A 144,179-nucleotide genomic window follows, 5' to 3' on the forward strand; every position below is an offset into this window, starting at 1 on the left:
CAGGCCTGTAGTTCACGGTTTTCTCTCTCTCTAACCTTTCTTGAAAAGCAGTGTTGTAATTGCCAACTTCCAATTTAATTGATCCAAGGGATTTTGGAAAATCATAATCAGCGCATCCACTATCTCCGCAGCTATCTCCTTTAGAACCCGAAGATATGGGCCATCAGGTCCCACACATTTGTCAAATTTGAGTTTCTTAAATTTCACCAATACTTTCTCTCTGCTGATATTAATTACATTAATTTCCTCACTCTTATTAGTCCCTAGGTTACCCTCTATTTCTGGTATGCAACTTGTGTCTTCTACTGTGAAGACAAAAATTTTTTTCAATAACACTGTCATTCCTCATCCCTCATAATAATTTCTCCTGTCTCTGCTTCAAAGGAACGAAATATTACTTTAGCTACTCTCTTCTTTTTTATGAACACATAAAAGTTCTTAGAATCTGTTTTTATACTCCTGGGGTTAGTTTACTCTCATTCTATTTTTCCCCTTGCTTTGCAACATTGTAGGCCTTTTCTTTTAATCTAATGCAATTCTTAACTTCCTAAGTGAGCCTCAGTAAGGGGTTTTTCTTGCAGTTTTTGTTAATGAATTTTTTTTTTGAACATTTTAAATTGTTTCTTTACCACCATCCCTTTTAGCCTATAAACCCAATCAAATCTAGCCAGTTCTTTCCTCATACCTATGGTAGGCTTTGTTTAATTTTAAGATTCTTGTTTGTGATTGGAGTATGTCACTTCCGAACTTTACACAGAATTCAATTGTATTATCATCCCTATTTCCCAACAAGTGTTTTACTATGACACTACTAATTAACTCTGTCTCATGACACAATACTAGATCCAAAATAGCTTTTCCTCCAGTCGTTTCCATGACACATTGCTCCAGGAAACTGCCAAAAAATATTCTACAAGGTCATCTGCTCGACCACCCTTGCCAATTTGACTGTCCCAGTCTATGTGAAGAGTCAGGCCCCCAACACGTATTGCATTTTTTTTGTTATAAGCTCCAATAAATTTCTTGGTTAATGCTGTCCAATGGTCTATGGTTAATGGGGCAAAAATTAGCCCGATCAGCCTTTTCTGACTCTTGCTATTTCTAATCTCCACCCATACTGATTCAACTTCATGACTTTGAGCCCAGATCCTTTCTAAAAAATGTGCTATCATCCTTTACTACCCCTTCTCCTTTGCCATTATCTGTCTTTATGAAATATTATGTACCTCAGAATATTTATTTCCCAACCTTGGTAACCTTGTAACCATGTCTCTGAAATGGCGATTAGATCAAAACATTTACCTCTGATTTGTGCCACGAGTTCATCTACCATATTGCGGATGCTTCGTGCATTCAGATTCAGTATTTTAATCATTATTTCCTGCATGGGCCTTATTCAAAGATGCACAATTACTGTTAAACTCCATCCCTCCCTGTCCCACTCTGCCTGTCCACATTGCTACATTGTCCCATTGCCTTAACTTTCCTATGTACTTCTGAATTTCCGTTCACCCCACCCCCACCTCACACACAACCCAGTTAGTTTAGAACCCTGTCCACAGATCTAGTTATACGATTGGCCAGGACACTGGTTCCAGCCCGGTTTAAGTGAAGTCGGAATAGCTTCCTCTTGCCTGAATACCGATGCCAGTACCTCATAAATTGAAACTCCTCCTTCCCACATCACTCTGAGTCACACGTTTACTCTAATCTTCTTGACCCGATGCCAATTGGTTCATGGCACAGGTAACAAACCAGAGGCGATTACCTTTGATGTTCTACAGTTTAATTTGGTCTCTAACTCCATCATTCTTAGTTCCATCACTTTCATTGGCCCCCATGTGGACCACGACAATTGGTTCCTCTCCCTACAAGCTTGACTCCAGCCCTGAGGAAATGTCCTTACCCCTGGCAGTGGGCAATCGTCAGGGCACCTGGTTATGGCTGCAGAGAACAGTATCCAGCCTCCTGGCTATACTCTCCCCCATTACTACCACGTTCTTCTTTGCTTTTCCCGCACCCCCCAAAATGAAAAGCATCCTGCACCATAGACAGTTCACCCATTCACCCTGCAATCCTTCTCATGCACACAGGTAGCAAGCATCTCCTATCTGTTGCTTAAATCAGGGGCTGAGGCTGAATACCTGCTGGTTCCCCATACCTGCCTTACTTGCAGTCACACCCTCCTGTCTCTGACCACTGACCAACTGTAAAGTTCTGCCTTACCCAAGGGGTGTTTATACCTCCTGAAACAAAGTACCCAGGTTACTCTCTCTTCTTGATGCTCCATTATGTTTGCAATTCAGATTCCAGCTGAGCAACTCTGAGCTGAATTTGCTCAAGCCACAGACAATTACTGCAGATATGGTTGTCCAAAACTACATTGCATTCCACAGATTGCCACATGTTGCAGTAATGACACAACAATATCCCTGCCATGTCTTGTCTAACTTTATTCAATTAGTCAACTATTTATTAATTTGCACAGTTGAAGTAATAAGAAGTTACACTTTCCTACCTTGGAGACAAACGACAACTCACCAGCTGCAGGAGGCTTAAAAAAAGGTTAAAAAGAGGAGCACCTCCTTCCCCCTCTGCACTGAATTCCCACATGTACCAAGTTCCTGACTTAGCACTTGGTCTATGTCACACTCAGGCATCGCCTCCCGTGTGTGTCACCTTACTCCAAGTGGTTTGCAAACCTTCTGCTTTTTTTGGAGTACTGATGGCTCAACTCCTAAATTGCAACACTGGAGCTATACCAAATTAAGAACCTCAAAAAGTTGACTAAATCAATATCCAAATCCATTTAAGTGTCGAGGCAAGTTATTATAGATTATATTATTGCCATAATAAAATTTTTGATACAATTGATGGTAATCGCTTAAAATGTTGCTGTAATATATGCATATGGAAATGCTAAGAATTTGCAATCGAGTTGACCCCCCAAAAAAAATCTAGCTTTTTGCTATTTTATCTAGCTGTTCTGACATTTGGATCAGAGTTCATGCGGCAGATGTCCACAGCAAACAAAGATGAAATGCAGCCATGAAGCAATCATTCAAAATCCATCTCTGTCAGAATTATATGGATAGCAGGGAATGCAGCTAGTGTGCAATGAAAAATTCAAATGTAATGTGCTAGTATACCTCACGACATAGTACAGGACCCAAAACCTACAATTTTCCAGATATTCAAGGCTGCCTCACAAGGTGGTGAGCAGAGCATTGATGCAATAGCGAAATTACAAACATTTGAGTTTCTGCATTCCAAGCTGACCTACCTCAATTGTGGGGCTCAACATTGATATTCAATTTGTTCTGCTATCCCTATCTGATGATCATGTAAAGTTTTGACCATCTCTCACTGTTTGCCAACACACGAGGACATGAGGAAGGAAAAGTTTTCTTTAAATATGGAAAGCAAAAAGCCACGCAAATACTATTCTAAATATTAAGCTGTAAAGGAAGGATTTTAAAAACTCAAAAGAATGATGTATATACTTTACAGTTACACCATTTTCAAAAGTCACCTAGATTCAAAGATAATATTTCAGAAAGTTGGTCAGAATGTGGAACAAGTTGTTGAAAAATGCATTGCACAAATATTACAATGCTCATTTTCAAAAGTCTGAAGTACTAAACCCAGGTTTTAAGTTGATCAGCTTAGGTGGGTGGTTAGTATATAAACTTCCCTTGCACACCAGTTTCCAAAGGAATGATTATCTGAATAAAAATTGAAAATCATTTCTAAAAAGTTGAACTTACATGTTTAAAGACACAAATAACAGCTCCCTGCAAGGCTTTAAAGGACATATGGATATGACTGCTCCAGGCAAAAAATTGACGGGAAAGAACCGAATGCCCATTGAAGAGAAGCAATTTATTAAGTTATTGGGTAACAGTAGATCAATTAAAGTAGCAAGAATCTAATTACTATCCTTGCCTTTGTTCAAACTAAATTAAGTGGTAAAATCTATTAAGTGATAAGAGTGTGTGGGGCCTCAGTGGGCACATATGTACTTTTAATACAACCATAATTTGTAACTAAACGAAGACTTCCAGCTAGTTAAACTACAAACTAATAATCTATCCTTCATAAAAATGTTTTCAAGTGTTAAATTTCTTCTAACATACATCAAAATCCCTGCTCAAAACCAAAATAAAGTGAAGTACTAGCACAAAAAAAGCTGGAAAAGTAAATTTTGTTAATAAGGCAATATTGGTTAAAAACATGTTTCTTAATTATCTGAGCAAACATTTTAGTTAATAAACTGTGGCAAACCCCAGGTAAACCTACACATAAAAGAAAAGTGAGCATAACCAGTGGTAGCATAGTTTTATTTTTTTTATATACTTTAGGAAACAATATACAAAGCTGAGCTCCACCATCATTTTCCAATGATGGTTGTGTGCTCAAATTACACAGATCTAGCGTATTGTGGTGGCAAAAGAACAGCAGTCAGCACCTTACTTGCACAGTTAGCTACAACACAAACATCCTTCAAATTAAATGTGTCATTATAGCAATACAGGTAAACCAAGACTTTGCACAAGCCAATTACAGGCAAGGAATCCAAAACCCTTGTTGAAATTCTTGTTTTAGTCACTGAATCACTTACAAAAAGAAAAAAAAAAGTTCTTCTGTCATTCATATTTGCACAAAATGATCTCTTCTTGAAAGCTAGAGTTCTATACAAAGAAAAACAAGCATCCAACAAGGATTACTCCCAATCAGGTTTGCCAGAGCAGTTCAGCTTCCTATATGCATCAGCTGAATAAAAAGAAGGGTACCCAGTGCTTTAAACAACAAAAGTTTATTATATTTACATACATCTTTTCATGACTGACCGGCTTTCTTCCATCGTCAACAATGTTAGCAAATAACATTGGGCTTCTGTCACTATTCTTCGAGTGGCTTCTGCCGCTTAATAAATACACACATGCCCTGTATCAATCTTTCTCCGCTCCCATTTTTTTTGTTTTAAAACAGGGCACAAATGCAAATACACAGCAATTAGGTAGGCATACAAGAAATCAATTTGTACTTTACCTACTGCAACAACCTGTACTTTTTTTTCCATACAACAGCATATCACTTATGAACTGCTGTACAGAGGAATGAAAAGTTGGTGAACCCAAGTGCCTTGACCACAATGTCTTAAGAAAAAAAATTGTAATTGCCTTGCAATGAAGAAAGCTGTCTGCAGAGCTGCTCCTGACTGGGTCTGTGGAATCTGAAGGTGCTCCATGCTAATTTGTGTACTGACCAAACTGTTCCAGTTGTTGCAGCCCGTGATGCACACTGGCTGGTGCCAGGATTCTAGGAAATGCGTATCACTGAATGATGAAAATTACCAAAGCTAGTTTGCAGACAAGTTAACATGTAAAAGGCTAGGTATTTAGCCACCTCAGCATTGATTAGTTCAGATGTCAAAGCTCTGATACACATGGCTTCCCATGGCTTCACTCTACAAAACATATTTACAACGTGAAGGATACATCTACAAGAAATCTACATTTCAAGGGTTTACAAATCAACCGCTTACCTCCCCTGAATCAGAACCCTCCATACCCCCTTCCCAATCCACCCCTTTGCCCAGCCCCACGGTCCAAAGCCTTCTCAAACGCAGCTCAAATTTTAGTTTAAGACTGGGCAAACGTTTACAGTCCCTGGCTTTAAACCATGTGCAATTTCTTCACAAGTCCTCACACCATAAAGGAATTTTGATTCTTCAGTTTTTCAAGTTCTTTAATTTGTTGTCTCAAAAACAGTATCCTGTTAAAAGGGGAAGGGAGAAACTGACAGTTAACACACTGACATGTTATAACACCGAAGTTTAAAATATACAGCCAAATTGAAAGAAACGATAGATTTTTAAAAAGTATTATCTTCTTTGCTCTCACAAATGGCAATTTAGGTTCAGGTCTCATTTGAATGCATGAAATTGTCAAATTTAAAGTATTTGGAACAAGTTATTAAATTATTTATTGAGAATTACAAATACACGTTTCTCACCATTACAGGCACAATGAAGACAACTTTGCAGCAGGGAACATTTCAGCCACCAATACAGCAGTGTCCATTATTTACTAATACTTTAAAATAAGATTTGTCTTGAATTGAGCTTTTATTCTTGAACAATAAAGATAGGGTTATATTTTTATTCTAAAGTTCACATGCAAAACGTGCACGCAGAATCAGGTCAAATGTCAAAAATTCTCCCCTCTTAGTTTTGCTTTGCTATGTTGAGAAGAGGAGCCTGATAGGAAGAATCCCAGTGAAAAAGAAAGGCGAGATTGCACAGCCAGGACCGTTATGCCATGCTCCCCCTTCTATTGAAGTCAAACTACAAAATACATAGGTTACGTTTCACAAATAGACCCAGCGCCTTAAATTACTTCGGTTTGCAGAAAGTTGCAGATTTAACAATTACTTCAAACCACAATCTATCATCCTATTTTGTTATTATTCCACTGACCCAAAGTACGCATGGGGCAGCTACACAAAAGACTGGCAACATTCACAGAGTTTGAATCTCTAGCATAATGACGCTCAAATTAATCATGCAGAGAAGAGTTGCTTACCTTTGCTCACGCAAAGTTGCTTGGATTTCACATACTCGAACCAACGACCTTAAATTTTTAAGCTCAGTACAAATTTCAGATATGTGAATGCTTCCCATGTTGTGTGCTTCTTCTCTCAGTCGAGATGCCTAAACATAAAATTAAAAATCAAATAAATAGGTATCGAAGATCTGCAGTAATAGGAAAAGGAAGAAATAGTCCAACTTTCTAAACGACTTTAACATATGCTCAACTTAAAATTTTATTTGTATTGAGCTAGCCCATCATTTAATTATTTCACAATACTGACTATTTGTGTATGAACCAGTAAATATCTCATGGAAACCTCTAGACAAATGTGCACACAAATACACTCAACCAGGCATGGGCACACACTGCAAGATCTTGGAGAGGGTGCACAGAAGGTTTAATAAAATGATTCCAGGGCTCTTTGAAAAAGCTATTCAATTTGTTCCACTCCCTGCTTTCTCCATAGCTCTGCAAATGTTTCCTTTTCCAAGTTTTTATCCAATTCTTTGCTCAAAGGAGACTAATCCCAGCTTTTCCATATAACACAAGTGTGGAAAAGCTGGATTGGTCTCCTTTCAGCAAAGAAGCTTATGGGAAGATTTAGTGGAGGTGCTCAAAATTATATTTATTCAAGATGGTGATAGAAGCCATTTTACAGGCAGGAGAGTTGATAAACAGCGTAAGCAGATTTAAGACAGAATTGGCAGAAGAATCAGGGGAAGTTGAGAACACTTTTTTAATACAAAGAATTATCCTCTGGAATGGATTGCCTGAAAGGATGGTGAAAACAGAATTAATAGTGACTTTCAAAAGTGAATTGGCGAAGTATTTTGGAAAAGAAAAATTTGCAAAGCTATGGAGAAAGAGCAGGGAGTGGAACTAATTGAATAGCTCCTTCAAAGAGCTAACACAGAAATGATGGGCTCAATGGCATGCTTCTTTGCAAGATTCACCCGCAATCCTGTTGCACTGAAATTAATTTCTGTACTTGGAATGCTTTTCATTGCTATTCAGCAGTATGCTGTTTTAACATTAGAAATAAAGAGCTGTTAAAGCTGGAACACTGTTTCCTCTTTTACTGGTTTTTTTCCAAATACCTATGCTGAGTAGGATAAATGATCCATTTTGCAATAAAAAAGGATGGACCCAAGAGGTGAAAGTACATCCCTAAAGTTGTCAGGTGGGAGGATTTGCTGACTGTACTCATACAACACACAGAAGCAAGTCTGAGATAGCATTACGATCAGACCTGTTGGAAAATGTCTTTTCCCCTTTCGCTCAGTTACTGGGTGAGTTGCATTTTTGTCTGTACCTGGACTGATGTACCTACATGCTTCTTTTAAATCAGTCTGAATTGACTAAACTATGACTGCACCCAAACAGGCAGGCAAACAGAATTGCAGAATGGGCAAATAAACAGCAAATGAAATTCAAAGACTTGCTTTCCTTTAGTGCCCTTTTGACCCTAGGGAGTCCCAAAATGTTTTACAACCAAATACTTGTGAAGTACAGTTTCTATTGTAATAGGAAACATGGCAGCCAATTTGGACAAAGCAACCTCCCCAAATAGCAATGTGACAATGACCATATAATCTGTTTTGTGATGTTGATGCAGGGATATACATTGGCCTGGGCATCAGAGAGAATTCCCTGGTTCTTCTTCAAAATAGTGCCAAAGGATCATTTATGCCCACCTGAGGGGGCAAACAGGGCCTTAGCTTAACACCTCATTAGAAAGGCATTAGAAAGCCTAAATGTACAGCACTCTCTTCAGCATCAGCATTGATTTTTGTGCTCAGATCCTGAAAAGGGGCTTAAATCCTCAACCTTCTGATCCAGAGATGATAGTGCCAAGAACTGTACGATGGTTTCACAATATAGTGTGAAGCGGTTCACTTTGGTGTAGAATAAGCAAGGTAAGAAACTAAAAGGGGTAGAGAAGCAGAGAGATCTGGAAATACAGATGCCCAAAATCCTCAAAGGAGCAAGATGAAAAATGCAATGTAATTTAAAAAGACTTACATCTGCATCTATAATTATTTTCTAGACGAAAAGAATGCAAAAGCAGAGAAGTCATGTTAAACCCAGATAAAACCTTGGCAAGAAAATACTTCCAAGTACTTTGCTGGTCTCTATAGTACAAAAGGGCATACTAAATCATTGCAGCAAGAGCAAAAAAGATCTATGGATGTTACAGTACCAGAATTTGAGAGGATGCAACCATCAGGCAGGCTGGGGCCCGAGCTTGAAAAATCAAAGTGAAGACCTGATAAACCTTTAAAATTATGAATGACTCGATAGAGTGTATGTGGAGAAACTGTTACTCCTTGCAGTGAATAGTGAGAATGTAAACTCACATGGATTGGTTGAAGCAGATGGAGTCAACATATTTTGGGGGTGACTTGTCGCACATGATAAGTGGGAAGTAAGGGCTATAGTGGCAAGATGGGAAGAGGTAATTGAGTGGCGTTGCCTTGTGTGATGCGTAAGCACTGACATGAACCAGTTGGGTTGAATGACCTGTAGCTTGCTGTAGGATTCTCTGCCATTTTCACAACTTCAATAGAAATCAGAGTTGCATTCCGTACATTCTTTCACACAGACAAGAAGAGAGTTAACCCCGAATGTGAGTATTTACGCAGTTAATTTGATGCAGGATTAAAGTTTAGTTCTAAAAAGCATCCAAAATACAATCTCGAAAGCCAGGAACAGGATTCCAATTAGATTCAGAAATTTGTAGCCTTCCCCATGGTAAGTAAATGAGTTAAGCTCCACTCTCGGATTGTAAGTTGTTCTCTGCAGTAGCCCTGTCAGTAACAAACATATAATACAAAATGTTTCCCTCACTTCTAGGATTTCTTGATTGTCTCCACACTGTGCAGCCATAAAGTCCAACATGGTAGTTCAGTTTCAAATTTCACTGTCTAGCCTCCCTAAATACCTATTCTGATCTCTGCGACATTGCTTGCCTCTACCTGAAGCTCATTCCCCCAACTGCGAATGAAATGTGTGCATGCAAGTCAGCTCCAGTCTCCATTACTACAATCCCCTTCTCCTCACAATCCCCAACCCCATAAATTGCATTTTCTCCACCTCCACACTGGGCCTGTCTCTGTCTCACAATTGAAAACTCTTCCTAAATTCCTCAGTTGCTCTCTTCCCTGCCTTCAGTCACCAGCGTCCAGTTATTGTCATTTCTATTTTACACTCAACAGATAAATTTACTAAGCCAACAGCAAAGGCTCATATGAGTTTTACTATTCCAAGAGTTAAGAAATGTTAAAACTATTTCACAGGCTGCATATGCTTAATGGAAGGTCAACAAATCAAAATATTTCATAGTTAACAAACACAAAATCAGCTTCGAAGCAGTACAAAGTTCTGTTACATGACAAAACCAGGCTGCATTTTTGTTAAAAATTCTACCTTTAACTGAATGTCATTCTTTATACTTTAAATTGTCTGAATTCCACAAATAAATATTTCAAATCACTTTCCTGCATGAACAGATGTACCTATACCTCTCTGCCAAATCCTTCTCCACTATTTCTTCTAACTTCTTCCTTCTATCCTCTCAACACCTTACTGAAAGATTTGTTCAGCATAAAATCTTACGCACAAAGAAAAATTGTCCACCCAAACATGAGCTCCGCCTGTGAGCTAAGTATGACATAACTTTCAAGTAATGCCAGTTACAAGAAGAGAAACCTTCAAATATGATAACCTACATCTATAACCAGTAACTTGCTAAATCCAAAATCACCAAATTCCATTTCTTTCCCACATTTCATGGTTCTTGATCATTGCCTTGAAACAATCTCCATTCCCAAAATTACATCTGATGCATATTTATTCTTTGCATTTAAGCATTATCCCATTCCGTAGTATCTTACTAAAATTGTCAAGATGCTGTAGGCTGAGAGCAGAACTATATCTGAAAGTTGAATATGTAACCTCAGTCCTACAGTTGATCACCGGCAAGCCAATAAATATGCCCTGGCTCAATACAGGGTATGGAGTGTTTTCCAGGAGCAACATCAGACATAAGGTAAGGAGCTACGGAAGATAGTACAAAGGACTGCCTGTATGTGAGACACCACTGGTAGCAGGTTACAGAGCAAAGCTCTTGACAACCAGACAATTAACAGCTGAAGCTCTCTATCCCCATGATGGAGCATGCATGAGCCCAAGTGACTAGGCTGAAGTGTTTCCAAGATTTCAGCCAAAAGTGTGAAGTAGGAACAGAGAGCGGAGGTGACAAGGATTGCGTGCAATGAGGGACGAATGTGATCTTGAGAATTTGATGCGAAGGGGAAAGGAGGAGCTGCTTTTGGCATATTTGCTTTCAGCCACCAGAAGCTGGTGAGTGTTCAAAGGCATTAGTTAGATGGATGGTGAGTTTTAAAATTTTATCCCTCTGAACGCGGGCAGCAGTTTAAGCTGGAACTGGGGAGACATAAGTTTTGTATTAAATTTATAGCTTGACTAGTTAAGCTGCTCAATATAACTACAGACAACAGTTGAGTGATATTTCTAAACCTGAAACCTAATTACTTAAATAAAACACAATAAAGATGGCAAGGCAGGTGATGTGGTGCAGTTGTAACATGAGAGCGCTGATGGATCCCAGTGTGATCCACAGCAAACACATTCTGCAGCTCCTGAAATGGTGGATCTAAGTTGATGAACTGGAGTCAGAACTTTAGACACTGATGTATCAGGAGGGGGAAGTTACCTGGAAACTGTGTGCCAGGAGGCAGTCACACACAAGGCTAGGTACTTCAGATTTGGTCAGTGGTCAGAGAAATGGTGAGATAGGTATGGGAACCCAGAAGGTAGCGATGGAGGAGCCTCAGTCTCTGCAATTGTCCAACAAGTCTGAGGTTCTAGCAATTTGTGTAGGCAAGAGCAGGGACTGCAGGATGGATGAGAAACTGAGCACAGCACCATGGTGCAGGGAGCCTTTCAAGTGGGGGGAGTAAAAAGGAATGTAGTGTAGTAGGGAACAGTATAGTTAGGGGGTTTGATACTGTTCTTTGATACTGTGGAAGTCCCAAAGGCTGTGTTCCCTGCCAAATGCAAGGGTATCCAGTTGTCGTAGTGCACATGGGTGCTAACAACATAGGCATAACTAAGAAAGAGGTTCTGCAGACGGAATATGAGCAGCTAAGCACTAAATTAACAAGCAGAACTACAAATTAAATGTCTCTGGATTACAACCAAGCCACAAACAAATAGGAATAGGGTAAATAAGATCAGAAAGTTGAACGTGTGGCTCAAAGATTGGTGTGGGAGAAATGGGTTGCAATTCATGGCACCAGTATTGGGGAAGGAGGGAGCTGTACCATTGGGACAGTCTTCACCCTTCACCTGAACTGCACTGGGACCATTGTCCTGGCGAGTTGTAGAAGTAGGGCGGTACAGAGGGTTTCAAAATAAATAGTGGGAGGTGGAGCAGGGGAGGTGGGGGGGGGGGTTCACATGAGGAGAGATTTGGGAAGTTCAAGAAAAGGACAAAACAATAGTGCAGGAATAGCTGTACAGGTAATAGTAATCAGAGTATGACATGAAGGGATACAGCGTATAAACATAGGCAAATATGGTCAGAGAAAACTGTTCTTAAGCTAACAAATGGAGGGAAGGGTTCAAACAGTTCAGGCAAAAGTATATTGATGTGGGGAAAGCTGAGTGGGATAGAAAGAGGCAGACAGTTTAGCAGTAATAGCGCAGAAGTTCAATGCATGGAATAGTAGTAAAAAAAATAAAATTGAAGTCACTATCAGAATATGCAAAGCTTTTTTTATATTGATTCACGTGATGTGGGCTTCGCTGGCAGGACCAGCATTTATTACCCATCCCTAGTTGCCCTTGAGAGGGTGGTGATGAGTTGCCTTCTTGAACCACTGCAGTCCATGTGCTGTAGGTACCCCACGGTGCTGTTAGGAAGGAAGTTCCAGGGTTTTGACCCAGCGACAGTGAAGAAACGGCGATATATTTCTAAGTCAGGATGGTGAGTGACTTGGAGGGGAACTTCCAGGTGGTGGTGTTCCCATCTATCGGCTACCCTTGTCCTTCTAGAGGGTAATGGTCGTGGGCTTGGAAAGTGCTGCCGAAGCAGCCTTGGTGAGTTTCTGCAAGTGCATCTTGTCGATGGTACACACTGCTGCCACTGTGCATCAGTGGTGGAGGGAGTGAATGTTTGTGGAAGGGGTGCCAATCAAGAGGGCTGCTTTGTCCTGGATAGTGTCAAGCTTTAGTGTTGTTGGAGCTGCACTCAGCCAGGCAAGTGGGGAGTATTCCATCACACTCCTGATTTGTGCCTTGTAGCTGGTGGGCAAGCTTTGGGGAGTCAGGTTGTGAGTTGCTCGCCACAGGATTCCTAGCCTCTGAGCTGTTCTTGTAGCCACAGGATTTATATGGTTAGTCCAGTTCAGTTTCTGGTCAGTGGTATTCAGTGATAGCAATGCCATTCAATGTCAAGGGGCGATGGTTAGATTCTCTCTGGTTGGAGATGGTTATTGCCTGGCACTTGTGTGACTCGAATGTTACTTGCCACTTGTCAGCCAAAGCCTGGCTATTGCCCAGGTCTTGCTGCATTTGAACAGTATCTGAGTTGCCGCAAATGGTGCTGAACATTGTGCAATCATCAGCGAACATCCTCACTTCTGGCCTCATGATGGAGCAGCTGAAGATGGTTGGGCCGAGGACACTACCCTGAGGAACTCCTGCAGTGATGTCCTGAAAGTGAGATGATTAACCTCCAACAACTTCAACCATCTTCCTTTGTACTAAACAAGACTCCAACCAGTAGAGAGTTTTCCCCGATTCCCATTGACTCCAGTTTTGCTTGGGCTCCTTGATACCGTACTCAGTCAAATGCTGATGTCAAGGGTAGGCCATTCAACCCTCAAGCTTGTCCTGCCATTCAATGAAATCATGGCTGATTTGTATCCTAACTCCACCCTCCTGCCGTGGCTCCATATCCTTTAATTCCAAGGGCTAGAAAAATCTATCAAGCCAAGATTTAAAATTATTAATTGTCTTGGCAATTAAACTTATCTTTCATTTAATACAAATGTCAGGTGGATAGTTTGATCAGCTGCAGAGGATTTTCAAGTTTTATAAATTACACATGCAGAGGGCAGCATAACAGTTGTACTGCACTAATTGTTTCTCACTTGCCTAATGCTGACCGGAATTGAAAGGGTTATGCGACTGTCAAGAATGTTTTGCTTAAGGGTAATGATAATACCACTCACTCCAATTCAGCAACCACTATACAGAAAAATAGTTGAATTTTGCAGGGCTACCACATGTAGTGTATTAAGTATAAACTTTCTGAATAATTGCTGAAACAAGCCCATTTAAACTATTAAAAATTATGTCACAGCACCAAGATAAAACATGAGCAAACCTATGCATATTATCTTGTGTAAATGAAAATTTATGAATTTTAAATGAACTAGTTGTGAGCCAAGATTGTTAGCCCAACTCAAACCAATTTTATACAGCCATGTATTTTGATAGTCCACAGCTTGGATAGATAACTGAAATTATACTGAGAAAATACTGTTAACGTAAGTCACCAGGGAAAAATTCACGAAGCAACAGAATACAGAGCAAAGGCAAACCAAACATATTCCAAAGCTTTAACTTCCTTGAAGCAGCCCCTAACAAAGTTTGTATAAACTATTTCAAAACAAAAACAGCTATGCACTTACTTGCTTTTCCGCATGATCAGCAGGCCAACCTTGAACATGTTTTATAAGATTTTCATTGAAGTGCGCTGCGAGTGTCGGCGTCAATGAACACGAGGAACGTGCAGACGTGGCTGACTGTACTGAAGATGCACTGTTACTTGCAATGTGATTTGGACTTGGCGATGGACTTCTCTGGTTGCTGTAAAAATTTAAATAGTTATGTTTCAATCCAGTTTTTCGACCTTTCAAAAGTGCATTTGATATCACTAAAATTAGGACAAAACATTTTCCTTGGAGCAAAGGGCCTCAAATTACAGCTTCCAAATTTAGTCATTCAACTTTCAGTTGACAGCAAAGTGAATTTTTGTTCTTGAAAAAAATCACATTATGGCAACAGAAGTGAACAATTTCACCCTACAACAGAAAACGTTACGCATTGTGAAAATTGTCGGAGAATATAAATCGAATATCAATGTCAGCCACAGCTCAGCGGTAGCACATTTGCCTCAGAGTCAACTCCCATTCAGAGACATCAACACAATGCAGTATCGAAAGTACACGACACTACTGGAGGAGCCATCTTTTGGGATGAGGTATTAAACCGTGGCCCCATCCATCTGCTTAGGTGGTGCAAAAGATCCAATAGCACAATTTCAAAGATCATCAAGGGAAGTTCTTCCTGTTGTCAGCTAATGTTTATCCTTCAACACAAAAAACAAATTATATGCTCATTAACACATTGCTGTTGTGGGGCCTTTCCATGAGCAAACTGGCTGCTGTGTTTTCTACAGTACAATACGGATGACATCTCATAACTGTACTTACCTTGCTGTAATGTATTTTGGGATGCTGAGATTGTGAAAGTGCCATATAAATACAAGTATTGGTTTCTGATAAGATATCCTACAAGGTGAAATCTGGTTCATATACTTTCAAGTCAACTAACATGAATTTTCAAGCAGCCAGAGTTTTATTTTAAAGATAAAAACAAAAAACTACTGCGGATGCTGGAAATCCAAAACAAAAACAAAATTACCTGGAAAAACTCAGCAGGTCTGGCAGCATCGGCGGAGAAGAAAAGAGTTGACGTTGAGTCCTCATGACTCGAAAATTTTATTTTAAAGACTTCATCCAATTGCTCAGGGATTCCATTCCACCCCCACAACACCCCCGAAACCCACTTTTTATAGGCCACTTAATACCTGGCTTTCTCTCCCTGCCAATTGCTGTATTATTTATTTTGTATCTTTTTAAATGAAGTGTCCGGTTCTGTTCATGCATGCCTTTAAAAACTCCGAACTGCTACCACCATCTCTGGGCGCAAATGTGAATCAACTTTTCTCTCAATTACTTCTGCAATACAACTTTGAATATAGCACTATACTTCTTCAAACTTGAATTAACCCCTCTATCTGCATTTGCAAACACTTTATGAATAAAAAATTCACATTTCACAAATTTTAGTTCCAATTACTGGCACAAAACCCAAATTAGTAAGCAACATTTAATGCAAAGTGAACATATGCCAAATAGCTAATCATAAAGGTTGAAGCCACTTGATGCTTAATTTGCAGTAAAATATTACTCATTAATCCTCAATGTGAGTAAGTACATCAAAGTACCCAGACACACCAAACAACTGTAGCATTATAAATGTCATCCTGTCTGAAATTAATTAACTAAGCACATTACAGCAATCAAAGCTGGCATCTTCTAGCTCAGTATTAAACAAGACAGTGCATAAAACTGTCTAGTTTGCCAGCATGTTGTCACTATTGGGGTAGCTGTAGTTAAGAATCCACTGAAGAATTTAAAAAAAAACTTAGATTTAAAAGTGCCAGGAAGATATAATAATTTTCATAAAGTTATTGGAATGGATTGTAATGGGGTCTGTGTCTATGCATGTATGTGTGTGTGCACGCATGAGTGACTTAATTGAATTAAAGGCAGCTGGTCTGAAGGCTTTCATATATAAGATAAGGTAGGTTTAAAATGTTAAACAGGTAAACATGGGGGAAGTTTTAGAGTGTGAGGTGTGAAGGGAGCATTTGCATTTTTAAACAAACCAGACAAGCTTGAATTCAAAAGAGGGGATGAAATGTTACACCGAGCCAGAGAAGTTAAGAAACTGTGTTTATTTATCCCAAAGATTACTGGTAAAATTGGTTCTGTGATAGATTTTTATTACTAGGGAGGTAAAGTCCAAAGACACAGTGAAACAATAGGGATTTGGATTCAATGGGGAAAATATGTATAAAGGAGAGAAGGCTGTGTATAAGGGCAGGAATTCTAAGATCCAACACAAGTGTGGAAAGACTCCAGCACCTAAGCCACAAGCTGCTGTCTACAAGGAACAGAAGCTGATAAAAACTCACTTTGAATTCAACTGTTCAGGGTATTGTATGTTTCTTTGCCTGGGTCTTTTAAAATCTGTGTCTTACTGTTGCCTTAATGGAGGTGTAACTGGGGGTTAGATTAATTAGGGGATTTAGAAGTTATCATAGCAGTAATTTGTAGATCTATGTATGTGCTTAAAATCATTTCTTCTATTAATAAAGGTTTAATCTAGTATTGTAAGAAAGCTATAAGACTTGGGGGCATTCTTTTCACTGAATTCAAAGCTTGCACCTCAAAATAAGTATGAATTGCAAATAGTTGTGGCAGCTGCTTTAAGTTTCTCTGGGATTTGGGCAGCTTGGCATTTACCATCCGCCTGCCATGACAAAATACTGTTGTTTTAACAACTTTCACAATACTGACATTCAATGCGGTTATCTTTACATATTGAAAATATCATTAGCCCAAGCAAGAATTTAATGCACATAACCAAGTACAAAAATACAGATTCATGGACATGCGTACACACACACACACCTGCCAGAACTTGGCACATAGCTCAGGTCAGCGCACTAACTTTGATCATCAATAGGGACATTAGACATGGAAAAGAATCAAGCAGAAGCCAAGTCTCAAAGGGCTTACATTTAAAATGCTAACGATAATGCATAACTCTGCATCTACACTAAAATATGGTGCTTGCCGAGTTTCTCTGATCCAAATATCTGACAGAGTTCTATTTCCACTCAACACACACATACCTCCAGCTTCATTGCTGGAAATGTGAATCATTGTTCAGGAATTGGGTACGGCTAGAATTCTTTTAATATACCAACGGCCATGGAGGAATTTGAAACAAGGATGAGAATTTTGACATGGGGTCAGTGTAGGCCAGCAAGCACAGGGGTGATGAGTGAATAGGATTCAGTGCAAGTTGAGGTGTGGGTAGCAGAATTTTGGTTGAGCTCAAGATAATGGAGGATGGAAGGCCAGCCAGAGTTTTTTTTAAAAATAGTCAAGGTATGGTTCAGGATTTCAGCAGCAGATTCAGAGTGCAAACTGGGAATGTTATGGAGCTGGAGAAAGGTAGTCTTGAACATGGTATGGATAAATGAGACGTTCATTTTGGGATCAAATACTGCACCAAGGTTCTCAAAATTGTCAAGCTTGTAAAACACCCAGCGAGGCAGATTAGATGCACCATCTTTGTACCAAGCAAAAAAAATTCTTGAATTTTGGCAGGTGTCATGCTGCCATGAAAACATAGGCTTTGATAAAAAAAAACAAGGAACAAATGTGAGACCAAAAAGTGGCTTACGGTAAAATATACAGTCAAATTTCTTTGTTCCAAAAGAGGCCAACAAAAATGAAGCGTTAATGTTTTTCAAACGCGAGAACAAATCAAGGCTTCACTCTTAAGAATATGCCCTTTTATACTTAAAAGAATGGGAATCAAATGGCTGAGATCTCAGCCTCAAAGACATTTCAATACCTTAAAAGAAACTTGTATTTTTATTGTGACCAGCCCAGTCTGTTCCTGAAGTAGTTGAAAGCAAATAAGGGACATAAATATTTTACACCTTGCCTTGATTCCGTACACAGAAACAAAGATGGAAAAATATTTAAACTGGTTGGAAATATTAATCCTATTGGTGCCATCCTACACAACGGAGAGTGTTTACTGTGAAGACAAGGTTTTGTCTTCACAAAGACCCTAAGATGGTTCGTCTTACAAATGCTACTATGGACTGGCAAGTTTTTGAGATTGAGTGGGTTACTCCTTAAATACTTGATGCAAGTCCAGTCTGACAGCTTTACTAAATATTTGGTCATCAGCAATACTGTCAAGCCATTCTTGATTCTGTACAGTGAAGATTCCAACCCAAAGTAGAACGATTTGAATGGTTCATCAACAAATCATGATGGTGAAACATTACTTCTTTCTAGGAGACATTTAAATTACAAATACTAACGAAATGTGACCAAAATTAAGAAAGTAAAAGGTTTCTGAGTAGGAAAACCATTATCGTTCCGGGTACTGTTTGTACAATGAGAAAGAGAGCATGTAACTTGATAGTGGCGTGAGGGGCATTCCCCATCAGATCCTTCCAGCACGCCCGAAGTCTCTGCACCACCACACACTGCCCTCAAAACATCTGCGGTGGGGAAGAGACTGTCACACATCTCCTTCTGGAATGTGTCTTTGCAAAGCAGGTTTGGAAAGAGATGCAATGATTTTGGTCGAGGTTCATTTTATGCAGCTCCATAACACAAGATTCTGTGTTCTACAGACTGCTTCCCAGGGACACACACAGACAAATATTAACCGCTCTGGAGGGTCATCAGCACTGTGAAAGATGCATTTTGGTCTGCCAAAAACTTGTTGGTCATTCAGTGCAAAGAGTTGCCCATGGCAGAGTGTTGCAAACTTTCACATTGCAAGGTCCAAGACTATGTGCTGAGGGACAGACAAAAGTTTGGGACCACCACTACAAAGGAGATGTGGGGAAAGGCCACCATCTACGGCCTTTCCACCATAGTGCAAGAGGCGAGGAACTGTGTAGAACCCCTCAGTCTGTATGCTTGTCATTGAATGTATTTACATACATACGAACAAGGGGGAGTAGGCCATTCAGCCCCTCAAGCCTGCTCCGCCATTTAATAAGGTCATGGCTGACCTGATAGTCACCTAAAAAGTGCATCCCGTTGACCGCTGATAGCCTATCACCCACTTGCTTTCCAAGAATCTATCCACCTTTGCCTTAAAAACATTCAAATGCTCTGCTTTCACCACCGTTTCAGTAAGAGTTCCAAAGGCTCATGAGCCTCAGTGAAAAAATTTCGCCTCATCTGTTTTAAATGGGCGACCCATTATTTTTAAAACAGAGACCCCTAGTTCAAGATTATGCCACAGAGGAAACATCCTCTCCACATCCATCCTCCACAGCTCCCACAACACTCAAGGAACTTGACACTGACCAGGACAAAGCAGCCTGCTTGATTGTTTGTGGATGTGGTGCCATTCACTCCCTCCACCACCAACGCACAACAGCAATAGGGTGTACAAGGGCAGCAGACACATGGGAACACCACCACCTGGAAATTCCCCTCCAAGTCACTCATGGGTCATGGGGACTCGAAACGTCAACTTTGTTCTTCTCCGCTGATGCTGCCAGACCTGCTGAGTTTTTCCAGGTATTTCCGTTTTTGTTTTGGATTTCCAGCATCCGTAGTTTTTTGTTTTTATTTTTGACTCATCATCCTGACTTGGAAATGTATCACCATTCCTTCACTGTCACTGGGTCAAAATACTGGAACTCCCTCCCTAACAGCACTGTGGGTCTGCCTACACCACATGGACTGCAGCGGTTCAAGGAGGCATCTCACCACCACCTTCTCAAGGGCAACAAATGCTGGCCCAGCCAGCAAAGCCAACATCCCGTGAATGACTATTAAAAAAAATCCTGTCAAAAACCCTCAGGGTTTTATGTTTAAATCAATTTGCCTCTTACTCTTCTAAACTCAAGCGGATACAAGCCTAATCTGTCCAACCTTTCCTCATAAAACAACCCACCCATTCCAGGAATTAGTCTCATAAACCTTCTCTGAACTGCTTCCGGCACATTTACATCCTTCCTGAAATAAGGTGAACAATACTATACACAGTGCTCCAAATGTGGTCTCACCAGTGCCCTGTACAACTGAAGCATAACTTCCCCTTGCAATAAATTATAACATTCTATTAGCTTTCCTAATTACATGTTGGACTTGCATGGTAGCCTTTTGAGATTCATGAACTGGACACCCAGATCCCTCTGCACCTCAGAGCTCTGCAGTCTCTCACCTTTTAGATACTATGCTTCTCTTTTATTCTTCCTGCCAAAATGGACAATTTCACATTTTCCCACATTATACTCCAACTGCCAGATCTTTGCCCACTCATTTAACCTATCTACATCTGTTTGTAGCCTCCTTATGTCCCCTTCACAACTAACTTCCCAACCTATCTTTGTGTCATCAGCAAATTTGGCAACCATCCCTTCAATCCTTTCATCCAAGTCATTTATATAAATTGCAAAGAGTTGAGATCCCAGCATTGATCCCTGTGGCACGCCACTCTTTACATCTTGCCAACCTGAAAAGACGCATTTATGCCTACTCTCTGCTTCCTGTTAGCTAGCCAATCTTCTATCCGTGCCAATATGTCACCCCCATACCACGAGCTTTCATTTTCCGCAATAACCTTTATGTGGCACTTTATCAGATGCCTTCTGGAAAAGAAGAATTTAGTAAATGCAATTGTATTGAGACGCCAAAGAGTGTAACGTGCTCTATGGAGAAAAGTTAAATATTATTGCACTTTCAATAATGTCAGATTTGAAATATTTTGGCATGATCTTTTAAATATTTGATAAATAAAGTATATTTTTGGGGAAAAAAGCATGAATCTGGCTAAGATTTTGTGCACTGGAGTTACTGTGCAGGTATGGACCCAGGATTAAGTCAAATAGTTACAGATGTTACAGGGTATGTTACGCAGCATAAAATTTTTCTCAAGTCTACTGCCAGGGAACATCAACTTCCACTGCCACTGATACGCTTACAACTTCTTTATGAGAGATTAGTAAGCTCATGGAAGCATTTCTCCAAAATGAAATTCTGCTTACAATTCAAATTTACCCCCTTTCATTTACCAGCAGATGGCAATATGCCATGTAATAATAACAGAAAATGCTGGGAAAACTCAGCAGGTCTAGCAGCATCTGTGGAGAAAATGAGTTAACGTTTCGAGTCCGTATGACCCTTATTCAGAGAAGAAGAGAAGTGGAAAATTGATTAAATTTATATTGTTTAAGCGAGGTGGAGCAAGTGCAGCCAGATAGAAGGCCAGCCATAGGTGGGGACAAAGGAAAGATTGACAAAGATGTCATGGACTAAGGGACAAAAGGAGTGTTAGTGGTAGTGGTAAGGGCTAAAAAAGGTGCCGATAGTGGCGTAAAGGTAAGAAAGCAGAATGTGATAATGGCAGAACAAGGGTAACATTGTGTGAAAGAACAATATGGAACAAGTAACGGATGGGGTGGGGGGCCTATGGTGGTGAAAAAAAGGATAGAAAATGTGACAGGAGGAGACATAAAAATGGGGATAAAATCATGGATAAATGAATACAAATAAAAATAAGTGGATAAAAAATAAAAATGAATGTAGCATAATGGGGATTGAAAAAGGGGTGAGGATAGAGGAGAGAGTTCATGGTCTGAAGTTGTTGAACTCAATTTTAAGTTCGGAAGGCTGTTAAGCGCCTAATCGGAAGTTGGGCTTCACTGGAACATTGAAGCAGGCCAAGGGCGGATATGTGGGCATGAGGGCAGGATGGTGTGTTGAAATGGCAAGGGACAGGAAGATCTGCGTCATGCTTGCGGACTGACCGAAGGCGCTCCACAAAGCAGTCACCCAGTCTGCGTTTGGTCTCCTCAATGTAGAGGAGGCCATATTGGGAGCAGCGAATGCAGTAGACCAAATTGAAGGAGGTGCAAGTGAAGCGCTGCTGCACCTGAAAGGAGTGTTTGGGCACTTGGGTGGTGAGGAGGGAGGAGGTAAAGGGGCAGGTGTTGCACCTTCTGCGATTGCATGGGAAGGTGCCATGGAAAGGGGATGAGGTGTTAGAGGTGATGGAGGAGTGGACCAGGGTGTCCGGAGGGAACTGTCCCTACGGAATGCTGACAAGGGGAGTGAGGAGAACGTGTGTTTGGTGGTGGCATCATGCTGGAGTTGGCAGAATTGGGAGAGGATGATCCTTTGAATGCGGAGGCTGGTGGGGTGGAAAGGGAGGACAAGGGGACCCTATCATGCTTCTGGGAGGGAGGGAAAGATGTCAGGACAGAGGCGCGGGACGTGGTTGAGGGCCCTGCCAACCACAGCTAGTGGGGGACCCTCAGTTAAAGAAGAAGGAAGACATGTCAGAAGCATCGGAACAGATGTGATGGAGGCGAGGGAACTGAGAGAATGGGATGGAGTTCTCACAAGGAGCAGGGCGTGAGGAGCTGTAGTCGAGGTAGCTGTGGGAGTCGGTGGGCTTGTAATGAATATTGGTAGACAATCTACTACCAGAAATAGAGGCAGAGAGGTCAGGGGAGGGAAGTGTCAGAGATGGACCATGTGAAGGCGATAGAGGGGTGGAAATTGAAAGCAAAATAGATACATTTTTCCAGGTCCAGGTAAGGGCATGAAACGGCACCAAAACAGTCATCGATGTACTGAAGCAGTGTTTTGGGGAGAGGCCTGAGTAGGGCTGAAACAAGGAAGTTCCCCATACCCTATAAAGAGACAAGCATAACTGGAACCCATGTAGGTACCCATAGCCACACCTTTTATTTGAAGGAAGTGAGGGAAGTTTAAGGAGAAATTTTCAGTGAGAGAACAAGTTCAGCCAGGAGGAGGAGAGTAGTGTTGGATGGTGATTGTTCAAGGAAGAAGCGGAGAGCCCTAAAACCATCCTGGTGGGGGATGGAGGTGTTGAGGGATTGGACGTCCATGATGAAGAGGAGACCAGGAAACTGGAAATTGCTGGTATGACGTCGGGCATCAGAGGAATCGCGGATGTTGATGGGAAGAGAATGGACAAGGGGAGAGAGAACTGAGTCAAGATAGGAAGAAATGAGTTCTGTGGGGCAGGAACAGGCTGACACGATCGGTATACTGGGACAGTCCTGTTTGTGGATTTTGGGAAGGAGGTAGAAGAGGGCTGTCCGGGTTTGGGAGACGACGAGGTTGGAAGCTGAGGAGTGAAGATCTTCAGAGGAGATGAGGTCAGTGACAGTCCTGGAAACAATGACTTGATGTTCAGTGGTGGGGTCATGGTCCAGGGGGAGGTAGGAAGAAGTGTCTGAGAGTTGATGCTCAACGTCTGCGAGGTAAAGGTCAGTACACCAGACAACACCAGCACCACCCTTGTGGGCAGATTTGATAAAGTCAGAGTTGGACCTAAGAGAACAGAGCGCAGTAAGGAGACAGGTGAGAGTGGGTGAGAGGGGCAGAGAAATTGAGACGGTTGATGTCACGCCGACAATTCTCAATGAAAAGATTCCAAAGCAGGTAAGAGGCCAGGAGGAGGGATTCAGGTGGAGGGAGAATACAGGAGGCGGGTGAAAGGATCCATGGAGGGGGGGGGGGAGGACTCCTGCCCAAAGCAGTGAGCACGGAGGCGAAGGCGGAAGAAAAGTTCACTTGTCCTAAATTTTCACCCCAGTAGCCTCCCTATTCAAAGGATCATCCTCCACCATCTGCAGCATGATGCCACCACCAAACACATATTCCCCTCACCACCCTTGTCAGCATTCTGTAGGGACCGTTCCCTCCGGGATACCCTGGTCCACTCCTCCATCACCCAACACCTCATCCCCTTCCTACGTCACCTTCCCATGCAATCGCAGAAGGTGCAACACCTGCCCCTTTACCTCCTCACCGTCCAAGGGCCCGAAAACTCCCTTTAGGTGAAGCAGCTCTTCACTTGCACACTCCTTCAATTTGGTCTACTGCATTCGCTGCTCCCAATGTGGTCTCCTCTACATTGGGGAGACCAAACGCAGGCTGGGTGACTGCTTTGTGGATCACCTCCGGTCTGGCCACAAGCATGACCCAGGTTTTCCTGTTGCTTGCCATTTCAACACACCGTCCTGCTCTCATGCCCACATGTCTGTCCTTGGCCTGCTGCACTGCCCAACACAAACTGGAGGAACAGCACCTCATCTTCCGATTAGGCACTTTTCAGCCTTCTGCACTTAACATTGAGTTCAACAACTTCAGACCATGAACTCTCTCCTCTATCCTCACCCCCTTTTCAATCCCCATTTTTCTACATTCATTTTTATTTTTTATCCATTTATTTTTATTTCTATTCATTTATCCATGACTTTATCCCATTTTTTTTAACCCCCCTTCTATCCCTTTTTTCACCATCACTGCCTCCTCCCCCCACCCCATCCCCAAAAGGGCCATGTGTTACTTGTTCCATGTTGTTCTTACACACAATGCTACCCTTGTTCTGCCATTATCACGTTCTGCTTTCTTACCTTTACACCACTATCAGCATCTTTTTTAGCCTTTACCACAACCATTAACATTCCCTTTGTGCTTTACTTCATGACATCTTTGTCAATCTCTTTGTCCCCACCTATCACTAGCCTTCTATCCAGCTTCACCTGCTCCATCCCCCCTTAAACAGTATAAATTTCATCACATTTCAACTTCTCTTCAGCTCTGAAGAAGGGTCATATGGACTCAAAACATTAACTCGGTTTCTCTCTCCACAGTTACTGTTAGGCCTGCTGAGCTTTTCCAGCATTTTCTGCTTTTGTTTCAGATTTCCAGCATCCGCAGTATTTTGCTTTTAGCCACGTAATAATGCTCATCTTCACAAAGCAATACTACTACCTTCAAACAGTATGTTTCTAGTTGCAAGTCCATGTGCAATGCTATGCTTTTGAACATAAAAATATAAACAGGAGCAGAGCCTTAAATATATTCAACAATGGGGCATCGACAACCCATGGGGAAATGGATTCCAAATTTTCACAACCCTTTGAGTGAAGAAAGTTCTCATCTCCATTCCAAATGATTGGCCCTTTATCCTGATACTGTGCCCATCTACTCGATGCCCCAGAAAGGGGAAACAACCTCTGTGTCTACAATTTCATTAAGATCACCTCTCATTATTCTAAACTGCAGAGAGTGCAGGCCCAATTTACTCAGGCTCTCATCATAATACAATTCTCTCATGCCAGGAACCAATCTTGTGAACCTTCACTCTACTACCTAAAAGGCAAGCATGTCCTTTCTTAAATATGGAGACCAAAACTGCACATAATACTCTAGGTGTGGTCTCACCAAATTCCTGTATATTTGTAGCAAGATTCTGTATTCTTGTACTCCAATCCCCTTGCAATAACGGCCAATATGCCACTTGCCGCCTTAATTGCTTACTATACCTAGGATCATAGTGGTTATAGCACAGAGGGCTGACTCTCTGTAGGAGCAATTCATCATTCCCTGTGGCCCCGTACATTCTTCCTACCCCAATGATAATCCAATTACCTCTTGAATGCCTTGACTGAACCTGCCTCCACCACACTCAGACAGTGCTATCCAGATCCTAATCACAGCTCTCAGGAATTCACTTTGACTTTCTTCAGTTTCCTGCTATTCTCCGAGATGAGTGTTTTCTTGGGGTTCTTGCATGAGCTTCTGAGGAGGCAACCCTCCAACTCTCCTGAAGCACCTCACAATAGTGGACACCACGGCTCAAGCATAGGTCTCATTGCTTTCTTGCTCAGTGGCTCCAAAATCAGAAAATACCCTTGGTTTCTGATGGCCCTTTGTTACTGGTCCACAGGTCTTGGCAGATCTTTCTCTCAGCTTGTCTCAAAGTTGCTTCCAGGCCCCAATTGACTTCCGGGATCCCCAAACTAAAGGTTATATTCCTAAAACATATCAATCGGAAAATTAGACATTTTCGCAACAAACAAGCCCTCATTTCAGTGAACATTTACTGCACCGCTGCCACACACTCAAGTTCTTCTCTTAATGGGGTGAAATACTTAAACCTTGATTTAGTGGATGGCTTGCATAAATTCATCATTACATTGTTGCTTTTGTATTGAATTCTCCTACACACAACACCTAAACCCTTTCTTCGTAGCTGCTTCTAACTGTACTTTGAATCCACTGTTACTCATCTGTGGATCTCACTATTAACCTATACAAAACAACAGAAGAAACAGGAACTGGAGTAGGCCATTTTGACCCTCGAGCCTGCTCTGCCATTCAACAAGATCAAGCTGATCTGACTGTGGGCTTAACTCCACTTTCCTGTCTGCCCCAATAACCTTTGACTCCCTTGCAGATCAAAAAATTGGTCTATCGTTGAATATATTTAATGACCCAGCCTCCACTGCCCTCTGGGGTAAAGAATTCCAAAGATTAACAACCCTCAGAGAAGAAATTCCTCATGGGTCTTAAATGGAAGACTCCTTACTTTGAAACTCTGTCCCCAAGTTCTAGATTTCCCCACGAGGAGAAAAATCCTCTTCGCATCTATCCTGGAATTCTCTACCCCAGAGGGCTGTGGAGGCTCAGTCACTGAGTATGTTCAAGGCAGAAATTGATAGATTTCGAGGTATTAAATCTATCAAGGGATTTGGGGATGTTGCAGGAAACTGGCATTGAGAGAGATGATTAGCCATGACCTAGTTAAACAGCAAAGCAGGCTCAAGGGGCCGAATGGCCTACTCCTGCTCCTATTTCCTATGTTGCTATTTGGCCTAACCAATCTATGGGCCATTTGTGCCTCCGGCCATCCTTCCCAACTATCAGTGTAACCCTCTACTCACTTATCCCTCTCATCTGCTCAAACCTTCTCTTAAATGCATCTATACTATTTGCTTCAACCACTCCGTGGTAGCGAGTTCCACATTAACACCATTCTCTGGGTAAAAATGTTGCTTCTGAATACTCCATTTGATTTCTTGTTGGCCATCTTATATTGACAGCTTGTCATTTTACTCTTCCAACTACTGGAAATACTCTCGACTACTGTATCAAAACCTTCCATAATATTAAAGAACTCTTTTAGGACATCTCAGCCTTCTCTTTCCAAGACAAAATATTCCCAGGGCTGTTCATCTTTCCTTGATAAGCATAGCACTCTGAATACCATGTACTTAAATTTTTGCAAATTGAATTAGCCCATGTCTTTTAAGTATGAACTAGCATAGTATTTATAAATACTTTGTTATGGTTGTTGAGTGGCGATAGAACTGAGAATTTATGCAGGATGATAAGAAACAAGTCTTGGAGATAACTGCCCTTGCCACAATTTCTCAAACCTCCTAAAATATGCAAATTGTGCTATTGAACTGGCAAGTTGCCAAATTCAAGGCTGGGAAAGGTAAGTTGGGTAAGTAAGACCAATTAATCAGAAATTGTTCAGATGCCATTTTTGTGGACAAATCCTTAAAACCTATAATGCAGCTTTGATAGGATGTACAAGGTTATGGCAGGTTTAGATAAGGTAGACAAAGAAAAGCTGCTTCCATTAGCTGATAGAGAGACAGATTTAAGGTTTTGGGCAAGAGATGCAAGGGAGTGAGGAAGGGATGCAAGGAAGAACTTATTTACCTAGCGAGTGGTAATGACCTGGAACACTCGGCTTACAAAGCTGACGGAAGCAGAAACGAACAAAGATTTCAAAATGAAATTGGATGTGCACTTGAAGGAAAAACCTGTAGGGCTACAGGGAGAGAGTTGGGGATTGGGACTGGCTGGATTGTTGAACAGAGCGAGCATGGAGTCAATGGACCAAACAGCATCCTTCTATGCAATTATGACGATGACAAAACAAAATTCGTGAGCATGCAGAAATGCAGGGCTAATGATTTTTTAAAATTATTGACAATTTAGATTAAAATAATTGAATAGATGCAGTTTATTTGGATTTTTAGAAAGTATTCAATTCAGGGTCTCAGGAGAGGCCTGTTCGTAAAATTAAGGCATATACTACAAGGGGAAATGTAATTGTAAAGACAGGAAGTTGATTGACAAGAACAGGTGAGAATTGAGGTAAATGTTGTTGTAATATGCCTCAAAGGGATAACAGCATGCCATCAGTTTTAGGGAAGTGTGTATTTGACAACTGCACAATTCGTCAAGCACAACTGCAGCGCACACTCAGTGGTACTTTCAATTTATTTGGTGTGCCTAGAAAGGTCATTATGGATAATGGTCTGCAATTTATTGGTAAGCCATTTCAGGATGAGTGTGAGAAGTGCAATATCGATCACATTACTTCTTCCCATGACCTGAGATCTATCGGCCTAGCTGAACAAATGATTCCCATGGCGAAATCTGTGTGTACCATCTACCTATTCTTACCCATCCTATTCTCTCACAAACCAGAGAGAAACTTTTAAAACTGCAAGAGATGGTGACCAACGTGCACGTTAAAAATGCAGGTATAGAATTGCCAAGTTTATAGTTGGAACAACAGGTTCGTATCCAAGATCTCTCCGAAGATACATGTTAACCAGCCAAGATGGCTAGGATTTGTTCAGAACCAAGGTCGTATGAAGTCATTACACACAAAGGCACAACAGAGAGGCACAACAAAGGACAAATCAGATCCATTCCAGCTCCTCAAACACCGTGCAGTCCGACTGCATCTAGGACAAGATCCCAAATGCAACCAGAAACAACATCTAAGAAAGACAAACCAACAGATCATCGTGAGCAATCAAAGAAACCACCAGATGAGGTTATCATAACAAGGTCTGAGCATACCAGTAGATCACCTCTATGCTTTAGACACTCAGATTCACCAGTCCTTTACACTTATGTAATAGTAACTAAACATGAACATCTATTGTAAATAGTATACTTTGTTGGAAGGGGGTGAAAGCATCTTTAAAAAGAAAGGGGGCTGTTGGAATATCCCTTTAAGGGATGGCAGCATGCCATCATTTTCAGCAAAATGTGCCATGTGATCCAGCCTCAGTTTCATTTTAACCTGGAGCAGAACACAAACACACAGCTTTACCGAGGTTTTCAAGTGCTCTGTCCAGGAATATCTGTTCACGTGCCAAGAATTAATAAATGAACCCACAACAAGTTTGCACAATCCCTTACGAGTGATTGTTGTCTTTATATCATTATTAACACACAATGTTTATTTTTCAAATTGGATAATTGAAGTTATGTAGTGCAAGGATCAGTGTTCAATTCAAGACTTGCTTCCTATCATCCTGCAGTTTGCCTAAATTCTCAGTTCTATCGTCACTCAAAAACCATTACAAACTATTTATAAAGACCAGAATCATAGAAAGTTTATGGCGCAGAGAGGTGCCACTTGGCCCGTCGTGTCTGCATCAGCTGAAAAACAAACCACCTAGCCTAATCCCACTTTCCAGCATTTGGTCCTGCGGTTACAGCACTTGAGGTGCATATCCAGACACCTTGTAAATTCATTGAGGGTTTCTGCCTCTCCTACTCTTTCAGGCAGAGAGCTCCAGACCCCAACAACCCTCAGTAAAAAAATTCTTCCTCATCTCTCCCCTAATCTTTCTGCCAATCACTTTAAATCTATGCCCCATAGTCATTGAACTGTGCTAAAATAAATAGGCCTTTCCCATCCACTGTATCCAGGCCCCTCAATTTTGCACATCTCAATCAAATCTCCCTCAGTCTCCTCTACTCCAAGAACAACAACCAGAGCTTATCCAATCTTGCCTCATGGCTGCAATTTTCCAGTTCTGGCAACATCCTCATAAATCTCCTCTGTACCTCTGTAATGTAATTACATTATTTCTGTATTGAGGTGACCAGGGCTGCACACTGCAATTACTGAACAAAATTTGACAAAGCTACAAAGAGTCATCAGGACAAGTACCAAAATCTTGGCCAAGGAGGTTAGGCTTTATAAGTGTCTGAAAAGAGGAGAGGTAGCAGGATGTGAGTGGTTTCGAGAGAGAATTCTATAGGGGCTTCAACAGCTTAAGACATCAATAGAAAGATTAAGTGAGTCGGCAAAGATCTGACAAATGGAACATAATGTGGGCAAATGCGAAATCATTCATTTTGACAGAAGAATAAAAAAGATTATTTAAATGTTGAGAGGTTGCAGAGCTAGAACTAGGGGTTACTGTTTAAAAATAAATCGCTCATTTAAGAGAGAGATGGGTAGAATTTTTTTTTCTGAGGGTTGAGTGTCTTTGGAACTCTCTTCCTCAAAAGGCAGTGGAAGCAGAGTCTTTGAATATTGTTAAGGCAGAGCTCAATAGATACGTGATTAACAAGGGGGTGAAAGGTTATCAGGGATAGGCAGGAATGTGGGGTTGAGGTTACATTCAAATTAGCCACAGCGGAGCAGGCTCGAGGGACCAAGTGGCCTACTCCTGCTCCTAATTTGTATGGTAGATCAAAGAATATCAGGTATGTGTAAAAGGCCAGAACTGGAGGAGCACAGAAATCTCAGAGGCTGCAGAAATAGGGAGGGGGCATGGTCAAGGTGCAATTTGAAAATAAGGATGAATATTTTAAAATCAAGGCATGACTTGACCAGGAGCCAATGTAGGTCAGCAAGCACAGGAGTGATGGCTGGGCAGGCCTTGCTGCAAGTTAGAATATGGGCAGAGTTTCTGGGGGTGCAATGTGTCAAAAGAAAGACACTGAAAAGGGTACAAGGTAGACAAAGCCAGAAAAAGACCCACAGTGCCTCCATTATAAAACCTAAAGCAATGATAATTTTGCACAAAACATTGCTAACATTAGAAGATATTGGGCAGTTTGTATGCCCCATTATAGAAAGGGCATTAAAGTCACAAAGAAGACACTATAGATTCACCAGCATGGGTCACATGCCAGGTGATGCTTAACACAGAGTTGACCACCACGATGCAAACCAGTCTTACAAAACGAGATGGAAGGCTTTTGCAACAGCCAGCGTGATGCCAAAGACGGGAAACTATGCATACAAGAAGAGTTACAAGGTGAATAGGTCTTGTTGCATTTACGGATGCAGGCAGCAGAGTTTAAAAACAAGCAGGTTTCTGGACTACACTAAATCAACAGGCTAAGTGGACATATAAAATAGGGTTTTTACAATCATGAGAAGTTAAACAGTGAATTTTTTTTTATTCATTCATGGGATGTGGGCGTCACTGGCTAGGTCAGCATTTATTGCCCATCCCTAATTGCTCTTGTTCAGAGCTGTGGATCTGGAAGCACATGTAGGCCAGGCCAGGTAAAAATGGCAGATTTCTTTCCCTAAAGGACATTAGTGAACCAGATGGGTTCTTACAACAATCGACAATGGTTTCATGGTCATCATTAGACTTTTAATTCAGATTTTTACTAAATTCAAATTCCAGATTCAAACCCAGGTCCCCAGAGCATTACCCTGGGTCTCTGGATTACTAGTCCAGCGAAAATACCACTACGCCATCGGGAATAAGGAAAGGTATGTTCTCTGGTTGAGAGGTCAGTGATGAAGGCAGTCAATTAAAAGCAAAGACAGGGATTACAGAAAAGTTATTCACAGTGATAGGTATTAGAATACTGTTTTTCATGGGGAGTGGTTGAGGCAAAGATCATTGCATCTTTTAAGCAAAAATACAGTCAAGAACTGAGATAGGGATTGAGACACAGTGCTGTAAGAATAGAGTACAGCTGTTGGATTAATTTTGGATTGCTCTGGGAAAGAGACAGTTCAGAATACAAGAGAAAAAATTGTAGTGATTGTAATCTCATGGCCCAGCATATCCCTATTTTTAATATTCCCATTAAGTCTGGGAAAAAGCCTCATTCAATGACAAGTGCAGGAGAGCAAGCCAAGCACAGAACCAAGCATAACTAAAACCAAGGTGACAATTTGGTGAAGCTACAACACAGGACCACATGCATGCTCAACAGCAGAAGCAGCACACAACAGAGAGCTAGGCAATCCCACAAACAATGGAACATATCAAAATTCTGCCATCATGCCGTAACGAGTGAACAACAGCAGCAGACCATTAAACCAAACTGCAGCAATAGATGCCATGGATGCCCCCATCCTTAATGATGACAAAGCTCAGCATCTGAGTGTACAAAGAAAGAGTGAAGCATTTGCAAACATCTTCAGCCAGAAATGTCAAGCTGATGACCCATCTTGGCCTCCTCCTATGGTCCCCAACATCACAGAAGGCAGTTTTCAATCCATTAGATTCAGTTCACGTGATAAGAAACGGCTGAGCACACTGGATACAGCAAAGGCTATGGGCCCCAACAACATCCTCGTTGCAGCATTGAAGTTTTATGCTCCAGGAGTAGCTGCGCCTCTAGCCAAGCTATTCCAGTGCAGCAACAACATTGGCAATAACCCAACAAAGAACAAATGCCCAGGTATGTGCTGTCTGCAAAATAACAGCACAAATTAATCCAACCCATTATCACCCTATCAGCTCTCAATCAGCAAAGTGATTGAAGGCACCTTCAACAGTGCTATCAAACAGCACCGACTCACCAGTAACTTGCCCACCGATACTCATTTTGGGTTTTGACAGAACCACGCAGCCGCAGATATCATTGCAGCCACAAAACAGCCGAATTCCAGAGGCGAGGTGAGAGTGACTGCCAGTGACATCAAGGCAGCATTTGACTGAGTGTGGCATCAAGGAGCCCTAGCAAAACTGAAGTCAATGGGGATCAGTGGGGGATAACTCCATTGGCTGGAATCATCCCGAGCACAAAGCAGGATGGTTGTGGTTGTTGGAGGTCAATCATCTCAGTTCCAAGGCATCACTGCAGAAGTTCAAAAAGATGTCCAAAAATAATTTCAGGCATTTCATCAACAACCCCACCCCTGGAAATCATATAGGGACACCCAGTTGCCCTTGGTAATTGTATCCGTATTTATTCAGTGCATAATTTTCTAAATGCCATTTCAGGCATGGCACTTTCATTCCAAATGGAGAAGAAAAATAATGTTACTTAGGTGGGCCTATGTAGCAAAACCTCAAAAATAAAAACCTAATTAATATTTCAAACTTCATCCACAGCAACTCCAACTAGAAATCCTTACCTTGAACGTTGAACATTACGAGGGGATCCAGGCTCATGCCCATGCTTGTCAGCGGTTGCAGGTTGCTGAGATACTTGCTGCTGTGCTGGTCCTTGTTTCACAACTGAAGTACTGGACTACAGATAGAAAGGCAAAGATGAAACTTCACCTCTTAGTTAAATACATAATTTTTACTTAAAGCCACTCTAAGTTGTTTTGCCTTTATAGACCCCAACAAGGCACATCTCCCCACAATGAGCTATTTCAATAAACATTAAAACAGATTAAAATGCTTAACCCACGTCTTAGAAATTGCAGCAGTAATGTGCATGGTACACAACTTCTGCAACCATAGCAGGTGCTCAAACTGAAAGTTTTTTTTTTCTCCAAGCCATAGCTTTAATCAAGATTTTTCTTAAAAGCCTCACACCAATGCTTGAGCTTGGATTTTAGTTTGAATGCATGCAGTCTGAGTGTACCTCAATCACTCACCTTCAGGGAGAGGACCAGCTGCAGGAGATACTCACGGAGTGGGGTGTGTATGAATATACCCCAGGGAGTGCTGCCTACATCACTCACATTCAGGGGGAGGAGCAAAGAGGTGGACCTGCAGGAGATACTCATGGAGCAGGGAGAGGAGCTCCCGCGAGTCCTGGAGCGCGCTGAGTTTGGGAAAAAGTTAACAGTGATGTCACAGGAAAGCCACAAGTTGATTGGCTAGTGAGTAACTGTTCTGAGGGAGGGTGCAGATATTGCTGAAAATTAGAAAGACGTAAAGTCTTTAAATAATCGTTAATTTTATTAGTACTACTATTAATTATTGCTAGTAAGGTTTACCACAGCGGTAAGGTTTATTAATTAGGGCCAGGTAAAATAAAATAAAGTTGAGTGAAGTAGGGTTAAGACATGACAAGGCAGCTCAGTCACATGGAATGTAAATCCTATAGTATGTGGAAAGCTGTGGATTGGACCCATGAGCTAGACGACCACATGTCCAACCAGTGTCACTAGCTGCAGAAACTTGAGCTCCAAGATCTCGAGTGGCAGCTGGAGTCCCTGCGGCGCATCCATGAGACAATGATAGCACGTTCAGAGAGGTGGTCACACCACAAGCTAGGAGCATGGAGGCAGAAAGGTAATGGGTGACCACCAGGCAGACGAAGAGAGCCAGGCAGGTAGTACAGGAGTCCTCTGGGGTCCCGTTCACTAATCAGGTTTTCATTCTGGAAATTGATGAGCGCATTGGATCCTCGAAGGAGTGCAGTCAAAGTCAAGTTCATGGCACCAAAGGCAGCTCAGCTGCACAGAAGGGGAGGAAGAAGAGGGGAAGAGAGCTGCAGCGATGGGGGATTCGTTAGTTAGGGCAACAGACAGGAGTTTCTGTGGCTGTAGACGTGACTCCGGGGTGGTGTCAGGGTCAAGCATGTCACAGAGCAGCTGCAGGACATTGTTAAAGGGAGGGTGAACAGCCAGAGGACATGGTCCACGTCAGTGCCCATGACTTAGGTAGGAAGGGGGATGAGATCCTGAAAGCAGATTTCAGGGAACTCGGAAGGAGATTGAAGCAGAACCTCTAACGCAGAAATCTCAGGATTACTTCCAGCTCCATGTGCTAGAGAGCATTGAAATAGAACTGAGCAATTGAACACGTGGCTGCAGAACTCATATTGGAGGGAGCGCATCAGATTTCTGAGGCATGGAACTGGTTCTGGGGCAGGTGGGACCCATTCAAGACGGACAGGCTGCATTTTAACAGGACCAGGACTAATATCCTTGCAGCGAGTTCGCCAGTGCTGTTGGGGAGGGTTTAAACTAGATTGGCAGGGGGGGTGGGAACCTGAGAGGGAGCTCTGAGATGGGGGGAAGCAAAACTTGTAAATGGAAGGAGTAAAGTAGGAAGCAAAAATAAAAGACAGATGAAGCATAGGCAAGCATCAAATAGGGTCAGAATAGAGAATGAAGTTAATAAAGCAGAATTAAAGACAATCTATTTGAATGCTAGCAGCATTCCCAAAAAAGTTGATGATTTGAATACATAAATTGAGGTAAATGGGTATGATTTAATTGCCATTACAGAGATGTGGCTATAGGGTGACCAAGATTTGGAACCAAATATCCAAGGATATTTGACATAGAGGAGGGATAGGCAAAATGGAAAAGAAGGCGGGGTAGCACTCTTAATAAGCGATGAGATCAGTATATTGCTAAGAGAGCATATAAAGTTGTAGGATCAAGGTGTAGAATCAGCTTAGTTGGAGCTAAGAAACAGTAAGGGGCAGCAAACATTGGTGGGAGTTGTTTACCACTACAGTTTGGTGGCCTATAATGTTAGGCAGGGTATAAATCAGGAAGTTAGAGATGCATGTAACATGGACATACAGCAATAATGGACGACTTCAATTTACACATGGGTTTCTGCAGCAGTACATTGAGGATTGAGGAACCAGCTGGGGGTCAGGCTCTTTTGAATTTAGTGTTCTTTAATGTGAAAGGGCTAACGAATAATCTTGCTGTAAAGGAGCCTTTGGGAGATAATAAACATATGATAGAATTTTGCATTAAGTTTGAATGTGATATCGGCCACTGGGAAAATGTTAAAGAGTCTATTATAAAGGATGGAATAGCAGAGCATTTAGAAATGCATAATATAAACATGCAGAGTCAGCATGGCTTCATGAAGGGGAAATCATGCCTGACAAATTTATTAAAAATCTTTGAAGAGTTAACAAGCAGGATAGATAGAGGGGAACCAGTAGGTGCACGGTATTTGGATTTCCAAAAGGTGTTCGATAAGGTATCATAAGTAAGGTTATTTAATAAGATGGTGTTGGGGGGTAATATGTTAGCATGGACAGAGGATTGGCTAACTAATAGAAGACAGAGTTGGGATACGGAGGGGGGGCATTTTTAGGATGGCAATCTGTAACTAGTGGAGTGCCACAGGGATCAGTGCTGGGGCCACAATTATTTACAATTCATATTGATGACTTGGATGAGGGAATTGAATGTACTATTGCTAAGTTTGCGGATGACAGAAAAATAGGGAGGAAGGCAAGTGGTAAGGATGACACAACGAGTCTACTGAGGGAATAGGCAGGTTAAGTGAGTGGGCAAAACTTGGCAGATGGAATATAATGTGGGAAATGTGAGGTTATGCACTTTGGCAGGAAGAATAGAGGAGCTGAATATTATTTAAATGGAGAAAGAGTGAAGAAAGTTGCAGCACAGATGGATTTGGGGGTCTTGTATGAAATACAAAACCTAGCATACAAGTTCAGCAGGTAATAGGTGAGGCAGATGGAATGTTGGCCTTTATTTCAAAGGGAATGGAGTATAAAAATAGGAAAGTCTTGCTAAAACTATACAAGGCACTCATTAGACCACACCTTGAATACTGTGAACAGTTTCGGTACCTTTATCTAAGGAAAGATATACTGGAATTGGAGGCAGTCCAGAGAAGGTTCACCAGGTAGATCCCAGGTATGGAGGGATTTTCTTATGAGTAGGTTGGGCCTGTATTCATTGGAGCTTAGAAGAATGAGAGTGACCTTATTGAAGCATATAATACTATTAGCGGGCTTGACAGTGTAGATGCCGAGAGGTTGTTTCCCCCTGCGGGAGAGTCTCGGACCAGAGGGCATAATCTCAGAGTAAGGGGACACCCATTTAAAACAGAGATGAGGAGGAATTTCTTCTTTAAGAGGGTCGTCAATCTGTGGAATTCTTTACCGCAGAGGGTTGCAGAGGCTGGGTTGTTAAGTATATTCAAGGCTGAGATAGACAGATTATCACTAAGGGAATCAAGGAATATGGGGAAAAGGCAGGAAAGTGGAGTCGAGGATTACCAGATCAGCCATGATCTCATCGAATGGCAGGGCAGACTCAATGGGCCGAATGGCCTACTTCTGCTCCCACATCTTGTGGTCTTATAGTTCATTCTGAAACTAGGATCTTAGATCTGGAGAATCTAAATTATGATGGTATGAGGGGCATGTTGGTTATGGTGGATTGGGAAAATACACAATGATTTGACTGTAGGCAGGCAATGGCTAGTACTTGAAGAAATACAACATGGTCTACAACAGTTATATATTCCTCCAAAGCACAAGCACCAAAAGGGAAAGGTAAATATATCAACCATGGTTAACAAAACAAGTTGAAGATTGCATTAGATCGAAGGAAAGGGTTTATAAGGATGCCATAAAAGTGGTTGGCCGGAGGATTGGGAGCAATTTAGAATCCAGCAAAGGAGGGCCAAGAAACTGATTAAGAAAGGGAAAATAGAACATGAATGCAAACTAGCGAGGAACATAAAGGCAGACTTTAAAAGCTTCTTTAGGTACGTAAAAAGAAAAAAAGATTAGCTAGGACAAATGTGGGCCCATTACAGGTGGGGACAGTAGAATTTATAGCAGAGAACAGGGAAATGGCAGAGAAGCCAAACAGTTGTTTGGCATTCATCTTAACGGAAAAAACTACAGAAGCTCTCCTGGAAATACTAGGCAGCCAAAGGACTTGCGAAACTGAGGAACTAAAAAATAAATTAGTATTAGTAAAGGGGTAGTGCTTGAAAAGTTGACTGGATTGAAGTTTGATAAATCCAGTGGACCAGATGAGCTTCATTTCAGTGTTGCAGGGGGTGGCTAGAAAGCTATTGGATGCATTGGTTGTTATCTTTCAAAATTCTGGAAAGGGTCCTGCGGACTGGAAAGCAGCAAATTTAACTCCATTATTTAAGAAGGGAGGATGGAGGAGAAGAGAGAACTACAGGCCTGTTACTTTGACATCAGTGGTCCAGAAAATGTTCGAATCGTGAAGATGTGATAACTGGGCTGTTGGAAAAGAATGGTAAAATTGGGCAGAGTCAACATGAATTTATCAAAGGGAAATCATGTTTGACAAATCTGTTGGAGTTTTTGAGGGTGTTCCTTGGAACATAGACAAGGGGGAAACCAGTGAATGTGGTGTATTTGGATTTTCAGAAGGCTTTTCATAAAGTCTGACACGGGAGGTTAGTAAATAAAATTAGAGCGCTTGGAACTGGGGGAAACATACTGGTGTGCATTGAGAATTGGTTAACAGACAGAAAGCAGAGAGTAGGAATAAACGGATCATTCTCAGGATGGGAGGCTGTTACTAGTAGGGTACAGCAAGAATTCGGGCTCAGTCCACAGCTGTTCACGATCGATACAAATGATTTGTATGTGGAGGCCAATTGTAATATTTTCAAATTTGCTGACTACAACAGACTGGGTGGGAACCTGGTGCCAGGGTTAAGGACATCTCCTCAGGGCCGGAGAGGAGCTTGGATGACGACAACTGGATCCCTCCCCTCCCACACTAACAACATTGATTGGACCAATAAGGAAGTTCTGCTGAAAGAATTTTAACAGTTAGGAGCTAAATTGAAAAGCAGAACCTCCAAGGTAATAATCTTGGGATTAGTACCTGAGCCACGGGCAAACTGGCATAAGGTAAATAAAGTCAAGCAGTTAAATGCGCGGCTCAAAGATTGATGCGGGAGAAATGGGTTTCAGCTTATGGGGCACTGGCACCAGTACTGGGGTACAAAGGAGCTGTTCCAGTGAAATGGGCTTCATTTAAACCATGCTGGGAGCAGTGTCCTGGCGAGTCAAATAACTAGCACTGTAGAGAGAGCTTTAAACTAAATAGGCAGGGGAGGGCTTTGGAGAGGGGATACATAGGCTTGCAAAACTAAGGATTTGGCAGCATTGCAGGGCAGCTATTTAGGTATTGGTATCCAGAGAGTGACAGGAAGGGACAGAGTGTACCAACATTAAAAAAAAGCAGCAAATAGGGTCAAAGGGGAGAAAAAAATGGTAAAAAGGCAAAATTAACGGCTCTTAAATGCACGTAGTATTCGGAACAAAATAAGTGAATTAACAGCACAAATAGAGGTTAATGGATATGATCTTATGGTCATTACCGAGACGTGGTTACATGGAAATCAAAGCTGGGAACTAAATATTCAGGGCTACGTGACATTTCAAAATGACAGGCAGGAAGGAAAGGATGGTGGGGTAGCTTTCTAAGTACGAGATGGAAGAAGTATGATAGCAAGAAATGATCTTGGATTGGAAGATGTAGAATCCATACGGGTGGAGGTAAGAAATAACAAGACGACGACACTGGTGGGAGTCGTCTATAGGCCCCCGCACAGTAGCTATAATGTAGGACAGCAAATAAATCAGGAGATAATGAGGCCATGTCAAAAAGGCAGTACATTAATCATGGTTGACTTTAATCTTCATGTAGATTGGGAAAGTCAAATTGGCAGAGGTAGCCATGAACAAGGATTCATACAGTGTATTCGGGACAGTTTCCTAGAACAATATGTTGTGGATCCAACCAGGGATCAGGCTATTTTGGATCTGGTAATGTGTAATGAGACAGGTTTAATAAATGATCAGAGTAAAAGATCCCCCAGGAAAGAGTGATCATAACATGGTAGAATTTGGCATTCAGTTTGAAAGAGAGTATCTTGGGTCAGAAACAACAGTGCTAAACTGAAATAAGGGTAATTACACAGGAATGAGGGCAGAGTTGACTGAAGTGGACTGGGAAAGGAGTTTAGCAGAAAAGACAGTTGATGAACAATGGCAGACATTTAAGAAAATAGTTCATGGCTCACAACAAAGATATATCCCAGTGAGAAAGAAGGATTCTAGGAAGGGATAAACCAACTATGGTTAACCAAGGAAGTTAAGGATAGTATCAAATTGAAGGAAAAAGCATACAACGTGGCAAATATTGGTGGTAAGCCAGAGGGTTGGGAAAGTTTTTAAAAACCAATAAAAGATGGCCAAAAAAATAATAAAGAGGGAAAAAATAACCTGAGGGTAAACTAGCAAGTAATATAAAAACAGACAGTAAAAGCTTCTTTAAATATATAAAAAGGAAGAGAACATCGGCCCCTTAGAGAATGAGGCTGGGGAAATAATTAAGGGGAAACCAGGAAATGGCAGAGGAGTTGTATAAATACTTTGCATCAGTCATCACAGTGGAAGACACTAATAGCATTCCAAAAATACTGAATAATCAAGGGGCAAAAGAGGTGTGTGGGGGGGGGGTGTGTGTGTGTGTGTGTGTGTGTGTGTGTGTGTGTGAAGGAAACACATGCAATAACTATCACTAGTGAGCAAGCACCAGGGAAACTAATGGGGTTAAAGGCCGATAAGTTCCCTGGACCTGATGGATTGCAGCTTACAACATTAAAGGAAGTAGCTACAAAAAACAGTGGATGCACTGGTAGTAATCTTCCAAGAATCTTTAGATTCTAGAAAAGTCCCTGAGGATTGGAAAACTGCCAACGTAACGCCCTTAATCAAAAATAGAGGGAAACAAAAAACTGGTAACTATAGGCCGGTTAGCTTAACATCCATCATTGGGAAAATATTAGCATCTATTATAAAGGGTGTAACAGCAGAGCATTTAGAATTACATAATCTAATCAAGCAGACTCAGCATGGCTTCATGAAGGGGAAATTATGCCTGACAAATTTATTAGAATTCTTGAAGAGGAAGTAACAAGCAGGATAGATAAAGGGGAACCATTATGTAATATATTTGGATTTCCAAAGGTGTTTCATGAGGTTACTGCACATAAGGCTACTTAATAAGATAAGAGCCCATGGTGTTGGGGGTAGTATATTAGCATGGATAGAGGATTAGCTAACTAATAGAAGACAGAAAGTTGGGATAAGGAGGGGCATTTTCAGAATGGCAACCTGTAACTAGTGAAAGTGCTGGGGCCACAATTGTTTACAATATATATTAATGACTTAGACGAGGGAAGTGAATGCACTATCGCCAAGTTTGCGGATGACACAAAAATAGGTGGCAAGGCAAGTGGCAAGGATGACACAAAAAGTCTACAGAGGGATATAGTCAGGTTTAGTGAGTAAGCAAAAACTTGGCAGATGGAATATAATGCGGGAAAATGCGAGGTTATGTACTTTGGCAGGAAGAATAGAGGAGCTGAATATTATTTAAATGGAAAAAGACTGCAGAAAGATGCAGCACAGAGGGATTTGGGAGTCCTCGTACATGAACCACCTTCTCAAGGGCAACTAGGGACGGGCAATAAATGCTCGCCCAGCCAGCGAAGCCCACATCCAGTGAATGAATTTTTTAAAATCTCGAAAAGCTAACGTACAAATTCAACAGCGAATAGGTGAGGCAAATGAAACGTTGGCCTTCATTTCAAAGGGAATGGAGTAGAAAAATAGGAAAGTCTTGCTAAAACTATACAAGGCACTCGTTAGAACACACCTCGAATACCGTGAACAGTTTTGGTCCCCTTATCTAAGGAAAGATACAATGGCATTGGAGGCAGTCCAGAGAAGGTTCACTAGGTTGATCCCAGGTAGGGAGGGATTTTCTTATGAGGAAAGGTGGTGTAGGTTGGGCCTGTACTCATTGGGAATTTAGAAGGAGGGGTGACTTTATTGAAACATAAAAGATTCTAATTCAGGTGGCAGAACCTAATTTACTTCATCTCCCAGCACGTTGAGTGATATCAAAGCAAAGCTAAGAGGAGAACATAGTGGTTGAAAGGACGATTCATCGGGGAAGAGGTAAAGCGAGTGATAAGCAAATGATAGGAATGAGAATGGGTAGTGATTAAGTGACTAGCAGTGAAGGAGAACCATAAATGATTGGTAAAGGGATGTTGCACAAATATTTTGCCCATAACTAAACCCCTAAAAGTAATCTTCAGCCATTGGGTTTTTTTTTAGCGACAGCACTTGCCATCGAAAATGAAAGAAGAAATGAAAAAGGCGCAAGCAGAAGAGAATAGCAAAGGCAGCAAAAAAGAAAAGCTGGGAAGAGATAGAAGCACAAAATAGAAGAACAGCAATAAAAAAAACAGACAACTAACAGAGCAACCATATTCGTTAGCATCTGCGAAGCTATAGTTCAGTTTGCAACTTTTAAAACTAGAGTAACATGAACAAAGTACGCTGCCTTGGTAGGTCACTATGTTATTGGAGAAAATTTTACGTAAATTTCCTTCAAGTTTCCAATCTAGAGAAGAGGGCCGAAACTGTACCATACAGAAACTAACAGATTTGCTGACCATGAAATGGGAGAAAACCTTGGAAGGCAGAACCCTTATAGATAAAAGACTAAATGGAAAGGATCATTTGGCTGCACACAACCCAGGTTTTTTCAAGGGTCAAATATTCCCAGGTACCTTACCCTCCATTTCCCCATCAACTTACACGGGATGACAGTAATTTCTGCACATGAAGGTTCAGCAATAAGAATCATATATCCTTCAATAATAATAGATTCTCATGTTATTCGAAATGCTTTCATGGAGTGGCAAACAATCACATATAAGTTGATCAACCTTCATGAACACATTTCCATATAGTAGAATCATATTGCTGGAATAGTAAACTAATCTTCTGATCAATAAATCTTATTAAAATCCTTGGAATTATTTCAATGTATATACAAGCCCCATAAACAAACACCGCCTATAGAATTAGAACGCACAGTATCCCCTACACTTCTCAAATATGACTTGAACGATGTTGCTAATAATATGGGCATTTTCAGACAGTAAAAATGTTGTGATGTTACTTAAATTGCAACTCAAGTTAACCACAACGCATATAATGATGATACAACCGTGAAACTACTAAAATGAAAATTTTAAAGTATACATTTAACATTAGTATTATACTGCCCCTTCTAAATTGCATTCTAAAATTGCCTTTTTATAATAAAGAATCAATATTTGAATTAGGCATTAAATGATTTTGGTTTTACCTTTGGTTGAGATGACACTGGGGGTGTACTCATCAGTGGTTTAAGAGGAACAGTGTTAGTCTGCGGCGTACTTATCCTGGGAGACACATATGACCTTGGGGATGATGCATCTGATGCCAATGACATTGGTGACTGATTAGACTGCTGAGCTGTATTTTTTAAAAAAAAAAGTCAGTTTGAAGTAATCTTATCCAAATGCACAAAACTTGATTTTAACTAAAAGACTCTGAATTTTTTTTTAAGGGAGCAATTGCTAGACAAATACATTAAAACAAAGCTGCTCAAGGTACCAAGTTTCTATCAAAAATGTCACCTATGAGAGCATCCCCATGTAACATACAAGTCCAATCAAATCTTTCTTGAAGGTAACACTATGCAAAAGGTACTTCAATGTATTAGAAGCCATACATAAAATGTGGTACATACAATTAAGCTAATTGTATTAAATTTATCACCCTAATAGATTATTTCCTTGTTCTGTCATTGACCTCCTTTGAAATTAACAAAAATTTTCTGTCAACATTATGTACCTCAAAAACTGCAAGTTCCAACATGATTAAACTCAGTTTGTAACAAGGCTAAATTGAAAAACTGGAATCCAGCTTGAGTGTTACCCTTGCATTTTTTTTTTTAAATGTGTACATTTGGAAGATAATCAGGTGCTACAAATTTGATTTTGCTCTATTATATTGCAGGGAGAATGAAAATCAATTGTAGGGCATCTACCAACTCAAATATTAACATTCTATTGCTTCTGATGCCTTCAAAAAGTTTACTGGAAAAGCAAATGGAAAAAGTTCAGTGGCAATTTATCCTCTTACAGAATTTCAGTACCTAGCATCTTCAGTACCAGTGATTATAATAAATGTGATGCTAATTGCATTTTCAAAAAATACATTGCAGTCAGTTTGTCAATCTGAGATGCTTTAAAGAAGTACCAACCAGAATGGGAGAGGAAAAATAGGCAGAGAACAAAGTTCCATTTGTGCAGACCCGCAGCATCTTCAAACAACAACCTGAGAGCAAACTGTGCATCTGTTGTCTTAGTTGCAGTCACGAGATCAATAGAACAAACAAAAGGCAATAAAACTAAATGTGATATGCTTTAGAAAATATCATATTTTCATTTAAAAAATCCATACTAAAACTAACTTCTGAAATATTATTCCAGTACTGTTTACTGTCAGTATAGAGTATGCATAGTAGCAGTTTATAATTCAAAGCTGCATGAAAAATTTACCAGCATGCAATGGAATGTAAACCTTCAGTCGGTCCATATAGTTTTCTTTGAACAAGTGTATTTACTTAGTGGGTTAATGGTGTCCAGAATCTTCTTGTGTTACATGCAAAGCCAGAGCTGCAGCTCTTGCCTTGAATTCATGGACAAAAAAGTTCCGAATTCCACAGAATTGCTTTAAGTTAATGCAGACCACAGGGGTAAATGTTCAATTGGCAGAGTCAGTTAATTGTTTGTGGAAAACTCATCCCAGTTTGAGGCAGCGACAATCAGTGACAAAAGGAAAGCATGAAGAATTTGGCATTTTCGGAGGTGCCACAATATTCGCTGCTACATGAATTGGAGGACATGGGAAGAAACATACCATACTCCGAGACTGCCGCACTAGAGAACTTTTACTTCATTATACCTGCACCAGAGTTCATCATAGCTGCATTGAGAGGACTCAATTTGGAACACGGGGAACAACACCCGTTGCCATGTTCCTAACATCTAAGGTTGAGTACAATCCAGAAACAGGAGTGAATTGTGAAAATTAACCTTCTATGTTAGGGAGGTTTTTATAAGCATTACTGTAGCACAAGCATCCAATCACAATCTCTACTTCACCTACACATTCCTGGTTTACCAAGGCAGCAATTTAGTAATGGACAAAGCTGTCAAAGATGCAGTCACAAGTCAGTAGCAATCTATTGCAGAGAATCCAATAAAGGTAAAGAGCTCAAAGTAAAATTCAATCAAGCTAAAGACCAAACAATTTCCTTCATCAAAACCAGGCAAGCTGAGTGGGTGTAACACATTTGCACTCAGGTACGAAGCCTAAGAATGCCTCAGCAATTACACTCCAACAAAGATGGCTTGAGAGAAGGGAAAGGGAGGGGCGGGGAGACACAATTTAAATCAGGCAGGAGGGTGGCTGGAGGGGACCCAGTCACTTACTGTATCCGCCCTGATCAAGTCTGGAATGGGAAGGCCCGTGGACAGCTTTCCTGCTTTGCCACAAATTGAGGCCCTTAAGTGAGCAATTAATGCTCAATTAGATGTCTCATCCCACCACCACTAATATTAACCCAGTGGGAGGTAGGGGGCCTGCCATGAAGGGTTCGCGACAAGCAAACCCTGGCACGCTTGCTTGTGGGCTCCAACTGAAAGCCAACCCCCTGCCCTTGCTGCTGACCTTCCTTAAGCCCCCTCCCACCACTCACCTGTGCCTGAGTCCCTCCTCAATCCAACACCTTGAATGGGTGTAGTACCAGCAGTAGTTACCACCTCCATGGTGGTGCTGCCATACAGAAGAGCTGCTGGCCTCTTAGAGGCCAGCAGCTCTTCCCTCCCCAGGTCCTTTGTCCCCAGGGAAGGCCTGCCATTGGTCTGTTAAGTGCTTCAGTGGCACAAAATGCAGCAGGCCTTCTAGAAAAACTATAATGTGAGGGATCGTATAGGCTCTCCAGCTGGCAACCATGACCCCCTGTTGCCTCCACAAAATTCTGCCCTATATGTCTTCTGATCCCTATTGATATGCAGTTTCTTAATCCCAATGCTTTTCACAACTTGAATGCTCCCTATATCAAAGCATGAATTGCATGTGATTGTGCAAACCTGTTAATCCTCAATCAACTGATCTTGCAGCTCTGGGCTCAGTTCAGGAGTGCTACATGCAGAAGGTGAAATGCAAAGACATGAAACTGAAATTCAATTAAACTAAGATGACCGGTGTTTAAGACACCGACCGGAATCTTCTGCCCCTGCAGGAGGCAAGGAATGAGGCAGGTGGGTCTGAAAACTTGGTTGGCTGGCGTCAGGACTGGTACCAAACACTTTCCTCCCACCGGCCTGCACTAATCTGTGCATGACTCAGGGCACTGACATGAGGCAGGAGGGCGGCCTCAACAGCCACCCAGCCCCCGCCCTTGCTGCCAACTCCCATGGCTCCCTCTCCCAGGAACCTGCACCCCAAGAGATCTCCCAGCAACAACACTTACCTTTACAACAAAAACAGAAAATGCTGGAAAAACTCACCAGGTCCAGCAGCATCTGTGGAGAGGGAGGCAGAGTTAACGTTTTGAGTCAGTATGACCCTTCTTCAGAGCTCTGAAAGGTCTTAGGGGTACGAAATGTTAACAATGTTTCTCTCTCCACAGATGCTGCTAGACCTGCCTAGTTTTTCCAGCATTTTCTGTTTTTGTTTCAAATTTCCAGCAACTGCAGTATTTTGCTTTAAACACTTACCTTATTCCTGGGTCATTCCGTGATCCTGGGAGTCCGGTGGGGCGGGGGTGTTGTTCCAGCAGCAGCCAAGGCCTCCTCTGTGGAACTGCCAAGTGCAAGAACTGCTGGCCTCTGATTGGCCGGCAGCTCTTGGCAGGCAGTACATCGTCTTCCAGGGTCCTCAGTCAGGAAGAAGGCACACCACTGTAAACTTAACTGCCTGATGGGAAGATGATAAGGTGGGTCTTCCTCCTCAGTCAGCGCAGGTGTCTCACTGCCTTTTCTGGCAGTGGGCAAGACAACCACTGAGAGTAGAAGATTCACCCACTATTTCAATGCCTTGCCTTCAGAATCTCTAGTCAGGTGATATTAGGTTTGGTACTGCAGATTCAGTGGAGTACGCCAACACTGACACATAATGGTTATTTTGCTGGGATTGTTATGCAGAGGCCCTGACTTATGCTCAGGACAGTCAAATCCCAAATAGGGAGCTTAAATGCTAGTCTCATTGATAGGGATCATGAAACTACAGAATTGTCACTAAGGGAAGGAAATCTGCCATCCATATTTGGGCTGGCCTGCGTGCAACCTCAGATCCACAGCAATGTGGTTGACTCTTAACTGTCCTCTGAAATGGCCCAGAAAGCCACTTAGTTGTATTAAACGCACCACATGAAAGTTCAAGACAAATAAAATTAGACAAAATTTCTGGCATTGACTTAGGCACCAGAAGCGACAAACCACCCTTATCCAGTTTACCCTGCAAAGTCCCCTCACTAACATCTGGGGGGCTTGTGCCAAAATTGGGAGTGTTGTCCCACAGACTAGACAAGCAACAGAACAACATAGTCATGTTCATTGAATCATACCTTACTGCCAATGTCTCAGACTCCTCCAACAACATCCCAGGGTCCCAAAGCCACTGGCATATTGTAGTCTTCAGTAGGGAGGGAGTGGCCCTGCGAGCCCCCAGCATTGAAGCCGGACCTCTAAGTGTCATCAGGTGAAACGCAGGCAGGGAAACCTCCTGCTGGTTACCACCTACTGCCCTCCCTCAGCTGATGATTCAGTTACTCCATGTTAAACATCACTTGGAAGAAGCACACAGGGTAGCAAGGACACAGGATGCACTCTGGATGCACCAAGAGTGGCTCCATAGCACAACTACTGACTGAGCTGGCCAAGTTTTGAAGGGCATACTTGCCAAACTGAGCAGGTGATGAGTCCCCCAACGAAAGGAAAAACTCTACTTGACCTCCTCCTCACCAATCTACCTGTCGTAGGTACATCTGTCCATGACAGTAATGATAGGTGTGACTACCACACACTCCTTGTGCAGACGAAAAGTCCCATCTTCACACTGAGGACATGCTCCATCATCTTATGTAGCACTGCAACCATGACAAAAGAGTAGATTCAGAACAGACCCAGCAGCTCAAAACTGGACATCCATGACGCACTGTGAATCAACAGCAGAACTGTAGTCAGTCACAATCTGCAATCGTATGGCCCAGTATATTCCTCATTCTACCACTGCTATCAAGTCAGGGGATCAACCCTTATTTAATGAGTAATGTAGGACTAAGTACAACAGCAGCAGTATCAGGCATACCTAAAAAAATGAGATGCCAAACTGGTGAAGCTACAACACAGTATTACATGCATGCTAAATAGCAGGTGCAACAAGCCAGAGAAAGAACTGATCGACTGCACAACCAATGGGTCAGATAAAAGCTCAGCAGACCTTCCACATCCAGCAGTGAGTATTGGTGGACAATTAAAGAGCTAACCAAAAGAGGAGGCTCCATGAACATCCCTATCCACAATGATGGCAGAACCCAGCACGTGTGCAACAGATAAGGCTGAAGCATTTGCACCACGTTTAGCCAGAAGTGCCGAGTGGTTGATCCATCTCAGCTTCTTCCTGAGGTCCCAACTTCGCAGAGGTCTGTCTTCAGCCAATTCAGTTCACTCCAAATGGTTTTAAGAAATGGCTGAAGACACAGTATGCTGCAAAGACAAAGGGCCCCCGAAAATACTATAATACTGAAGATTTGTGCTCCAGACCTGCCTGCAACCATAGCCAATTGCAGCTCCATTGGTGTGATCTACCTGACTATGCAGAAAATTGCCCAAATATGTGCTGGCCTCAAAATGCAGGACAAATCCAATTACTATCCCATCAGCCTACTTGCAATCATAAATAAAGTGATGAAGGTATCATCAACAGTTCAACACAGTCAGCAATAACCTGCTCGCCAATGCTCAGCCTGGGTTCCATGAGGGCACGAGGCTCCAGACCTCAGTGAAGCCTTGCTCCAAACATGGATAAGAGAGTTGAGTTAAGAGGTGAGGAGAGAGCAAGAGTCCATGATATTAAAGGCAGCGTTTGACAGCAAGGAGCCTTAAAACTGAAGTCAATGGGAATCGGGGGAAAACACTCCACTGGTTGGAGTCACACCTAGCACAAAGGAAAATGATTGTGGCTGTTGGAGGTCCATCATTTTAGTCCCAGGACATTGCTGCAGGAGTTCCTCAGGGTGATGCCCCAGGCCCAACCATATTCAGCTGCTTCATCAATGACCTTCCTTCCAGTGTAAGGTCAGAAGTGGAGATGTTCACTGATGATTGCAGTGTTCAGTGCCATTTCCAACTCCTCGGATACTGAAGCAGTCTGTGTCTACATGCAGCAAGATCTGGACAACATTCAGACTTATGCTGTTAAGTGGCAAGAAACATTTGTGCCACAAAAGGGGCAGGCAATGACCGCCTGCAACAAAAGAGAATCTAACCATCTCCCCTTGACATTTTATGGTATTACAAGTGAATCCCCCACCCACCAAAATACAAAGGGGTGGGGGGGGACGTGCTTTGGTGTGACCACTGACCAGAAACATAACTGGACCAGCCATATAATTGCTGTGGCTACAAGAGCAGCTCAGACGCTGGGAATTCTGTGGCGAGTAACACACCTCCTGACTCCCCAAAGCCTGTCCACCATCTACAGGGTACAAGTCAGGAGTGTGATGAAATGCTCTACACCTGCCTCAATGAGTGCAGCTCCAAAAACATTTAAGAAGCTCAACATCATACAGGGGCAAAGCAGCCTGCTTGACTGGCACCCCAATAACATTCATTCCTTCCACCATCAGTGCACAGTGGCAGCCGTGTTTACGAAATACAAGATGTGCTGCAGCAACTTGCCAATGCCTTCAAAGGCCGCAGCCTCTATTACCGACAAGGACAAGGGCTGCAGACACCAGGGAACATCGCCACCTCAAAGTTCCCCAAGGCACAACCACCCTGATTTGCAAACATATTGCTGTCCCTTCAATCCTGGAATGCCCTCCCTAACAGCACTGTGGATGCACCGACGCAACATGGACTGCAGCAGACCATGGCAACAGATCATCAACACCCTCTCAAGGGCGTTTAGGGATGGACAATAAATGCTGGCCTGCCTTGGATGCAATGCTCACATGCCATGGACAAATAAAACACGAGCAAGTAATTGGGGTACCTTTCTGACAAGTTAAGTCATTACCTTCAAAAGGACGGTAGAAAACAAGAAAGCCAAGTCTTGAATAAATTGACCTCCGCCAAGACTAAAACAGAAATTCTAAGTGTGGAATCAAGTGCTGGTCTTAGCTTCTGACTTGCAGCTCAATGCAACTACAGTGACCTGACAAATCAGTAAATGCAAGCAACATAGCTCCACATGACTTCTCTCAAGTCCAGAGTTAAGGACAAGTGGAGGGAGAAAGCATGAATATAACAAGAATGCATCAGGACAGGATAAAAAAAATACATCAAAACCCATCTACAACCAAGTGGAGGAGTAAAGCAGCTGCTGCTTTATCAGTGCAACTCAAAAAATCAAGAGTAAGCTGTGCAACCGGTTGCTGAATTTTGAAAGCAAATTGTGTTCAGCATAAAATGAGTTTCTGAAATCCTACGCAACATCACGGTAGAAGCCAGGCCCAGCCACAAAACTTGCCACACACCACCAGGATGAACAAATCACCACTGGAGTTTCTACCAACTGTGCTCATTTCTTCGAGGAGTCTCCAAAAATCAAGTCAGTTCTTTTGAGCATAAGAACACTAATAGGGATGTTTTAAAAGCTTGTGAATATAATTTTTTTTTCAAGTTGGAAGAAACTATCTCAAAATAACTAAATAGTTCTCCATATTTTTATAAAATCATTTTCAGTCATTTATAATCCAGTCACTCAAAGGTGAGAGATTAATCATCTGATTAAGCTTACTTACTTTTCAGCTGTATTAATCTAACTGTACATTCTACCACCCAAATATATAACGGAATTTTTTTTCAAAAAGTTAAATTTTTTCAAAATTACATTTTAAAGGGCTCCCTGATGATGCTGGTGCATGGCAGATTTTGCATTCTGCAGATGCAAATAAGTTTGAATGGCAATGTGAGAAAAAGAACACTTCTTCAAGCAGGCACCATTGGCACTCGGATTGCCCATTGTGCCGAAAGCAGAAACTCTACCCATGACTGTAAAGGGTAGAATCAGAGAATGAATAATAAGTAGAAAGAAAGGCTAACTCAGACAATTGCACCTATTTTTTATTTCATGGCAAAGTCACAAGTTAAGCAACTTTGCACAGGTATGTTCACGAGTTTTAAAAGTTAGACAATATACAATTGCCTTATGAACGAAACATAGATTTTCAATGGTACCTACAATTCAAATGGTCGTATACTCAAAGAAAAATATAAAATACACATTTACAAATCTTTAATCACATACAAGCTGTGTTCCACTTAACTCCACTGTCCTTGCAAATTATCATCTTACATGATCGGTTGGAGACTTGAGCGGAGAAATGGCAGATGGAGTTTAATCCGGACAAATGCGAGGTAATGCATTTTGGAAGGTCTAATACAGGCAGGAATTATACAGTAAATGGCAGAACCCTTAAGTGCATTGACGGGCAGAGGGATCTGGGTGTACAGGTCCACAGGTCACTGAAAGTGGCAACGCAGGTGGATAAGGTAGTCAGGAAGGCATATGGCATGTTTGTCTTCATTGGCAGGGGTATTGAGTATAAAAGCTGGGAAGTCATGCTGCAGCTGTATAGAACCTTGGTTCGGCCACACGGAATATTGCGTGCAATTCTGGTCGCCACATTACCAGAAGGATATGGAGGCATTGGAGAGGGTGCAGAGGAGGTTTACCAAAATGCTGCCTGGTCTGGAGGTTATTAGCTATGAGGAGAGGTTGGAGAAACTCGGATTGTTCTCACTAGAGCAACGGAGATTGAGGGGCGACTTGATAGAAGTTTACAAAATGTGGCATGGACAGAGTAAATAGTCAGAAGCTTTTTTCCAGGGTTGAAGAGTCAATTACTAGGGGACATAGATTTAAGGTGAGAGGAGAAAACTATAGAGGAGATGTGCGGGGCAAATTTTTTACGCAGAGGGTAATGAGTGTCTGGAATTCGCTGCCAGAGGAGGTGGTGGAAGCAGGTACGATAGTGGTGTTTAAGAGGTAGCTTAACAAATACATGAACAGGATGGGAATAGAGGGATAGGGACCCCGGAAGTGCAAAATGTTTTAGTTGATGGTGCAGGCTTGGAGGGCTGAAGGGCCTGTTCCTGTGCTGTACTTTTCTTTGCTCTTTGACATGCACCTATTCTCAAACAGAAGTTTTGACAAATATAGCAGTAAAACACAGTACAAAACAAACAAGGAGAACAAAAAACAGACATTTGATCCTGATGGTTGCAATTAATGATGTAAAGAATTTAAGAGAGCTTTCAAGTTGAACCCTAAGGATCACCCAAAATTCAATGTCTGACTCAGCAATTGAACAAAAGCAGAAGAACACAAGGTAACAAGGCAGAATTAGTCATGGCAGGAGAAGCATGACATCCAGTTTTATTTCTCATGTTCTGAGAATTTTTAAGATGATTATGAAAGGAGGTTGAGGCACAGTAGCTCTGTTGCTGGTGAACATGAACTTCTAACTTTAAAAGTGCTGAAAATTGGTCGTGCAGCTATCATCTTATTGCAAGAAAATAACAAGTTTGACAGGCTTTGGAATGGAATCATTTCAGTTTTAAGCATACCCAATGTTAATGGTGTTGAACCATATTAAGGTGAGGGAAAAATTAGAGTTATTATCCGCAATCAGTTGCCAACTGTGACAAGTGGAGCTAAGCTTCCTTTAAGATTACCACTATTAGCTTTCCTGGTCAACTGTCACTTGTTATCGCAAATACAAGGCTATCAATTCAAAGATAGGAATGTTTACTGATTTAGGCTGATGTCAATTTACAAAATTTAAATTCCAACTTTCAGATTCAGCTTGGTCTTTTGCAATACCATCTGCAAATCGCCAGTTTCAAATGTTCCTGCTTGTTTAATTGCTGCTTGTCTTTCAGATGGATGAAGTGAATGATTGCAAAGAATGATATAATCTGCAAAGGAATCACTCAGACATCTACTCAAGTTAGCATTTCAGTACACCTCTAGAAAAAAAATTCTGAACTACAATGAATTAAATCTTTTGAGCAGCATTCAAGTTAAGAATTAGATTTCAGCTGGGGTCATGGCAAAATTTTCACAAACATTTGAACAACAAAAAAAAAGTGGCAGTCATAAGCTGAAGAAGTGTAATTCTTCCTCATCTAGCTCATGTAGACCTCATTTGAGAAGTTCCATTACTGATGCAAGGAGGAAAATGATCCCTTGCCAATACTGACACCCCTCAACTTGATGGGCACACATCCGAAAGTGAGCAAAACAATGCATTCCAAAATACACACAATAACAACCTGAACCTAGAAGAGGTTGCGGGTGAGTGGGCAGTGCAATGTTTAAGTACTAACAGAGCAACAAAAGAATATATACTTTTTTGAAACCTTACCCTGAGAAGACAACTGTGCAGCTTGGGAAAGGAGAGTAGTGATGCTTAAAGCTGATGGTCCAGCCGTGAGGAGCTTATGAAGCATAGACTGTAAGGAAGCTTGCGTGACAGCAGCTGTAAGGACTGCAAGACAAAAGAAAAGTGCTTCCTTAAACTTCTGCTTTGCAACAGTAACATATTTAAACTGTTTACAATAGGTTAAGTAAAATGAGAAGATCTCTTCAACTAAATTCAAATTTAACAGACTGCAACTCAATAATGCCGGAAGGCGATTAATGCTGTCTCAATTCAGTGCCCCTGAAATCCAATTTATGCATTTTTTTTCCGGAATCAAAAGCTGTTTACATTGTTAGCTGAGCCATGAAAAGTTGTTTGAAAAAAAATGCATCACCAAAACCAAATACTCAACCCTTGCATCTAGGGCTAAAAGAAAACATAAATGCCCTTTCCAGAAATTTGTGGCCCAGGCAGTTATCCCTCCCTGTGCTGCATCCAAGTAACAAAACAAATCTTTTCAACTTAGCAAATGTACTTTCAATATGCATGTCTAAAAAAATCTAGTATTTACAGGTCAGAAAATCTAAAATCCATTGTGGAAGTACTGCTCGAGAACAATCTGCAGCATACTGCAAATGAACATTTAAATAACATGCATTATGCAGCAGTCGCCATAATTTTAGAAATTTGTTACACCTCAAAAGTCTACGAGAGTTCTTTCAGTGTCCAAGAAATTACTGGATTCAGCTTACGCACCTTTTTAAAAAGTATTTCCTAAAGTTCATGTGTGATCTATAAGGAAGTTAAGGCTCACTAAATCACTGATATAATCTAGATCAAATGAGAACTGGCATGGCAACCGCAAGTAGTGATTGACAGACGCTGCCAGTGAGGAGGGATCTAGTGGAACAGATAGGGACCTCTGTTAAGTTACCAATTTTGTGAATGATAGGGAACATCACATTAGTGCAAGAATTTAATTTGTTTATAAAACAAAAGTTGTGTGTGTAGGTTAAAAATAGGAAGATTACCCAAACTCAGTGATTCATATCAGTTAGATGAATGTACTAAGGTAAGTTAGATTGAATTTTAGTGAGTAAATGCATGTCAATACACAGAACAACAGGCAACAGTAAACATGTGAAGAATGTGAACGGATCCTGTTATAAGCAATGCCAGCAAGGTTAGGCAAAGCACAATTCCCAAAAGTCATCAACAAGCAGCAACATAAAAAAATATTTGGCAGTGAGATAGCTTTGAGCCAATCTGGATTTTCTTTGAAATCGGCAATGCCACTTGGGTTTCAGGTTCCACTCGGGGTTCATTTTCCTCCAATGACAGAGGTGAAAAAGGATGACGACTTTGGAGTGCTGCTGATCAAATTCTAAAATCATATGGTCCAAACAGGCTTTTTAAAAAAGCAAAATGACTATTGGGTTCATCTGGAGAGCCCGGAACAAGTTAGCACAAACTATATGCAAAAGTTTAATTCTGAGCGTGGCATGTAAATTTTTTCATTTAACCTCAAAAATCAAGTTCGATTAAAAGCATTAAAAAAAAACAAAGACACTTTTAGAATGCAGGTGAAGGCGGCAAAAAGGCTCAGGCAACAAAACTTATTTTCTCTGAAGGGCATAACATAAAATAATTCCCTGGAAATCAGACCCTGTATAGTAGGTCGTCATGTTTTATAATACAAATCAATCCAATTAAAACAGATTTCAAGATTCTTTGTTGATTTCTCCTGCTCCAACAGCCAGATGCACTTGAATGAAGTTGCACAAGCACAAAGAAAGGAAATAAGGTTAAGTTTCAACACTTCTTCTTCAAATCAGAACTAGCACTGAGCCTACATTCAAATCAATCCTGCTGCTTGACTTTTTAAAACAATAAGATTGCCGATACACTGGATATTTTAAAATTGCTCTGAAGCATTGCAAGCAAACTCAAATTATTCACTCAACTTCTAAAAAGCCATTTCCAAGTTACCAAATGAATCTTGACTGAAAAGTGACACCAGCTGTAATTGATTTGCTGACCTCAAATGAAGAAGTGCTGTTATGTTGAACTTCTTTGGAACCAGAAGTATGATGTCTTGCTATTTTGATTCCAATAATCGAAGTCACTGCAAAGGACTACATCACGACATGGAATTCAACCCGGAGAAGCTAAGGTGGTGCATTTCGGGAGGTCAAACAAGGCAAAGCAATACACAATAAATGAGAGGATACGGAGAGGTGTAGAGGACATGAGGGACCTTGGAGTGCATGTCCACAGATCCCTGAAGGTAACAGGACAGGTTGTTAGGGTAGTTAAGAAGGCATATGGAAACTTTTCTGTTCTCAGCTGAGGCATAAAATATCAGAGCAGGAAGGTTATGCTGGAGCTACATAAAACACTACTTGGGCCACAACTTCAGTGCTGCGTGCAGTTCTCGTCACCCCATTACACAAAGGATTTTATTGCACGAGGGAGGGGACAGAAAAGATTTACGAAGATGTTGCCAGAATTGGAAATTACAGCTATGAGGAAAGATTGGATCGGCTGGGGTTGATTTCCTTGGCACAGAAGATGATAAGAGGAGATTTGATCAAAGTGTACAACATTGTGAGGGGGCCTGGATAGAGCAGATGGGAAGGCCTATTTAGCAGAGAGGACAGTGACTAGGGGTCAGAGATTTAAAGTGCTTGGTAGAAGGATTAGAAGGGAGGCTAGGAAAAAATGTCCATCCAGAAGGTGGTAGGGGTCTCTCTGCCTGAAGAGGTAGCAGAGGCAGAAACCCTCAACTCATTTTCAAGGTGTCTGGACGAGGGGTCAAGGGCTGGCAAATGGAATTAGGCTGGGGGGGAGGGGCTCGCTTTACAGCCGGTGCAGACATGATGGGCAGAGTGGCCTCCTTCTGGGTCATAAAATTATTTACATTTTCTAAACATCTGGAATGCAGTAATGTGCAGGAACGTGGTGTGGCAGTATGTGAACTGCTCCATAGGGGACCAGCATGGACACGATGGGCCAAGTGGCCGCCTTCTGTGCTGTAACGATTCTATATCTATTTCTATCCCCTTCCCAGAATTCATAAGTGGCTGAGATATGGCTCAAATCTAATCAGTCCAAATGAGGTAGGTCGTATGTCTAAAATTAATCAAATTAGAAGATAATTTGCCAGAACTGATATGAAGAGCAACATAAAATGATTTGTAACATGCCATAAACTACAGACTGTTTAAATTCTGCATTTTATGTTGAAGCAAAGATCTGTTTGTGATAAACCATAAACCTAACTATGCATCCCAGAACAGGGCTTCAAACAGAGACCATCCAACCACCGCTGCCAATTATTTTGCTCCCATGGAAGTGCAGCCATTTATACTTGTGCATATGGGCTGGATTAAAGAATAAATAACCTTCCGAACTAAGGGTGTTGTTAACCAGTTGCAGAGGTGCACGGATTAATCTTCAATAAGAAAAGCCAGCATCACAGGTGATGGCATTTTTTTTAAAATGTGAAAATTAACATTCAAATCTGCATTGAAAGCCATTTTAAGAATTTCCACAGGTATAGGTCATGTACATGAATATTTCTTCACAAAGCACTGCTCCAGAGACTACCGAATATTAGATCATTTAGGACGGTTGCCTATATATACACAGAAATATAAATAAACAAATAGAAAGTGGCGACATTAACTTACAATTACAACACAAATATACAAAAACAGAGGAAATTCCAACAACATTTTCATCAATCAGGAAGCAAAATGAGAAGTGATCTGGCAAAGATAAATTGGAGTCACAGACAGGCAAGCTGAAATGTAATGTAGTAATGAGCAGTCTTTAAAGAGAAAATTGTTCAGGTACAGTCTAGGTGTACTCCAGAAGGGGGAAAAGGAACAGCAATCAAAACCAGAGCTGCATGGGCAACAAAGGAGTTGAAAGTAGGATGAAGTAGAAAGAAAGAGGGCAAAAGCCAGATGACAGCTTGATAATACAATGGAGAATTACACCCAATATACAAAGTACAGAGAAGCCAAAAGGGAAATAAGAGGGGTTAAGGGACAGCACAGAAAGAGAACAACAGTTAACATGAAAGGAAATCCAAAGTTCTTCAATAAGCATATTAGCTGCTTTTCAGAAAAGTGATGGGGCCATGCAAAAGGCACAGCTGGGTTATAAGATGAGTATTTTGCATTGGTCTTTACTAAAGAAAAGGACTTTGTTAAAGCTACGGTAAACGTGGGGGTTGTCACGACACTAGACAAGTTTTAAAAAAAGCACAGACAATTGGCAAAAGAACAGCAGGCAACATAAGGAAAAAAAAAATTCCACAAGTGGTGGGGTTTGGAATGCACTGCCTGATGAGATGTTAAGTATACATTAAATAGTAACCTTCAAAAAGAAACTGAATAAATACTTTTAAGAAATTATTGTAGAGATACAGGGAACGAATGGAGAAATAGATCCTCCACAAAACAGCTGGTGCAGATTCCAATGGGCTAAACAGCCCTCTTTGTGCTGTACAATTCTATGTATAACTTTAATTTTGGTAGGAAAAATAAAAAGGCCACATACCAATATAAAAGCAAAATACTGCAGATGCTGGAAATCTGGAACAAAAGCAGAAAATGCGGGAAAAACTCAGGTCTAACAGCATCTGTGGACAGAAAAATAACAGTGTTAACGTTTTGAGTCCTCATGACTCTCCTTCAGAGCCCTGAAGGAGTCATAAGGACTCAAAACGTTAACTTTTTTTCTCTCCACCGATGTTGTTGGACCTGAGTTTTTCCAGCATTTTCTGTTTTTGTTTCAGGCCACATATCAAAATGGCTGTGTTGTTCGAGGTCAATCATCTCAGCTCTAGGACTTCACTGCAGCAGTTCCTCAGGGTAGTGTCCTCGGCCCAACCATCTTGAGCTGCTTCATCAATGACCTTCCTGCCATCCTAAGGTCAGAAGTGGGGATGTTCACTGATGATTGCCCAAGTGAGCACCATTCGTGACAACTCAGATACTGAAGCAGTTCATGTCCAAATGTAGCAAGACCTGGGCAATATCCAGGCTTGGGCTGACAAGTGGCAAGTAACATTTGCACCACCCAAGTGCCAGGCAATGACCATCTCCAACAAGAGAGAATCTAACCATCGCCCCAAGACATTGAAATAGCATAACCATTACTGAATCTCCCACTGTCAACATACTGGAGGTTACCATTGACCAGAAAATGAACTGGACGAGCCATAGAAATGCTGTGGCTACAAGAGCAGGTCAGAGGCTAGGAATCCTGCGGCGAGTAATTCACTTCCTGACTCCCCAAAGCCTGTCCACCATCTACAAGGCCCAAGCCAAACTCTCCAATTGCCTGGATGAGTGCAGCTCCAATAACACTAAAGCTAGACACTATCCAGGACAAAGCAGCCAACTTGATTGACACCCCATCCACAAACATTCATTTCCTACACTACCGAGACACAGTGGCAGCAGTGTGTACCATCCACAAGTTGCACTGCAGGGAGATGATGGCAGAGAGGTATTGTCGCTGGACTGGTAATCCAGAGACCTAGGATAATGCTCTGGGGACCCAGGTTCAAATCCAGCGATGGTAGATGGTGGAATTTGAATTCTAAAAAATATCTGGAGTCCAAAGATGGCCAGGAAACCATTGTTGTAAAAACCCATCTTTTTCACTAATGCCCTGAAGGGAAGGAAATCTGCCATCCTTACTTGGTCTGGCCTACATTTGACTCCAGATCCACATTAATGTGGTTGACTCTTAATGCCCTCTGAACAAGGGCAATTAGGAATGGGCAATAAATGCTGGCCTAGCCAGCGATGCCCATATCTCATTAATTTGAATTTTAAAAAAAGGAACAAACCAAGGCTCCTTAGGGAGCACTTCTCAAACCCACGACCACTATCATCTAGAAGGGCAAGGGCAGCAGACACATGGGAACACCACCATATGGAAGTTCCCCTCCAAGCCACTCACCGTCCCAACTTGGAACTATATCGCTGTTAATTCACTGTCGCTGGGTCAAAATTCTGGAACACGTTCCCTAACAGCACTGTGGGTGTACCTACACCACATGGACTGCAGTGATTCAAGAAGGCAGCTCACCACCACCTTCTCAAAGGCAACTGGGGAAGGGCAATACATGCTGGCCTAGCTAGCGACGCCCACATCCAATTAATGAATTTGAAAAAATCCTGGAAAACAAGTTGAAGTTAAATTAAGGTATAAAGAAATCTGGGAATACAGATACACATATCACTTGAGTTAATGAAGTCCTATGTTTAAAAAATAGCAATGGGGTTCATTGCTAGAGGAATACAATTGAAAAGCAGAAAAATTAGATTCAATTTGTATAGAACTTTGGATGGATCACACTTGGGAGGACTTGAACAGCTCTGATCTCAATGTTACAATAGAACTTATATTCTTTCACGGGATGTGGGGGTCGCTGGCAATCCAGCATTTTTATCATCAATCCCTAATTGCCCTTGAGAAGGTGGTGGTGAGCTGCCTTCTTGAACTGCTGCAGGCCATGTATTGTCAAAACACAGAGTGCTGTTAGGGAGTTCCAGGGTTGTGAACCAGCTATCGTGAAGGAACAGCAATGTAATTCCAAGTCAGAATGGTGTGTGGCTTGGAGGGGAACTTGCAGGTGGTGGTGTTGCCATGTCCCTGCTGCCCTTGTCCTTCTAGGTGGCAGAAGTCATGGGTTTGGAAGGTGCTCTCGAAGGAGCCTTGGTGAGCTGGTGCAGGTCATACCATCGATGGTGCACACTGCTGCCACTGTGCGTTGATGATGGAAGAAGTTAATGTTTATTGTGGTGGATGGGATCCCGTTGGTGTCCAGCTTCCTGAGTGTTGTTGGAGCTGCATTCATCCAGACAAATGGAGTGTGTTCCATCACACACCTGACTTGTGCCTTATCGATGGTAGACAAGGTTTGGGGAGTCACAAAGTGAGTTATTCTGAAAAATTCCCAGCCTCTGACCTGCTCTTGTAGCCACAGTTTTTATATGACTGGTGAAATTCAGCATCTGATCAATGGCAAACCCCAGGATCTTGATAGTGGGGGATTCAGCAATGGTAATGCCATTGAATGTCAAGGAGAAATGGTTAGCTTCTCTCTTGTTGGAGATGGTCACTGCCTGGCACTTGAGGCACCAATGTTACTTGCACTTGTCAGCCCAAGCCTGGATATTGTCCAGGTCTTGTTGCACTTGGACATGGGCTGCTTCAATATCTGAGTCGCCGCAAATGGTGAACATGGTGCAATCGTGAGCGAACATCACCTTATGATGGAGGGAAGGTCATTGATGAAGCATCTGAAGATGGTTGGGCCCAGGACACAACCAAGTAACTCCTGCAGTGATGTCCTATGACTGAGATAATCGACCTCCAACGGCCACAACCATCTTCCTTTGTGCTCGGTATGACACCATCTAGTGGAGAGTTTTCCCTCTGATTACAAAAGGATACAGAAGCACGACTAAAGTTCCAAATAAAATTTACTGAATGATACCAGAACTGTAAAGTTATACCTAACAGGAAAGATTGACAGGGTGGTCTCATTTCTCTAGAAAACAGGTTGAAGGGTGACCTGATGGAGGTCAAGATCATTAAAGTTTTTAATAGGGTAGACACAGGAAAGATGTTTCAACTTTTGGTGAGGCCACAAATATGAAATAGTCACCAACATAAAATAGGGAGTCCGGGATAAACCTCTTCATCCAGAGGGTGGTTAGAAGGTGGAATGAACTATGACACTGTACAGTTGTGGGGAATATAATAGATGCATTCAAGTAGAAGCTACATAATCATTGAGGGAGAGAGGAATAGGATCTTTTGAGAAAGTTCGATCAATAGGGGCAAGAGGAGGATTGTGTGGCACATAAACACCAACATAGAAAAAGATGCCTGTTCCTGAGCTGTAAATACTTTACGAACCAATATAGTTCAGGTCATTTTGTTTCAGCAGGTAACACTTCTATATGTCCCTCAAAGCTGCTTTTAACACTATTCTAATATTGAAAAAGCTCCCTCAAGTTCTTTCACCTAATTTTCCCAACAGATGCTTTTGGCTTTCGAATTATTCAACCTGACTCTTTGATTTATTACTTCTGTACATCTATTTCACTCATTCAAAACATTCCTCCACACTCCCAAAGCCCAAGTTCATTGTCCATAAAACTGTACATTAGCTCATGTTTTAGCAGCAGCCTTCTACAAACCAGGCCCTGAATCTGATTTTAATCAATAATGTCACTGCCTTATAAGGCAGCCTTGTCCAATACATGGCCCACAGGTCAGATTATGGCCCCCAGAGCCACTGTTCAAAATTCCAAAAAGACAGGCAACTCAAGTTGAAGATTCTGCAAGGGGTTGCTCCTCCAATCACAGGCCATTACTGTCCCACATTTGTTGCTGCAGGAGACACACAGTCTCTGGGCAAACAGTGATCACCGGCGGCGCTATGCAGGCGGGAAGGAGAATGTAGTCCAATCGTCATTTTTATACTTCATTTTAAATGATCCATTTATTGCTTTGACATGGCTTTATTTTTACTCAGCAAGTTGTTTCTTTTCTTCATACCTCAAACTTTTTTTGAAATTCATTTATCCTACCAAAATCTGCTCACCAGCCCCCGCCCAGAGTGAGACAACAATGGAAATATGGCCCCGCACGCAAGGCAGCTAGACAAGCCTGTTATAAGGCAGGGAGCAACAGATATTCAGTGAGGAAGACAATTTTTTGGAAATGTTTGTATTTTGTCGAGTCCCAAAAGTTTAAAGATTTATTCCTGAAATAATGACCCAGGGTTTTTTTGTCAAACTGATTAACATTTTATGAAAATGGACAACTGTTCCAGGAGCTTCTATTCAACGAAACAAGCTAAGTGTTCTCAATCAAGATCGGCACATTAAGCATCTGCTTTTCTTAATTCCAACTAGTTGTTTTCCTTTTTGTGTACTGACCAAGAAGGTACACAAACAAATTTCTATGTTTTTGCAACATTCACCAAGGGAGTGCAAAGCCTCAGCCTCTGGCACCATGCATTCGAGATATTTGACTTAGTGTCATGATGGAAAACAGGCTTCACCAGCATCCCCAAGAACTGTCCAAAGCTCAAGTTAAAAAAGGACAATACACTTTTCAGTCCTTCTGTGGACTTTGTCACAGTTAGAACCAAATGGATTAGGTTAGAAAAGATTCCAACCCAACAGATGTGCCAAAACACAACTGTGTGTATAGGCCACCTAGTGGGCAAGATTTTGAGTAGCAAATTTGCAGGGAAATTAACGAGAGGTGCAAGAACTACAGAGTAGCAATAATGAGGGAATTGAATTACCATCTCATTCAGAATGGTAATAGTGCAAAGGGCAAAGAGGGAGAAGAATTTCCAAAGTATTTTCTCGATCAGTATGCTTCCAGTCAAATGAGGAAGGAGGCATTGTTGAATCTGATTCTGGGGAAGCATCAGCAGTGGAACATTTAGGGAAAGTAATCACAGAAGATTTATGCTAGCTATGAAATAGAACAAAGAACAATCCAGAATAAAAGTAATTCATTAGGGAAGGGCCAATTTCAAAGTGATGAGAATGGGCCTGTCCCAGGTAAATTGGAACGAAAGTTGGCAGAAAAAACTGTTCATGAACAATGGGCTGCCTTTAGAGATGGTTTGGGTACAGCTGAGGTACATTGTCCCAAGGAGGAAAAATGGATAAACAAAGCCAATGCTCCCTGGGTGACATAAGAGAAAGATGTCGCAGAAAAAGGGTATGTTTGATATTAGACTGCCTTCATTAAGAAACAAACAGTAACGGGGAAAACTTCTTTTTGAAATTGTCAATGATCCTTTGAACAAGATATGAAGGTTGTTAATCAAAACTCACTTTTACAAACTCATCAGGAACTAGGCTATTTTCTTCTTCTATTGTACTTCATGGATGCTCTGCCTGATGCAAGTATAAGGCTTAAACCTTCAGTTCAGCATATCATTTGTTAGCATAAGTTCCCAAATATACCCTGTCCTGCAAACTAAGTGAATGGAACAAAACGTGCACACAAGTTCCTCATCTGGTTCATCATTAGTTTTCAACTTTTATTTGAAGTTTGCATATTTTCATGGAGATCACATAATCCAGTCTCGAGAATTTTCCCCGAAAATAAAAGCAAAATACTGCAGATGCTGGATATCTGAAATAAAAACAGTAAGAGCTGGAAAAACTCAGCAGGCCTGGCAGCATCTCTGGAGAGAGAAACAGAGTTAACGTTTCAAGTCCAATATGAATCTTATTCAGAACTCAAGAACTGAAGGACAGTCATATTGGACTTGAAATTTGAACTCTGCTTCTCTGTCCAGAGATGCTGCCAGGCCTGCTGAGTTTTTCCAGCTTTGTTTTTATTTGAGCATTTTCCCTATGATTATCAAACTATTGTTTGTGAACCAAAGGGCAGGAAAGGAAGCCAGTTTTTCAAAAGAATTGGAGGCTGGAAGTAATCAACCTTTTTATCCCCCAAAGTTAAACAATTAGAAATACAAAAAATGTATCCAAAACCAAAGGGGTGGGGAGTTGATAAAAAGATCAATCTGAAAAAATTAACAGGACCAATTTCCTTTAATGAACAAGGTCTTGTGGCATAATGGTTGAATAAATAAACTTAGTAACTCAATTCTCTAGACAAACATGCAGTATGGTGCTGCTTTAAAAAAAGACCTGCAACTCAACTTCTTTGACAATATAAAGTGTCATTTGATAATACAGAACTTGAGTACTGCTGAAAAAAGGGACATGTCTAAGCTCTTTGTCCAGTCATCATCACTGGTGCATTCCCCATGGCAATGTCACTTGCCAACCAATCAGCACTCTTCACATACAGGATAAATTGTTGTTATCCCCTTACATTGATATTCTTGCGAGGTGTCCTTATGAGTGCAAGACAAAAAGCTTAGACATGTCTCTTTTTTCAGCAATGACAATATATGAGTTGTTCAGTAACTTACAACCAATTCACACTTGAGCAAGTAATTTCACTTTTCCAGCTAAATTCAAAACTGAAAAGCACTGAAGCAATCTATCGTGTGTTATATCACTCAAAGGCATCCTGTTGATATTCTTGACGCTTTACAATATTATCAGTTCAACCCATCTTGGGAATATGCAGACATTTTACTTCATTGCTGCAAGTGGCTACTGAAGGGGGTAACAATTCTCTTCATGCTGTGTGGTTGTTTTATTGTACAAGACCTAAACAAAAGCACTAGTTTATTACCTTGAAAAGTTTATATAATTTTTTGTTAAGAACCAGTTCCATATGACACCTTTCGGACAATCCAAAGACAGCATTCCTACTTTTGCACAAATCACTTTTATCAACAAAGCGAACACTGGAAAATCAAGAGTTTTTGAAGGGGAGAGAATAGACAGGAGAAATAGATTATGCAAATAGCTGGACAGGTTTGGAAATGAAGGCAAGGTAAAAATATTGAATATCAGATTACATGCAGGGTAGCTGGTTGTAGAAGTTCCAGCTCTCATGGATGATTAAAAATACTAGAGACTGAAAATCATAGACCCCTAGGTCAGCTAGAGATCCCATGACACAGCTGAGCCAGACACAACAGGACACTCCTAAATTTAATTCTTATCTAATTATTCATTGTTCTAGCCATTTATGCCACTGCCCCGAACTAGAACCAAAAATTAACCAGCTAGGGTTTTCATTTCAAACCTCTATGCAGTGGCCCTTGCTTTAAGTGCTTGCATTTATATTCATTACATGAGGGTTGAATACCCTGAAAAATCTCTTAAATGGTGGTTGTGTGTATGAAATAACAGATATTTACGAGTACACGTAGAACAATAACTCAGTCAAGAAGCAATACTCTCAGATGATGACTAGGGCGGAGGTGCAAAGAGGAAATGCAAAGATAAAAAAAAACTGAGCAAAAAGTGTTGCATGATCACCTAAATTCTGTTTGACTTCCCGGCAAGAGGAAATGAGCGAGGAAAAAAAGACGATCATGCTGGGATTGCAGTATGTTCACCTTTGTTCTTAATAATATATAGATGATTTGGATTTAGAGAATCACAGAATTGCTACAGCACACCATGTCCAATTTGAGCAGAATTGTGAAATTTGCTAGCTGCGCAAAAGTAGGGGGCCTGCTGAACAGGGAAAACTAAAAGAAAATAGGTTAACGGAATGGGCCGTCAAGGAAGCAATGAAGTTTCACAACGAATCTATGAGGTAACACGTTTGTGAGGAAACAGAGGCAATGGAAGCATGTCGTTCAAGTGAAGACACTGAACACTGGGTGAACAGAGACCCCAAGGTCTCTGAAAAAGTATTGGATTTTATAAGTAGGGATATACATATCAGTACGATTTAAGACAAACTTGCATGAAACATTAAAATAAATGCAAAATACTGCAGATGCTGGAAATCTGCAATAAAAGCAGGAAATGCTGGAAAAACTCAGGTCTGACAGCATCTCTGAAGACGAGTCCCTTCTTCACATTGAAGATAGCCTTCATTGTGTAGTGTGGGGCTACCATCGTGCTAAATGGGATAGGTTTCAAACAGATCTAGCAACTCAAGACTGGGCATCCATGAGGCACTATGGGCCATCAGCAACAGCAGAATTGTACTCGAACACAATCTGTAACCTCAAGTCAGGGGATCAATGCTGGTTCAATGAAGAGTGCAGGACAGCATGCCAGGAGCAGCACCAGGCATACATAAAAATTAGGTGTCAATCTGGTGAGGCTTTACTCAGGACTACTTGCGTGCCAAACAGCATAAACAGCAAGTGATAGACAGAGCTAAGCGATCCCATAACCAACGGATCAGATCTAAGCCCTGCAGTCCTGCCACATCCAGTCATGAATGGTGGTGGACAATTAAACAACTCACTGGAGGAGGAGGCGGCTCCCTAAATATCCCCATCCTCAATGATGGGGGAACCCAGCACATCAGTGCAAAAGATAAGGCTGAAGCACTGGCTATAATGTTCAGCCAGAAGTGCCGAGTGGATGATCCATCTCGGCCTCCTCCTCCAGAGGTTCCCAGCGTCACAGATGCCAGTCTTCAGCCAATTCGATTCACTCCACGTGATATCAAGAAATGGCTGAAGGCACTGGATACTGCAAAGGCTTATGGGCCCTGACAATTCCAGCAATAGTACTGAAGACTTGTGCTCCAGAACTAGCAGCGCCCCTAGCTAAGCCCCAGTACAGCAACACTGGCATCATATGTGGAAAATTGTCCAGGTATGTCCTGCACACAAAAAGCAGGACAAATCCAACACAGCCAATTACCACCCCATCAGTCTACTCTTGATTGTCAGTAAAGTAATGGAAGGAGTCATCAACAGTGCTATCAAGTTGCACTTGCTAAGCAATAACCTGCTCACTGATGCCCAGTTTGGGTTCCGCCAGGGCCACTCAGCTCTTGACTTCATTGCAGCCTTGGTTCAAACGTGGGCAAAAGAGCTGAGCTCCCAAGGTGAGGTGAGAGTGTCTGCCCTTGACATCATGGCAGCATTTGACCAAGTGTGGAATCAAGGAGCCCGAGCAAAACTGGAATCAATGGGAATCAGGGGGAAAGCCCTCCACTGGTTGGATTCATACCTAGCACCAAAGAAGATGGTTGTGGTTGTTGGAGGTCAGTCATCTCAGCTCCAGGACATCACTGCAGGAGTTCCTCAGGGTAGCGTCCTCAGCCCAACCATCTTCAGTTGCTTCATCAATGAACTTCCCTCCATGACAAGGTCAGAAGTCGGATGTTCGCTGATGATTTCACAATATTCAGCACCATTTGTGACTCCTCAGATACTGAAAAGTCCATGTCCAAATGCAGCAAGGCTGAAACAATATCCAGGCTTAGACTGACAAGTGGCAAGTAACATTCACGCACACAAGTACCAGGCAACGACCATCTCCAAAAAGCAAGAATCTAACCATCACCCCCTAACGTTCAATGGCTTTACCATCACTGAATCCCCCACTATCAACATCCTGGGGTTGACCATTGACCAGAAACTGAACTGAGCTAACCATATAAATACAGCAGCTACAAGAGCAGGTCAGAGGCTAGGAATCCTGCAGCAAGTAACTCACCTCCCGACTCCCCAAAGCCTGCTCTACAAGGCACAAGTCAGGAGTGTGATGAAATACTCCCCACTTGCCTGGATGAGTGCAGCTCCCCCCCACAACACTGAAGAAGCTTGACACCGTCCATGGCAAAGCAGCCCGCTTGATTGGCACCACATCCACCAACATTCACTCCTCCACCACCTGCACAGTTGCAGCAATGTGTACTATCTACAAGATGCACTGCAGGAGTTCACCAAGGCTCCTTAAAGAGCACCTTCCAAACCCACGGCCACCACCATCTCGAAGGACAAGGATGGCAGAGAGATGGGAACACCACCACCTGGAAGTTCCCCTCTAAGTCACTCACCATCCTGACTTGGAAGTACATCGCCATTCCATCACTGTTGCTGGGTCAAAATTCTGGAACTCCCTTCCAAACAGTACTGTGGGTGTACCTACGTCATATGGACTGTAGCGGTTCAAGAAGTCAGCTCACACCATCTTCTCAAGGGCAACTAAGGATGATCAATAAATGCTGGCCCACATGCTGTGAATGAATTTTTTTTTAAAGTTAACGTTTCAAGTCCAGATGACTCTTCTTCAGAGCTTGAGAGTTGTACAGATTCAAAACATTGGCTCTGTTTCTCTCTACACAAATGCTGCCAAACCTGCTGAGTTTTTCCAGCATTTTCTGTTTTTAAACTGAATGAAACATTGGTTACCTCGAAATTATCATGTACAATTTCAATTGATTTATTCGAGAATCCATTAAAGCCAGCTTTAATGCACCATGATGTTCCTGGGTTAGGTGAAAATATACATGTCAGGACACGTTGTGACAGTAATCGTGTAGACCAGAAGAGATCTGAAAGGGTTTTGATACAGTGAATGGAGGAAGGAAATTTCCTAATGGGGTGACTGTGATTAAGGCTCATCAATTTAACATGCTCATCAGGGGAAAAAGGAAGAAGATAAGAAGAAATTTCTTGAGCAGATAATTGTTGTAACTTGGAATGCTTTGGGACAGGCAAGGAGCAATGCTTCTGTTAAGGAAAAAATGGATGAATATTGCATGCAGAGGAAGATGCTGGGCTATGAGAAAACAAGGATTAATTTTGGGATAGAAACACAAAGTGCTGGAAATACTCAGGTCTGGTAGCACCCATGGAGAGAGAAACAGAGTTAACATTTCAAGCTGAATAGAGCCTTCTTCAGAACTGAAGGGAAATGGGTGTGTACGTGAAGAAAAACATTTACAAGGGTGCAGGGCAATAGTTAGGGAATAAGGTGAATTGGATAACTTTCAAACAACTTAGAGGCATAATGGACATAATTTTTTCTGTGCTATAAGATTCCTTGTACGAAAATGGCACAAGGAATGATCAACAAAGTGGGATTAGAACATAAAATTTTCAATGGAGCACCACTATAGGCACAAGCACAATGACCCGACATTTAAGATAAAATTCTTTGGAATTAGTTATCATTGTACACCAACTTGAATAAGCAGCAGCCACATCATTACCAGACAGCAGATCAATCACATCCTCCAATTAACAGCTTGAATTCAAGGGCTTACATGGAACAAAAGCAAGAAAAACTGCCACCACACAGTCAGCCAGAATAAAGCTCAAACTGAAGATGGCTCTCATTGGTCGAAATCAAGTTTTAATTCAACTGCTTAAATAGCACAGCAACTGAAGAACAATGCATGATCTGCTGTGGGGCATCACTATTCTGCACAGATGATGTCCATCTGAATAAATTAAACAATCATATATGCTAACAGGGTGCTGAATGGTCCTACACACAAACAGGAAACACTTCTGGAGTATAGGTACAGAGTATAAACACACAGATTTTGGGACAGAACCAGGCAACTCAATGAATAAAGGAAACATCTGAAAACTACACATCACATCACTGACACTCAAGTGAGTGAACAAGAAAACAGGCAACTTAAGATGACAATTCGACCTAATTGGATAGAGATGTTGAATACAAACTATGGCATGGTAATGAATACCATCAACAAAGTTTGCAATGAGACATAGCAAGAATAAATGGCAAAGTCAGCTAATGGCATTAAGTTGGCAAGAAAGATGACCCAAATGTAGCATCTGGAAGAGTATCAAGTTGCTTTGTCCCAAATAAAGATATATGCAAGGTTAATACTATGAAGGGCAAGTGAGCCAGCAATCGCAATCAGTTTTGTTATTTCAATTTTTCAAGACTGAACTTCTGCTTGTTCTATGTTTTGAGGAACATTATTGAACAATACACAAATGACAAACAAAGCATTACAACAATGAGATATTTGGAAGTAGTGAGCAAGAGCAAGCCAGACCACAAGCCTACAAAATCATCAGATTGCAAAATGTCAGAAAAGATTTGGCACATGATCAGTATGTTTCAACTCCAAAGGAAGAATACATGAACTGCAGTGGTTCGAGATGACAGCTCACCACCACCTTCTCAAGGGCAATTAGGGATGGGCAATAAATTCTCCCCTAGCCAGCCAGCGATGCCCAGATCCCATGAATGAATCAAAAAAACCATTGGAAAACAGGGGCAACAAGATAGTTAGATTCGATTATGTAACAGACAAGAATTATCAAAAAAGTTAAAGATGAAAGTGCTGGACTGGCAGAAAGTGAACTGGCTGTGAAGTTACCCCAAATGAGTTGGGAAGGGGGGTCAGTGAAGAGGTCAATGCATCAGAGATGGAAAATATTTATGTACACAATGCGTAAAGGACAAAATAAACACACCTCAAAGCAAAATAGGATGTCAAATCTAGAATTCCGTGGATAAATGGATAAGGAGGACATGATGGGGAATTATAAACTGCAGCAGGGAATTGAACTAACAGATGAAAAGGAAATATGAAAGAAGGCTCACAGGTCATAAAAACAGTATATTAAAGGCTTTTATTACCATAAAAAAAGCTTTAAGGCAATAGTTAATCAAGTTTATCTTTCTTTAGTCTACCAGAAACCATGATTTTGGACACCTGCATCAAATTTCCACTTAGCCTCTCTGCATTTAAGGGAGACTAGCTAAGCATCTCAAGGCAAAGGAAATAGAGGGTTGGATTGATAAAGAGTAAGATCAGGAAGGATGGGAGGTGGCTCAAAAGGAACAGGAACTTTTGGGTAGGGCGGCTAGTTTCTGTGCTGCACATTCTATGGAACTCAGAGTAAAAGCAACTTGTCCAATCGCTCCACATAACTGAAGTCCCTCATCACTTCCACTCTATCAAATCTATTCTACATCTCTCCAAGGCCTCAACAACCTTCTTAAAGTGTGGAACTCTGAACACAATACTTAAGTTGCGGCTTTACCAATATTTTTGAGGTTCAGCAGAACTGAAGAAGAAATGAGGATGTAAAGCCTACCATGGGGTTGAGGGTGATCAGCGAATTATGACTGAAAAAGTTTGTTGCATCAAAATTACATTGCAAGAGTGTATGAAGTATTTTAATCTTTCTATCTTATATAAAGTAAAAATCTTCCTCTGACCTATTTTATGCATTAAAAACACATTAAAAACAGAGAAAGCTGTCACTTACCTTCATTTATCTTTGACATATCCACATTCGCATTGTTAAGCTGTAAGGTAGCTTGTAAAGCAGGAAGTAATTGCCTCAAAAGATTTGGATCCTGTAGTAGAGGGGGAATAGGTGACTGAGGAACAGGTGAAACTGGGACTGTTGATGTGGTGGCTGATGGGGTCTGAGAAGCAGGAGTCATTCCTGAAGACGATGACGACGGAGTAGCACAAGACTGAGATGCTGACTTGTCCACTGAAGCAGTTTCTGGTGAAGAAGGGGGTGCAAAAAGTCAAAATGTAGCATCTCTTAGAGAACCTTACAGGAAAACTAATGTGTGGGATGACAATTTCCCCCTTCAGTTCCAAAGTAATCATTATTTGCTAAGTCTCGGGGGAATCCCTTGGATATTACTTTTTATAGACATTATGGATTGGGATGGTGTTTGACAAAATTATTTCCTTGTTGCATTGAACACTGTTTTGCTGGAAATTTAAACTAAGGTCCCAAGCTGCCTGCTCATGTGGCATGATTCAAAGAATAGCAAGGAGATCTTCCAATATCCTGGTCAACAGTCCCACTTCATTGTTTGCAATGCACTGAGCAAAATCCAGAAAATGTGAAAAATCCTACATAAAATCAAGCTTTTGCTTGCTTTCTCTGAACTGCAAATATTTCATGCTGACAGACAAGCTTGAAGGTACAGTCACACAGACTGAAGTGGTAGAAGAATCAGTAACATGAGCAATATCAGTCAAATATGAGTCTTTTTGCCAGAACTAAATGTAATTTTACTTTATATACATAATTGCCTAAAGGGAGCCAAAGGTTATATGTCTCTCAGACTATCCCCAACATTGCTAAAGATTTCACCTTCAAGCCAACAAGAGATAATAAATAAACGCAGCTTCATCAACATCCGTAGAACAAATTTAAATAAATGTTTTGAGTACAGCAATTTTATCAAGCATGCATTTTTTTTTAAATTGTGTATTCATTGTAACGTAAATTATAGGAAAGATCAAGATGCACATTTCCCCACTCAGGCAAGTCAGAAATCACTATCATTTCATAATTGTTTTGCTGCATAGAAGGCAGGAAAAATAACTCAATTCAAGATTACGTTTATGTGGAAATGGGGTTTTCCAAACTCCTAACAAAGGAGTGGTCTATAATCTCTGCTTCTCAACAGCTAAGCTGTGTAACATAAGCACATCGGTTTCCCGTGAAGGAACTGATCCACAATCGAATCAGAGGGATCTGTCTGGACGAAATGACATTTTTAGTAACTTTTACAGTGAGCATTCTCACTTGACAACCTGCAAGAGCAACATACAAGGTCAATCACCCTCGGAAATGAGATCAGTCTTTTGGTTTATCCTGCTTTATGCAAAGTGCTTTGTTATATTAACATAGGTATTCTATTTTTTCATAGTTGGCCATACAGAAGTTAACCAGTTCAGTCAGGTGTTTTGTTGACTGGTCCACAACAGGAGGCTAATGAACTTTTGACCTTGGTTGTTTCCACCTTAATATCAGCACTCTAGTTTCAGACAAACGCGAACCAACTTCAGAACTTAATGCAAGAACTGCAAGTAGGTTCATGTTTGTTTATCTCTTCACCTGTCCAAGGTCACACTGCACAAGTCTGACTCAGTTTGTAGCATCATTCTAACATTATGGATTCAAAGCCCTTGATAGGGCTCTCATACTGTCAAAGCAGACAGTTCAGTGCATTACACAGCGAAAATATATTGTTGAACATCCTTCTGATGATGCTTTAAAGTGCCCCTTTTAATTCATAGCGGTTCAAACCAACTACAAACTTGAGCACATAATTTTGGTTCATTGTTGGTAGCACAATCTTACTGTGTTGCGTTCTGCCTCACTTAAAGGAGATTTATAGCATGGACTAATTTTATACATCATATCTCTGAAGTAACTGAAATAAGGCATTTAAAATTATTTCCTCAGGAAAATTTCTGTAACTGAAATGTCTGATCTGGAGTACCACCTCCAAGTCGAACAAGAATTACATCCAAATGTTGAAATTTTTGAAGGGGATTTTGCGTTAAGACTGCACCTTTCACAGAAGTTTTTAATGCATTTTGAAATGGACTGTTATGATCCACTCATTTTTATTGTATAATCATTTTATTAATAAATGGGATGTAACATGAGAAACAAGAGCAAGCTCTATGATCACAGCTGATCTTCTGTCTCAATTTCACTTTCTCGCCCATTCCTCATATCACTCGATTCCCTGTAAGATCTAAAGTAAATCTGCAGATCCACCACCTCCATGCAAAATGCTTATCTGTCCTAATTTCCCTGAAAATGAATAGAGAGTACAGGACACAAGGGTAAAACTGTGCGCTCACATCGAGCCAGAGAACATTATTATGTAGTCAGCATGCAGAAAAAGTGTTAGTTTTAGATAATTCATTACATATTCCTAGCTATGTTCCAGGAAACATGGCCCTGTAATGTCTGTGAAGCTTGGCTTATCCAATGCATGTCTGTATTGTTTCCTGGAGCATTGACCAAATATCCCAACTAAGTTACAACTAACATTTTTGGAACAGTTGTTAAACTTGTCATCTCAAGAGTTAAACTGAATTTAGGAAACCCCCAAATTATCTAGAGGTTTTTTTATACAATAACAAAGTCCACTTGAATTTTTTTTTGAATGCAGCACATCACTTCAAGTTATGACCCAGATTAATAGGGTCACAACAGCAAAACAAGCACCAGGGTTTACTTCCAGAGAGGTGGAATTGAAAAGCAGAAACATTATGCTAAACATGTATCGAGCCTTGCTTAAGCAACACTTCAAGCACTGTGTACAGTTCTGGTTGTCAAATGACAAGGAGGATATTGAGGCATGGGAGCAAGTGCAAAAGAATTTCAAGGATGACAGAATTATAAGAATAGATTTCTCAGTAAAAGATGAACAGCATGGGTCTCTTTTCTTTTGGAAAAGGAAGGCTAAGGGGTGACCTTAGAGGTCTTTAAAATTATCAACGGTTTTGAGAATGGATACAGAAGACATTTCCACTTGTGGGGAAGAGCATAACTAGAGGCCATCAATATCAGACAGTCACCAAGAAATCAAATAGGGAATTCCGAAGAAACTTTATACCCAGACAGTGATGAAAATGTGGAACTTGCTACCACTAGGAGTGGGTGAGACAAATAGTATCTATACATTTAAAGGGTGGGGGGGGGGGGAATTAGATATGCCTATGAAGGAAGATGGAATTGAGGGTTCTGCTGCTAAGACTTAGACAAGGAAGGATGGGAAGAGCATGAACTGTTTGAATTGGACTGTATGGCCTATTTCTATACGATCAACAAGTGCTAAAGTGCAGTACATTCTCAGGCTATTGTTTACCAGCAGAATTGCTCTCTTGGGCCAATGAAAGTGACAGAAGTTGAGAAAACGAAATTGCTATTGTAAGCTCTGAGAAAAAGATGTGTTTGGGAGAACAAGGCAACAGCCATGATGACAACAAAAGGGCAAGGAAGTGAGATATTGATTGACGGGTAGGAAGAGTGAGAGATTCACCAGCTGAACATTCAGCAACAGTTAACGAAATAGAGGGAACAGAGAAACAAAAGAATAAAGGGTGAGATTGTTATTGTACATTTAGAAAAATCAAGGAGATATAAACAGAGTAAACATAAAAAAATAGGAGCAGCAGGTGATCAGATGGCCCACTGAGCCTGCTCAGCCATTCAATATCATTGTTGACCTTCTACATTACCTCCACTTCCCCACCCTGTCCCTCGATTCCCTTAGAACTGCCCAAAATTTAACAGATAAAGGATGCAAAAAGAGACAAGAGATCAGAGAAAGAGATTGGGGAACACACAGAAATTGAAAAGACAACCATATCTTTTTATGGACAATTAAGAGAACAAAGGTTCTGGGGACAAGAAAATAATTGAGTGACAATGAAGGTCAGAAACTTGGAGGTACAGATAGTTACAAAGAGGCAGAAACATAGGTTACAGCACTCAAGGAACCTAAAAATTTGAAAATAAACATTGGTGAAAAAGACAACGGCTGCAAGAAACAGTCTAAGAATTTAGCACAATAAGGAGACAGTAGAAGTAATGGATAGAGTAAGCGATGGAGACACACACCCAACAGGTTAACACAGAGTGAAATCAGGCCACAAAGTCAGATATGTGAACACTGAGCCAAGGTCTAGCGCATCACCAAGACCTTTAGTGCTACCACCCTAACATAGCCCGACTCCACCCTTGCCTCAGCTCATTTGCTCATCTGGCAATGGCCTTGCCCATCCCCATAACCTTCTCCAGCCTCTTAACCCTCCAAAACCTGTGTATTCTGCTGCTGTGGCCTGAACTCAAGAATACCCTCTGTAAACCACCCATATCTATAGATTACTCCCCTTTTTTAATGTGTCCCTTAAAACTAGACCTCTTCCATCCTAATATTACTTACATGGCTGTGAGAAGTTTGTTTCAAAAACACTGATCAATTAGTGCTCCAACATGTTGAACACAACTTGGAAGCAGCACTAAGGGTAGCAACAGAACAGAATGTACTCCAGTTGAGAGACGTCAATGTTCAATCACCAAGACTGGCTCAGACACACCATTTATAACAAAGATGGCTGTATCAAAAGGATACATCTACCGGACTCGACCTGCGACAGGCAGTAAGGCAACCAGGGCAGAAGGAAAACCTACTTGACTCCAGCTCACCAATTTATCTGTTGCAGATGCATCAATTACAGTATTGTTAGGACTGACCATCACACAGCTATCATGGAGGCAAAGTTGTACTTTAACACAAAAAGACACCCTCAATTCACTTCTGTGACATGATCACCATGTTAAATATCAAGTGCCAATCTACGAGCTCAAAACTGGGCATCCAAGAGGAGCTGTGGGCCATCAACAGCTACAAAAAACTCTTCTACACAATCCATTACATAATCAGGTGTCTCCCTCAATCTATCATTACCATCAAATCAGGGGATCAAACCTGGTTTAATTTGAATGCAGAACAACATACCAAAAAAAAAACGAAGTGCCAACCTGGTGAAACTGTAACAGAGGACGAAATGCATGCTAGACAATATAGGCAGCATTCTAAGTGATCCCACAAGCAACAAATCAGATCCAAGTTCTGCAGTCCGGCCAAATTCAGTCACTAATGGTGGTGGGCACCGAAATAACCAGCAGGAGGAGGCTCCATGAACATCCCCATCTTCAAGAATGGCAAAGCCCAGCACACAAGTGCAAAAGACAAGGCTCAAACAATTTTCAGCCAGAACTGCTGAGTGGCATGATCCATCTCAGCCTCCTCTTGAGGAACTCACTCTGACACCAGCACCGGCAAGTCCCCATCCAAGTCACACACCACTTTAAACTATATTGCAATTTCTTCATTGTCACCAAGTCAAAATCCTGGAACACCCTCTCAGCACTGAGAGTACCTTCAACATGCAAACTCCAAAAGTTCCAGATGACAGTTCACCACCACATTCTCACGGACAATTTAGGATGGGTCATAAATGCTCACTTCCAAGTGATGCCCAAACCCTGTGAACAAATTTTTAAAAAGTTCCTTTGAAGCAGCTTGGACATATAATGATGTTGAACCCACTGTATAAATGTAACGTGCTGTTGATCAAATCAGAAACACAAACCAGCAGCAGACAGAAATTCAGACATAAAGAGAACATCTGACAGAAAAGAAAGCATCTCAATAAAAAATGAAAATCAGGCAAGCAGAGGTCTCAGAAGTCACACCATAGGAGATCAACCAGTTAGTGAACAATTTCCCATGGTCTAACAAAGGCAACAAAAAATCAGGATAATGCTTTTTAAGTCAATTTCCACTGACTTAATACAGTGTTATAACAGATCTACAGAAGAATTTTTCATTTGAAAATGCCAAAGGTACACAGTAAGCTAAAATTCAACCAAACTTACACTATGGGTACCATAGAAACTCATCTGGCTGAAACTTGAAAAAAATGGATTTCAATCCTCACATGGTTGAAAACATCACATTTCTTTTATCTTGCAGAGCAAAACCTTTGCCCAAGTTATTCAGTCCACACACAAATTGTCACCACTGTAACATTGAAATGATTACTTTGCAAATAATGTCCTTCTTTTGCACTGGCTTTTCCAACTTCGACAATTTGTTCATTAACCAGCTGTAAAAATGGATTTTTACTGTTCAAGCTTTTCCAAGCTAACCAATCTGTGTAGCTTCATCAATTTTGCCACAACAGCTCTCATTAGAATAATCTCAGACAGTCCAAGTAGCTGCTGCAATTGTGAGAAGAGGTAATTGAGACTAATTACAAGACTGTGCTGGAGTCATCTGTGTGCAAGCCATTCCATTCATGAAATCCTTGGAGGAATCTTCAGCAAATTCTTAATCACAAACTCTTCTTTTTAATCCATTCATTGTTGTGACCACTGCTTCGTGCCTCCAATGTCAGTTTCAACTTCGTGAAACAATATATGGAAAGAGAAGGGAGAATTGGGAGGAAAAGGGAGAAAATAAAGTTGTATGCAGCTATTACAATAATGTTTAACTATTTTAAAAATATTTTAAATTTTAGAGAATGAACTCACACCTGAATGTGAGGCAAGAAAAGGTTGATCACAGATCCCCATGATCACTCTGACCAACTGAGCGGAGCAAAGAAAAAACAGCCACAAGTCTTCCACAATTTGCTTTCCACTCCCGCATCCAAAAGACGGAAGCCCCTCCATTTAGCACCTCTCCACAGAGGCAACTAGCTCAGCAGTACTTATCGCTCAACTTGTCTCACCAAATTCTCTTTTGTTCATACCCCAGACTGAAAATCTTCAGTACCTCAGCACCAACACAGTGCCATACTAAAGGGATACCTCAGCTGCAAAGGGAGTTGAGCACCAACTGTGTGTCAGCCATGGCGGTGGTGGTGGTTGTGGGGGCAAGGGTCGAAACAAATCAGTTATAATGGTCAATCTCATACGTCAACCCAGGTATTCTGATATCTTTTGAGTCATGCCTTCAACTTAATCATTTTTTCAATGCCTTGGAATACGGTCTTACAACTGCAAAATAATTCAAACGGTCCGTACTCTATCATAAGGTAACATGCCCTAAGAGGACATCTGCAACCAATAACCATTATGTTTATCTTGCTTTGGAGGCGTGATCATCTTCGTTGAAGAGCAGATATGTAGGCACATTTCAGAGAAGTGTAAAAATAATAGGGTAGTAATAGTGGGGGGATTTCAAATTCCCCAATATTAACTGGGTTAGTCATAGTGTGATAGGTTTAGAGGGAGCAGAATTCTTAAAATGAACCCAAGAGAGCGTTTTAAGCCAGTATATAGGAGATCCTACAAGAGATGGAGTGGTCCTGGACTTAATTTTAGGGAATGAAGCTGGGCAAGTGGTAGAGGTATCAGTGGGAAAGCATTTTGTAGATATTGATCATAACTCCGTTAGATTCAAGGCTGTTATGGAAAAGGGAAAGGATGGGCCAGGAATCAGAGTTCTAAATTGGGGGAAGGCAGATTTTAATAAGATCAGATATGATTTGGCCAGAGTGGATTGGGAGCAGCTACTTTTAGGTAAATCTACGTCACAGCAGTGGGACTCATTCAAGAAGGAAATAGGGAGAGTACAGGGCCAAAATATTCCAGTAAAGGTAAAGGGTGGGACCAACAAATCCAGGGAACCCTGGCTGTTGAGGGATATACAGGATTGGGTAAAGAGGAAAAAGGGAGGCTTATGGCAGATACCAAGGGCTCAAAACAGCGGAAACCCTAGAGGAGTATAGAATGTGTAGGGGGAAAACTTAAAAAGGAAATTAGGAGAGCAACAAGAGGGCATTGGCAGGTAAAATAAAGGAAAATCCAAAGTTATTTTACAAGTACATTAAGAGTAAGAGCATAACTAGGGAAAGATTAGAGCCCATTAAGGACCATAGTGCTAATTTGTGTGTGGAGCCAGAAGACGTAGGTAGGGTTCTAAATGAATATTTTGTGTCAGTGTTCACAAGTGAGAGGGACGACATGGGTATGGAAATCAGGCAGAAGGGCTGTGATATAATTAAAGAAATTGGCATATAAAGGGAGTGGGTTCTAAGTGGTCTGGCAGGCTTAAAAGTAGATAAATCTTCAGGCTCGGATGAAAAGTATCCCAAGCTGTTGAGTGAGGTAAGGGAGGAGATAACAGGGGCACTGGCATTAACTTTCAATACCTCTCTGGCCACAGGAGAGGTGCCAGAGGACTGGAGGTCAGCCAATGTGGTACCGTTATTGAAAAAGGGAGGAAGGGATAAACCAGGGAACTACAGGCCAGTCATTCTAACCTAAGTGGTGGGGAAACTATTGAAAGCAATTCTGAGGGACAGAATTAATCTACACTTGGAGAGGCAGGGATCAATTAAGGACAGTCAGCATGGTTTTGTTAAGGGGAGGTCATGTCTGACCAATTTGATTGAAATTTTCAAGAGATGACCAGGTGTGCAGATGAGGGCAATGCATTTGATGTAGTCTACTTGGACCTCAGCAAGGCTTTTGGTAAGGTCCCGCACGGGAGACTGATAACGAAGGTAAAAGCCCATGGGATCCAAGGCAATTTGGCAAATTGGATCCAGAATTGGCTGATTGGCACAAAGCAGAGGGTGATGGTCGAGGGGTGTTTTTGTGACTGGATGCCTGTGTCCAGCGGGGTTCCACAGGGATGAGTGTTGGGTCCCTTGCTGTTTGCAGTATATTTAAACGATTTACAATTGAATGTAGGAGGGTTGATCAGAAGTTCACGGATGACACAAAAATTGGAGGGGCGGTAAATAGTGAGGAGGATAGCCTTAGATTGCAGGACGATATAGACGGGCTGGTCAGATAGGCTGATCAGTGGCAAATGGAATTTAATTCGGATAAGTGTGAGATGATGCACTTGGGCAGGACAAACAAAGCACGGGAATACATGATGAATGGTAGGACCCTGGGAAGTTCCGAGGATCAGAGTGTGTGCATGTCCCCCGGTCCCTTAAGGTACTGGGACAGGTAGATGAGGTGGTTAAGAAGGCATATGGGGCACTTGCCTTTATGAGCCGAGGCATAGAATATAAGTGCAGGGAAGTTATGCTGGAAGTGTACAAAGCACTGGTTAGGCCACAGCTAGAGTAGTGCGTACAGTTCTGGAATCCAGGGTGTAGGAAGGACGTGATTACATGAGAGAGAGTGCCAAGGAGATTTACTAGAATGTTGCCTGGACTGGAGAGTTTTAGTTATGAGGAGAGGTTGGGTGGACTGGGGTTATTTTCCCTGGAGCAGAGGAGATTGAGGGGGGGGGACATGATTGAGGTGTATTAAATTATGAGGGACATCGATAGGGTAGACAGGAAGGAACCTTTCCCCTTGGTGGAGGGATCAATAAGCAGGGGGCACAGATATAAGGTAAGGGGCAGGAGATTTAGAGGGGATGTGAGGAAGAATATTTTCACCCAGGGGGTGGTAGGAATCTGAATGGGCGGTAGAGACAGAAACCCTCATAACATTAAAGAAGTATTTCGATGTGCACTTGCAATGCCATGGCATACAAGGATATGGGCTTCGTGCTGGAAAATGGGATTAGAATAGATACTTGTTTGACCAGCGCAGACTCGATGGGCCTTCTTCTGTGCTGTCGACCTCCATGACTTAATGACTCTGTGGTGGTACATTCACCTAGTTTGCGAAGCTCTTGAGAAAGACCATCTTGGCCTACTTCAATCTCTTTTGCCATCAATCTTTTCCATCAGCATCAGATTTTCTAAAGCATGATTTATTAAGTGCCCAAGAAATTCCAACTGTCTCTTCCTGATCTTGGACAGCAGAGGTATTTTGGTTTTAGATCTTTCTAGCACCTCTTCATTGGTCATGTGACTTGTCCAAGATATCTTCATTCTGTACTCTAACACGGAACTAAAATCAATTCCACCATGTTGATGGAAATAGTTAATCATTCAATATGGCTCTCAAATATCAAAATAGAGTACACTAGCATCCACACAGACTAAATAAAACACTCAAGTACAATCAATTACCCTTATTATAAATACAAGACTAGTTTCAGTGACCATGGCTGCAATCTCACAACAAGGGTCATCTGTCATAGAAACAATTTATCTCCAAGATTTAGGTAATGACCACCCTCAAAAAAATTGCTTCTTAATATTTCCTTAGAGAGGGCGCAATGCAGATTTCCCAAAACGTTACCGAGGATGAGGGACTTCTGTTATCTCAAGACTAAAGATGCTAGGATAAGTGAACATGGTGATACGGAAATTTAAGAGAGACATTTTGATGGAGTCCTTGGGAAGAACCCTTTACTGATTAGAAGGTCAGAAATCAGACAGCACAGATTTAAGCTAAATAACTGGCAAAAATTGCAGGGGGGAAAAAAAAAGTATGGCTTTTTTTTTTGAAAAACAATCCAAGTTGTAATAATCTGGAATGCACAACCTCAACGGTGGTGGAACATAAGAACTAGGAGCAGGACTAGGCAATTCAGCCCCTCGAGCCTGCCCCACCATTCAACACCATCATGGCTGATCTCATTTCAGCCTCAACGCCAATTTCCCACCCTCTCCTCACAACCTTTCAACCCATTACTAATTAAAAATCTGTCTATCTCCTCCTTAAATTTATTCAGCATCCCGGCATCCAATGCACTCTGAGGCAGTGAATTCCACAGATTCACGAGCCTCTGAGAAAAGTAATTCCTCCTCATCTCTGATTTAAATCTACCACCCCTTAGCCTAAAACTATGGCCTCTCATTCTAGAATGCCCACAAGGGGAAACATCCACTCCACGTCCACTTTGTCTATCCCCTTTAGCATCTTACATAGCTCAATTAGATCTCCTCTCATCCTTCTAAACTCTAGCGAGTATAGGCCTCAACTGCTCAATCTCTCCTCATAAGACAAGCCCCACATCTCTGAAATCAATCTAGCGAACCTCCTCTGAGCCGCCTCCAATGCAACGACATCCTTCCTCAAGGGGACCAAAACTGTGCACAGTACTCCAGGTGCGGTCTCATCAATGCCTTGTACAATTGCAACTACACTTCCCTATTTTTATGCTCTATTCCTTTAGCAATAAATGCCAAAATTCCATTTGCCTTCCTTATTACTTGCTGCTCCCACATACTAGCTTTCAGCGATTCATGCACGAGGACACCCAGATCCCTTTGTACTGAAGCATGCTGAACTTGCTCTCCATTTAAATAATAAGTCGCCTTTTTATTCTTCCAACCAAAATGGATAACCTCACACTTATCCATGTTAAACTCCATCTGCCAAGTTTTGGCCCATTCACCTAACCTGTCCATATCCATTTGTAAATTTCTTATTTATTCACTGCAACTTACTTTCCCGTATATTTTGGTGTCATCTACAAATTTAGCTATTGTACCTTCTAGCCCTGAATCCAAGTCATTAATATAGATTGTAAATAGTTGGGACCCAAGGACCGAGCCCCATGGCACCCCACTAATTACAGCTTGCCATCCAGAAAAAGACCCATTTATCCCAACTCTCTGCTTTCTGTTGGTTAGCCATCAGCTCTATATTAGCTCTATCCAAGCTAATATATTAGCCCTAACTCCGTGTGATCTTATCTTGTGTACTAATCTTTTGTGTGGCACCTTATCAAAGGCCTTCTGGAAGTCCAGATATAGTACATCTGCAGGATCCCCACTATTCACTTTGCTTGTCACATCTTCAAAGAACTCTAGCAAATTAGTCAAACACGATTTACTCTTCATAAAACCATGCTGACTCTGACGGATTGCATTTTGACTTTCCAAATGCCCCATTACAACTTCCTTAATGGATTCCAACAATTTCCCAATGACAAACGTTAAACTAACTGGTCTATAGTTTCCTACTTTCTGCCTTCCCCGCCGCCCCCCCACCTTTTTGAATAAGGGTGTTATATTAGCAATTTTCTAATCCACTAGAACCTTTCCAGAATCCAGGTCCTGGGGACTTGTCACCCTTTAATCCCAATAGTTTGCTTAGTACTTTTTCTCTAGTGATGGTGATTGTTCCAAGTTCCTCCTTCTCTATACCCTCTGCACTACCCGTTACTATTGGGGTGCTACTAGTGTCCTCCACTGTGAAAACTGAGGCAAAATATTCATTAAGCCTCTCTGCCATTTCTGCATTCCCCACTATTAACTCCCCAGTCTCATCCTCCAAGGGACCAACGTTCACTTTAGCTATTCTTTCCTTTTATATACTTGAAGAAGCTTTTGCTATCAGTTTTTACATTTTGCACTAGTTTTCTTTCATAATTTACCTTTGCTCTTTTTACTATTTTTTTTAGTAACCCTTTGTTGATCTTTAAAAGTTTCCCAATCTTCCAGCCTGCCATTGACCTTTGCAATTTGGTATGCCTTAGTTTTTGCCGATATGTAATCTTTAACTTCCTTGCTTAGCCATGGATGCTTTTCCCCCTCTTGCCATCTTTCTTCCTCTTTGGAATATATTTTACTTGGGGGGAATTGAATATCTCCTTAAATATCTGCCACTGTTTATCAACTGCCCTACCTTGTAGTCTTCCTGCCCAGTCCACTAGGGCCAAATCTGCCCTCATGCCTATGTAGTTTTTGAAAAACAAAGAGAGTTGTAATGATCTGGAATGTACAACCTCAACAGTGGTGGAAGAAGGTTCATTACATGCAACTCTTGGCCTACATAGGACTCCAGATCCACAGCAATGTGATCAACTCTTAACAGCCCTCTGAAATGGCCTGGCAAGCCACTCAGTTCAAGGGCCATTAAAGATGGGCAACAAATGCTGGCTCTGCCTGTGATGCCCACATTCCTGAATGAATAAAGGAAAAATAAGAAGTTGCAGCATTTAATATTACATAAGTGGCAGCATTGTGAAAACTAAAGGGAACCTCAGCTTTCAGGAGCACTGTCACCTGAATAAGCCAATCATGTGCTCAATTCTCCAGATTGGAGCTTGAACCCAAGATCTCAGCCAACAGTAGTGTATCTCTGGCAAAATGCTACAATGCTGAAAGTATCATCTTTTCACTCAAATGTTGGACCAAGATCCTCTCTCTCTGCTCTGGTACACAAAGATCTTCAATGAGATGTGGCCCTGTGGTTTGACCGTCCTTCAATCAATACCACAAGTTTATTTGCTCTAAACTGTCTATAGGATTCTACTATACACAACTTGGCTGCTGCATTTGCCAATATAACAGCTACACTTCCAAAGTACTTAACCGGTTGTGAACCACAGTGCAATACTCAAAGGACAGGAATGGTCCTAGATAATTGAAAGTTCACTTCATTTTTGTTCTTAAGTTTCAAGGCAAAAATGCAGATTCAACTTTTGCTCTGCCTTAAAGCGAGTAACATTCAACATGCCTATAACCAACCTTCTGCGCAGTTTGATATTCGAACTTCATGGAAACTTTGACCACTTACAAAATAGTGGCACAGCTGTTAAACTTGGCAAACATATTCTCCAGGGGTCTGAAACATCAGGCCAGGATAAATGAAGTCATCTCACTGCAACAGCCACACAGGTCTTTGTCAGGGAAATATTCAATGCCTCCCTACCAATCCTGTCAGAGTTCGTCAAAACAGTTAACTAATTTTCAATTCTGCATAAATGCCCCTTAGACTTTGGCACAAACAAGAATGTCATGTTCGATGACATCACCTGCTATGGGCTGGTAAAGTCCCATCAGAAAAAAAAAACCAAGAGGCAGTCAAACAACCAATACGAACAAACAGCAATGAACTTTACACAATGATGCACAACACTGAGAACTGTCCAGAACATGTAACTAATTCTACAGACAAAGATGAACTGTAATATTACCCACCCATCCCTGTTCCCTTCCAGCAATTGTCCTCTTCAATTATAAAATCTCATGACTTAGCACTGGCAATAATATCCAGTGAACTAGTAAGCATTGAGGAAAATAAATTACACAGATAATTGCCAAGGCTGATAAAATAGGAGCAACCTTAGGTTTACCTATGTAATAGCTATTGCTCTTCAAAAGTACTTAACCAAGTAAAACACGTTTGAGACATTGCAATACAAGAACATGCTACAAGTGCTAACTGTTCCTTGTGGCTCATAGAACTACTGACAAATGGGGCTTTTAAGTATCTGTCCAGTGTCCCATTCAACACTGGACAGATATTTAATACTGACAAATAGGGCTTTTAACAACAAGCAAAATTAGTTAGCACTTGTAGCAAGTTCATATGAATATTTTTAAGGCAGGGGCGCATAGATTCTTGTTAAGCAAAGGGGTGAAAGGTTATCGGGAATAGGCAGAAATGTGGAGTTGAGGTGACAATCAGGTCAGTTATGATCTCATTGAATGGCGGAGCAAGCTCCAAGGGCTGAGTGGCTGACTCCTCCTCCTAATTCCTATGTTCTCCTCAGTCATATTTGTATGTTCATCTCAAATGTGTTTTACTTGGTTAAGTACTTTTGGAGAATAATAACTATGACATAGGCAAACCTAATGTTATGGAGAAAATCCCCCTTTCATCCTCTGATTTAGACATCAAAAAATGTGCACAGAATTTAATGAGGCTCATCTGGTCCATGACATTGTTCACATTCTATTCCATCTGAAAAAATTGACACCTTGAGTCCCTTCTGCAAAATAACTGCAGCCGCATACAAAAATTAATAATGCCTGACAAAGATCTTGAAAGCCATAACGGAATATCCCCAAAACATTTTCATCAAAGCACAAAGTTAAAAACACCTGAATTTATATAACACCCAAACCATTTGATAGCATCTCAAAAATGTGCAACATTTTTGGCTTTCCACACTATGTTTTCTTGGGTTCATACTAACTTTGATAAGCGGATCTCAAATCCATGGCTCAGACTGTACTTGGATCTCTTCATTTAAGGGTTGAAGAGAGAACCAGCGTTTTATTTGGATTTACTAGGTAGATTACAGTTACATGAACTTGGAACAGATGGAAGTGTCGCACTCAAGACTGAAGCTCAGGCTGTAAACCACCATACAAATTTATTGAGTAGAAAATATAAAGAAATACCTCGGCTTACAATACTTACTAGTGTATGTCCTGATCTATGCAAAATGGCATCAACAATAAAACTGCACCCCATGCACGAAAGCTTGCCGATAGGTGGTAGCTTATGTTAACAGGCCAGCATTGGTCATAATGCCTTCGATTGAGCAGATGTCACAAGCAGCTGTTTACATTTGCATGTCACCACAGAGACCAAATACACTCGAGACTCGCTTCACGCAACAGTCTATTTGCTTCATGCAGTACTGTGAACTTCGTAATGATTCTATGGTTTCTATTCCTACACTGCTCATAAATCCTTGTTGGAAATATGACAGGATATATGGCAACGACAAGCCTGCACGCAGGTTCCCATTTCTTTTAATCTAAGAATGATCAGGCCAATTGCAGTATCAGCAACTTTACCCAATTATAATCTAATCATACAATTATAACAATCTAACAATGCAGATTGGGCCTGAATCCAAGATCTTTCTGATCTGTATCAATGAGGTCTATTCACTGGTTAACTGCAGTGAGCTCTCAGGGAAGCACCAGCTCTAAAAATTTAAACTGAAAAATCCGAGTTACTCGTCAAACACTCTTAAATGTCCTCTGAACAAGGGCAATTAGGAATGGGCAATAAATGCTGGACTAGCCAGCAGGGCCCGCATCCCATGAACGAATAAAAAAAAATGCAGTCCATTTCCAGGAGGTTAGTTTTGGGGGAGGAGGTGGCATTGTGGTATTGTCACTCGACTAGCATTCCAGAGACCCAGGGTAATGCTCTGCAGACCTGGGTTTGAATTCCACCATGGCAAATGGTGAAACTTGAATTCAATGAAAAAAAAAGCTGAAATTAAAAGTCTGATGATAACCACAAAACCATTGTCGACTTTTGTAAAAACCCATCTGGTTCACTAATGTCCTTTAGGGAAGGAAATCTGCCGTCCTTACCTGGTCTGGCCTACATGTGGCTCCACAGCAATGCAGTTGATTCTTAAATGCCTTCTGAACAGGGAAATTAGGGATGGGCAATAAATGCTGGCCTAACCAGTGATGTCCACATCCCATGAACAAATTAAAAAAATTGCAGTCCATCACCAGAAGATTAATTTTACGGTCAACTCTTGGTTGTCACTGATTCTATGCATTTATAAGAAAAAGATCATGACCTTGTGGTAACCACCCTCTTCAGTTCTCGTTTCTTCAGTTTATCACAATTAAACTGAATTTGTTCATCTATTTAAAAATAGGCTTAAAATTTCATTTCATATTTTTAAGACAACAGCCAGATGGCTCAGTGAATTATGAAGTTAGCATGAAAATCATTCTTAAATCTGTTCCTTGTGCTTTCCAGGTGGACTAAGTAATAATGTAATTCAATCAATTGATCTATAAATCCTAATGGACAAGATAATGGAGGCAACAAGTCACGTAGAATTGACTGCTGTACATGATCCAGTGGCAGTTACTAAAAACTGCAGGTGGACAGGATCAGGATTGGCTGCGATGGCCACATTGAACAACTGCCATATAAAAAAGCCCACTTGCTGAGATACTGGAGACTGCTGGTAACCATGAAATTTTATCATAACATGAATCACAACCTTTCAGCGAAAAGATGATAACATTGAGGGGTGAAGAGGAGATGAGTGCTGAAGTCAGTGCCACTTACATTTGTAAAAGTTACTTCAAACCTACCCAGCAAGACTTGATTAAAATGCAACTGAGCTAAAACATAACATTCATACTCCCTCAACAATTCACAACAAAATTGTTTGTTGTTCATGATTCACTGGTGCTTTTTGCCTTGCCCTACACCTTTCAGCTTTCTTAATACAGGATTTGGTACAGCAACTACCAAATGCTATCAGCATTTACCTACTGCTTTTCTAGCTAAAAGCATTTCCCACAGCATATTTTCTCCATCTGTCCACTCCTAAATAGATATTGATTCAGTTATGTTCCAAAAAGGAGTTACAACACAGCAGTAACTGTTTTTGAATCTTTTTTGAATCATCATACGGAAAGGAAATGTTTGAAACTTGTTAAATTTTGAATTCACGCCCACCAAAGCAATCCAAGTTATTTATCCGTCTTTCTTCCATAAAATAGATCGACAATCTTTACTTCCACTGAAAACAAGTTTACTCGTAACTGAAAACGGAACACCAACATCAGAAATAATAAATCATCACTGGTGAAATCCTTTCCAATGCCATAATACTTTTTGAGACAGTGATCGCATACATAACAGCACAGAATATAACAAATCTGGCTTCAATGAAAATCTACTTTCAGGATTTGTTTACATTCAGTGTCCAATGGGTAGCTTGTAATGTGAAGTGTTTAGCCCAATGAGTGACAGCTGATTAAATCTGCTCTCCCCACACCTTCATTGATAAACTCACAAGATGAGTAATGAAGCAACAATTTCAAATTGCTGCGTATATTCATGAAGCTGTGAAGAAATTACAGCAACAGAATCACACTGCGGCAGTTCAAAACCACATTACATGGCAAAGAAGATTAATCACATTCTCTTCTGAATGTTGACTGCTCACAGAGGACTGCCAAACTTCAGTATGCTGATTTTTTTTTTAAAATGACAAATATTCAAGGTTTATAATGTTTCAGTAATAATGATTGATTTGGGAAACTACAAAGCTGCAAACTCGAGCAGATTTTCACTAATTCTGAAAATACCTGAATCTTTTCAGAATTGCTAAGATTCATGAGTGAACGCTTTTTGTTAATTATAAATGGCAGAAATCAATGTTTTTTACAAATGAAATCAATAAGGAGGAATGCATTTTTGTCTCAGAAGAAAGTAAGTCAGCAACATTTATGATTCTTGCACGACCTCCAACATTCCAGACCCAATTTTCAAAGGTTAGGCACTCCAAACAGAGATCAAGGGTAAATGTTCAGTCACACTCAGGTTGGTTTGACAGTGAGGAATTATATGGCGAAAATTACTATAGAATTAAATCTGTTGATATGCAGGTTCAGTGCGACTAGTTTTTCAACTCTAAATTTATTGGCTATGTGGCAATGTAACTGAGTAAATGCATCTATACTACTGAACAAGTGAGGTGCATAGCAGAGTTCTGCATTCTTACTGCACACTGGATAAGTAAATTCATCCTGAATTCTCTGTTGAAATCATTGTTAACTCTCTCAAATTTCTGGCCCATAGTACTGATCCTGCTTGCAATTGGAATCATATTTACATCTGCCCGATCTAACCACTTCATTATCATCATTTAATACGTCACCCCAACCTGTTTAATCTTTCCTGATAGGTATAACCTCTTGGTTCCAGCATCATTCTACTAATTATTTTTGCAGTTTCTCCAGTGCCTCTATATTCTTTTACCATTAATATTGAGACCAGAATGTTCACATTTCTCCAAGTGCGAATGAACCAAGGTTCGACACAAGTTTAACACACTTCTCTGCTTTTCAATTATAGCCCTCTAGAAACGAACCCTGGGGTTTTGTTTGCTCATTATTTTAGTCATTTCTCTATCTGTAGCCCTCAAATACCTCTGCTCCTCAATCCCATTTAGATGCTTCTTCATCTAACAAATAAAAGCAACTGGATTCAAATATTCTTCCTGGTTATTGAGAACTGTGTCAAAAGGTTTCAGGTAAACATTGTCACAAATCAGCCAAAAAAGCTCCAGTCAAAAAACTTGCAAGGAACATTTTAAGGGCTTAATGGCCTACTTCTGCTCCTAAGTCCTATGTTACTATTCTTCAAAAAAATAGCTCCACCAAAAGCAAAAAATTGAGTAACTCAAGCAGCATACTCACACATGAAGCCATACCAAAGGAAACTCCCAATATTATAAAATAAGTTAATTCACACAGTTTACAACTGTGTTACATCAGAAACATTACATGAACATAATTTCCGTGAAGTATCAATGTTCAAACTAGGAAATCAGTATTGTTAAAAGAAAATATCAAAAACCTACATAAGGGAATTTGAAGTGGGATCTTTCCTTTGACAATCTAATTCCCTCCAAATTACAGGGATTTGAGTTGTATTGCAACTTAGGTAAACACTTAATTAAGTAAAACATCGCAAAGGGAGAGGGAAATTTGTACAAGAGCAGAAATCCTGACAAGAGTCCGGGAAAGTACATGAAAGCAAGTTTAAATTGTACTTTTTCAGAGAGCTTTTAGAAGCAGTGAAAATGATGCAAGAGAGGTGTTTTATGGAAAAACCCGTAAAAGGACCAACCAAGGTTTACCAAGGTAAAAGGTTCAACCATTCAGACTGAATAATTCTCAGGCAGCAAGGCAGAAAGTAGGGAATGTAAATCACAATTATTGTATGGAAAGCAATATAAAGATTGGGGAATACATGTGGGCTAAGGGACAAAGAACAAAATCTATTTCTTAAAAATCTGAAATTTTAAGATGTTCTTAAGATGGAATGAGACCCTACACTGAAGAAAAATTAGTTTGTCAAGGCCAATAAGGCTGTTGGTCAGTAATTATGACTTTGTACACAGTTAAAAACTAAGCTAATCTTGACTGAACAAGGCTCAACCTTCATCATTGTTTTTCAAAGGAAGAATTGTCTGTGAATAGAGGAAGTTCATGACAAGTGACTTCCGATGATTCCAGATGCAACTTAAATCTGAAGGAGGTTACAGAGGTATGGTGAAGCGAGGCCTTGGAGGCTTTATCTATGAAGGTTTCAAACATCAATGCACTGGTGGATAGGAAATTAGAAGTCTGCAACACTAAGGGTGAAAGCAACTTGCTATAAGACAGGATGCGGGCGATGAATTTCTCATCAGTTGGAGTTTGTGTTCAACAGACCTGTAAGGAGAGCATTAAAGAAATCAGCTCCAAAATGTGAAGAATGTCTGACTCAGATGAAGGAGCCATTGAAGAAAGCACTCAGGTAGCAATGGTCAGCTAAGTTAATATATTGCACAAGGGGTTTGAAGCTCGGCTCAATGGTGGATAGGCCAAGTTTAGGTGCAGCCTCAGAAAATTGTTGGACAAGGAAATAGGGTCAGAAGCTCGTTCACAGAATTTCATGCAACCGTTGAACCCAACGCCTTCAGTCCTGACAATTTTATTTGGTTAAAGTTTTATTTTTTTTCCAAAACTTAATGCTGGACAGTCATGCAACACGGCAGATTTAAAGGAAATAAATACCATTTTAGCGAGATGAACATGCAAACATGGAGCAGGAGAAGGCCACACGGCCCTTAAAGCCTGCCATGCCATTCAATAAGATCATGGCTCATCTGATTGCAACCTCCCGCCTGTCCCTGACAACCTTTCATCTCCTTAATCAAGAATCTATCGAGCTCTGCTTTAAAAATATTCAAAGATCCTGCTGCCACAACCTTTTGAGGAAGAGAGTTCCAAAGGCCCTCACCCTCAGAAAAATTTCTCATCTTTACCTTTATTTTAAAACAATCACCCTCATTCATGATTCTCCCAAGAGGAAACATCCTGTCCACATCCACCCTGTTAAGACCCCTCATGATCTTAAAGCCTCTTACTCCTCTAAACTCCAGTAGATACAAGCCTGACCTGTCCAACCTTTCCTCATAAGACATCCCGCCTATTCCTGGTATTATCTAGTAAACTTTACAAGAACTGCTTCTAACGCATGTACATCTTTAAATAAGGAGACCAGTACTGTACACAATACTCCAGATGTGGTCTCACCAATGTCCTGTACAACTGAAGCATAACCTCCTTAATTTTGCATTCAATTCCCCTTGCAACAATCACGAACATTCTATTAGCTTTCCTATTTACTTGGTGTACCTGCATACTAACCTTTTGTGATTCATGCACGAGGGCACCCAGATCCCTCTGAATCTCAGAACTCTACAATCTATCACCATTCAGATAACAAGCTTCTTTTCTATCCCTCTTGCCAATTTCACATTTGCCCACGATACACTCCATTTACCAGGTGTTTGCCCAACCACTTAACACTTGCGTCCTTTTCACAACTTCGTTCCGACCTATCTTGGTGTTGTCAGAAAACTTAGCAATTGTACAATCCATCCCTTCATCCATCCAAGTTATTTATAGAAATTCTAAGAAGTTGAGACTCCAGCACAGATCCCAATGGAACACCTTTTGTTGCATCCCAACCATCAAAATAAGGCCCATTTGTGGCAAACCTCTGGCTTGCTAACAGGAAACAATCTTCTGTGCATGCCAATATATTACCCCTACACTATGATATTTTATTTTCTACAATAACCTTTGATGTGGCACCTTACCAAATGTCTTCTGGAAATCTAAGTGCAGTACACCCTTCATCTACTGCACACGTGACTCCTTCAAAGGTCTCCACTAAGTTGGTTAAACATAATTTCACTTTCACAAAACCATGTTGTTTCTGCCTGATTGCCATGAATTTTAACATCTTTAACAATAGCTTCTACCATTTTCCCTACGACAGGTGTTAAGCTAACTGGCCTGTAGTTTCTTGCTTTCTGTCTCCTTCCCTTTTTGAATAAAGGTGTTACATTTGCAATTTTCCAGTCAAATGGAACCACGACCAAATCTGGAGAAATTTGGAAAATTAAAACCAATGCATCAATTATTTCACGAACCACTTCTTTCAAGACCCTAGGATGAAGTCCATCAGGACCCGGGGATCTGTCAGCATGCAGCTCCAACAATTTGCTCAATGTCACTTCTCTGGTGACTGTAATTTTCCGAGTTCCTCCCTCTCTTCCATTTTCTGATTTACAGCTATTTCTGGGATGTTACTCGTATTCTCTATAATGAAAACCAATGCAAAATGCCTGTTCAATTCATCAGCCATCTCCTTAGTTCCATTAATTCCCCAGACTCACTTTCTACACTATTTATTAACTCTTTTCTTATTTAAATATCTATCAAAACTCTTGCTATCCATCTTTATATTACTAGCTGGTTCTCTCTCATACTCGAATTTTTCCCTCCTTTTAAATCTTTTTGTCCTTCTTTGCTGTTCTTTATATTCTGTCCAATCTTCTGACCTGCTACCCATCTTTGTGCAATTATATGCTTTTTCTTTAAGCTTGATACTGTCTTCAACATTTCAGTTGACCATAGATTGGGGGGGTGAGGGGGGGGAAGAAAGAGTTCTCCCCTTATCAGTTTACTTTCTCATTGGAATGTATCTATTCTGTGCATTCTGAAATGTCGTTCAAAAAGTCTGCCACTGCATCTCTATGGACCTATCCCTTAACCTCATTTACCAGTTCACTCTAGCAAGCTCTGCTTTCATGGCCTCATAATTGCCCCTACTTAAGTTTAAAATACTAGTCTTGGAAGCACTCATCTCTCCTTCAAACTGAATGTAAAATTCAATCATATTATGATGGTTGCTACCGAGGGGTGCCTTCACAATGAGGTTACCAATTATTCCCATCTCATTGCACAGTACTGGGTCTAGTATAGCCTGCTGTCTGGTTGGCTCCAGAACATGCTGTTCCAAGAAAATATCCTGAAAACATTCCATGAATTCCTCATCTAGGCTAGCTTTGCCCATCTGATTTTTACAGTCTATCTGTAGATTAAAATCCCCCATAATTATCACTGAAAGTTGCTGGTGTCAGCATACAATGGAAAGCTAACCACTTGCTTAAAGGTGTCTTGAAAAGGGGCCACAGATTGAAATCTTAGCATGTGCTAGGTAACTCTAATTGGGGGTGGGGGGGGAGATCCATTGCAGGCGATGTGTTTATCATAGTGAGAGAGCAAGGAATAAAATTATGAAAGAACTGTGTCATTAAGTACGCCACAGAACACTGATATCCAAGGCCACAGGTCAAGGACAGAAAAAAGTCAAAGCCACACAGGATATTTGGTGATTTTCAACATATGACAGGACAAAGTCAAGAGCGAGCAGGGCAGAAGTATCTAATTTGAACAGGGAGGAATGGGAAGGGGTTGGTGGGTCATATCCTGCACCAATTGGAACCCTAACATGGTTTTATCTTCTTTCCTCTGCCGAGTGGCACTGGATCCTGTTGAGCCCTCAATTCTTGGCCCAAATGAGACCAGCTGAGCACACATCAGCAATCAAACTTGGGAGTTTGCTGACATTTAAGGGCAAGTGCAAAACAGCAGCAGAGTGAGGTAGTTCATTTTGGGGGAAAATATGAGGAAAGGCAATATAAAATAATGGATACAATTCTAAAGGTGAGTGCAGGAGCACAGGGACGTGGGGCATCAGTACACAAATCATTAAAGGTGGCAATGCAGGTTGAGAAAATGGTTAAGAAGGCTTACAAGATCCTGGATTTAATAAATAATTGAATGCAAAAGCAAGGACATTAAGTTGAACTTTTATAAAACACTGGTTGGGCCTCAATTGGAATATTGTATCCAATTCTGGGCAGCACAAATTAGGAAGGATATGAAGGCAGGCAGTGAGTGCAGAAAATATTCACGAGGATGCTTTCCGGGATAAGGAACTTCAGTTATGTGGATAGCCTGTAGAAGTTGGAGCTGTTCTTGTTAGAGAGGAGAAGTTCAAAAAGGTGTTCAAAATCATGAGGGTCTGGACAGAGTAGGTAGGGAAAACTGTTCCCATAGGTGGAAGCGTCAAGAAGCAAAGGGGGCAGAATTAAGGTGAATGGCAAAGAACCAAAGGCGAATGAGGAAAAACTTTAAAAAACAGAGCACGTGGTTAGGATCTGGAATGCACTGCCTGAGAATGTTGTGAAGGAAGATTCAATCATAGCTTTCAAAATAGAACTGGATAATTACCTGAAAATAAACAAATTGCAGGGCTGGGGGAAAAAAGGCATGAGTGAGATACTAGGTGAGTTGCTCTTGCGAAGAGCCAATGGTCTCATTCTGTGCTGTAACCAAGTTGTTCCACAACAGCTACAACACTGACATCTACACAGCACTATGGATAACTGCCCAGGTAGGTTCTGCCCACAAAAATCAGAAAAAATCCAAACCAGCCAATCTCCACCCCATCAATCTACTCTTAATCAACAGAGAAATTATGAGAAGAGTTTGCCAACAGTGCGATCAAGCAGCGCTTGCTCAGCAACAACCTACTCATTGGCACTCAATTTTGAGTTCCTCCAGAGCCACTCAGCTCCTGACCTCATTACAGCCTTAGCCCAAACATGGAAAAAAGAACTAAGCCCCTGAGGTGAGGCGAGAATGACTGCACTTGACATCAAGGCAGCATTTGAGCAAGTGTGGAATCAAACTGGAGTCACAGGGAATCACAAAGCAAGATGGTTGTGGGCATTAAGAGATCTATCATCTCAGACCCAGGACATCACTGCAGGAATTCCTCAGGGTAGTGCCTAGGCCCAACCTTCTTTAGCTGCTTCAATAACCTTCCCCGCAATATAAGATCAGAAGTGGGGATTGTTCCCTGATGACTTCACAACATTCACTCAGATACTGTGCCCAAATGCAGCAAGACCTGGATAAGATTCAGGCTTCTACTGAGAAGTGCCAGGCAACAACCAACTCCAGCAAAACAGCCCGCTTCATTAGTATCCCATCCACCGCCTTCAACATCCACTTCCTCCATCACTGACACACAGTGGTACCAGTGTTTAGCATCTGCAAGATGCATTGCAGCTACTAAGGCTCATTCGATAGTGCCTTCCAAACCCGCGACCTCTACAATCTGGATGGATAAGGGCAACAGATGCATGGGAACACCAAGACCTGCAAGTTCCCCTCCGAGCCACACAACATCCTGACTAGGAACTATATCACCATTCCTTCACCGTCACGGAGTCATAATCTTGGAACTCCCTGCCTAATGGCACTGTTGGTGCAGCGGCACCACTGGGCTGCAATCGTTCAAGGCGGTGGCTCACCACCACCTAATGTCAATTGGGGATAGGCAGTAAAAATGCTGGCCTAGCCTGCAACACACACATTCCATGAAAAAATAAAACAAAAATTCTACTACAATACACTAACCGCACCCCCCACCCCCCAACAAAGCCATCGGCAAGGAATGGGCAATTATCTTGCTCAGAAATAATATACACAAACCGTACCCATACCAATGCCTGCCAAGGCCACCAGGTTCTAAAATTTCTGGCAGTCATCAAAAGTTTCCATTTTACATTCCTGAATAGAATTCAGTTGTCAAGCACTGAAGAATGAACAGACACTATCTTATCTAAACAACACTCTCACCTCAACTGGATGCCACAAATTCAAAATGATCAAACTTGTATAAAAAGCTGAACAAAATCCCACATTTGCAAGACAAACAATAGTAATGAGGGGGGAAATTTTAAGAGCTAGGGATAGGTAGGGTCCAAATTGACACAGGGGAGGCGATGGCAAAGTGGTATTGTCACTGGACCAGTAATCCAGATAACCCAGGATAATGACCTGGGTTCGAATCCTGCCACGGCAGATGGTGGAATTTGAATTCAATAAAAATCTAGAATTAAAAGTCTATGAAACATTGTCGATTGTTGTAAAAACCCACCTGGTTCACTAGTGTCCTTCAGGGAAGCAAATCTGCTGTCCTTACGTGACTCCAGACCCACAGCTATGTGGTTGGCTCTTAAATGCCCTCTGAACAAGGGATTAGGGATGGCCTAACCAGTGACACCCACATCCAATGAATTATATATAAAAAAAATTGAAGATTGATGCCACACTTCTTGAAATTTGGTGAAAATACTATGGAACATTTCACTTGATCTGGCTAGATGTCAGAATGTCTAATGTGTCTAAAATCACGATTCTCAAGCATCAAACTCAAGTTCTCACACTAGCTCATTTTTCATTCACAAACTTTTCATTCTCTACTTTGCAAATACTTCAAACGGTAGCCAGTTTACAGACTAAAAGGCCATCTTATCCAATTATCAATTTGCAAATAAGAGATTCCTTCTCAGTATTTTCTCAGATTAATTGAAAATGGTTCACTTAACTTAAAAGCCAAAAAGCTTATTCCCCAAACTTCTCTCAAAACCAGCTCTAAATTTTCTGCTCTTTATCAAATATCACAATCTTAATGTCTTTGCAACCGTTCCAACACAACCCTTCAGGCATATGGTGCTGAGATACCAATTTACAACCAAAAATCTAATTGACCACCCCCAATTAGAGTTTACCTAATCACCTCCCCTTGACATGCAACAGCATTACTATTGTCAAATCCCCCAGCATCAATACCCTGGATGATGACACCATTGACAAGAAACTTAACTGCACCACCCAAATGAATAGGTTGGGAATTCTGCAGTGGATAATGCATTTCTTGACTCCCCAAAGCCTGTCCACCATTGACAGAGTAAGTCAGGGAGGTCATGGATAGGATGGCCAACTCTTGGGCAGTAAATTAAGGGACATTTTGATATCCGAGCCAAGTGGCAAGTGTGTGGTAGTGTGGGAGTGAGCCATGAGGAGAGCGCAGTGCACATGCACGAAATGTGATGGAGAATACAGGACAAACAAGTGCAGGTGAAGACAAGCGAGCACATGGAGCGAGCACCTCAGATATGGGGCGGTACCAGGAAATCTGGGATGGTTGGTCACACTGGTGGTGGAATACTGCAAGTTTCCTGGGGTGCAGCACCAACATCTCAATGAACTCAACACAATTCAAAAGCAAAGCAACCCACTCCATGGGCACTCCATCTACGACCAGCGCACTGTGGCTACAGTGTATATCATGTACAAAATGCACAGCAGCAACTTCCAAACTTGACCTATACGACCTTTAAAAGCAAAGGCAGCAGATGCATGGAAACACCAACTGCAAGTTCCCCAAAACACAACAACTTGGAACTACATTGTCATGTCTTCATAGTCGCACTGGGAGTACCCTCACCACAGGTAATGCAGCTCCACCGTAAGGGCAATTAGGAATGGGGAATAAATGCTGCGCTTACCAACAACACCCACATCCCATGAATGAATGAAAAATATTAGGACAATTAATGTTCAGCAAATTGGAAAGAAGTGCAATGATACTGTATAAGAATACTTGTTCTGATGTTCTTCCTTCCCTTTGCACTTTAAGTATTTGTTCCAATTCCAAAGTATTGCTAGAATAATCTGAAGAATCACAATCACTGAGTTTTATGTACAAAAGGAAATTATTTGGCCCATGATGCTTGCATGAGTTTACCCTTTGCTGCTTCCCCCACACTTAGCTTTTTCCCCAAAATATTTATTCACTTAACTTTTAAAAAGCTATTATGAAATCGGTTTTCACCATTATTTCTGTTAGGGCTTTCCTATCTAAACATCTGCAATATGAAAACAATTTGCCTCAACATCGTCCTTCATTCTTGAAAATAAAACACTCAGGATATGCGTGTTGCTTGCCATCCCAAGTTGTCCTCATGGTGCACCTTCTTCTCAGTGCTGAGGGCAATTGAAGAATGATGATGATTTTGTACATCTTATTTTTTCAGAGAACAAGTTCCTTGGTGCAAAATATTCACTGAAAAAATGTGCAATACACTAAAAACTTAAGTTATTTATTCAGGAGTATAAGTATGTAAACTGATGGCCAGTTTCAGGCACAGAAGAAGCAATTGCATTAATGTCCACTTTCTCTATTTTAAAATAATTTTTAATTGCTAACAAAGGGAGTGCGATTGCACAATAGTAGTCTTTGTAATTTAAAGTGGCTCTCCCAATACACTGCATAACAAATTGGAAGATAGTCTTATATTAACAGAAATGTAAACCAATTAACACTGGATCAGAGCAATCTGTAGTTACATTATAGACTAGAAAGGCAGACAAAACATTGTCAAATTAATATCTTTATTGCAACCATATTTGTTTAAAAACAAGATTTCTAGTTATTCTTTCGCCAATGACTTGGAAAAAATTAAAACTTATCTCTCTAGAAAAAACTACCTAAAGCTCTGCATGTGAAAAAAAACAGGCCTAGGAAAAGAAACGCAAATTTTGTCGAAAATCTGGCCTTGTGGCTTATTTATCGTCAGAGAATATGAAAGTCTAACTGAGAACTGTTTTCTCCCAAGTTGTAAACATATGTTCATATCTGTAGAGCGCAATATTATTTGCAGAATACCATGGACCGCAGTATGTAAGATGACCCCATTTTTCCAGCCCAAAAATCACGTTTTTGCATATACTGAGTATAATTAAACCCCCCTTTCCAATCACGACATGTTCTTACTCGTCAGTCTCAATTTTACACCCAACAAATGCACGTTGTGCTTAACTAATAACTGGCTGCAAAGAATCAGGCAGGCGATACAGGCTGTGTTGCGAACACTTACAAGAGTTCAAGACAGTAATGAGTCTTCCAACAAAACTAAAAAGTATGAAGCAGGTTTCAAGCTAAAAGTCTAATATTTCATAACTTGTCAAATTACTGTGCTGCAGCGAGGGAATTCTGTGTTAGTGACAAAATGGAAGAAGGAATCTGTCCTGAAGAAGATGCCCAGGACCAAATGTGCCATGGTAAGATAGGCCAGCCACGAATCTGGTCCTGAGAAGCATGTACCAGAATGGGTCCTCGAAAATCATTAGAAGGATTTCATCACCACCAGAAATACAAGGTGTATCCACGCACCTAAATGGACCAAATCAAATCCAGAGTTCACTAAAGATTTCAGAGCAACAGCTAGTTGGTGTAGCCACATTATGGAATGAAAATGTCCAGTTTTGTGGCCGAAGTCCATTACTCAGAGACTACCAAAGACCTCAATGCCAAAATGACAAGTCTCCAGCAATTTATCTGGCAAAAAAACAAGTACCCATTATGTCACATCGGCAACGAGTTGAATGCACAGCAAATGAACTGTCCCACAGAAAGTGGTACATGACTGACAGAATGACACTAAAGCCTCTGGTAATTTTCAAATGTCAAACCATGACAAAAATCAAGTTCTCAGCTGAAGGTTTTGTGCATGTCCATGACAACGGATGGATGTATTAGGATGGAGTAAAGTTGGGGATCAATGTGTGGAAAATGTGTCCCGGTAGCCAAAATAAAGAATGCTGTTTATTATTCTGGGGCATGTTCAGATCCCACGAAGAGATCAAGAGGCATCTATGAAGAAATACCACCCACATTCCAGTTATACCAGGGGGTTCACTGTCTGTAGTTCAACCTTTGGATGTGTGCCTCAACAAGCCTTTCAAGAATCATGTCCACACCGAGTGGAATTGATGGATGGTTGGAGAAAAAATCCTACACAAAAAGAGTGGAAATATGTGTGCTGCCCCACTTGATGTTTTGTGTAGTTTCATTATCAAATCATGGGGTGCTATGGGTGCACAAACTGTCATCAGATCATACAAAAACACATGCAGAATACCCAACTCAATAGGATGAAGAGGAAGGTGATTTGTTGTGGCAGTATGTTTCTGAAAGGGAAAGTATCACATCGAGCACCACTACAGGTCAAGCCCTAAAGGACATAGCTGCTAGACTGGGTCTGCAGCAGGTGGTGAGGGAACCAACAAGAGGGAAAACCATACTTGACCTCATCCTCACCAAACTGCTTGCCTCAGATGCATCTGTCCATGACACCATTGGTAGAAGTGACCACCACACAGTCCTTGTGGAGGCTAAGGTCCATCTTCACATTGGGGATACATTCCATCACGTGGTGTGGCACGACCATCGTGCCAAATGGGATTAACTTGGCAAAATCTAGAACTCAAGACTGGGCATCCATGAGGCATTATGGGCCATCAGCAGCAGCAGCATTGTACTTGAACATAATCTGTAACCTACTGGCCCGGCATATCCCCAACTCTACCATTACTATCAAGCCAGGGGATCAACCTGGTTCAATGAAGAGTGCAGGAGGGCATGACAGAAGCAGCACCAGGCATACCTAAAAACGAGGTGTCAACCTGGTGAAGCTATAACACAGGACCACTTGTGTGCCAAACATCATAAGCTGCAAGTGAAAGAGAGCTAAGCGATCCCACAACCAATGGATCAGATCTAAGCTCTGCAGTCTTGCCATATCCAGCCGTGAATGGTGGTGGACAATTAAACAATTAACTGGAGGAGGTGGCTCCACAAATATCCCCATCCTCAGTGATGGAGGAGCCCGCACAACAGTGCAAAAGATAGGGCTAAAGCATTTGCAACAATCTTCATCCAGAAGTGCCGAGTGGATGATCCATCTCAGCCTTCTCTGGAGGTCCCCAACATCGCAGATGCCAGTCTTCTGCCAATTCGATTCACTCCAGGTGATATCAAGAAACTGAAGGCACTGGACACTGCAAAGGCTATGGGCCCTGACAACATTCCAGCAATAGGACTGAAGACTTCTGCTCCAGAACTTGACGCGCCCCTAGCCAAGCTGTTCCAGTACAGCTGCAACACTGGAATCTACCCGGCTATGTGGAAAATTGCCCAGGTACGTCCTGTACCCAAAAAGCAGGACAAATCCAACCTGGCCAATTACCGCCCCATCAATCTATTCTCGATCACCAGTAAAGTACTGGAAGGGGTCATCAACCGTGCTATCAAGCGGCACTTGCTTCGCAATAACTTGCTCACTGATGCCCAGTTTGGGTTCCATCAGGGCCACTCAGCTTCTGACCTTATTACAGCCTTGGTTCAACTATGGACAAAAGAGATGAACTCCCGAGGTGAGGCGAGAGTGTCTGCCCTTGACATCAAAGCAGCATTTGACAGAGTGTGGTATCAAGGAGCCCTAGCAAAACTGAAGTCAATGGGAATCAGGGGGAAAACTCTCCACTGGTTGGAGTCATACCTAGCACAAAGGAAGATGGCTGTGGTTGTTGGAGGCCAGTCATCTCAGCTCCAGGGCATCACTGCAGGAATTCCTCAGGGAAGTGTCCTCGGCCCAACCATTTTCAGTTGCTTCATCAATGACCTTCCTTCCATCAAAGGTCAGAAGTGGAGATGCTCGCTGACATTTGCACAATGTTCTACACCATTCGCGACTCCTCAGATACTGAAGCAGTCCATGTCCAAACGCAGCAAGATGTGGACAACATCCAAGCTTGGGCTAACAAGTGGCAAGTAACATCTGCACCACACAAGTGTCAGGCAATGACGACCTCCAACAAGAGAGAATCCAACCATCGCCCCTTGATGTTCAATGGCATTACCATCACTGAATTCCCCACTAACAACCTGGGGGCTACCATTCACCAGAAACTGAACTGGACTAGCTATATAAATACTGTGGCTACAAGAGCAGGTCAGAGGCTAGGAATGCTGCGGCGAGTAACTCACTTCCTGACTCCCCAAAGCCAGTCCACCATAGACAAGGCACAAGTCAGGGATGTGATGGAATACTTGCCTGGATGAGTGCAGCTCTTACAACACTGAAGAAGCTACATCTATCGTACTCTTGGGTCAAAATCCTGGAACTTCCTCCTTAACAGTAAAGAAACAACAATATAGTTCCAAATCAGGATGGTGTGTGGCTTGGAGGAAAGCTTGGTGGTGATCCCATGCATCTGCTGCATTTGTCCATGTCGGTGGTAGAGCTCGTAGGTTTGGAAGGTGCTGTCAAAAGGAGCCCTGGTGAGTTGCTGCAGTGCATCCTGTATATATCGTACACAGTGATGCCATTGTGGATCACTGGTGGAGGGAGTCAATGTTGAAGGTGGTGGATGCGGTGCCAATCAAGCAGGCTGCTTTGTCCTGGTGTCGCGCTTCTTCAGTGTTTTTGAAGCTGCACGCAGGCACCAGCTACTTTGGTATCCAAGGAGCGGTACTGAACATTGTGCAATCATCAGCCAACATTCCCACTTCTGACATTATGATGGAAGGAAGGTCATTGAAGAGCAGCTGAAGATGGTTGGGTCCATGAAAAGACTCCGAGGAACTCCTGCAGTCATGTCCTGGGACTGAGATCATTAACTTTGAACAACCATAGCTATCTTCCTTTCTGCTAGGCATGACTCCAACCAGTGGAGTTTTCCCCAAATCTCATCGACTCCAGCCTTGCTAGGGTTCCTTGACGCTGCACTCAGTCAAATGCTGACTTGGTGTCAAATGCAGTCACTCTCTGCTGAAAACTGGCATCTGTGATGCTGGGGACCTCAGGAGGCCAAGATAGATGATGCACTCAGCACTTTTGGCCAACGGTGGTTGCAACTGCTTCAGCCTTGTCTTTTGCACTGATGTGCTGGACTCCCCCATAATTGAGGATGGGAATATTTGAGGAGCCTCCACCTCTGGTTAGTCATTTAAATGTCCACCATCATTCACACACAACTGCAGGATTGCAGATTAAGATCTGACCCGTAGTTTGTGGGATCACTTAGTTCTATCACATGCTGCTTCCGCTGTTTGGCATGCAAGTAGCCCTGTGTTGACACCTCAAAACATTGTGGAAACAAACATTGCCTAAAAATTTGCTTTTAGTGAAAAAAATTTCTATACATTTTGTCTTAAATTATAATTTAATCAAGCAGCTGAAAGGAGATAATCATGTACACAACAGAATACCAATTAGATTAGCAGATATTGGTTCACTCCAATTTTTTTTACACATTGGCACATTGGTAAAACAAACAACTGAAGTGAAGTTTAATTTTTCATGCACAGTAAACTCACCATTAGATACAGGTGACAGAATAATGCATTCTCCTCATTTGTCACATAACCCTCAAGGTTTAACTTGAAAGAAACACTAATGGCCAGAAATTTAGCTCTGCCATCCACTCTTGCAATAATTTATGCCTTATAACTGTTAAATAGAGGAGCCTTGAAAGCAAACCCAACACTCAAGTTAGTCCAATTTCACCTTCAACTCACAAAATTCTGCCAAATTCATCCTGTTCTGCTTACTCTTGTCTTTGCTGACCTACAGTGGTCTTGCAATACATTGTATCAGAAAAAATTGTCTTTGTTTAAAAATCCTTCTTTGGCCTTAAATGTTCTGCTTCAACTTCTCAGTCTCTCCATCTTAAGGAAAACTAAAAACCAAATTCTTTCAACTAAGCTTTGTGTCACTGTTCCTTAGCTCCCCCTTTCGACTTGATGTCTGTTCCTTGTCACTATCGTTGTGCCACTGAGACAGGCTGTCACACTGGGGCAATTCAACACAATGGTCCAGAATTTGCTGGAAAGCTATGAGTTTAATGCGTGCACCATTATTAATGCATCACAACCTCATGAGCTGAGAGCTCCACAAATTGCTGGACGATTTGCACCACTCTATGTTAGTCTTGCAAAAACAGCAGTTGGTCATTAACCTCCTGTTTACTTTTAAGAAACTGCTGTAGTTCTGCAGTAAATGCACACACTAAACTTGCCACAGAAAGTTATAGCCACTCGTTAACAACATAAGAACTCTTCCAGTGACAAGCTGCACACTCCTGCAATGTCATGCAATCTCTCTGGCCCAAAAGAATAATTGAAAACATGTAATTGTATTCCAGCAGGCAAATTCTTCTCAAAAGGTTTTTAATTTTTAATAATTTTTCTTTGCCTTTATTCTTTCTAATTTGACACTGATTTACACTATTTCCTTCTTACTCGTTTCCATTTTTCTCTACTCTTAAAGGCTCATTGGTTAAGGAGATAGGCTACTGCTCACCAGATGCCCATTGATCTCGTCATGCCATTATCAGCTCACAGAGTAATTTGAGCCACAAAATAAATTTGAAATGAAGAGCGAATAAAAAAAATTTACTAACAGAGCATTCCATGAAATGGCCCATTCCAACAAACTCTGAGCAATTATGCTTTTTCCGACACTGCGTATCAAAGAGAGCCATAAACATTCAACACACAAACATATATCCCTCTATGTTCAGGATTATGTGAATTCAACAGAATTCACTCCTCCTTCAACCTTATTTCACAGCTTTATTACATATGCACACTGAGGTCATTCAGGTTTGGGACACAATTAATAGCATAGCCTCACACTGCAATGTGAAACAGCACAATTTTTTCCCCTTCCCAACAAAAAGATAGGAAATAGAAATATGTTAGTTGCACTATGCCCTCTGGGTCAGGTGGTCATGGAGTCATTTATGACTAATCACAGATATTTTTCCAATGTCTACATAATGTTGAGAACATTTTTAGCAAATTATTGATGGAATTTCAAAATACTTAGCTTCTAGCAGCCAATAATCAAATAGTTTTTATGATTAAACTGCGACACTCCTTTATCAGCACTTGCTCTTAAATATCATTATACTATTTTTTGTTCTAATTATAGGCCATGTGTTATATGAACGTTTTGAGCATCAAACAAGCTCAGGATGTGCCCTTACAAAGGCAACTTATTCTTAAGTATATTGCTAACTGTGTTCTTTGCTTGCACAGTACACATCAATTTATAACCAGATGAGAGTACAACATACCAGTGGGGCTGCTCTTCTTCCCTCTTTATTTACTCATCTCAAGCCAATCAAGTATGGCAAATCGTATGTTCCCCAACTCTAAAACCTAGTTTGTTACCAGATATTAGCTTTATATATTGTCAAGCAGTAGCAAAGCATGAATATCACTTAAAGCCTCTCTTTACCAGTCAGAAGTCTAGCCACTGCAATAATGACTTTGCTTTTCAAAAGAAGCACAAAGCTGTTGAGAGGCAGGATGAAAGAATTTTTTTAAATAAAAAATTCAAGTGAATTTTCCTGTTGACAACAAGGAACCCAGTCCCAAGGAATATACAGAAGTGAGAGAACTGAGGATCATTACTGTTGTTCATGATCTTTTTTGCATGCAGCTGAATAAGCAGAAAAGGCAACACATGTACCCTGGCCCTGAGCCCCAGCCTTCAGAAGTAGGAAGGTTCATTCAATCACAAGTTTCTTTGCACCCTCTTTAATGTACATGAAGGTCAGTAGTACATGGTCTGAAGTTATAATAATGTTCTCAATTTCGAGACGACTCATAATTAAACTCATTTCCTAACCTATTCGTATTACAAACATAACTACATAATAATCCTACTTGAAATACAAATTTAACTGGAAAATTAATCAAGGCTGTTTATTAACACAATCTCTCCCAGCATTATCTTTATGTATCTTCCTACATTACAATAGTGACTACATTTCAGAAATAATGAATTGGCTGTAAAGCATTCGGACCTGGTTTTCAGTTCTATTTCCAAAAACCAAGCACTGTAATAATTTATCTAACCTTCTTTCATTAACTTAGTACATAGTGCACCATCGGCAAAGAAGCCTTCAATCATGCATGTACACTTCCATAAAAGCTTTGCATTCTTGGCATCTTAACCCAATTCTACAACCAGACGAACAGAAACCAAGTTAGTGTTTTAGAAATTTACTGCTAATTTACTGCTAATCCAAGTCTAGTAGTGGGTTATACTAATTCATTAGTCTAGATACTTAGAAGTGTGATTACTTTTAGTACTGTTTCAGTTCAGCGTTTTCAAACCAGTACATGAGCACTGTTTAATAATGAGCTTTAGTGTCACTAGTGAACTAAAAACGTGCATGAACTCAAACAAGTCAAATATACCCCAGCATACGTACCTTTCTTCTCTGTCTTCTGAATGGGGATGGAAGGTGTGGGTGTAGGCACTTTCGGTACAGTAGCTGCTCCATTAGCATCAAAGGATTTCTTTGGCTGATGCTCAGGCTGTAGACTAAAAGGACTAGAAGGAACAGTGCTTGGGTTTGTAGTTGGGAGAACCACTGGTTTGACGGGGTGCTGCACTGGGGCAGCTCCACCAGGAGTCTCTGTTCTGGGCAGTCTGTAGTCTCTGTCATTGTGTCTGTTTGTCTGGGACAAAATATTCTGGGAGAGCATACTACCGGCACCGCTGGAATGCTTGTCTTCCACTTTTCATGATTCACAAAGGAAATGTGGCAAAAAAAAATAAAGGGGGAAATGTTGAAATTAGAATGATTATTAGAGCACTATTGGCTAATTTATTAACAGTCCCCTTAATTGTTCATAATTAATGTTTTAAAATGCAAGAGTTGTTAGAATCAAAACACCTACTCAGGATACATTAGACCTTGTATCTTATGGTGTCACTGTTGTGACATCATCCGTTTAGGTACATTTATGTGCTCTACAGCTGCAAAGGTTGCAGCCATTTCAGCTCCATAACATATAAATAAATTATATCATTTAAATCAGGATGACATAAACAGCAATAATGAATCTGAGCATTTTTCCAAACACATGAACACCGGCCAGTGCATGCATTGGAACATAAACCTTAAAAAATGTTCAACATACGTCCTGGTTTGGAAAGGTGTGCACCAATGCGAGAGAAACCCAATTCTGAACATAGCTCAATCTCCCATAATGAACTGGGCACCAGGAAATCACTTCAATCTATTCCTGGACATTTATTTAAATCCCAAATTATTTGGAATAATAATGCAAAAATTCAGATTCCTTTTAAACATGTAATAAAAGAAGATTCAGGGTCATCAGTTCCCGAGGAGCTGCTCTGTGGCAAGTTGGCAACTCTTGCAGGTTACTTTCACCCCAAGACCACAAATGACTTGGTAAAGGGAAGAGGTACTTAAATGATAGCAGTAGCGAGAAGGAAACAAAAAAAAAATCATGAAGATTCCTATTTTTCTTTCAACAGTTCACTCAGTTCTATTTACTTTTCTCAAGCCACAATGAGGAAAATAGCCTTATTACAACATCTGTGCAACTCCAGCCCATTTAGAAACCTTAAGACTATGTCAGAATTTGTGCACCAAAACTATAAACCCAAGATCACCAAGTCAGTTTATTCATATTACACTACAAATATTTGTTCAGCATTGTTCACTAATTTGATTATACTAAACTGCATTCCAATTCTACGAACTTGAGCAAAGCCTGCCATGTTATGTGAATCCTGTAAAAAAATCTAGCAACAAGAATTGTTTGTTACTTTATTAAATGCCCCGTTACTTACTTCCACTTGTAAACCCACTGCCAGCAGTTGCTTGCAAGGTTTCCCTTCTGTAATCTCGATCTCTTGGGAAGCTGTTAACAACCCCAACTTTACTTGCTTCTTTTTGCCTCTGTTCTCTGCACAAATGAAAGAACCGTTGATATTGTGACCCATTTAGAATACTTGTATATTTTACATAATATTGGAAAAACTAAACGTGCACCTTTCAATCCACTCTTTGGGTTTCTCCCACTGAGAAACTTCTGTCCTGCAGTTGTAGTAGTATTTTTTGCCTGAAGAGCTGATGTGCTCTGACCAGTCATCAGCTGGTTCAAAAGGCTATATTAAGACAAAAATAGTTAAATCAAAAGACAAAAACACAAAAAAGTAGATAATACAAGTTTCAGACTGGATTTACTACTCAACAACTCAATACATGTAAGCCATTATTCTACCAACTTTATACAGACAATATTTTCAACCTCAATTTTAAGTTACGATGAACTTCTAGCATGCTGAAATTATGGGTAAATAGGTTTGTCATTTCATTACCCGATTCACTAACTGCAGATTGCATAATACTTTGCACAACGATAAAATAAACATACCCATCATCCAAGACTGCACATCTATGCATGTAACAAATTACAACTTAAACTACATTTTTGCACAGCCAAAACAGCTTTATGTTTTATAGAAAAGCTTCTGATCATACCTAGTACTGCTACGCAGAAAGTAAACAGAGTCGCACCATGGACTGCAGCAGTTCAAGGCGGCAACTCACCACCATCTTTTCAAAGGCAATCAGGGATGGGCAATAAATGCTGGACTAGCCAGCGATGCCCGCATCTCATGAATTAATTTTTAAAAAAAACAAGTGCTGCAGCAAGTGCCTCAGACAGCAGTTATGCCATCTTGGCTCAGTTGGTAACACTCAACTCAGTTAATATCGGAGAGCTCAGGACTTGAGCACGTAATCCAGATTGCCACATTGCGTGATATTCAGAAAATGCTGCACATTCAAGGAACCTTCAAAAAATATACTAATCTGTGCGCCAGTTTAAGATGCCATTTGGACTATTCAAAGAACTGCTCAGTATCATGTCATGTCTCTAAAAAGCTTAACCATTCCAATTACGACTGGTTGCGGGATGATCCTGTGCATAAAATGATTGCAGCATGGCTCCATAAATCATAACAATTGAAAATACTTCTTTATTGGTGAAGCACTCTAGGTAATGCTCGAGAGGAAAGAAGGTCCTCCTTTCATATCCCAAATTTATTGCCATATGGTTCACAGTCCATTTTTACATTTTAAACTAATATGTAAACATTCATTTATGTTTTCAATATATAGCAGCCATGCCTCAGCCAATACGGCACAGAAATACATTTATCAGGAAACTGTCTGAAATTAACAAAAGATGGAAGAGGGGTTGTGGGGGTAGATGTTGGTGCAGACACAGTGGGGCAAAAGAGGTTAATAACTTGAATTATTCCTGAGAATCACCAAATTGCAATAAAAACACAATACATGTTGGGCGGGAAGTCTTAAAAATTAATGCACATTTGTCCTCAATGATTGGAAACAAAAATATTCTAACTTTTTCATGGAGATATGAACCAGACTACAACACCAGTCCTGCAAGGAATTTCTACATTTTTTTTTAAAAACCCAAAAAAGTTAGAGGTTTTAAATACATAATTTTTTTCATCTCTTCCCACCATACAATTCCCTGATTTGAAGTACCAGCAAACCAAACTACTCCAGAAATACTACCATGTAACATGATACTCTTATATTGGTCTAGAAGCAGATAGTAAACTTGACTGTCCTATGCGCATCTGCCTAGATTCACACACAGCACCTCACTGACAGCATATAAAGTTTGTGATTTGAACGAGCAGCACAAAAGTACTTTCCATCATGCATTTCATGAAATTGACTTCTGTTGATGCTACCTGTAATAATTTGGATATGTTGCAGTTTAAAATACATGAGCAGTCGACTAAAAAGATTTAATGTGGTGTAATTTGCTGCACAATACAAGAATCATTCAATAACTAACACTCATTTATCAATCCAATTGTGAATTCCATATTTAGGGAGAAATAGTGGCAAAGTGGTAAAACCACTCAACAAGGAATCCAGAGACTCAAGTTAATGCTCTGGGGACATGGGTGCAAATTGCACCATGGCAGCTGGTGGAATTTAAATACAATGAATAAATGTGGAATATAAAGCTAGTCTCAGTAATGGTGACCATAAAACTATTATCGATTGTCACAAAAACCCATCTGATTCGCTAATGTCCTTTCATAAAGGAAACCTGGCATCCTTACCTGGGCTGGCCTACGTGGAACTCCAGACTCTCAGCCACGTGGTTGACATTCAACCGCCCTCTAAATGGCCTTAAGCCTCTCAGTTCATGGGCAATTAGTAATGGGCAACAAATGCTGGCCTTGCCAGCAAAGCCCACATTCCAAAGAATACTTAAAAAATTAATCTGGCAATCTGAACTACGACATATAGCACAAAATTATGAACTGAGAGCACTCCTCAGAAGGGAAATAAAAATTTCTAAGACAATACATGAAAATTAAAACATCTGTTTAGTTTACGCTAAAACTTCAACACTTTTGGTCACATTAGGAAAGTTGTGATTTGAATTTAAAGTAATGCACATCGAAAGAGAGGCAAAATTTCAATATTTAAAAAGACAATTGTCCTTCCCTTACCCAAAGAGGATTTAGTTTGCTTTATTCCTCCTGTGAAATTAGATCAGATAGATAATTTTTACATTAAAAATGGAGTGTTCATTTATGGAGCACTCCATTTAAATTAGCTGTCCAGTAGCAACAATATGTTTTCATATAGTGTGGTCCCTGGGACATCAATATACCAACTATGTTTGCCTGGAAACGTTGTAGCTTTTGCAAATTGATCTAAGAAAGGAAGGCAATTTCCAATTGCCCTCATGGTCTAAAATGGCCACACCTGGTCACTTCTGATTCCACAAAAAAGTAACCCCAATGTGTTACTGATACACCATATTAATTGTAGAATCCAAGGTTTCTACATTGAACAAAATTGCTTTTGTTCTTTAGGAAGTAAATTATAAGTCAAGAACTTCATTCTGGTTGGATTTCTCAGATTCTGCACTTGACAAGGATCCAACTTGCAAATTTCAAGTCTAAGTGTATACCTGAGGCAATTAATACCTAGAATTGATTTAGCTTCAAGAAACACTCTCAAATGCTGGGGGAGATCTGATAAAATTACGCTGCACTGTACTGATGTTTCTTTTAAACTAAAAGCTGTCCTGTATTTTGTAGCAAGTTTAATGCCTTTACTTCTCTATATCGGATTGTAAATATGTTGATTCGTAATTTTAGCCTAAAATCCAGTTTCCACTTTAAGAAATGTCAATTCCAGTTGCAATTTATGGCATTCAAAGTTAATTGCTCAAGGCATAAACTAGATCACTCTGCATGGATATAAAATAAAGGAGGTAAATTTCCAGTTGTTTGAGACATGCTCCAGTTGCCAGGCTGTTTGAATAAGAGTTTGAAAAGGTCGAAATGTAAAACTCCTATTACCTAAAGGAAATATCTGACACTTTAGGAAGGAATTGCAAAAAAAAATACTTACTGCATCTGAAGTTTTACTTGGATTGTTACTAGGATTAGAAGAATGTGAATTTGAGCTATGGTGGGTACTGTTATTATGTGAATTCTCCTGTGGAGAATAGCTGGTCCCTGAAACAAATACAGTACATTTATTACATATATGAACATAGCAAATTAACCTGAGCCAACTATTTTTTTTTAAAAAAAGTTAACAGTCTACAAACAAAAGTTTGTTTTAACAAAGCTTAAATGTCGGTCTTTCACCAATTTCTCACCATCCATCACATCCAAAAAGGCATTGTTTCCTTTCTGGAGTCTGCTTTCAAGGACAGTAAGCATCCACCAATAAAATGCCCAAATGCCAATTCATTCAAGAAGCTAGTAATGTGAGGCTGCTTAAGATGATTTCCAAACATACACATTTCCAGCTGGGTTTACTGGATAGCAATCAAGAACAAAAACCTTGCCTGATCTTTCCCTTCCCCTAAATCAACAGCTTTATGGCCAACTGGACTGCCCTGACTATGTTCCCTACCCATAAGTTTAGAACAACTGAGTCTCTCTCAATGAACCACTTTGCACTGAGGTAAAGCTTGCCTTTTTGTTGAGTAACTCCAATAATTCACTTATTTAAAATGAAATTAACTTGAAAAGGAATAACTTAAATTAACTAGGAAGTTGTGGGATAAAATACAATGACAAAACAAACTTGAGAATTTGGTATGAAGTTATTTACTACAACATGGACATTTACAGAGCACAAAATCAATGCTGGGCTGAATACAACTCTCCCAACAGACATCCGGGGCTCAGAAATACTGCTCTAAGATAAAAAAGATTTCTGTGTTCCAGCAAATCAACTAAGTGACTGCAGCAAACAGAAGATTTATTTTCAGATACCTGGACGGCATGAAGGGCAGCCAATGCGGCATGGGAAACACAAGTGATCATGAGGAAGAATACTGCAAACTTGGAATAATGAGAAATTAAACATTGAAACATTCAATATTTTGATTTTCAACAGAAGGTGCAAAAGCAGACTGGCTGGGACAAGCTGTGAACAGAAGAGATGAGCTAGAACCCTCATACACAGCCTTTGCTTAGTTATCAACCTTAGTTCTGGAGCACAAATTTATAGGTTTGAACTCAATGTAGGCATCCAGTGCAATTCTGAGTGTCTTTCAGAGGCAACTTCAGACCCATGTCCCATCTGCTTGTTTTAGTGTTCTCATGTACATTAAATAGCCTCATGAAGAGGGTGCTCTCCCAGTGTCCAGAAAAAAAAACGTCCTGAAGTAATATCACAAGAAAAAATTACTTCGGCACCAAACTGAATTAAGAGTCATCTGTGGACAGTTAGCAATGCTGAATAGTTGCCACATTAGCCTACAACAGTCAGTGCACTTCAAAACGTGATTCAGTATGAACTATTACGACATGTCAGCATAAGACACAATTCAATCCAAATACTAATAATTTGCTGAGAGTGGCAACACACTTTAAGTTTGTCCATTTCTGAAATATGACCTGTGTATACAGCTAAGGTCAGTCATTAAAAGCATGACAAATTCAGAGGGCAACTTTGCTCCTGATGCAAGTCAAAATGATTCCTTCTGTTGACCAGTAACATCTGCTGATTACAGAACCAACTGATCTATTGTTTGTCTACACAAAAAAACTCTTCATTTTAGTACAACACAAAAGAGATCCTCAAAACCATTGTCGTATTTTCTTCCATCAGGGGTCAGTATCTTTGTGGAAGGAAAGATCCATGGGTATCTTTTTGTTCCCCTTAATACAGGAATAGCACCATTCCAAATGTTGCATCAAATGTTTGCCTTAATCTCAGGAATCTTGCTACAAATATAGTGTCAAAATCTCTGCTTTTTCCATGAGTGGAATAGTAGAAAGTACCTCTGTTCCAAAACCTACCACCATATATTTCAGTTCTCTGCTGGAAAATTCAGGCTGCGAACACTAAGGAACACTAGAATAATTGCTAATTTAGTTCACTATAGGTTAGTGTTAATAGGTTCAATTATGTGCACACAAACATGAATACTTGAAAATCTGATCCATCAATCAAATGGACAATAAACACTAACTATAGTAAAATCAGTAGCCCAACCAATATAACCCACATAAGAGTTAAGAAAATGGGCATGAAAATTGGGGACTATCAAATGTTTACAAATACAACATACCATTCAATGATTTTTTTTAATAATGTTCAAAAGCTCTGTAGCTAGAACTAATATTGTTATATGAATGAAACTTAAATCATGCTTCAGTTCTACAAGACTGCGTGATAAGGTACACCTTTAGTCCAGCTGTACTAATGCTCTTGAAGGTCCTATTATGTTTGTAACAATACTGTTAGTGGAAAATTTGATGCAGTATGCATCTTTCTCCAATTGCACTTTGCCTCATTTTTAAAGTACATGGAATCATATCGAATATACAGCATAGAAACAGGTTCATGCTCCACTTGCAGCTCTTCCCATCCTTCCTAATTAACTCTATAATCGTAACGTTCTATCTCCTCCTCCTTCATATGCTGAACATGCCTCCCTCTAAATACATCAACATAACTTGCCTCGACCTCGTGGTAGCGGGGTTCATTCTCACCACTCTGGGTAAAAGAGTTTCTTCGCATTCCCTTATTTATCCATCACCATCTTATATTGACAGCCTCTGGTTTTGCTCTTCCCCCAAGCAATAATACCGTGTCTGCTCAATCAAAACCTTTCAATAGTTTTAAAAGCCTCTATTAGGTAATCCCTTCAGCTTTCTCTTTTCGAGAAAAGAGGCCCAGCCAGTTCATCCTTTCCCAGGTAGTATGACCTTGTATTTATATCAACCTTGTAAGTCTTGCTGGTATCCCTTCCACTGCCTCTATACCATTTATTTTTTAAAAATATAGTAACATAGCACTCCAAGTGTGATCTAGTCAAGGTTCAAGTTTGGCACTACTACTCAACTTTTCAATTTTATGCCTCTATAAATAAGTTTGATATGCTGTTATGACTCTATTGGCCTGCATCACAACTTTCAGTGATTTGCTGCATTCAAAAAAAAAAACAGGCTGATATTGATTGCTGTACACAAACCTATAGCAGTTAATTTGGGTTTCCTAACTCAATTAAGTACTTCAGATGGCAAGTTTAGCAACTGATCCATAAATGTTACTTGCAATTTTATTGGGTTATTTGGTCAATGCTTCTGGAAGCAATACACAAATACTTCTAATAAGCAAAGTTTCATAAACATTACAAGGCTATAATTCTCACAACAGAACTAGCAAAACGTAATGAATTATGGAAAACTGAGACTTTCTGCATGCTGACTACACAGTAACATACCGTCTCGCTCTCTGGCTCGATGTGAGTGCACAGTTTTACTCTTATGTCCTGTACTATCACTATGTTTATTTTCAGGGCTGTTAGAACGTCGCAGCATTTTGCAGGGTGGTGATGGATCTCCTGATTCTCTGGATTTGTCATGACGATGATCGCTGCTACTGGTGTGACTCTTTGATGGGTACTTAAGAGTCTGAAATAGAATATCATAAAATAGTTTATTACAACAAAGCTGAACTAGGAGCCAATTACCTGCAACGGTGGGCAAGTCTCCAATACATAGATTCCATGATTGTCGTAGTTTGATTCTTCTTCATAAAACAAAAATGTCCAACTATGCATGACTCAGTCTCCTAATTAGTTAGATTAGATTTCTATACAAGAATTACTTTTCATTGGTCTGTCAGCTTAACACTGGTTGAAGTTCTCCTTTAAAAAGTGATATTGGCCTTCGCAAATACAGTAATTTAAAACTAGACTTATAAACAATAAGCAAGCTACAAATAGGACACGCTGTCCTATTCCACCAATTTTAATAAATTCATTGCAAAAGCAACTGTGTCTAAAAAGAGACATATGCGTCACTTGGTCTTTATGACAGAGATATTTAGTCGTTTTGTCTTCAAACACGTAGAGGCAAAAATGGTTTACGCACGGACATCTAGGCCCACCGATAGTTTAGAATTTATTTACATGCACATATATGCACCGTATACTCAAAACTAAAGAGAAACTATAAAAGCCAACTAAATCTAAAGCACAGTAATTGAAATATGTCTAAACGTCACTAAACAGTATTTTCGGAGAAGATTTTAAAACGAACTATCATTTTATTCCCCCTTCTCCTTAAGATCCAGCTGTAGAGTGATGAGGCCTGCTTCAGACGCACAAGCCTTCGTTAAAGTAAATGGCATTCGTTCCAGTCTATGAGAAATATACCTGATAGGGCTGGGATTCCCTCCTGTCGTGACACCTGCAAAAAAAAAATCAGAAAATGAACACATCAGCAGTGGTGCAACACATTTTTTTTTGAACTTTGAAACAAAAAACTCGGCAGAAAATGTATTTTTTAAAAATCTTTCAGAGTAAAATGGTCACCAAAAGGGGAGGGAAATTCGTTTTCTCAAGTTTTTACTTATTTTGGTTTACAACAAAAATGGCGGATTGTCAAAAGAGAAGGGAAATTCGAAAGAGGGGGAAAAGGAGATTTAAAGAATAACAAGAAAAAAAACCTGAACATTTTACCCATCATTGAGTCTCGGTTGTTTCCTTGCATACATTACCATCAATGCTGTTGTATGTGGAGTGGATCAAAAGGTAAATTAGATTTTTTCTAAAGGGGAGGGAAAAATATTCACAAAAACCGGCCCTTCTTTTTTTTTAACCAGTAAAGATACTACCAACTCTCGGGATCCATCTCACACACACAAGCCAACACTGAAGAGGACGAGGCCCATACTACATACGGGTAACGCGTCAGCAATCGGGAACAGCCGACCCTCCCGCCAATGATCGGCGCTTTCCGGAAACCCTTCGGCACTTTCCGGCCAACAGACGCCAGGACACCAACAAGAAAAAGAGGGAAAACAAACAGTCGAGGTCGACGGCCGGGAAAAAGAAATTAACGTTTAATTCGTATCGCAACTTCCGGTCCTAATTTACTGAACGTTTGGGTTTTTTTCCGTTAATTTTAAATTGCATGCTGGGAGGCTGGTCACGTGATCGGGTCGCGGCCGTGACGTCTGTCTAAAAGACAGGATTTCATCGCTGGAGGAGGAGAGGTTGCTGATTTCTAAATAGTCATCAAATTTAAAGGGCCGATGTAAAGAGAGAGAGAGAAAATACACACACATATATACAAATGAAGGGTAAATACAGAGACTGAGTGAGAATGGGATATTGCTACAATGGGTATGATAGGTGTATGGATTGTACCAGGGACATTCATGGCCGCTCAGGCCTGCGGAATGACCATGTACAGTAAATGGCTGTCAGTCACACACTCTAAACCGGCGCTTTACATCTGCATGCGCCTTTCTCATCTATTTTACCTAGTTTTTTTTTCCCCACTATCTCTTGTACTGTGATCAAAAATGCACTTGTCTGCATGTCTTTGTTGGTTTAAATGTTTATACCAGGGGTGACGTGAGTGAATAAAAGATAATTTGAAGACCGCAGGTATTGCTTGGCAATGTTGCATTGAAGTAATCTCAACTCCTCTTCAGCAATTTGCTAATTAACATTTAATGAACTGTGAATATCTTATAAAAAGAGAGCAGAGTTTTTTTAAGCACCATTGAAAATCAGTCGTGAATGCTTTATGTTTAAACATTGTTTCACCTTCAAAGTTTTTTCATACGACTTAATAACATTAGTTCTGCCTCTGAAATAAATTAACAGTAGCAATAGAAAGTTTAAATTGAAAAAAAACGCTGAGCTGATTGGAATTTTTGCTACAATCCAGTATTTGGTTTACAGAAAAATCTGGCTGAAAAGCAAGTTGCAAGTTTTCAACATAAATATTTTTGTTTTTTACCAATTGGTTAAACGTTTTTTATTCTTTTGTGGGATGTAAGCATCACTGGCAAGGCCATTGTTTGTTGTACATTCCGAATTGCTTGTGAGATACTTTAAACTGTGCAATTAGAAATTAAAAACTTTAAGAGCCAGAGGAATGCACATCTAACTTTAAAACGAAAAATTTCTGCAGTAGTTAATATTGGTAGAAACTGAACAATGCTTTGCCTTCAAAATTGTGACTTTTATTAGATGTAAATTTGCAGCAACAAACTTAATAAATTCATAGTGATTTTGAACTGAGGAGAGTATTTTGGAAAGGATGCTTTATTCCAAGTAATCAGTAAATGACTTCTTCAATGTCTGGTGGAATGGTTATGGAAGACCAGAGCGACATGCCTTCAACAAACCTAGTTTAGCTTTGTCCTTGTGTTCACCTTCTCAACCAAAGTTTGCTGTACATGCTGTAATCTTATTCTGCTATATCTAAGATCTAAATTGATGTCAGCAGTTTTTTATGACTACTTACCTGTGCCTGCACTTTAAGGAAGTGTGTATTTGAGCCCCTAGGCCTTTTCATCCACACTTTTCAGTGTCTTTACATTCATTGTATATGCTAATTTTTAAAAACTCTTAAAATGTACTCACTGTGTCAGTTCCTAATTGCAGATTACTTCTTCGAGAACAAAATAATTTACATTTACATCTTTCATGTAACTAAAGGCCCAAGGCACTTTACGGGTGATCAGAGAGCACAGGCTGGAAGTGGGAGTCAAGGGAGGTGATTGATGGCAGGGATTTACTATTCATCCTCAAAATTTGCATGTTCCTGGCAAGGTTGGCAATTATTGCCCATTCCAACTTGCCCTGTGTAGCAGTTTGATACAACTGAATGACATAGCAGAGGACTGTTAAGATTTGGGCAGAATTCAAGTTCAGCTACAGTAGGTGAGGTCACTGGGTTTGTTTCCCGAAAGGACATTGGTGATCCAGTTGGGTTTTTGCAGCAACCTGATGGCTTTACTACCACCAGTGTTTATAGATTTTTTTTTTCCTAGCTGAATTCAAGTTCTCAAACTGCTGTGGTGAGATTTGTACTTGTGTTCTCTGGATGACTTATCCAGTAGTAAAGCCCCTATATGTGAAGCATTCATTTTTGATGAGGCTTTTAAAAATCATAGTGCTGAGTTTGCAAGGTAACAAAATGGAGAAGTTCAGGAGAGTTTTTTCAGTTATGGTGGAGCAAATTGAGAAAGGAATTTCAGCAATATAGTGTCAGAGGAGTGGAGGGCCAGAGAAGATTGCAGAAGTAGAGTGGAGCATGACTGTGGAAGAGTTTAAAAATAGGTCGTCTTCCAGGAACAGCTGATGAATGGTGTCAGCTGAGTTGGATGTTTGAAGTGGGAGTACTTTGTATTGGTGCTTACTAATTAAGAGGGTGTTGATAAAATACTGGTCGAGGTGGAAATAACGGAGGTAATGGGTGGAATGAAAATTGATAGGATGTACTAGAAAGGCTAGCTATGCTTAGAGTGGATAAGTTGCCTGCTCTGGATGGCTTGCATCCCAGGTCACGAGAGGAAGTGAGGGTGCAAATAGCATAATCATCCAACCTTCCCTTGATTCAGGGAGGCGCCAGAGTATTACAGAGTGGCAAATGTGACACACTTGTTCAACAAAGTGTAGGGACATTCCTAGTAATTACAGGCCTGTCAGTTTAACACCATTTTTGTGTAAAGTTTTAAAAACAACCAGGGAAAAGATCAACAGACGCTTGGAAAGGTTTGAGTTAATTAAGGAGAACCAAGATGGAATTGTAAAAGATATTGAGCTTGATTTATCTGATTGAATTTTTAATGAAGTAACAGAAAAGATGAAGGGAATACAATGGATGTGGTCAATATGTATTTTAATAAGATATTTGACATAGCAGAGGACTGTTAAGATTTGGGCAGAATTCAAGTTCAGCTACAGTAGGTGAGGTCACTGGGTTTGTTTCCCGAAAGGACATTGGTGATCCAGTTGGGTTTTTGCAGCAACCTGATGGCTTTACTACCACCAGTGTTTATAGATTTTTTTTTTTCCTAGCTGAATTCAAATTCCACAAAGTACCACAAAATTGACTCATAGATGAGGAGGGTCAGTGTCAGTTTGGATAAAAAATTGTCTGAAGGACAGAAAACAATGGGTCATGGTCAATTGTTGTTTTTCAGACTGGAGGATGGTAGACGATGGTGTTCCCAAGGATCAGCGCTAAAACCACTGTTTTTTTGATATACATAAATGAGTTAGATGTTGGAATACAGAGTAAAATTTCAAAATTCGCTGATAGTGCCAAACTTAGAGAGGCAGCTGACAGTGTCATATCTCGTACAAACGAAGATGGTTATGGTTGTTGGCGGTCAGTCATCTCAGTTCCACGACATTGCTGCAGGTGTTCCTGAGGGTAATGTCCTCAGCCCAACCATTTTCAGCTGCTTCATCAATGACCTTCTTTCCATCATAAGGTCAGAAGTGGGATGTTCGCTGATGATTGCACAATGTTCAGCCCCATTCACAACTCCTCAGATACCGAAGCAGTCCATGTCCAAATGCAGAAAGACCTGGACAATATCCAGGCTTGGGCTGACAAGTGGCAAGTAACATTCGTGCCACACAATTGCCAGGCAATGACCATCTCCAACAAGAGAGATTCCAACGATCACCCCTTGACATTCAATAGCATTACCATCACTGAGTTCCCCCAATATCAACATCCTAGGGGTCACCATTGACCAGAAACTGAAATGGACTAGCCATATAAATACTTGGGCGACAAGAGCAGTCAAAGGCTAGGAATCCTGCAGCGAGTAACTCACCTGGCTCCCCAAAGCCTTTTCACCATCTACAAGGCATGAGTCAGGTATGTGATGGAATATTCTCCAGTTGCCTGGATGAGTGAAGTTCCAACAACACTCAAACATGACACCATCTGGGAGAAAGCAGCCCGCTTGATTAGCACCCCATTCACAAATATTCACTCCACCACCAACACACAGCGGCAGCAGTGTGTACCATCTACAACATGCAATGCAGGAACTCAGCAAGGCTCCTTAGACAGCACCTTCAACACCCACGACTACTGCTACCTAGAAGGACAGAGCAACAGTCACATGGGAACACCAACACCTGGAAGTTCCCCTCCAAGCCACTCACCATCCTGACTTGGAAATATGTCGCTGTTCCTTCACCGTCGCTGGGTCAAAATCCTAGAACTCCCTCCCAAACAGCACAATGGGTGTACCTACACCACATGAACTTCCGCGGTTCAAGAGACAGCTCACCAGGACCTTTTCAAGGGCAATTAGGGATGGGCAATAAATGTCTAGCCAGCGACACCCACATCCCATGAAAGAATAAGAAAAAAGCTTGACAGGATGGTACAGCAGGAGAGAGGCAAGCAGAATGGGCAGACACATGGCAGATGGAATTTCATACAGGGAAGTGTGAGGTGATGCTCTTGGCAGAAGGGATAGGGAGAGACATTGTAGACAGGAGCACAGTTCTAAAGTGTGTTTAGGGACAGTGGGATCTTGGGTTCCAGGTGCACGGATCTTTGAAGGTTGCATGACATACTAAGAGAGTAGTTAGTAAAGCATATAGGATTAATGACAGGCTGAGAAGACTGACAAAGAAAATCTGTTCCTATTAGCTGATGGTACAAGGATGAGGGAACACCAATTTAAGGGTTGGGGCAAGAGATGCAGGGCTTGTGGGGAAAACTTTTTTATGCAGTGAGTGGTAATGAACAGGAACTCACTGCCTACAAGGGCAGTGGAAGTAGAGATAATCAGTGATTTCAAAAGGAAATAAGATATGCACTTGCAGAGCTATGGGGTGGAGCAGAAGAATGAGATTGACTGGATTGGCCCACAAAAAGCTGGCATGGACAGGATGGGCCATATGACCTCCAGTGCTGTAATGACTCTATGACATGAGGATGGTGGGGGTGCAGAATGTGGGTGCAAGTTCTTGGCATAAGACTATTATGTTGAATTACTGAGGAGTTTGTTTTTACCCATGAACACAATGTAGGTATTAAGAATAGTGGAATGTTGATTGTGGCGATTCTGTGATTCTGGGCAGAGATGGTAGATGTGACCCAGAGTTCTGAGTGATATGTTGCTTCCAGCTGCAAGGATCAAGACATTACAAATTGAATACAAAAAGTTCAGGAATCTGAAGATTCAGAGGAGTTACTTCCTCTGCTCAGTGAATTTTCCAAAATTCCCTAAATTTGGGGAAAGTTCCATTAGATTGGAAAATAACGAATGTAACTCCTTCATTCAAAAAGGGAGAGGGACAGAAAGCAGGAAACTACAGGCCAGTTTGCTTAACACCTGTCATAGGGAAAATATTAGAAGCTATTATGAAAGATATAGCAGGGCACTTGGAAAAATTCAGGGTAATCAGGCAGGGTCAACATGGTTTTGTGAAAGGGAAATTCATTGGTGTTCTTTGAAGAAGCAACAAATGCTGTGGATAAAGGGGAACCAGTGGATGTACTTTATTTAGATTTTCAGAAGGCATTTGATAAGGTGCCTCATCAAAGGTTAATGTGAAAAATAAAAGCTCATGGTATAGGGGTAACAAATTGGCATGGATGGAAGATTGGCTGGCTAACAGAAAACAGAGGGTAGCCATAAATGGGTCTTTTTCTGGTTGGCATAAAGAGTGGTGTGACACAGGGATCAGTGCTGGGGCCTCAACTTTTTGTAATTTATATAACTGACTGGATGAAGGGACCGAAGATATGTTTGCTAAATTTGCTGATGACACAAGGATAGGTAGGATAGTACGATGTGAAGTGAAGGAATATAGATAGATTAAGTGAGTGGACAAAGAACTGGCAAATGGAGTATAATGTGGTAAAGTGTGAAACTGTCCATTTTGGCAGGAAGAATAAAAAAGAAGCTTATTATCTAAATGGTGAGAGATTGCAGAGCTCTGAGATGCAGAGGGATCCAGGGGTCCTAGTGCATGAATCACAAAAGGCTCGTATGCAAGTGCAGCAAGTAATTAGGAAAGCTAATAGAATCTTATCATTTATTGCAAGGTGAATTGAATACAAAAGTAGGGAGATTATACTTCAGTTATACAAGGCATTGGTGAGACCACATTTGGAGTACTGTGGTCGGTAAGGGGTGCACAGTTAGTGTGGGGTGACATTGGCCTGAGTGAGACAGAGACTGAGTGAATACATTTGGGAATTCGGTACATAGGGGGAAAAGTGGTATTTTAGGTAAGGTTTACTGCAAGAAGTAAAGGTGCTGAGTGGGGAGTTTGGTGAAGGACAGGGAGGAGGTGCTTTTTTTTCTTCTCTTTTTCAGCCTCTGGCATTTCATATCCACTTGGTGCAGCAGAAGGAGCAGGTAAACCAGTAGCTAGTAATGTTCGTTTAATCAGCAGTGTAAGAACTGCATTGTTTTATCCGTATTGTAAAGCTTACTGTCAGTGCCAAAACCTATTGGGAGGTGTAGGTTTTATTAATTAGCAATTATTAATTAATTAACACATATGGCAGGGCAGGTGATGTGCTGTGATTGCAGGGTGTGGGTGTGATGCAGGGCAAACACATCTGCAGTAAGTGTTTGCAGCTGCAGGAACTTCGGATCCGAGTTATTGAGCTGGAGGCCAAGCTGCATATACTGCAGCATATCAGGGAGGGGGAAAGTTACCTGGACACTTTATTTCAGGAGGCGGTCACAGCCCTTAGGATAGAATCTTCTGATTCGGTCAGGGACAGGAAGGTGTGACTTCAAGTGAGGCAAGTAAGGGGACCTAGAGGGCAGGAGCCTCGGCCCTTGTAATTATCCAACAGGTTTGAGGTTTTTTCAGCTTGTTCGGTTGAGAGTGGGGGCTGCAAGGTGGATAGCTAACTGGCCATGGCACCATGGAGGGAGCCATTCAAACAGGGGGAGTTATAAAGAATGTAGTGTTTGTCAGGGACAGTATAGCCAGAGGGATTGACAACGTTCTCCGCAGCAAAGCGCTGTGAGTCCAGACGACTGGGTCCCAACGGTTGATTACCCGGTGCCCAGGTTCGGGACATCTGCTCGGATTTAGAGAGGAACTTGCAGTGGGAGATGGAGGACCCAGTCATCGTGGCCCATGTTGGTACCAATGACATAAGCAGAACAAAGAAGGAGGTTCTGCATAGTCAGTATAAGGATCGAGGCACCAAATTGAGAAGTAAAACCTCAAAGGTCATAATCTCTGGATTATTACCTGAGCCACGTGCAAATTGGCATAGGACAAATCAGATTTGGGAGATGAATGCGTGTCTCAAAGACTGGTGTGGGAGAAGCGGGTTCCAGTTCATGGGGCACTAGCACCAATACTGGGAAAAGTGGGATCTGTACTGTTGGGACGGTCTGCACCTGAATTGTGCTAGGACCAGTGTTCTTGTGAGCCACATAACAAGGGAAGTAGAGAGGGTTTTAAACTAATTAGTGGGGGCAAGGGTACAAATTTGGGAAGATGTGCTAAATCAAAGAGTAGAGACAAGGCAAAAGAGAAAGATACTATTACGGGAAATGAAAAACAGACTGACAGGAAGGGATAGAGAGTACAAATCTAACAGTAAATCAACAAATAAGACTAGAGGTTATAAAAAGAATAAAAGGGTAAAACTCAAGGCTCTGTATCTGAATGCATGAAGCATTCAAAACAAAACAGATGAACTGAGAGGGCACACAGAAATAAATAAGTACCGTATGATAACCATTACAGAGGCATGGCTGCAGGAGGACATAGACTGGGGCTGTAATATTAAAAGATATAGGATATTTAGAAAGGACAGGAAGCGAGGAAAAGATGGAGGGCTGGCTCTGTTAGTTAATGATGGTATTAGCACAATAGAGAGGAATGATCTAAGTTCAGGAAACCAGGATATGGAAACGGTTTGGGTAGAGATGAGAAATGGTAAAGGCAAGAAGTCACTTATGGGAGCTGTGTACAGTCCCCTTAATAATAACCACATGGTAGGACGGAACATAAAGGAAGAAATAATGGGAGTTTTTCAGAAAGGCACAAAGATAATCATGGGAGATTTTAATCTACATGTGAACTGGAAAAGTCAGAGGGGCAAAGGTAGCCTAGATGAGAAGCGCATCGAATGTTTCCAGGATAGTTTCTTGGAGCATGTTCTGGAGCCAACCAGAGAGCAGGCTATACTAGACCTGGTATTGTGCAACAAGATGGGATTAATGATCTCATAGTGAAGGTGTCCTTAAGTAACAGCAACCATAATATGATTGAATTTTACATTCAGTTTGAGGAAGAGAGGAGTGGATATGAGACTATGGTTTTAAACTTAAGGAAAGTGAGACTGATCAGGAAAGTGAGATCTCATGGGATACAGGGGAAGGTGGCAGGTTGAATCCAAAATTGGCTCAATGACAGGAAACAAAGGGTAATGGTCGATGGATGCTTTTCCGAATGGAAACGGTATCCAGTGGTGTTCCACAGGGCTCAGTGTTGGGGCCCTTGCTGTTTGTTGTATATGTCTGATTTAGAATTAAGTGTGGGAGGCATAATTCGGAAATTTGCAGATGACACAATAATTGGCCATGCAGTTGATAGTGAAGAGGATAGCTGTCAACTCCAGAATGATAACAATGGTTTGGTTAATTGGGCGGAGAAGTGGCAAATGGAATTCAATCCAGAAAAGTGTGAGGTAATGCATTCTGGGAGGGCAAACAAAGCAAAGGAATAATAAATAAACAGAAAGTTATAGCAAATTTCCCAAGTCTAAATCATTTGATATATACAACAAACAGCAAGGGCCCCAACACTGAGCCCTGTGGAATACGACTGGAAACTTTTCCATTTGGAAAAACACCCATTGACCATTACCCTTAGTTTCCTGTCACTGAGACAATTTTGGATCCAACCTGCCACCTTACCCTGTATCCCATGAGATCTCACTTTCCTGATCAGTCTCACCTCCCTTATTTAAGATTAAAAACACAGTTTCAGACCCACTCCTCTCTTCCTCAAGCTGAATGTAAAATTCAATCATATTATGGTCACTGCTACCAAGGGCTGGTTTCACTATGAGATTACTGAGAGGTGTTGAGTAAGTGAGAGACCTTAGAGTGCATGCCCACAGGTCCTTGAAGGCGGCAGGAAAGGTGGACACGGTGGTCAAGAAAGCGTATGGAATGCTTTCCATTCTTGGGCAAGGTCTTGAATACAATAGCATGGATGTAATGATGGAACTGTATAAAATGCTGGTTGGGCCACAGCTGGAATTTTTTGTACAGTTCTGGTCATCATATTACAGGAAGGACTAATACCAGGAATGGAGGGGTTGCCTTATGAGGAAAGGTTGGACAGATTAGACTTGTATCTACTGGAATTTAGAAGAGTAAGAGGCGACTTAATTGAAACCTTTAAGACCCTGAGGGATTTGGACTGGGTAGATGTGGAGTGGATGTTTCCTCTTGTGGCAGAGACTAGAACTAGGGGTCACTGTTTAAAAAGAAGGGATCGCTCATTGAAGACAGAGATGAGAATTTTTTCCTGAGGGTTGTGAGTATTTTGAACTCTCTTCCTCAAAAGGCAGTGGAAGCAGAGTCTTTTAATATTTTTAAGGCAGAGCTAGAGAGATTTATGATTAACAAGGGGGTGAAAGGTTATCAAGGGTAAGCAGGAATGTGGGGTTGAGGTTACCTTCAGATTAGCCTTGATCTTATTGAATGGCAGGGCAGGCTTCAGCGGCCGAGTGGCCTACTCCTGGTCCTAATTCATATGCTTGTATGACATAATTGCTCTTGGGAGAGTGCAGAGGAGATTTACAGGAATGTTGCCAGGGCTTGAAAGTTGCAGTTATGAAGAGAGATTGAATAGGCTAGGATTGTTTTCCTTAGAACAGAGGAGGCTAAGCGGTGACCTATTTGAGGTGCACAAAATTATGGGGGGCCTAGATAAGGTAGACAGGAAAGACTTGTTTCCCATAGCTGAAAGGTCAGTTACCAGGGGCCAAAGATTTAAGGTGATCGGTACAGGATTAGAGGGGACATGAGGAAAACTTTATCACCCAGAGGGTGGTGGGCATCTGGAATTCACTGCCTAAGTTGGTGGTTGAGGCTGAAACGCTCAACTCATGTATCTGCATCTGAAGTGCTGTATCCTGCAAGGCTATGGACCAGGTGCTGGAAAGTGAGATTAAAATGAGCGGCTAGTTTCTTTCTCCTCTTCTTGGCCGGCGCAGACACGTTGGGCTGAATGGCCTATTTCTGCACCGTAACTTTTCTATGATTCTATGGCAATTATATGGGTATGAAAACAGAGCTGGCTAAAGTGAATTGGGAAGCTAGGTTAAGGAATAGGTCAATAGAGATGCTGTGGCAAACATTTAAGGGGATTTTTCAGAATACACAGAGTAGATACATTCCAACGAGTAAGACAAAGTCCAAGGGATGGACCCACCATCTGTGGTGAACTGGAAAGGTTAAAAGATAGCATCAAACTTAAAGAAAAAGTATATAATTTTGCAAAATTAGATGGAAGGCCAGAAGATTGGACAGAATGTAAGGAACACAAAGGATGACTAAAAGATTAATAAAGAGAGAAATATTAGAGTTCAAGAGAAAGCTAGCCAAAAATATAAAAATAGAGACAGTAAGAGTTTCTATAAATATATTAAAAAGAAACGAGTTAACAAAGTGAGCGTTGGTCCTATAGAAAGTGAGCCTGGAGAATTGATAATGGAGTTAAACAAGGAAATGGCAGATTAATTGAACAGGTATCTTGAATCAGTCTTCACTATAGAGGACACAAGTAACATTCCAGAAGCAGCCAAAATCAGAAAATGGAAGGGAGAGAGGAACTCAGGAAAATTATAATCACCAGATAAGCGGTACTGAGTAAATTGTTGGAGCTGCAGGTTGACAAGTGCCCAGATCCTGATGGACTTCATCCTAGGGTCTTTAAAAGAAGTGGCTAGTGAGATAGTTGGTTTTAATTTTCTGAAACTCCTTAGATTCGCGGAAGGTCCCATTAGATTGAAATACAGCAAGTGTCACTCCATTATTCAAAAAGGGAGCCAGAGCAGGAAGTTAGCTTAACATCTGTCATAGGGAAAATGTTAGAACCTGTTATTGAAGAAGTTATAGTAAGGCACTAGGGTAAATTCAAGGTAATCAGGCAGAGTCAAAATGGTTTTGTGAAAGAGAAATCATGTTTAACCAACTGATTGGAGTTCTTTGAGGAATTAAGGTGCTGTGGATAAAGGGGAACTGGTAGATGTACTGTACTTAAATTTCCAGAAGGCATTTGATAAAGTGCCACATCAAAGGTTATTGTGGAAAATAAAAGCTCACGGTATAGGGGATAACTTATTGGCATGGATAGAAGATTGGCTGGTTGGCTAACAGGAAGCAGAGAGTAGGCATAAATGGGTCTTTTTCAGGTTGGCAAGATGTAACAAGTGGTGTGCCACAGGGATCAGTACAGGGACCCCAACTGTTTACAATTTATATGTGACTTGGATGAAGGGATGGCTGCCAAATTTGCTGATGACACAAAGATAGGTAGGAAAGTAAGTTGTGAAGAGAACATAAGGAGGCTACAAAAAAGATATAGATAGGTTAAGTGAGTAGGCAAAGATTTGGCAAATTGAATATAATGTGGGAAAATGTGAAATTGTGCATTTTGGCAGGAAGAATATGGTGAGAGATTGCAGAGCTCTGAGATGTAGAGGGATCTGGGTGTCTTAGTATGTGAATCGCAAAAGGCTGGTATGCAAATACAGCATGTAATTAGGAAAGCTAATAGAATTTTATCATTTATTGTGAGGGGAATTGAGTACAAAAGTAAAGAGATCATGCTTCAGTTATACAGAGCGCTAGTGAGACCACATCTGGAGTACTGTGTACAGTATTGGTCTCCTTATTTAAAGAAAGATGTAAGTGCGTTGGAAAGCAGTTCAGAGAAGGCTTACCAGACTAATACCTGGAATGGGTGGGTTGTCTTATAAGCAAAGATTGAACAGTCTTGGCTTGGAGTTTAGAAGAGTAAAAGGCGACTTGATTGAAACATATAAAATCCTGAGGGGTCTTGACAGTGTGGATGTGAAGAGGATGTTTCCTCTTGTGGGAGAATCTAGAAGTAGAGGTCACTGTTTTAAAATATGGGGTCGCCCATTTAAAACAGAAATGAGGCAAAATTTTTTCTCTCAGTGGATCACGAGTCTTTGGGACTCTCTCCCTGAAAATGTGGTGGACGCAGAGTCTTTGAATATTTTTAAGGCGGAGGTGGATCGATTCTTGGTAAGCAAGGGGGTGATATGTTATTGGGGGTAGGTGGGATGCAAATTTGAGGTTACTGTCAGATCAGCCATATCTTATTAAATGGCGGAGCAGGCTCGAGGGACCGAATGGCCTACTCCTGCTCCTTGTTCGTATGAATGTTAGTATGTGTACAGTATTGGTCTCCTTATTCAAGGAAGGATGTAAATACATTGGAAGCAGTTCAGAGAAGGTCTACAAAACTAATATCTGAGTTGGGAGGGTTGTCTTTTGAACAAAGGTTGGACAAGCTATGCTTGTATCCGCTGGAGTTTAGAAGAGTCAGAGGCAACTTGATTAAAATATATAAGATCCTGAGGGGTCTTTACAGGGTCAATGTGGAGAGGATGTTTCCTCATGGGAGAATCTAGTACTCGGGTTGCTTATTTAGGACAGGGATGAGGAGAATTTTCTTCTCTCAAGGGTTGTGAGTCTTTGGAACTCTCTTCCTCAAAATGCAGTGGAAGCAGCATCTGAATATTTTTAAGGCATTAAAGGCAGATCCTTGATAAGCAAGGAGGTGAAAGATTATCGGGGGTAGGCGAGAATGTGGAGTTGAGGTTCCAATCAGATCAGCCATGATCTTATTAAATAACGGAGCAGCCTCGCAGGGCCAAGTGGCCGATTCCCGCTCCTAATTTTTTGTCCATACATAAAAGGGCATAACACTGAAATTCAGGATTGGAATCAAGAAACACTTTTTCATAAGAAAGGATGTGGAAGTCAGAAATATTGTCCATCAAAAGGATGTGAATGCTGAATTAAATGAAATTGTTAAGACTGAGATTGATTAGATATTGGTTGTGTTAGGGTATCAAAGGACATGGAGGTGAAGAATCGATCAGCCATGATCCAATTGAATTAAGGAATAGCCTTAAGGGGCTGAATCACGTATCCCTGTCCTTAAGTTCTAATCTTACATTCTCATCCCCCCACTATCCCTAAATTGTCAGACTGCTTGTTTAGCATTCAATACTGGATGAGCAGCAATTTCCTGCAGCTGAATATTGGGAAGACTGAAGACATTGTCTTCTATCCCTGTTACAACACCATTCCATAGACACTGACTCCCTCCATCTCTCTGGCAACGCTCACAAAAACTGTTTGCAACCTTGGCATCAAACATGACGTCAGCTACCGACCACATATCTGTACCACCGCTGAGACTGCCTATTTCCATCTCTGTAACACCACCCAACACCACTTCTGTCTCAGCTCATTTGCTGCTAAAACTCTAATTCATGCCTTTGCTATGTCTGGACTTGAATATTCCAATGCACTCCGGGCCGGTGCCCCAGGTTCTACCCTCTGTAAACTTGAGGTCATCCAGAAATCTGCCTATCTCCTAATTCGTACCAAGTCCCAGTCACCTGTCACTCCTGTCATTGCTGATCTATATTGGCTCCCAGGTAAACAACACCTTAATTTTTAAATTCTCATCCTTGTTTTCAAACCCTTCCATCTCCTTGTTCCTCTCTCTCCCACCCTACAACTTTCCAAGACGTATGTGCTCCTCCAATTCTGGCCTTTTCAGCATCCCTGAATTGAATCAGTTCACCATTGGCTGTGGCCATGCCTTTAACTGCCAAGGCCTCAGGGCCTGGAATTCCCTCCTTTAATCCCTCTGCCTCTCTTTCCTCCTTTAACAAGTTCTTTAAAAACCTACCCCTTTAATTAAACTTTTGGTCATCTGCCCCAATATCTTGTTATGCGACTTGGTTTCAAATTTTATTTGATAATGCTCTTAGGACATTTTTTTGCACTTTCGAGTTGAGGTGCTCTTTGGTGTGTTTTTGGCAACTTGAAGGAGAAACTCAAGCAGATTGTTGGAGCTTTACATGTAATCAGGAAGAGAGCAGCTGAACTAAACATTGGTCCCTTTGAAGCAGAGACAAGAGAAATTATCATGGGAATGAGGAAATGGCAGACACTGAATAAGTATTTTGTGTCTATCTCCACACTATAAGAAACAAGTTACATACCAGAATTAGAGGGTAATCTAGAGTCTAAAAGAAGTGAGGAAATTAAGGTAATGATGAGCAGCAGAGAAAAAGTATTGGAGAAACTTAAGGGTCTAAGATCTGACAAATCCCCAGAACTTGATAGCCTACATTCTAGGCTTCTAAAACAGATAGCTGCAGAGATAGTGGATGTGCTGGCTATGAGCCTCAGCCAATACAATCTATATTAGTGACTTGGACAAACAGTCAGAGAGCAATATATCTAGGTTTTCTCATGGTACAAAGTTAGGTGGGAATATAAGTTGTGAGGAGGACACAAAGAGCCTGCAAAAAGATACAGACAGGTTAAGTGAGTCGGCGACAAGGTGACAGATGGCGTATAATGTGGGCAAGTGTGAGCCACTTTAGTTGTAAGAATGGAAAAGCAGAATATTTTTTTAAAAGGCATGAAGTTTGTAAAGGTTGATGTTCAGAGGGACTTGGGTGTATTCATACAAGGAACACAGAAAGTTAGCATATGCAGGTACAGCAAGCAACAAGGAAGGCATATGACAAATGATTTCAGGTGAAGCAGCATTTCACTTGCACTTCCCTCAATTTAGTCTACTGCATTCGCTGCTCCTAATGCGGTTTCCTCTACATTGGAGAGACCAAACACAGACTGGGTGACCGCTTTGCGGAACACCTTCGGTCTGTCTGCAAGCATGACCCAGACCTCCCTGTCGCTTGCCATTTCAACATTCCACCCTGCTGTCATGCCTACATGTCCGTCCTTGGCCTGCTGCAATGTTCCAGTGAAGCTCAACGCAAACTGGAGGAACAGCACCTCATCTTCCGACTAGGCATTTTACAGTCTTCCGGACTGAATATTGAGTTCAACAATTTTAGATTATGAACTCTCTCCTCCATCCCCACCCCCTTTCCGATCCCCCTTTTTTCCAATAATTTATATATATTTTTCTTTTCCAACCTATTTCCATTATTTTTAAATGTATTTCCATCCATTGTTTTATCTCTACCTTTTAGCCTATTTCGATCCCTTCCCCCCACCCCCACTAGGGCTATCTGTACCTTGCTCGTCCTGCTTTCTACCCTTAATGTCACCTATTAGCACATTTCTTAGCTAATATCACCACCGTCAACACCTTTTGTCTGTGACATCTTTTGGTTATCTCCACCTATCACTGGCCCTCTATCCAGCTCTACTTGTCTCTCTCTCTCTCTCTCTTCCCCCACCCCCCCCCCCACTTAAACCTCTCTTCAATTTTTCCTTAGTTCTGTTGAAGAGTCATACGGACTCGAAACGTTAACTGTGTTCCTCTCCGCAGATGCTGTCAGACCTGCTGAGTTTTTCCAGGTATTTTTATTTTTGTTTTTGTTTTAGATTTCCAGCATCCGCAGTTTTTTGCTTTTATCAAAAGCATTTCTACTGTCCTCCTCAGAGTCTCCTGCTGAGAAGAAAATGATGGGCCATCCATGTAATATCTGGTGTGAATTATCAAGGTAAAGGTTAATGAATAGCCTTATCAAACCTTATCAAAGGAAAGTTTCAGACCATGAGACTGCCAATTTGTTGCAACACTGGTAAAGAATTTTGGGAGAAAGCCCAAATTTTACATTGTGAATGTAATCCTGATAGTTAGGGTAATTTTAATAGGTCACAAATTTTTACCTGAGTGTGAGATAGTGTTGAGATCTGGTACATGATTGGTGTCATTGATTTAGCTGTCATTGTCACTTCAAACATCCCTGTATATAATGAATTATTATCTCAGCTCTTTCTTGAGACAACATGAATTTATTAAAGATTTTTAGCAATGGGAAAAAGCCTTTTAATTGTTTAAAAAACAATCAGTGATTTCAGTAAAACATATGTAAGTAGATTGGCACATAGGTTTGGATGAAACTTACTACAGAGAAATGTAAGGTGACAAATTTTGAAAAGTAGAATAGGGAAATGGTAAAATTTTAGAAGGGATAGAGGAACACAAGTTTTTTTGAAAGTAGGAGAATGAGTTGACAAGGCTGAAAGATGAATGATAAACTAGGTGTATAGCGTACAAGCTAGGAGGTAATGTTAAACCTATACAAGTTATTGATTAAGCCTTGTTCTGAGTGAACTACTTCAGAAAGGATGTCATGTCCGTGAAGTTCAGAAGAGAATTATTGGGATGATATCAAGGATGAAAGGCTTTAATTCTGGGAAGACAAGAGAAATTAGGGCACTTTTCACTAGAATCAAGAAATTAAGAGATTTGATGGTGATACTCAGAATTCTGAGAGGCTCTGACAAGTTTGCCCAATGGCCATTAATGTATGATTATCACCAAAGAATGGAGGCAGTAGTTAGATTTTTTTATGCACCTAAATCCTATTAGTTAACATCGACACCAGTTTCTAATGTGTACCAAGAGTACAAATCTATCACTTTCAGGTAAATATTAACCCTGCTAGAAACAATCCTTGAGAGAGTGGTCTACATGGTCAGGTACGTGCTCCCAAGATATCATGGCACTCAGAGCTTTGGCTCGGAATTGCACAATCCTCTGTGCCTGATTTGTCTGTTAATTTAAATGAACAAAACATAGATATTTTTTGGTTGACACCAGCTGCAAACACCATTCCTCTTGGGAGTGCCTAACCCCAAAATAAGCTCGAACATCTTTCAATGGGAATCAGATAAATATTTGTAAACACTGAATTTGAATGGATTGGAGAAAGGACAGGGAAATGGAACTAAATTGATAACTCGGAGAGCAAGCAGAGACCTGATGGACCGTGGCCTCTTCGAAGCTGTAAAGGTCTGAGTGAAAGGCTGACTCGAACTTTACCTCAAAGATTTCTCAAGTAATTTACAGTGCAAGTTAGTATTTTACACCCATTGGGTGTAACATAGATGCAGAAAAAGAAGATACTGCCGAAACAAATTCCTTGACTTCGAGGAAGTAACAACTTAAAGTAGACAGTTGAAAGACATGTTGTGCCTTAACTTCAAGAAAGCATTGGTTAAAACTCCATTTGAAAGGTTCTTCATTAATTCAGAGGATTCAGAGTAAACCTTGGGAATGGGTGAATGACAGGGAACAATAGATATTCTCACAGAGCGGAGGGGAATACTTGGGATGCCCTAGATATTAACGTTGGGATCAATTGGGAATGTGCTGCATAGGAAACAAACTGGACAAGCAACATTCCCTTCAAGATGCGTGTATGTGCAGCTGCAATCAATGTTCAAGAGACCGTGCAATACAACAAGCTGGCCATGTTCATCAAACAGAAGTTAAAGGGAACATTAGTTGGGACTGCTACTGTTTTCACAAATAACCTGCATTCAGAAACTCAATGCAAATCATCATAATTACAAATTATACTAAACTCAGAGGGATAGTGGAAGCAGAAGAGGCTGCTCAGAAGTTACAGATTGAGGTTCACTAAATACCTAAATGGTCAGAACAATTACATAAAATTTCATGCAGACAAGTGTTTCGTGCAGTGCAGTAAAGTGCAGTGCACAGAAAGGAAAAAATGTAGCCTACCTACTTGTTGTATGGCATTGAAATAAACTGAGGATAACGTTGAAATAGATGTGGGAGTCTTAGTATACTCACCATAAGGAAAGTTTAGCCCCAAATTCCTCCCCCTGCTCTATTGCAAAACCACTGCCAGAGCTCCTTGAAATCACTGCAATTTTCCTCAGCCTGTTTTCTGTTCTGGCATGTTAAAGAGAGTGGTTAAAATTGTCATGACTTTGTACAGGCAGGCAGAAAACTAACTAAAACCAGTGACCCATAATTTACATTATTCTAACAGAAAGGGTCCCAATCTTCAAGTGTTGATATTTCCTCATAGCAACAACTTGCATTTATACAGCACCATTAATTTAGCAAAATGTCCCAATATACTTCACAAGAGCATTATCAGACAAAAATTGGCACTAAGCTGCATAAGTAGCCATTAGTATTGATGATCAAAAACTTAGTTAAAAGGGTATTTCACTTTAAAAGAGGGGACAGAGTTAGAGAAAGGGAGAGGGTGAAGAAGGGAATTTTGGAGTTGAAGACGTGACCAGCTGAACATACTGCCTCTCATGTTGGAGCAGAGGAAACCAGAGGTACACAAGAGGCCAGAATTGGAGGAATGCAGAGTTCTGAGGATTCAAGGGCTAAAGAAAGTTAGAGAGATAGGAAGGAGTGAGGCCATCCAAAATTTAAATTCAAGGCATTGCTGGACCAGGAGACACTGTAGGTCATGAGCACAAAGGTGGAGAGTGAAGGAGATTTAGTGTGAGTGAGAATACAGACAATAGAGTTTTGAATGAACTGCAGGAAGCAATGGGAGGTCAGAGGAGAAAGTATTGAAATAGTCAAGACTGGAGGAAACACAAGCATGGAAGAGGGTTTCAGCAGCATATGGGCTGAGGTGGAGTTGGGTGATGTTATGGAGGTGAAAATCTGCTGTCTTGGAGGAGATATGGGGTTAGTAGCTCAGCTCAGGATCACGTAGGACACTGAGGTCACAAAAAGTCTGTTTTGACCTTGACTGGATAGGGAGATGGATGGAATTAGTGATGGAGAAACAGTTTGTGGGGGAACTAAAGATGGTAGCTTTGGTTTAGTTGGATGAAATTTCTGCTGATCCAATACTGGGTCAAATAAGTCTCATGACAAATCAGAAACAATGGAGGAGGCCAAGGGCCAAGCCAGGTGGTGGTGAGATAGAGCTGGGTGTCGTCGGCATAGATGTGGAACTCAACATGTCTTTTGATGATATCGCTGAGGTATAGCATGTATATGAGAAATAGGACGGAACCAATGATAGATCCTTGACAGACTCCAGAGGTAATGGCGCAGGAGCAGGAAGAGAAGCCAATGCATGAGATTTTCTGTCTGTGGCTGAACTAGATAAGAACTAAACCAGGCAAGGGCGGTCCATCCCAGCTGGATAATGGAGGAGTGGCATTGGAGGATGGTCGGTTCCATGTAAAACACTGCAAACAGGTCGAGAAGGATGGGTGTGTGGAGGGGTGGGGGCGAGTGGTTAATGCACCATAGTCACAGTCACAAAGGATGTCAGTCGTGACTTTCATAAGAGCTTGCTTCAGGGTTGGAAATCTGATTGGTAAGATATAAACATGCAGGTGGGGGTAAGATAAGCATAGATTTTGGAAGCAATAACATATTTAAGGACTTTGGAGAAGAAAGGGAGATTGGAGTTGGGACAACAGTATTCAAGGGCAGGAGTCAAGGGTGATTATGCCAGGCAGTATCATTGTGAATCTGTATTGCACTCTCACTAAAGCTTCAATATTCTTCCAAAATTGTGGAGGCCAACAAGGCTAGAACTGCGGACTTAATTCCATTCATTTTTTACAGCCTCATCAACCCAAGGTTCAAGATGGCAAATGAGGATGAACAACTTCTTCCCCAGGGATCCGTGGAGGCTGGGTCATTGGATATATTGAAGGCTGAATTAGATAGATTTTTGGTCGACAAGAGGGTCAAGGGTTATGGGTGACAGGCATGAAAGTGAAGTTATGGCTACAATCAGATCAGCCATGAACAGATTGAATGGCGGAGAAGTCTCAATGGACCAAATGGCCTACGCATTCTCCTATTTCTTTTGATCTTATGAGGCTACCTTTATTGTCATTTGAATATAAACCCCCAAATCCTCCTGCTGTTTCACAACAGTGAGCCTACTTCAATTCAGAATAGAATAATTGCAGCTCTTTTTCAAAACCTAAATCACCAAACACTTGCTGACAAGTGTTAAATACCATCTGCCACTTTTTAGTCCAATTCAAATCTTACCAATACACCTTTGCAGCATCCTTTGCTCTTTGAAATAATGAATTAAACCTCCTATTTATTGGTATTCTCAAATTTTGACATCGTCTCTCCAGACCTATATTCAAATTACTGATAAGGACAATCAACAGAGTGGCCCCAGAACTGTACCCTATGGAACACCATTTCAACCATTTTGACAAACTCCTCTTAACTATTCTGTTTCACTTCTCACCAATTGTAATTCAGTTTACTATCCTCCCCCAATTCCAAACCCTTTAATTTTCTCTTGTAATCTTACATATGGTACCTTGTCAAAGGCTTTTCTGAAGTCCATGGCTGTATATCCACAGCATTTTTTTCAAAAGAAATGATTAAGTTACAGCATATCAGAATTGTAAACATAAAACAATAAATAATTATCTCTTAATTTCTCCATCGCCTAGGCAGCATCAGTTGGATTTACTGGTGGAATGCCTTAAGTGCTATGAAGGGTCAGGAAGGATGCGGTTTAATTTGAGTAGAGGGAATATGTCATCACTGAAGCAGCAATGTGTGGGACTTCATAGGCCAGGAGCTGGAGGTGTCCATGACTGGAAATAGTTATCTTCTACAATGTTCCAGTCCAATATGTATGTACATTTGCTTCATGCATGTTACCCTACTCATCCAATTGCTGTCGACTTTAAATCTTGCCACCACTTGGGCTCTCTGAATGCTTAGCCTTTGTGCAGCATATTTCAAATGGTGATGATCTTGCAGGCATGGACTAGACTGTGAAGCAGAACCTCACCTGAGTGGTCCAAATAATAAAACCATTGCTTAAGTAAACTCCCGACAGGTTTCACTGGAATTCAGAGTGGAGTCATGGGTCACATAATTTATCTATGCTGTTTTACTGTGTGTGGGTTTTAATTTGAATCATGAATAATGGGCTACCTGTTCATTGTCTCAGGCCTGCCACATAATGTGGGCATCCGGTTTGCTTCAGAAAACATCATGACAGATCCCGGAAGGGCAGACAATGTACAGACTGACATTTCTACATTTTGAAATGGCAGCACATTTATATCCTTTGCACCAATGTTGAACTGTGGCATCCTGATGGCCACAAATCCTTTTTATAACATTTTGGACTCCTGGTACACAGACTTTCTTGTGAAGTGGAGGAACTGCAACTTCAGATTGGAGCTGTGTGTAAATTTGGGTCCTTTGGTTAGCAGTGGCTGTGAACAAACCCCAGAGGTGTCCTTTTCACTTGAAGTTAATGAGCCGTCACAAAATTCATGCAGTGCAATCAGAACGAACAAAATTTCTATTGCACTAGCCTGTTGTCTGTAACTTACGCCACAGCAGTATTGCCAACACTTCAGTAAAATGTATTTCAGCAAGGTGAATGGTGGAAAACAGCCCTAATGTGGATGTAGGACAGTAAACAAGATGTTCAATGCAGAAACCGAAAACGGCAACAAGCAAAATAAAACTCACTTTAATAGTCAATTAAACAATAGTGAGCTAGCTTCAAGAAGCACACCAAAGCAGGCCAAACCTGTTTCTCTGTCATGTACCAACTTTATTCAGGTTGAGCAGTGGAGTGGGTGGAACAGGGTCTTAGTCAAATTGAGCATGAGATTTGATTGTATAATTTAGACAAGTTCATGGGGATTTGCTTGCCTTTTTGTCTGCATAAAAACTATACATTCTTCAAACCAGGCCATTTTTTCTGGCCTTTGCCTACCAAGCCCCTCAGTTTCTGGGCTTGGAAATCAATCCTTTAGAATAGGGGACAAGAAAGAATTCTTTCATCATCAAAGAAAGTTCTTCAGCCTTGAAATTGCCGTGTGTACGCTAAGGGTTATCTGAGTGTTTAGTTTTTTTGAGGGATCTGAGAAAGCACCTTCATACTTCATTTTACTGATATCATTGGATGTGTCAAAATACATACTTAAGAGGCTGCACAGCAAGTCATCCAATCTTGAACCAAATTATATGTAACAAGCCCTATTATCCACTAATTAATGAGATTCTTAAGCGCTTGAAGTAGCAGATAAGTGCCATTTTGCTTAGCAATCCAGCTTTTGTTACAGGGGAAAGCCAAGTTTACAGATGAAGTTTCTAAAGGAACGAAGTGATGATATGAACATGCAGAAAAGGACAGGTAAAGACGAGTTGAGCCATCAAGCTTATCCCATTTTGGCATGGTACAAGTTTTGTACACACTCACTCCATGCCCAAAGACAATCAAGCAAGCTCCAGATTGAAGATGGTGTACACTTTTTTTTTGCAAAAATATACTTTATTCATAAAATATCTTCAACCACATTCCAAACCATTTCAACAACACCGTTACAAGGGTACAATCCGGTTCAACTTTTACAAAATGTATCACCAGGTGCATCAGCACAAACAATATTACAATCATTTACAGCCTTTCATTTTGAGCTGTACAGCCCGAGGGGGTTTAAACAGTTCCCAGTCCCTCGGTGCGCTGTGGCAGAAAGGTCTTAGGCAGCGACCCTTCCCCATTGCGCCTTTGCGGCAGCTGCCCCAAGCTTTAGTGCGTCCCTCAGCACGTAGTCCTGGACTTTGGATTGTGCCAGTCCGCAACACTCGGTCGGGTACAACTCTTTGTGCTGGAAGACCAACAAGTTTCGGGCAGACCAAAGCGCGTCTTTCACCGAGCTGATGATCCTCCAGCTGCAGTTGATGTTTGTCTCGGTGTGTGTCCCTGGGAACAGCCCGTAGAGCACAGAGTCCTGTGTCACAGAACTGCTCCGGATGAACCTCAACAGCAACCATTGCATCTCTCTCCAGACCTTCTTGCAAAGGCACAATCCACAAGGAGGTGAACAACGGTCTCTTCCCCACCACAGCCACCTCGAGGGCAACGTGCAGAGGGGGTGAGACTCCTGGCGTATAGGAAGGATCTGACAGGGAGGGCCTTTCTCACCACCAGCCAAGCCACGTCTTGGTGCTTGTTGGAAAGTTCTGGCGATGAGGCATTCTGCCAAATGACTTTGACAGTCTGCTCGGGGAACCATCCCACAGGATCCACCCTCTCCTTTTCCCTCAGGGCCTCTAAGACGTTACGTGCTGACCACTGCCTGATGGACTTGTGGTCAAAGGTGTTTTTCTGCATAAATTTTTCCACGAGGGACAGGTGGTACGGCATGGTCCAACTACTTGGAGCGTTCCACGGCAGCGTGGCCAGACCCATCCTTCGCAACACCGGGGACAGGTAGAACCTCAGCACATAGTGACACTTGGTGTTTGCGTACTGAGGGTCTACGCACCGCTTGATGCAGCCACACACAAAGGTGGCCATCAGTATGAGGGCGATGTTGGGCACATTTTTCCCCCTTTATCTAGAGGCTTGTACATCGCGTCCCTGCGGACACGATCCATTTTTGACCTCCAGATAAAGCGGAAGATGGCTCGAGTGATCGCCACCACGCAGGAGAGTGGAATGGGCCAGACCTGCGCCACGTACAGCAACAGCGAGAGTGCCTCACACCTGATGACCAGGTTCTTACCCGCAATGGAGAGGGAGCGTCGCTCCCACATGCCCAGTTTCCTTTTCACCATAGACACTCGCTCCTTCCAGTTTCTAACGCATGCCCAGGTCCCTCCGAACCATATCCCCAGCACCTTCAGGCCGTCAGCCCTGACAGTGAGGGGGACAAAGGATCGGTCAGACCAGTTCCCAAAGAACATGGCCTCGCTCTTCCCACGATTTACCTTGGCTCCCGAGGCCAGTTCGAACTGGTCGCAGATGTGGATCAGTCTGCGCACCGACAGCGGATCCGAGCAGAAGACGGCGACATCATCCATGTACAGGGAGGCTTTTACCTGAGTGCCTCCACTGCCTGGGATCGTCACTCCTCTTATGCCCGGATCCTTCCTGATGGACTCGGCAAAGGGTTCTATGCAACACACGAAAAGAACAGGCGAGAGAGGACAGCCCTGCCTGACTCCAGATTTAATCGGAAAGCTATCTGTTTCCCACCCATTGATTGAGACTGCGCTACTGATGTTAGTGTAGAGCAGTTGGATCCAATTTCGAATTCCCTCCCCAAACCCCATTTTGGAGAGCACATCCACCATGTAGGTGTGCGATATTCTGTCAAAGGCCTTCTCCTGATCCAAGCTGATGAGGCAGGTATCCACACCCCTGTCCTGTACATAGGCAATCGTATCCCGAAGATGGTGTACACATGCTTTAACTTGTCTCACCCAAGTGCATCATACAACATTTATCTGTAGTAAAAATGTGCCAGATCTAGACCCATTCCTAATCATCTTAGGTCCACCTGAAATCATTTTTTAAAACTAATCTAAGGTCCTTGCACACACACACATTTTTTGTGATGTGCAAGCTTACGAACATGTATGACACCTTCATCCAGATCTTTGATTAATATTGTGAAGAGCAAATGACACTGACGCCCATATTTTTTTAGAACTCCAGGAGTGACCAGTATCCTTGCAGAAACCCAATCATGGAAAGTAAGTTTTGTCTTTAGTAATTAGTTGAGTGAGCATATTTTCTGCTGGGTCTAAGAATCATGTGGTGGAAGGAGTTTCTGGGACAGCCCAGATATGCCCCTGAAATATCTTCCAGGATGGCTTTAGAGATGGGAGCAGGCAGAAGATTTGCAATTCCCAAGCTGGAATTTCAAATGCAGCATTGCTGGTGTGGAAACTGATCCAGACCTGGTTCCATTCCAAATCCCTGCTACTCCATGGATGATCTATCTAACTAATGCACTCCAACCCCTGGAATTTCAGGCCCTGGAACTTCACTATTGGTTTATACTGATGATAAAGAAAATAAAATCTAAATTATTATAATCTACATGTTTTCAATCCCCTTGCATACAGTTAATGACAAAGAACCAAGTACTTTGGAACATATTGAAGTCATGAAAGACGCAATATAAATGCAAGTCTTTTTTCTCATTACATTTTCCTCCCTTTTTGTCTTGAAGACACTGGCTCTTTTCTGTTATTGGGTGTACAAGTAAACATACAACTTGGGAAGTGGGCGATATAATTGGACACCATTTATCCTGGAATGTATTCAGGTCATTAAACCCATTAGTTGTTGTTTCCTTGTACTTAAGTTTAGCATATTTAACCCAAGACCTTTGCTTGTTATTATCCCTATTTTTTTGGTCAGCCCAAAAGATGAATGCATGTCTTTCCTTTATCAAGTTATAAGAAGGGCCTCTACCCAAAACATTCTTTTATCTTTTTTCCAATGCTGATGGAACTGCTGTTTTCAGTTTTTCTGATTTGATTTTAATTTTCATATAGATTGTGGTTCTAGTTTATTTTAAAAGTTTAATGTTAAATTGTATATACAAATAGTGCTATCCATTTTATTTAGTTGCCATTAAACATGCATTGGACTAATCTGTGTTTGACAGCTGAAATTTTATTGAACATTTAACTTTGAAAGGAAAGGAGGAATTCAAGAGTTTTGCTCTACTCTGCACCAAAGAAATTATCATTCACCAAACTCTGGGTAAATGAAAAGCTGTCAGAGATACATTATGTCCGATCTCCATCCCATTGTCACTTGCCAGGATTTCCTGGTGCTCCCCCATGGGATATAATTGATTCTATCTATTCCTGTGGGCATTGCAGGCCTAGAATAGATAGTATAATGAGGGAGGAGAGGGTGTTGCTAGCTTCCCACCTTATTTATTTTGGAACTGCTATTTGTCCCAGTTCAAGTTGCCCGATAAAAACTGGTGCTATGGCCTTCCCCCAAACACTGGAACATCGGTAGCAGGGTTGAAGATAGGTGGGGACACAGAGGAAATAGTTTACAAATATAGATGTGATTTACCTTGCTTTTCATATGGAATTAGAACAGAGCAGCTAATTATGGTTAAACCTCATGAGTAAGTCGGAATCAGTTTAAACTTTTGATCTCCAGGACGAAAGTCAAAGTGTGGTGCGGGGTTGGGGGGGGGGGGGGGGGGGGGTGGTTGGGGGGGGAGCCTCGAGTGCAGCATAAGCACCAGCGTGGACTGGTTAGATAGAATGGCCTGTTTCTGTGCCATATATCCTATGTGACAGATTATTAGCAGGACATGAGGCCCCTATCATTGTTTGTTCATCATTCTGTGTGATGACTGGTGCAAAATAAACACCCAACAAAGTTAACCTTAGCAAGAATTGGACAACTAATGATTGTTTTTGAAGATGGCATAAAGAGATATAAATTGGCATTCAAGACGAGGTACGATGAGCATGCGTGAGTAAAATTTGTTGGCCATTCACGAGACATTCTTTGCATAAAAGACTGCATGTACTGATCTGCATAGAGACATTAAAATTAATGTTTTGAAACAATAAAAAAAGTTAATTGTTAGACATTTTGGTATCTCTAGCTTTTTGAATCTGTTGTTCAAAAGGATAAATGATTTTATATCCTAAATGGAGGCCAGAGCAGGTGCTAGACCAGTAGTGAAGTTTTATCTTTGGTTAGTCTGCAAATATAAATCAAATCACCGTAGGAGAATTCCCCACCAAATGGCACTCAGTCAATTGTATATATCTAAATTATAAAATTTACAACAAATATAGATAGAAAAAATTAACTCACAAAGAAATATTTAAACTAACTTGTAAGATTAGCACGTCCTGCTAGAAATCCAACTAAACAGTTTTCCTCTCCCCAATTTCAGATTGTTCCCATTTCTTTCTCTGGATGCCCTTTTCTCTTGAGTTGTGGAGGGCACAAAAAAATCAAAATGATCAGTGTTATTTCCCAATGCTCCTCAGTGATATTCGATACAAATAGGTAAACCCATGTTTCCTCTGAAATAAACTTTACTTTATGCATGAAGTGCACACGGAAGTAAACCACAAGATAAACAATGAATCATTTATAGTTTGAAGGTACATGCAATATGCCCCACTGATCTCCAAAAGTAGGAAAAATACCACAATGACAAACTAAAGGCCAGGCGAATAGGAATAAAGGAAATAGGAGCAGGATTAGGCCATCAGGCGCCTCAAGCCTGTTCCGCCGTTCAACTAGATCATGGCTGATCTTCAACCTCAACCTCATTTTCATTAATGATCCCCATATCCCTTGATGCCTTTACTATCCAGAAATCAATCAATCAATCTCTGTCTTTGACATATTCAATGACTAAGCTTCCACAACCCTCTGAGCTAGAGAATTACAAAGATTTACCACCCTCTGAGTGAAGAAATTCCTCCATCTCAGTCCTAAATGGCATACCCTATATTCTGAGACTGTGTCCCCGGTTTCTAGAGCTGCCAGCCAGGGAAACATCTTTCCTGCACCTGATTTGTCGAGCCCTGTAAGAAATTTGTATGTTTCACTCAAATAGCCTGTCATTCTTCTAAACTCTAGAGAATACAGGCCCACACTCCTGAATCTCTCCTCATAGGAGACATAGAAACATAGAGAAACATAGAAAATAGAAGCAGTAGGAGGTCATTCGGTCCTTCGAGCCTGCTCCGCCTTTCAATATGATCATGTCATCCTTTATGTCAACACATGCTCCCGCTCTCTTCCCATACCCCTTGACATCTTTATAGTCTAGAAATCTATTTCCTTCTTAAATATATTCAGTGACTTGGCCTCCACAGCCCTCTGTGGTAGAGAATTCCACAGGTGCACC

The 144,179-nt window shown here is 41.1% G+C and overlaps 1 protein-coding gene across 3 annotated transcripts; it reads right to left on the bottom strand.

Annotated features, from left to right (window-relative positions):
• Window positions 1–4,323: 4,323 nt before the first annotated feature.
• On the bottom strand, window positions 4,324–116,405 carry waca (WW domain containing adaptor with coiled-coil a). 3 transcript variants are annotated; one of them, XM_078537850.1, is made up of 14 exons: window positions 116,161–116,390; window positions 115,855–115,888; window positions 114,919–115,108; window positions 111,579–111,685; window positions 108,150–108,265; window positions 107,948–108,063; window positions 106,554–106,862; window positions 71,038–71,283; window positions 53,367–53,489; window positions 43,023–43,171; window positions 33,243–33,358; window positions 14,318–14,495; window positions 6,588–6,715; window positions 4,324–5,778 (listed from the first exon to the last, which is right to left on the bottom strand). In XM_078537850.1, exons 1-14 carry the CDS (start codon window positions 116,199–116,201, stop codon window positions 5,709–5,711), a joined length of 1,923 nt encoding a protein of 640 aa, XP_078393976.1. In that variant the 5' UTR covers window positions 116,202–116,390; the 3' UTR covers window positions 4,324–5,708. The 3 variants fall into 3 exon arrangements, with proteins under 3 accessions (XP_078393976.1, XP_078393983.1, XP_078393988.1); XM_078537857.1 differs by lacking the exon at window positions 111,579–111,685 and having other exon boundaries at window positions 116,382–116,405; XM_078537862.1 differs by lacking the exon at window positions 106,554–106,862.
• Between the last annotated feature and the right edge of the window lie 27,774 nt (window positions 116,406–144,179).

Source organism: Cetorhinus maximus, chromosome 3, assembly GCF_964194155.1.
Source record: "Cetorhinus maximus chromosome 3, sCetMax3.hap1.1, whole genome shotgun sequence".
NCBI classification, from domain to species: domain Eukaryota; kingdom Metazoa; phylum Chordata; class Chondrichthyes; order Lamniformes; family Cetorhinidae; genus Cetorhinus; species Cetorhinus maximus.

Coding starts and splice junctions, on each gene's coding strand:
- waca (XM_078537850.1), bottom strand. CDS start 116,201: ATGGTAATGTATGCAAGGAAACAACCGAGACTCAATGATGG. Junction 53,490..71,037: donor TATGTCAAAGATAAATGAAG/GTAAGTGACAGC, acceptor TTTGTCTTGCAG/TCCTTACAGCTGCTGTCACG. Junction 33,359..43,022: donor CAGTGTCATCTCAACCAAAG/GTAAAACCAAAA, acceptor TTCTATCTGTAG/TCCAGTACTTCAGTTGTGAA.